Here is a 143140-nt window from a genome sequence, read left to right as displayed (position 1 = left end):
TAAGGAATAGGAAGTGCTTTGTGACCTCGTGGTCTGCGCCTCAAGGCAGCCTTTACACTGAACAGCACCCAGCGCTGGAGCTCAGTGGCATTAATTGCTTGTAGGAGCTCTGCGTTCAGAAAGCCCTTCATGTGATGGATGAATAAAGGGCACAGAGCAGCAATCTGGGCCCCGATTGTGTTTCTCTTCAGTCACCACATTGCCAATACAAACCTGGACAGGCAAAGACAAACAGGAGAAAGGCCAACAAGTCACTCTCCCTCTGAAAAGAACAGACTGTGGTCACCAGCAGTTACATATAGCGTGTACTGCGGAGTGGAGGGACAGCTGATAATGATCTTTTACCTAATGGGCCGAACACATCAATATTGTTAATGTACTACTCAGTGACTAACACCATTAGTAGGGTAATTTGCAGCATTTGGGGTCATGGGGTCCAAAGTGGATCCATTTAGTGTATAAACAGGAAATAAAACCATCCTTCATGTACTTACAAGTGTTGTGGCTGAAAATGCCCTTCACCTTCTGCTCCTCCTCCTGGTTGGCTCCTTACCAAAGGTAAAAAAAAAGATTCTGCTTTGCGTCTCTCATCATATCTCAACATATATTACCAAAGTTGTTTACGCTCATGTTATCATTTCTTTTTTTAGGGAGCCGTAGGAATAGCTCAGTGTTGAAGTATTACATTTGATCTGGAGATCTTCAAACGCGTTCACATAAATCCTGAAATGCAAATCATAGACCCGGAGGATTGCTGTGGTGCCTTGAGGTCTGAGTGCAGTTTTGATGGGGTGAAATTCAAAAGAATAATCATGGTTTTGGGGAATGAAAGCTGAAACCGTAGCCAAGCAGGATCCTCTCTGAAGTGCTTCCGTATGCCTCCTAAGTCAAAAGACCTATGATTTCATTGTTCAGCCATTGCAGAGCAGTATGTGTTCTGAATTCATATCGCTGCTATTATTATCCACCCAAATCCACCTCATTAAGTCAGTCTCTTCTTGCTCCACTGAAATTGTTTTAGTGAAGCTAAAAAGTGGCTTGTTTGATTTCAAGCTTCATCCACAACAATCAAACACTGTTATGGTGGCCCCCGGGCCTGCTCCTGAAATAGCACTGAAGTGTCTGCTTTAATAGCAGAGATCAGCGTGAGCGTCTTTGAAAATAGATCTAGTCTGCTGTTCTGCAGTTTGGCCGACCACAACAACCACACTTTAACAGATTGTGGGGGCTGATCCATAAGGAACCAAATTGTGTTCTGGACATTTATACTGCTTGACTCAAAATGTCTGCCTTGTTTACCTCTGGCCAAGGAGGTTATGTTTAGATTCGGTTTGTCAGCAGGATTACGGAAAAACTACTGACACGATTTTCATGAAACTTGGTGGAACGGTGTAGCATGGGTCAAAGAAGAATCCATAACATTTTGGAATGGATCAGAATCATGGGGCGCACCAAATTATTTGGTTAACATGGCGAGAGAGGGCATGGCCTCGGCAGAGGTCTGCGCTCCCCGAGTGTCCCACTAGTTTTGATATATATTTGCAAAGATTTATTTTTATTGGTGTAGCCAGGCAGATAGTTTTGGTATTATTTGCACAGGTTTTGAGATATATGTTGTTGCAGTGCTTTAACCTTACAATAGACCTGAGACTAAGACTTACAATAGACCTGAGACTAAGACTTACAATAGACCTGAGAGAAAGACAGTTTTTCCCAAATGAAATCCCATTCAGCTCCCTCACACTGTCTTAGAGGCAGATATCTCACAGATATCTGAAAGTCAAAGCAAATAAACCCTGCATAAACTATCTGCATTCTAGATTCCACTAAGAGTAGTTTTGTAATTTTAGCAAACCAACACTTTAAACTCATTTAAAACAACCACAAGCTCAAAGCTGTGAAAATAATTTAAATTCTTCATTACCTGAAACACCAAATACAGAATCCCATTTTCATGTTAATCATAAAAGGAGACTGTGTGGAGAGAAGGCTGCGGATCACTTTTTAAACCCACATGGCACATGACCAGCTGTTTTGACGGCCCCCGAAATAATTTGTCTTATTGTTTTTGGACATTGTAGCATCAGTAAATGTGTCTTTTGCTGTCAGTTTGGCCACAGCCAAATCTCAAGCAGCTCTCAGCCTCAGCAGCATTCCAGCACTATTGTGAATACTCATGTGTGATGAGCACCACAAATGTCTTTCTTCTGAAACCTGGCTGCTGCACAATGCCTGGGAGGAAGGAAGTGGACTGTGAGACTTTAAGGAAGATGACAGCTGACAGATGCATCACTCTTGGGGGCCACTGGTGCTGTTTGAGGACTTGGATTGGATCGGAGGGTGATGCTCATCAACCATTTGTCACTGTCTCCTTTACAGAATACAGCTGAGCCACGTCCAGAGGGTGAGCAGAATTTCAATTTGGCCTTAAGAAAACAAGAAACTGTGTCCTTCATTTTCACTGTCTTACATTTTAATTCTGCTCTCCTGCTTGAGAACTCGCGTCTATTGATAAAGGCTTTCATGGTGGGCGGGTCATCGGGACCCTGTGAGTTCCCATGGGAATGGTTGATCTGCCCACTGCTCCGGAGAGGTGATGTAGGTCAGCCGTTCCATTTTCCAGCTTTACCGCAGCAAGGCTCTCACATGACATGACCCACAGTTAATTTGGATTCCTGAAACCCCAAAGCCAGTACGTTATTCTTTCTTTGTGTTTTATGTTCTTTTTTTCTTTACTGGAGCTGCTACTGAGTGGCGGTGCTTTATCAGCCTCGCCTGCCTGCTGGGGAGATAAAAAAACCTGTAGTGCTCGGTCTAATGAGTCCAGCTTGTTGATTTATTCCACCTCGAGATCCAAGTCCTACACGTCTCCCTCCAACTCTGTTTCTTTCATTCTCCTCTCTGGTTAGGTTTGCGGCACAGGGAGGAGTAAATGAAGTATTTTTTTTCTTTCTGTTTCTCTCAAACACACGCTTACACTGGACACTCTCACCAGCTGGCAGCCTCGGACTGTGGAAGAAGAGGGCTTTGTGATTGAGGGCGGCCTGCTGGGCATGCTCTAAACACACCCACAGTGCTTCAGGGGAGAGGAGCTGGGAAAGGAGAGGCCTGAGAGAACACAGAGGCCTCAAAACAGCAGCCAGTGACCCGGCCCGCCGCAAACGCTTTACATTATCGCCCCGCCACCATTACAATACACAAGAGAAGGAAAGATCCCAGTCACAGGCTCAGACTCTCAGAAGTAGGACCTACTGTAAGAAATAAGAGTTATAAATGCTAAGGAACTGGCTGCTGCAGAAATGGGGCCTGCTGCACAAAGTCAACCAAAGAGAGTCCTGTAAACAGTATGTGTGTCATGATTGAGAAGGGAGGGAGACAAAGAGAGCAGGGGTTTGAGGTTTGACAGACTTCTATATAACGTGTGGAGCACGTTGACATCTAAAAGTAAAGCCAAATAAACCAAGTGTTGGTGCCAAATGTACAACGGTATTTAAAAAAATGGCTTCATGCATTATTCAAAGATAAAAGAGCACATAACATGTCAAAGATAGAATAATAAACTCCCTCCAGAGAAAGGCCCGGCAGTTGCCTTGTGTGTGTGTGTGTGTGTGTGTTTGTTGAAAGACAGCAGAAGATTGATGAGGCTGTCGTCTTTGGTGGTATCGTGGTTATCATGGTAACAGCGTAATAGTGTAATGGAGTGGAGATTTGGACGAGGATCTAATAGCTGTCAGATCCAACAGGTGTGTCTTGCCTGTCACCACATATTCTTTCTTGTGAAAATCATTAGCAGATTAAGCTAAGTGTCGACCTATCATTTATACAGAGCCAATATTGACTATTTAATAAAAAATGGATGTTGAGAAAGGGATTTTACCGAACAACCATTGCAGTCTGTAAAACCTAGAATGACACCTGCCTTTATCTGACTCAAAACCAAGCTAGAACATGTATGAACATAATGAACCAGATGCTGCCTGTGTATAAAAGCCCTGTTTCATGTTTCCCTCCCAGAGGCAACAACTGTCAATATTTGAAGTTCTTTAAACTTGCTTTAATTTATATTTTGGCAGCTTGGGGGCAGCACAATAAGCCTTAAATACAACATTCACCTTATAAAGTGGATATGGCTAATGTGTTAGCAAACATGTGCCTATTAATATGCTACCAGCTAGTTTCTAACTTTGTCTACTATTTGGTGCTGGGCAGGTAGCATACAGTGGGTTTTTGATGGGAATGGTGCTGACAATGAACCTAAACAGTGTTAGATTGGCTGTTGAACCAAATCAATTAACTAACAGATGCCAAAATGCTCCATAAAGCTGATACGAACCTTTCACATTACCCATAGTACTTTTTTTTTATACAAACACTATTTATTGGCGCAGCTCTACAGGGATTGACCCCAAAATCAAAATGACATATTTTCCTTCTTACCTGTGATATTTTTCAATTGTTTTGGTGAGAGTTGCAGAGTTTTGGAGATATCAGCCATAGATATTTCTGCTTTCTCTCTCAATATAATGGAACTATATGGCACTCAGCTTGTGGTGCTCAAAGTGCCACAAAATGCATTTGAAGAACTCAACAGATATTTAGACGATCAATATCTCCAAAACTAGGCAACTTACAATCTGGATTGATAAATAGCATCACAGGTAAGAGGAAAAACATATATTTTAGATTTTCTGTGAACTGTCCCTTCAAGAGTTTCAGTGGCTCCATGTTGATATTGTGACTTTTTCCATATTGCAAAAAACAAAATATGGAAGAAAACAGCTCTTGTAATTTGGTGAAATTCTTGGCATGAAAATCTTTTCTTTAAAGATATCCAACATCAGTAACTGGAAGATTCAGCACAAAGGTGTTAAATCCCTCTTATATTCATCCAATCCTTGATGAGACAGAACCTATTTCTTGCATGCATCCAAATCTGAGAAAATGTTTGCTTTTGTCTACTTGCACATGAAATCAACTGCCAAACAATCCACGATATTCCATGACACAGTTCATCCCGCCACCCGAGATCAGCTGGTATGCTTTCTGGATGTGAGAAATTATGGAAAGTCTTAGTGCTGAGATGTTGCACATAAATTGTCCATTATGAGTAGCAGATGCCAATCTTTCTGTTTATCTAAAATCCCACATTCGGAATGAAAATCACCAATATCCTCGCTGTCTCCAACCCTGCAGGGTCAGAAGCCGTTGTGTTCCACCTCTGGTGCTTTCCATACCCTCTTTAAAGCCAACTCTTGCTGTGATGTAAAATCAAATTGCAAAGGCTTTTTTCCCCTCACTCGTTAAACGGGACTCCTTGTTTAAGTTTCCAGCCTGTGTTCTCTCTGGGGTCTTTACCTGGTAAACAGGAGAAACATCTAAATCAGTGGAAAATGTGCCTCACGGTGTTCAGCAGCACGGCTCCCCTTTGCCCAGCAAATCTGTATAAAACATTACAACCACATCAGCTGGAAACCACAGTCTGAACAACAATAATGAAATGAGTAGTAAAATATGGATCTGATGAGAGGGAGCAGGGATTACATTATGGTGAGACAGGGAGACTTTAATGAAGCATTTAATGTACAGACACTGATTCACCACTGTACTTGGAAAAGCTACAATAGGAGCTGAGAGAATAATGTCAGTTGAACTCTCACTCGGCGTCACATTGAAGCTCCGTGCAGCCACACTCCTACGCTCAAGCTATTTGATGTCTCAATAACACCAATGAATCCAAACAACCTGCCGACTTCCTGCGCGGTTTTATCTTTGTCCAAGAGAAGCAGAAATTAGCATGCCTCACTCTCTCTGCATGTATGCATGTCACTGTCCATTAGCGTGTACGAGCGTGGGTGCCTGCACGGGTGGAGGAAAAGCATGTCGAGGAAAGCCCTGGTGAGGTGTTTCCTCATGGAATCCCCCTCCAAACTCAGCTAGCTTGTGAGAGTTTCCAGCCACTTAAGAGAAATGCTGTTTAATACACACACACACACACACATTCCTGCTTAGTCACATAACAGCCTACACAAATACAAACGCGCCAAACCATACACCACCTTTTTGATGAAAACAAGGTATTAATGTTCTCTAATGCTCTCAATTTCTTCTTGGCTCGTTATTGGATTTTGGCTCAACATGGACCAGGAAAGTGTCTACGTAAACCAGACGATTGAATTGTTTGCACTCTAAAATGGGTTGGTTAAAGCAATGTGATAGGAGAATACTGGGAAACTAGAAGAAAAAAAAGCGAATAAAAGCCTCCTTATATGTTTTACAGCCCCTGTTATAAGGTTACCGGCACTGAGTGGTCACGGCTCAGTAACAGTTGCATGGCCACGGTTGATTTCAGGGGTCTGATTGATGCTCTCCAGTAAAGATCTCCATGTCCCATGCTGTGAGGTTCACTAATTGTTAAATAGACTGAAATATGGGATTGTACTTTAGCAGCAGCATGACGGACTTCTGACCCAGGACCATCTGTTAGTTTAAGCAAAAGTGAGACTTTCCTGGGATTGTTGGGATCAAAGGATTTGTTAACAGTGCATGTCTGTCTTTGCAAATATGACAGAAGCTCCTGCACATATACGAATGTGTAGGAATTTGGCGTCTAATTTAAACTTTCTCGCAAAAATGGATTTTTATAGCCTCCCAGCTAGCCTTTCAACAATCAGAAATCCGTGCATCAACTATAAAATACATTTGTTTGATCAAGTATGTGGTGGAAAGAGGTGGATAATTAATTTATTAAAGTGTTTTTGGCTGTCAGCTCATAGCATCCTTGATGTGTGTGGGAAAATGTCAGAAAGTTAGGGTAAGGTCACACTCATGCGCCCACTCACAGCCTCCCAAACACATACTCACACACACATTAAAAAAAGCATAAAACACACATTTCTGTACACACGATTTTTACTCAGTGCACATTGATTAATGACCGTTCATACAGTCTTTATATAACTCTGATCAATGATGCTTTAAATAAGAATTAATGATCTCCATTGTTCTTGCACACATGCACCTAAATGGCAATTTGCATCCCTAATGTCTCATGTGAGAATGAAGATATTTAGCTGTCAACAAATCCCCGGGTATTGGAGAAGCTTTTGTCTTCCCCTGCTTGTGGTCTCACTTCGCAACATCGGAAATAAAAATAAAAATGCCGCTTTCCTGAGCAGATTTGCATATATACACGCAGCTTCAAAGTAAACATGTTTTCCAATTCCATTCTACATGCAAAGCTGTCAGCACTGCCCTATTCACACATCCCACTGGACATTTACTCAACATGCATGCACACACAGCCATGATACAAACTCGTAAAAAACGCACCCACATTACAATAGCAGCCTGCGCTTCTAGATATACACATCTCTATCCTCACCGGTCTCTGGCACGGCCCGCTGCCCTCTCTTTGTGCTCTAAACAACATCTTCCCGTCCTTAAAGAATGCCTCTGATGGGCCTCTTTGACATGCATTGTTTGTGCAAGAGAATTTAGACCCTCAGCCCCTGGCCTTGGCCCTCATCTGCAATCCAACCATAGGCAGGGCTGCCACTGTGACTAATGCCTTATAGACCTGCCTCTCCGAGTGTGTGTGTGTGCATACATGTTTATGTGTGTGTCAGAAAAAGAGAGAAAGTGTGACTAATGCCTGCAGAATGGTATTTATACATTAGGGGGCCATTAGTAGTTTAGGCTCCTGGGTGGAACAGCAGGGAGGGAGACAGGCATTGTCGTGGCCCCCGTCACCCCTATCACAACCAGCCACCGCCATTCCTACAGCACACACAGACATTTTGAGGAAAGAAACTAACAACAGCTGCCAGTGCAATGGAACATGCAAAATGAACATGCTACTTTGCATCCAAATCAGTAGCTAGATGTTGTTGGTTTTCTTGTCTGATTGTAGGCCAGCTTGTTTAATTGCATGTGCTGCCACGAGGATTACTGTGATGGTATATCTTCAAATTTCCACGTTCATTGTCATGCTCATATTTCACGAACACACCTAAAATGAAACATTTGATATTAATCCTGAATGCTAGTTTATTGTAGCTGGTGTATGTTTTTAATGTAATGCAATAGATTTCTTATATGACTGCATGAGTAAGCATGTGAGCATACACATTTTATACAATAACACAAGTGTTATAGCCTACTTACATGTCGGTGGGTATGCACATGTAGTCTATGTGGGCATATCACAGACATATCCATGTTCAATGTATTTTTCTCTCACTGTTGTATCTTGTTTTGCTATGTGTTGTATCTTTGTATTATATTATTGTATGTCTTGGTCTGAAGCTGGTTTAGTTTGTATGTTGGAAAACCAACAAACAGAGTGATACAAGAAACGTGTTGGTCTTTCCTCTCTCATGTTGTTGATGAAGGTCATACATGCTTTTACATAATCTTGATTATTGTTGTTTGTTTAGGGTTGTCTTTTATTTATTTATCTATTCTTTCACTTGGTGAAGTGTAGGCTTATGTTGAAGATGTTTCAGGTGTGCTTTCAGGTTTCACTGTGGGCCTACTAAGGTTGCACAGGGTAAGAACATTTCTGTTAAATTCCCAGAAAATTTAGCCTGGAAATTGTGGATTTTTGGCACAGTTTCGATTCAGTAGAAGAACAGCCCTCTGCATGCACAGTGCATTCATCCATCACATGTGCAGACCAGCTCACTACCAACATTATGGCACTGTCTGAATCAGAGGACTACATGCTTTCACGTAAGTTTTTATGCGTTTTTTTATTTATTTTACAGTATTTCAGTTAACCAGCAGTAGCCTAAAGCAAAGTAACACCGTCTGCTAGTTTTAGCTTGCTAACGTTAGCTGTTACTGTGTGGGATGTAATGTTAGCTTGATTGAGCATGCTAACGTCTATTGTGGACTTTTCTCTTTTCAATTCATTCATTATTGTTGACATTTATTTTATAAATTAGTTGTTAACTTTAAACTCAATATTTGCACACAGACTGCACTGTCTGCTCAAATTGTCAAAGTATGTAAGTTAACTTGCTAGCTAGCTAACTCACCACTGGGCACATTGCAATGTGACAGATTAATTGATTGATTATGTTTACGATATGGTGACATTTTTTATTACTATCTGTGTATGACTAAATACAGAGTAAAAAAACTTTATTTCCATTTGAATCCAGTTGTTTTGTTATTGAGTTATTTATTTTTTCCTGTCAATTCTCAGAAATTACCCATACATTCCAGTTAATTCCCATGAAAAGTTTACTTTCCCATGGAACATTTAAAGATGTTCAACCCTAGGGCGTTCTTTACATTGGATTGATGTAAAAAAAAAAATCAATCACCAAAAACTAGATAATTTCCTTCCTACATACTCCTCAGCCTGGTAAAGACAGTTTGTCTCATAGCTGTTTGTCTCCTATATATACAGTGTATATATATATATATATATATACACTGTATATACAGTATATATATTTATATATATATATAAAACATACACACACACACTCACACATATACACCATTTACACACAGACTTGTAACTTGACATCATAGTTAGAATCTAGAATTGTTCTATAGAACTGTTCTTTAGAACTGATCTCTAGAATCTAGTTATCTAGTAATCTGTCACAGCATTGCCTTTGCCCGATAGCAGCAGTTTACTGTCAGTCTCAGTCCGTTTTAACAAGAGTTATCAAGATGTTTCGTTGGTTTTCCTGTTGTAGAAAGGTTTGTTTTCTTTCTTTTACTACCTTGACCTTATTTCAACTTTACAGTTCACAGTGAGATACTTTCTGTGAAGCCAGTTTATATCATATGTGTAGATACATTATGTTTTCCATCAATCTTCATCTTGTTTGTCCTTTTTTACTCTGTACAGAAATCAAAAAATGTTGTGGATGTGGTGGCAGATGAGAGCCAACAGACACACGGCTCTCAGAGAAGGTAAAGAGATGTAGAACTCAAAGTGCTGCCCTGACTATTTCGTCATTGTAATGGTCAGGTGGATTAGCTTCCTTGTTTAGTGGGTAGATGATTTTATACAAAGTGCTGAACAGTGTCAAGAGACAAAAACCCTGATCCTGGTCCTGTTAGTACCAGAGCTGTAGACCTGAGACTGGACAGCTGACCTGGACATGTCTCCTGTCAGAAATGACAAATGACTCTGTTGTGAATTTTGCAGCAGCAACACTAAAGAAAGTATTGCAGATGGCAGTTTGTAGCTTTACACCTTCTGTGTTTATTAGTCCTATAAGCCAGTGGGCTTGATGCATGATGATGCTGATGCATTTTACTCTAAAATATTGAACAAAGAAACTGTTGGTAAAGAAACAATAAAAGAGAAAAAAACGTATACAATCTCACCAAAATGCACTGAATCCAATTTGTCTCAGCTATATAAAACACCATTAACACAGATTTGAAAGCAAAAATGATCATGTTGTTCCAATCTAATGTAACATTTAGACGTGCATCATGACTGCAGGTTTGCTTATGAAGACTTAAGACTTCTCTTGGACTCTGAGAGTCTTGAGATTTGAGTTGGGCTCACCCTGAATGACTCAAAAACTGTTCTAGTGATGATCCCTCTAAATGATTTCTGATTTCTTCTGAGCATCAGTACAAAAAGAACTGTGTTTATCTTTAGTGTCTCTGTCCCTCACACTCCTGCTGCCACCAGCAACAAGCATGAAGAGACACCGTCGGGGTATCGCCTCTTCAGTCGTCAAATAGTATGTTTGACAGAATATGTCTCGGCTTCATATTCAGTAGTTTGTAGGAATTCTAAGTTGTAAATGTCAATGATATTCTAATTGTTATTTGTTTCCTTTCAGCCCAAAAAGGAGAAGCAAAGGTAAGGGCGCTCATCCCGACTACATATTAAACATATTTTATTTAATTCTCAAACATAATGTTCACAGTTATACAACAGTGTTTCTCTTCGTCACCAGTGTTACCACCACACAAGTTGACAAATCCACTGATGCAGAAAAGGCTAAGAAACCATGGTGGTTCAGTCTGTGCAGGGTACGTATGTTTGACACAAAGTGCAATACTCAAAATGAACTAGATGTGTATTAGTGTATGAGTGTGCCTTTTCATGATTTAATCAGTATTTGTTTTATAACAACAGAAAAGATGTCGGGTCGTGGCAGTTTCCGAAGAGCAGAACCCGAAGGAGCAGAGCCGGGAGAAGGTGGTGCGGTTTAAAGGCCTCACAGAGGAAGAGGAAACACGTCTCGGGGTACATGATACAGTTCAGAGAGAAGAGAAGAGAGAAAACAACACCAAGACCCTCAGACAGAAGAAGTTCAAGTGGCTTGGGTGAGTGCATACACACACACACACACACACACACACACACACACACACACACACACACACACACACACACACACACACACACACACACACACACACACACCTAATGATGACTGAGCAAGACTGTATCCATCATATCAAAGTAAAACAGCTCCTGGGAGAAAATTAACTCCAGTTTGAGAACATGCCATTAAGGAATTAATGATATTCACATGTGTTTTTTTGCTTGTTATGTTTGTGTCTCAGGTTCCCGAACCCAGGACAGATCTGTTACATAAACTCCTGCCTGCAGAGCCTCCTGACACTGGGGGACTTCGTCAGAGCCATCAGCTGCCAGGAGCATCTCTGGAATTTGGTCCCTGAGGCTGCACTTATGAGGTACAGCACGGCTCAGACACAACCACTTAACTTTATTCTCAAGTTGTACTCTGAACACCAAAATCTTAATGGTAGAGAAAATGCCTCTGACCCCTTTCACCCCCTCTCCAGATCATTTATGGACATCAAAAAGTCTCACCACTCAGACGATGCCCCCCACAAAATCAGCCTCCTAGCTGCATTCAATAGCACGATTTGGTCTCCGGTGTTCCAGGATTTTGTCCAGAAGGTGAGTAAGCCGGTTCTGTGGTTTGTTGTTTCACCACTTCCTGGTTATTATAAACTCTGTGTATAAACTTGTATGATTGTGTGCATGTACCTGCAGGATGCGCACGAGTTGCTCACCTCCTTGCTGGAGCAAATGAGATCCTTAAGCCCAATGCTCCAGACGATGGCAGCCAGCAGGGGAAGATCCTACAGCTGTCCCGTGGAGGATCACATGGTCTTTAAAATGGTTAACACCAGGACCTGCAAAGGGTACGACTACATAGTTAAACACATCACACACAATATATCTACCAGCATGTCAAAGCATTATGCAGCTGTAGTATAACTGTATTGTCCTTTTTAATGTGTAGGTGCAGTTTAGGATCCACTAGAGAGGAGCTGTTTACAAACCTCTCCCTGGATGTGGTACCTGGAGGCAGAAGCGTGGAGCAGATGCTCCAGGATTACCTGACGGTAAGAAACACCTCCTCATTCATTCACAATAGAACCGACTGATATGATCATCATATGATGTAGACAACACTGATGCATTTCTATCCAAACCACCACCACTGCTTGTGTCAGTATGTGTATAAATATGTTACGTTGTTATTTTGCTGTCATGCCGTTAATCCAGTATAGACGTGAAACCATGTTTGTTATGTGCTGTTCTGCAGGAGAAAGAGTTGGAGTACAACTGTGAGTGCGGTGCCACCACTTCGGGCCAGCGCTTGTCATTTCTAACCCTGCCAAGGTGAGTGTCATCACATCCATCACAAATGGCCAAACTCCTGACCACCGTGCTCAGTGGTGGTACTGGTTAGCCCAGTGGTATCAGCAAACTGGGCTCCACTGATCCAAGGGAGGGATTGTGAAGTGTTTAACATATTAAATACCAATGGAAACACCACGTGTTGTCTTTAACACCTGGTGCTCATATCTTTTCTCTCGGTCTACAGAGTGCTGGTCTTGCACCTGAAGCGCTTCAGTTTTACTCCAACTTTCCAGCTTAGAAAGATAAACGACCCGGTCGTTATCCTCAGAGAGCTGGTGGTGTCATCCAACCAGGTAAAGAAAAACTAAATGACCCGACAGCAAACAAAAGTATCAGACTGGGGCTGATACAAGTAAATGTTTGAACTGTGTGTGCACAACTCTGATTTACTGGGTTTATCTTCAGGATGTTGGCTGCTACAGTCTGGTCAGCACCATCAACCACATCGGCCTCATGGCAAGTAGTGGTAAGATAATCAGTTCTTTTACTTATACTCATATTTATACTTTTTTTAAGACTAAGGCAGTTCATGCAACAATGCTTCCTGTCCTGTTAGGACATTACATCTGTGACGGGGTGGATCAAGATGTGGGAGAGGAGGACCCAACTGACCGCTGGTTCACCTACAACGACGCAGAGGTCACTGAAACAAGCGGCAACTCTGTGTGTGACAAACGGAAATATACCTCCTACATCCTTTTCTACAGAAGACAGGGTAAGAGACAGACACTGTAACATGCATTGAAGTGAAACACATCATGGACATGATGTGGCAGAGACACAAACACTGATGGTCTTTAAATCTTCAGACAGAAGACTGGGGAGGGATTTAGAAGTCCACCGCCCGACTTAGGCCGGGGAGCCTCGAGCACAGCGGCCACCCGCTGCATGTGCTCCGCCCAGCTGTTGCAGTGGATGATAACATAATCCAAGTAGGCAGCAGCATATACAGCATCCATGAGGCGTTTAAATGTGGCTGGGCCACCGAACAGCCCGAAAGGAAGTGTGACGAATTGGTATAACCTGTACGGAGCGGAGAAAGCCGTTCTATCCAGGACGGCTTTTTTGACGTCCTGGAAATAATTAGATGTATATATGTAAATAAATAATTTAATATTCAAGATTTTTTGTATTTTATTTGGTCTCATCATTAGTATGAGTATAGTTGCATCAATATGAATTGTTATAGTACCTGTAAACTCTGCAATGAAACAGCTGTAAAAGGTACGTTTTCACCGGTAAATTTATTACGTATTGGTCACCCATTAAAAATGATAAAATCTTCTGCTTTGCAGTGTAATTGTATCAAACAATACGTATACTAACTGTCTACAATTAAAAAAAAAATCACATTGTTGTAACTGTGTATGTTTGTTTAATTTCAACTGTGCTATCAAACATATATTTAGTTAATGCTACTTTGCATGTTGACTGACTGGGTTTTAGACAGCACTGTTTAAAGATCTCCATCACGATCTTCACACAGACTGTGATTTCAACCAAAAAAAACATTTCAAACCAAGTTTACAAGAGGGGAGCTCCATGTTTTCCCAGTGGTACAGTGACTTGACATGCATATTACATAGAAAAACACTAACAAAGTGAAGGGTATTCAGGTGCTCTAAAGGTTGAGTAAGGTGCTCTGAAATCCAATTCAATCATTGGCTCGGGAAGGGTAAGTGGTGATGGGGGGATAGTGTACGATATCACAACATCACCATGCGGCCTCAGTAGAGGGAGAGATAGAATCAAAGCCTCTTCTTCTATTAAAGTAACTTTACTGGTAGAAAAGGATGGGAGAGATGGGAAAGATTCCCATGTTAATGACTTGTGAGCCTTCATGTCATCGTGATAGTTGTATGATTACATATTTGGTTGTGTGCCTACAGCAGCATACAGTATACTTACAGTACATAGTACGTTTGTGCCGTGCTGGGTTAAAAGAGCATTCACGTTACAACGTTAGTCCGGTGGCTAACTCAGCTGACATCACTATTTCAGACAAGGAAAACACTACCTTTCTTTGGGGGAAATGCCGTCTGTTCACAAAATACACTGAGTGCATCCAGATAAGGTATTTGTATAACACAGAGGAAGTCAGAGAGGCACTTATGGTGAAGGCAGAGAAAAGCTGTACAGACACAGATTACGGATGACAAACACAAAAAAGTGAGGGTGGATCAACAGTTTACAATAACATTCTTAAGTGGCAAACAAAACCTATAAAAGCACATACATTCTTAATTAATGATATGAATTCAAAGACTAGTCTCCAAATAAGAAGAATCATAAACCTTGAGACGTGAAACTCTTTCTCACCTTCAAGAGGTTCAAGTGTTACCCATCATTATGGACACTGGCTCTGATCTTGGCACTTAAACATGAATAGATGACTCAGAGCATATATTTTGATATTTTGATGTGGCAGCAAGGCCAAGGTTTGCCCTTCATTGGTGGGCAGTGTAAGAAGCCCTCAATGTGTGTGTGTGTGTGTGTGTGTGTGTGTGTATGTGTGAGACAGGCGGTAACGAAAGGTGTAAAAATACCATACTGCTCCAAGATAAACACTCTCTCCCAAAGTCTGACATTTACAGATGGCTGGAGCGTGGGAGTATGTAAGGGGGTTGCCCTGCGAGTGTGTGTCCGTGCACGCTGAGTGTATGTGTGTGTATGAGGTTTCCCTTCAGCTAAGAGAAAAGCTCCATTGATGTAAGCTGGTGCTCCTGTCCCTGTGTCAAGTGTGGACCGGGGTCAGAAGGAAACTCTGGGATTTTCCACAGGTATATAGTTGTTTATGTGTGTGTGTGTGTGTGTGTGTGAGTGTTTTTGTGTGTTTCCCATGTTTGCATAGATATGTTTGACGTTTTAGAGTGGGTGATTCATGCGTAATTGAGAAGGGAAATCTGTTTTCATGATGCAGAGCTTTAGGAGGGGGATGGATGCCTTCCCGTAGGCCCGATGTCGGCCCGAGGACGTCCCAGAGTATTAATGAATCATAGTGAGTTGCTGTACAGGCTGATGTGATGCTCCTGACACAGCTTTTTAAGGGGTCATTGAAAGGGGTCATTCTCAAATATTCTTTGATGAATTCTGCTATTTGTTTGCGATGAAGTATCTATTTTTCAATCTCTCACAAAAAATCTCAGGGGAGTCACAAACAAGGTGTTGTAATGAAATGACAGGTGAGGCTTCTTAGCTCCATCTACTGGTAATCCCCACCGACTCAAAAATAATCATACAGCCATTATATGAGGCATATAATGTAGCATTGTTAGTGTATAAACAGGTTTATAAAGAAATAAGAAATGTCCCTCATTTACTCATTCACTTCTCCATAAATAATACAGCCTCAATAGTTTACTCGGCAGGGGGCATTAAATTGGGAGTTTATGGATCATCACCATCATTGACAGGTGTTGGACAATCATTTTCACATCTAAGATGCAACACATTTTGGGATTGAGTAGTGTGCATGAGATAGACTTGGATTTTTTTAGGACACTATACATAATGCATTCATTTTTCAGTCTGGATTTGTATACTAAATACAACGTTGGACAGTAAATATACTGCATTACTTATAGCCATGTTCAATGCAAAGTTTCATTCTATGTTTAAATATCTGCGCCATCACTTCTGCAGATGTGCACATAACCGACACAGAACATTTGCATGTGGCTTGAGTTCATGAAAAGGCAGAGAGAGAAAAAGCATTGAAAAATCTAAGCTGTTCTTTCTTCCAAACCACCGTGTTTGACATTTTCATTACAACACAAACAGCCCTTAACCATCAGCCTTTGCTCCAGCCTTGTCACCCTTTCCAGCAGGCCCCCGCCAGCAACCTGTCAGGTCAATAAAATATGACCTCTGGCAGTGTACATCTGATAAAGTTCCTCACTTTACGTGGTGACAGCCTGTATCGGAGTAATTTACTGGGCTTCAATAAAGGAGCACTCAGCTCCTTGCCTCCTCTGGCTCAGTGGTTTGTGACAGGCGGACAAGTGGAGGAGCAGCCCAGTCACTGACCCGCCATGGTTGATGTTCATCACAATGACACTGACCTACTTAACTGCCATCTCTTGGATGTCAAAGAAATCACTGCCTGACATTTAGAGAAAAGCTTGGTCAATATTAGTCAGGCATGACAAATAATGACCTGCACTACTGGCTAAATAAAAGAGAAAAGAGAGGAATTACTTTTTGCTGGGTAAGCCCCGTGTCCTATCTGCGTCTGATTGGTGTTGTCTTTCAGAAGGTAGGTTCATTTGCTTACTAAGTGTGCTCAGAGCATGCACACACGCCTAACTAGAGACCATCAAGGCTAACGTCTCAACTTGAATCAGACACAGATTGATGGTGCTGAGGCAAAGAAGGCTTCTCCACAGCGTACTTAGTAGGAGGTGAATGAGGGAGGCAGTGACCCGGAGCAAAGGTCTCATCATTGCCTGTCCCCGTCTGAGGCCCCTCTGCCTGTCAAAGTCACGATTTAATCACAAACATAATTTGAATTTACACTAATGAATACAAATGACTCCCAGGACTCCACAAGCTGAGAGTAATAAATTATTATCGCTGCTAACAATCGCATTTCTGAAGCCCTTTTTCAATTAGCCGCCCCTGTGGAGATGATCATGGAGGGCCCACTCAAATGAAGATAAACGACGCCCCTTGCAACGGCGTGCGTCTGCTCCTCTGATTTAATAGCTTTCTAATTCAGGAACATCTTCGACGTGACGAGGCGTGAGGCCTTTTTTTTCCTGTTTCCGACCAGAGCTTGATGAGAAAGTCACTTAATTGAAAGCAGGTGTTAATCAACCTTGCTCCGATGTGGCGCGTGATTTCGGAGTTTGACAAAGAGAAGATCATCCTTGCCACTCAGTGACACAGACCATTCATCCTTTTGCTGCACTCTGCTGTCCATCCTGTCCCTGTTACATGATTAACTCTTCTTAAATTTGAACAGCCAACTTCAAGAGGAGAATGATTAAAATAAGCACATATGAGTATCTCATCCATCCTATATTTAGCAGATTCTGCTAGCAGTTTCTCGTTAAGGAGTCCTCTTGTGACACATACTGTCGTTCCCTCCTGTACAGAGGATCAGCAAAACCAAAGTCTATGTCCATTGACAGGTGCTCATTTACTCTGGCTGCTTGGAGCGGTCACATGGTCACATGATAATTACAGCAAATTATGGTCACGGAAAAAAGCCCTTTCCTGAGTTCTGTCGATGGACTCCAAAACCAAACCAAACACAGAAAATACAATATTTTTCAACTTCTCTGTCCTTAATAATAAATAATGATGTTGCTATTAGCTTCTGATGTAGCTGTGTAATAACAATAAATCAATGGCAGGCTGATGTCGTATTTTAAACAAAATGCTCCACAATGCTCTGCATCCCTTCTCTGCATCCTGAGATTATCACAACCTGGAGTTTACACCACAGTCAGCTGGCATGTTTACGTACTGCATGTAGCTATCCGTCCTGTCCCAAGTTTGCATGAAACATCGTCTTTACTAATTTGGGGATTGAGAGCAGCATAATAATAATTTGTCTAACAAAGAGGTATTTTTGTGTTGTGTAGCAACCATTGACCATTGACCACAGACTAAATCCTATATAACTGTAATATTTTGGATATGCATCCTATGTGGGTTTTTTCCATGCTTTTTATAGTGTGTGAAAAGGGTCGTCGAGATACCTTTAGTACACCACAAAAGTAATCGATGCAAAGTAGTAAATAGGATCAATACCAAATGACTGGATCGGTCGCATGCCAGACTACATTCTGATCATGAACAGTATTCTCAGTGCATGCACGTTGCAATCACCTTGTTAGGACAAATAATACATTTCTGTTGTTTCCCATCAGAAGCTGTCTTGTGTTTTCACATGCATCTGATTTATCAATTTAACAGAGAATATTTAAAGTAGTAACCTATCAATGATGCATTCGCCTCATAAATCATGACTCCCAGACGCGATATTTCATCAGTTACTATTTGTATCGTTATCGGTCATTCAGGTATTACATGGTATTGACTTGAAAACCAAAATATTTGAGAGGTTTCTTAGCTTGTTGATGTTGTCTGTAATGTATTAGTTGCTGTAACACTTTTCTTATGGGGCCTTCTCGGCCAGATCTCTCTGGACAAATTTCAGTCTTGATGAGACCAACTGGTTAAGGAAGACTCAGAACTCAAGAACTCCTCCCTCAGCAAATAAAGTGAGCTTGGTCCTGATTCCTTGGTCCTGACATAAAAGATCCAACAATGTTTCTGTGCTTCGCCTTTTAGAAAGATCACGGCTGGATTTACTTACTGGACACGTCATGGACATACGTATTTCAAAAACAAGTTGTGATGTGCTGTGTAGTTTGTCTTGTTTTGTATGTTTTATAGTTTTAACCAGCCACAATACAAAACAGACCAGGGAAATTACACAAATTCAGAAAATTCAATCCTTTTTTTCATAAAGCACCACTGGATGTAATCCTAGGCCCCACTTGCAGCTCACCACAGAAAACCCATTGGCGAGTCCAGCAAACCCTTTACATAACTAACTTAAGATAATTACAAGTGAACAAATGAGAGGAGGCTGTAATCATAATCGGCTTCTTTTGACAAGGCTGTGGTTTTTGAAAGTCTGGAAAGCCACAAAAGTGACTTTCCACTCAAAGAGGGATGAATGGCTCTCTGTCATCACAGAGGAGCCTGTGGGGTTGACTTACAAAGGGCACAACTACTCAGAAAAACACATTAATGCTCACTTATTTTGCTGCTTGACACTCAATCAAATACCACATTTTGAATATAAAGACAGTTCAGGTCAGTTAGAAAACAAGTACCAGGAGTGTAAGACAATGGCTACCTGTAGCATGGGGAAACTATAAAAAGTATTTTAGGCTCTTTGACTGTATTGGTTCTCACTCACGACTGTTATGGCGTCATGCAGCTACTGCCAAAAGCAAAAATGCTTTAAATACTGACTACACCTACCCAGCATCAAACGGCGAACAGACACGGTTAACGACTAGCTGGTGAATAAAGTGGAGCAGTTAGCATCTAAAGAGCCAGATATGTTCCTCAGGAGTTGGCGGAGTCCAAAATCTAAGATAACAGGAGAATGAATAAAAAGTCAGTTATTGTGGGTTTAAGCTAAATAAATACTTTCACACCCTATAATAAGCATTGTCAAAAAGCTGATAACAAAGGTGTTTTTCGTAGCTCATAGAAAGTTTTGGAGGTGGTTTTCGCAGGACAGCAATAAAATGTTACAATTCTAATGTAAAATATATTTCACATGAGAAATGTCCAAAACGTATGTTTATGTGAATTTATCACATGTGAAATACTACTTTTTTTGTCTTTTATGTAATGTTTTACAAATGTCTGATAAAAGTCTGATAAACCCATTCTTATCAGCTTGAGTTGAAGTTGCTGGTTGATCAGAAATCATGAGCTGGAATGGTTTTGCGAGCATCCTGCAGGGTAATAATTCGTAGCCCTCTGGAGCTTAGCTGCTGTGGGATGGAAATACTTAACTCTTCAGACCTAAGAGACCTCAGGGAATCATTATGACAAATCCATGGTGTGCACCCACAGAACTTTTATTTTTTTTCTGAAGATCTCAAAGTCTCTATGATGCTCGGATGAATACAGGAAAATGTGCATTAAGTGATGCGTGGGACTATCTAGACTTTTCCATTTACTCTAATGTTTCAGCCATAAAATGTTTGGATGTGAGTATTTCCCTCTGTGTATGCAGGCTGCAGCTTCAGCGAGGCGGAAAAAATAATCTATTCAAGATGGCAATTAAACAAAATGCTGAGGTTCAATTGATTGCTAAAATTTGAATTTTGCTGAATCATTAGAACACAAAACACAGAAGTTGTACATCATTTCTAAAGTCTTACAAGGACTTGAAGTTGCCTGTTAGCATCTCAAGGTGAAATGTGACAGTGAAGGAGGATGGGACCATCATTAGGTGTGTGTGTGTGTGTGTGTGTGTGTGTGTGGAGGTAGTTTGTGGCAGCACATAGTTTGTGTGCTATTTTTAATCAGTACACAGAGAAAAAGAAAACAGGCTTGTGTCTGTGTTACACTGTGAGCCCAGCAGAGAGCAAGAGGATTTACTGAGAGCCTATGAGCTCATTTCTACACCTTCCTATGGTCTTTAAATCACACTCTCTGACTGAACGGCCTTCTGTTAATGACTTTACCGTCAACTTAGTTCCCATCTCTCTACATCCTGCTGGTTGCTTGTCAGACCAATTCATACTATGCAGACGATAGTCCCCTTTGGTCCTTGCTCAGATTCCTCTGATGCAGCTGTTATCAGCACATTTTAAGTAAACACGCTCTCTACTTTACAATATCACCTTTGAGTCAGTGAGCCAGTCATTAATTCTTCCTTCGTCCTGTGGTTTGAAATTCAAAGGACAACCGTTTAATAAAATGATAGAACCCTAAACGGGAATGGGCCGTGAATAACTGAGTTGCTGTCGTTCCTGCCATAACTTACAGCAATAACAAGGTCTGACTTGGGGAGTAAGGAGAAAGGGGAGGGAGGAGGGGTTTGAGTGTGTGAGGGGGTCGGTTGTAGAGATAGTGCCCAAGGGCACAGAGAGAGAGGGAGGGAGGGAGGGAGAGAGAGAGAGATTGGAGGAAAGAGGGAGTAAATCTGCGGCCATGGTTTCCCCCAGCATAAGGTTTATATGTGAGTGGAGTGTGCAGTGTGTTTCCATGGGTTTCCATGCTGTCACAAAGACCCCTGTGAGACCAGCTTATTTACCCTGCAGTAAAACCCGAGAGGGAGTATACCCTGCAGTAAAAGTGGAGAGGGGGCTCAGTGGAATTAGATTTAGGGCCGCCTCCGGCTCTCTGTTCTGTGTGTGCCGTCAGGGAAAACCCACTCTGCTGCTCTTGTTCCGTTGTTCGAGTTGAGTTATGTTGTGTTCGGAGTCAGGGGGTAAAATGTGCTGTATAACATGCAAACAAGTTTCAGAATAGTTTTTAATTAAAGAGAGAGGTATTACATTGTTCTCAGTTATTGGTTACATAGTGGCTGGTACAGTGACAAGAGATTAATTTTGCGTTAAGTAAGTTGTGCAATTAATGGTTATTTCATTTCACAATGCTGTTGCATAAGCACTTGCTTGGCTGTACAAGATGCATTTTCACAGATGAATGCAAAATGTGCTTTTGTTTGTTCTTTTGAGAATAATTAATTTCCAAGATCTGGGGGACAGAACATACCAACAGGATCTCAAAGAGAACATGAACTTGCACATAACAGAGGGTTACCCAGCGAACCAACCAACCAGCATTGATGAAAAGATGTTGCATACACAGTGCAGAGGCTGATGGCTCTGCGTAGCCATCCACATGACAAAGGTACAGTACTGCATGTGTCTTACCAACATGCTCCAAACAGCTTGGAAGATGTTTTCGAGTAAGACATTGAAATTCTGATTCCCCTCCTCATGGAGAGTATTGCTTTGTTACATTCCACATTTTGATCACGTTCAAGTCATTCAACCAAACTCCAGGCTCAGACTTCTGTACTTTAAGAGTCTGCATGCATTATGAGAGCTGGTGTGCGTGTGAGTGAGTGAGTGATTGAGTGAGTGAGTGAGTGTGCGTGTACGTGTGTGTGTGTGTGACAGCAGCTAAAAGAACAAAGCTTACAAGCAGTTACATCCAGAGGTTGAGGTTCAAACCAGCAGCTATAAATCATCTTTGATCTGTGACTTGGAGATGCAGCTCTGTTGCATTTGTTGTAGATCATTTACATCTAAAGTGGCAAAATGGAAAGTTTGTAAACCTCATAATATTTTTTTGCATTTTTGGCTGACTTTGTATTAAAATAGCTATGAAATACAGATAAAGGATGTTGCCACATAACAACTTACACCTAAAAACCCTGCAACTAGCTATTTAAATCAGTTTCGCACAGTCCACAAAAAATCTGAATATGTAGTATTGACGCCTCGTCCACATTTTAGTAAAAGACTGAATTGAAAATGTATGAATTCATCCAAAAAATGTGTTATGTTGAATCATTCTTTATCTGTATCAGGATGTGCAAGTTGTGATTATGTGTATAGTGTTCTGTATAAAATGGGCCCACAAACAAAAAAAGATTGACAGGCGGTGTGCAAATTTCACGTTGTTTCTAAGTTACAACTGAACTAAAAGGTGAGATGTAATCCTCCTCCGGTTTGGATCAACCAACCATCCACCTCAGACCACAAACAGACTGAAAGCTGCACAATCAATCTAACCACTGCCGAGTGCTCAGTTTATCAGTTTTCTTGCTCTCCATCCCCGACCACTTGTGACAAGTGACTCAGGGTCAGTATGGAGCAAGTGGTGTGAGTCATTCCAAGGCACTTGATTCTTTTCATTTCTGTAGATGATGAACTGAAAAATCAATAGTGTTCTTTTGCTTATGCCCTTTTCTCCAGGGTACAAATGCACTTAATGAAATGATAACACAATGCTTAATCAAATGCTACTCATCAAGGTTACAAACAGATACTCCCTTTGGTTTGATGATCTTTCATTACTGCCAGATAAAAGATGTGATTACCAGAGTTTAAATTTCATGCAATATGACTGTTGAAATCAAATGCAATTTGCAAATTAAAGAACATGGAGAAAAGAAAATGAGATACATTCAAAGTGACACAAAATAATAAAAAAAAGATGCTAGAGACAGAAGGCAAATCACTAAGCCTGAAAAGGCAAAACAACCTCAGTGATCTAAATTAAATTGACATAATCACAGCACCGAGAGCACATACAAGAACAAAAACATTACAGTTGAAGTCATTGTAACTAAACAATAGGCCTCCTCAACACAAAGTATCAAAACAGAGAAAAAGTACAAGTTTCTTATTATAGCTAACTGAACTATACAGCCAAAGAAAAAAGGTCTCAGCAGTCTATGCTGTGATAGACTGCACATGGTTTCTCAATCACAGTCTGTGCGTTACAGGTAGGTGAGCTGAAGGTGGGAACATTCAAACTACTTTGTGGTCTCGGGGACTTTCCGGTTGCCATTGGTTGCCGTGAAGCTGTAAAATGCCTTGTAAAACCTCCAACCAGACTTTGTAGCAGAAGAAGTACTGTTCCTGAAATGAGAGGGACAAAGGGCACGTCTAGTTTTTGGTAACGATTTTTTTTTTTTAAAAAGCTTGAACGTTGAACTGTAACCCCTCTGTTGTTACTGACCTTGGTTTGAATCATCCCATGCCGCTGAAGCCTCATCTCTTTTACGACATCACTCACATTGATCTAAAGACAGAAGCAGACGGTTGTCAGGCACAACTACAGCATGTTTGTGATCAAGTCTGGGGCTGTAGTTCAGTTCTTCTATCAATAACAAATTAACCAGGTGGCAACCTCAAGAGTTTAGAATTTGTGTAACCAATGCGGAAGTGCCTTAAACTTGCACTCTTTCAAATAGCCATCAGGGGGTGAGAAAACGACCCTACTTCTCACTTGATTTATTACCTCAGTAAACATTGTAAACATGAGTTTATGGTCTCAATCGCTAGTTTCAAGAGTTCTTCAATACAGCTGTTTATTTAGTAAATGATGGTCCTATTTAGAGTAAAATAAAGACGATAAAGCAGGGAGTGCTTTAGGACGTGGCTACCTTGTGATTGAAGGGTCACCGCATGAGCTACATGCTAACAATGACAATGCTAACAAGCTGATGTTTACTAGTTTTAATGTAAGTTCACCTTATTAATGTAGCATGTTAGCATGCTAACATTTACAAATAAGCACTAAGCACACAAAGTACAGCTGAGGCTGAAGGGAATGCTATTGGTTTTTCAGTACAAAAGTACAATCACCTGATGATGCTGCTAGAGAAAAAAAGGAAATCAGCAAAGTGTAATAAAAATAATCTGTAGCAGGACATACAATTATACGTAACAGGGGACAATCCACACAATAGAAAAACAATGAAAATGTCAACCTGATCCATCCTCTGAGGACCATCTAAGAGTCTACAAAATGTCTTTATTGTATTTCAATAAATAAAATAATTATGTATTTCAGTCGCTAGATCTGTGCCACTGGCATGGCTAAAATGGCTAAAAATGGTGTGGTAAACTAATTAATAAACCTAACAAAATGGCTCCACTCACAGGCAAATCATTCTCAATGAGGCTGAGGATAACGTCAGTGCAGATGAGAACTCCCGAGCGTCCGATTCCGGCGCTGCAGTGCACAGTGACTGGTCCCTTATGGTGCACGGCCCTCAGGTAGCGGATGAAGCGAACAAGCTGCTCGGAGCTTTTCGGCACGCCGTGGTCAGGCCAGTGTGTGAACTTCAGATGACGGACAAAATGTGTCTCACGTGTCTGGAATAACAATCAATTTCAGAATTGTGAGGTTTAGAGTAAACCAGAAAATAAATGACGTTTGACAGGCAGGCAGGTATTCCTCACAAATCTCTTACTTCTAGCTCCACCATGCGGATGACCTTGATGTGGAAGTACTCCAGGAACTGTTGGTTCTCCAGGTGAAGCTGGTACCGGCCGGTGTCCAGAGGCGCGCCCAGCTTCTCTGGCCAGTACTTGTGACATTTGATCCTTCCCCGTTCTACTTCCTGGGTCATCATGGCAATGACATCAGATTTGTTTTCCCAGATCATCTGCCAGAAGGCCGGTACTGTGGAAGGCAGAGGGCCCTGGCAGGAGATATAGAAGAACTTTTCATCGCCAACTTGCATGTGAATGTAGCTGCCGTTGATGTAGTCCTGGTTGTCTCCAATGGCAACACGAGTTTCATCATCTAAGAGGGAGAAGAGAAGGAGAAAAATACGTATAAAGGAAAAGAGCCTAAACTCTCTGCATGTGTGCTGTTTTGAGTGTGAGCATGCATCACTGCATGAAATTCATAATTGAAATAAAACCAATTACACCTCCAGCATTATCCTCCCACGAACTGAACACACTCACATGCCTGTGGTTTTCCCTATGTTCGATGAATCCATTCATTGCGTGACCACAAACAACAAACACTGCTACTTTGTTGTTTTGCCCAAAGCACGCAATCTAAGTGTACAGTAAATAAAGACAAGTAAACAGCTCAGGGGTCTGGAGCCGGGCTCAACAAACCAGCGCTGTGAAGAGGTTTGTTGGTGATGAGAGGGGTGATAGACTGAAGGCAGTTAGGAATGTTTTTTGGGTTGGTCCCCCACCTCCTGCTCTGAAGGTCAAAAAAGCCACAGACTGGAAACCAGACTTTCTATAAGTAAAATAGTTACAAGCGGTGGAAAGGATCGGTTAATACTGTGCCTTTTTTTCTCTCCACCTTTTGCACAGACAGCAGTTGTAAAAGGCTGCAAACATCTCGGCTTTAAGGTGCAGTGGTGTTCCACTGGGGGTCACTGTCCTTTTCATCACACTCAGTCATTTGAACTTTGACCCTTTCACTCCAACACAATGAGGGCTGGAGAAGTAAACGTTTCCAGCTTTTCTTTTACACTTTCAGTATCATCAGTGCTGATCACAATTCACTTTTTTGTTTTCCCTTTCATCCTGTCTCTGTATTTACCCCCTGAAATTCAGATTAACAATACAGCTTATAATATTATATTCCGCTTCATTTATCAAAAATATAAATCCGAGATAATTACAAGGTGTGACCAAATTACATCATCTTCATCATCACATACTTGGCTGACTCCCCGGAAATTATAAGTGCGGCTTCAGTGAATTATTGATACTAATATAGGAAATGATTTGTTGCGCAGACGAGTGTTGTAAACAAACATCTCCACCCCTTTCAGAAAAGACCTTACAGTCAGCTTAAACTGAGCGGCTAAGAAAAGTGGTAACAAACAGGCTCTCCTATAAATGCCAAGAGTGTGAGTATCCCACTTTTACAAGGTTTAGCTCACCAATAAAAAACTAGAGAAAATAAAAGATTCTGTCAGAAGAAAGTAAAAGATAACAGAAGTCCTCTTTCAGACTTACAGGGTAGGATGTCTCTGTAACGGTTCTTATCTCTGTTCTCGGGGGCTTTTCCCACCAGACAGTTGTCAGAGGGCTTCAGATGCTCCAGAGCCTGAAATGAACAACATGAGCTCAATAACAAAAAGAAAAGACAAACATTTACAATAGTGCAGCTGCACCACAGCATGTCTGTCCATAAAGATAGTCTAAATGTTTTAATATTGACAGAGAGTCTATGTGTGTATGTGTGTGTGTGTGTGTGTGTGTGTGTCTGCAGGTCTTTTTTTAGCAGATTTTCTCTAAATGTATCACAGTGCACATATATAATAACCTCCAATGCAAAGTTCTAATGGCAGAATCAATGTGGGAAAAGATTAAATGGCACATTGGGGTGGTCAATGTGTAATTTTACCCTTCGTTAAGGCAATTTTACTCGGAATTACACTGATACATACATTGTACATTAACTATCTTGTCCATAACACATGCACACCATGAACTCTTTGACCAGTTCCTGCTGGTCCAGTTGATGCTGTAGAATCCGGATGAGAGCTTTGACCCTGGAGCCTGAATACTGGCTGGTCTTAGCCGGGCTAATGAGAGCTAAACTGGCCAGTTCGTCATCTGATACTATGGGTGGGCCTGAGGAAACAAAAGGAGAAAATCGTTGCATGTATGGCTCAGAATAGATACGATTTTGACTCTGACACTTCAGCACAAGAGTAGAGGAATATACACCTGTTTGGGGTGAGGTCTTGTCCAGACCGGTGGCGTCAAATACATCATTTTCATCTTCTTCGCTGCTCCAGCCGTCTGATTGTGTTTTCTGGATGTCTTTGCAGGACTGGTCCAAAAGTTTGGTCGCTATTCGTTTCCTGGGGGAGTCAGGGGGCAGGGGTGAGACCAGACCATTTTTACTCTTCGGTAGGAGGGGATGAAATCATGCAAGGCTGAGCTTCCTTTCCCTGCGACCTTTCCACCTAAAATACAGTATAGACAAAAGGCTAAAATATCTGTATACTTCTACCATACTTTTTGAGGCTACAGAGAATAGTACTATACACTTTCTAATTGTTACACTATTTGTGTCTCAATAGGGTTCAGAGCCCATAAGCGACAGCATTTATCCAGGGTGGTACTTTTTCTATTGCTCTCTGCTGCCCCCGTGTGGTTAACTCTAGCAGCCCGAAGAAGAAACAAGAGGAGGAGAATTGGGGAGGAAATAAGTAGAGCATTATACAGGATTGTAGTTTGGGAAGTTACTACCTGTCAGACGCTCCATGCAACATGTCAGTGACATTTAGGGATGGGCAGCAAGCTTGATGAGAAGGGGTGCTGTTACAGCTCTCCTGTTCCACAGACAAGCAGCCAGAGGAGGCAACAGACAGAAGGAGCAAGATGTTAGTAGTTGATGTTAGTTAAGAGGTAAGGAGGGCTGTGATTTCATTGAAAAAGATTAATTTACGTCATATTTGCTACATGTGTGTGTATGCTTTTTAGTTACCTGTATAATTACAATGTCATCCGTTACGATAGTCAGTCGGCGTCGTGGAGGAGGTGGCGAGGTAACGAACACACCAGCTTCATTGACCACAGGGTCTGAAGTCGCATCTGAGACAATGATAAAGTGATGCAATATATTCACAATATATACAGTTAAATTCATGTCTTCAAAGGCAAATTATATGTTAGAATAGACACAAGATGTGTGTTTACAGTATATTTTACAGAGCTAAAGGTGTTTCAAGAGTATAGTCCTAATAATTAAGAATTAGGATACAGCTTTGCAATGAAGCTTTGAATGTTTACGTCAGCAAAGTCTCAAGAAAGATTAGTAGAAAGATTAGTAGCTCTTATTACATACAGCTCTTTATTTCAGCACTATTATCCTTCTAAATATTCAAGATTAAAGAAAGGACAGTTGTCAGAGATCATACCAGGGGGGCGCTCAACTAGCTTGTTCAGCATGACGTCAGGAGAGGGACAGTTATCAGGGCTGGACACCGGAGCCGGCTGCTCAGCTAAAATAGCTTCAGTCTGAGCGGACAGGTTGGGCGGTGTAGGTGACTCGGAGTATATCAGGGGCAGGATGTCTCTGCAGATGGTGAGCTGTACAGTCCCCTCAGCTTTACGCAGTATATCCACCACCTTACTGTGGCTCAGCCCGGACACAATGACACCGTTTACCTAGAAATGACACAGTGAGGATCAGGGTTTATCCCACTACGGAGGGTAATGAAACAGCCAAGGTGTATGGTGGGTTCTTACCTCTAATAGAATATCTCCCACTCTCAGCCGACCATCCTGCTCAGCGACTCCACCAGAGCAGATTTCCTTCACTCTAAGCATGGTGCCATTGGTTCCCCCGAGCAAAGCAAAGCCAAGACCTCCTCCGTCTGGTTTTGTGAACTCCACTTGCATGATGCAAGTCTGCCGGGACCAGAGGAGAAAAGGAGGAGAAACAAAATGAGGAATCAGTCATTTTCTTCCACTGTATTTACAAAAGCACGTTCTCCAGCAAATGCCATTGTATTATTGATGCATGAATGAACTGTAAAGAAAACCTGATAGACACACACGCACACACACACCTACACACACACACACACACACACACACAGGCAGTCAGTGCCCCCCCCCCCCCCAGTAGAGAATGCATTCACAAATTGACACACAAATAGACTCATGTTACAGTGTGTGTTTCAACAGACTCTTCAAAATATGTGCAGTTAAAAAAAAAGAGGTGACAAAAGTGAAGAGGTACCCCAGAAAGAATTAGCTTTTGGACAAAGACAAATAATATGTTCAGAAACTTACATCGTGTTCTTTTGTGAGGGAGGGACATCTAAATTTTTCAGCAGTCCTACACACATCTTCATCTGAAAAGACAAGAAAAATGATCAATGAATCAGCAGCCGGTGCCAACAAAACAACTCAAGCAGTTGCATAGACAATTATAATTTCAATTAATATTGTCTTTAAAAGCAATGTGAAAGATGAATGTAGTGAAACGTCTGGACTTTAGTCCTCAGCTAACAATGGAACATCCCTTCTGTACCAATTTAATCCATGCGACCATTTTCAGCCAATGAAATTTCCGTAACAGACACACAGAAAGAAAAAAACACACACCAACCTCCCACCTCTTTGGCCATTTTGAAAGAGAAGTGTTGATGGGTACGTCTCTTCTATGACAGGTGAACAAGGCTGGTCTTTTTAAACTGACCCTCTGCACTGTCCCTTACCGCTGCATACACCGTCACCAGGCAACAGAGCTATCTGTCCTGTAGACCACTGGCTGTATAGCACCGTCTATGTGTGTGTGTGTGGGTGTGTGTGTGTGTGATGGCTACAGCCCTGCAGTTCAATACACCAGTGGAGGGCCTGAGGCTTGCTAATTATTAATCCTGCTGTGAGAGCCCAGGATCTGTCAGCATTCAGATCACACACACACACACACACACACACACACACACACACACACACACACACACACACACACACAGCTGCAAAGAGAACTATCTTTCAGCACCGAGCTCCGGCTTCACGCAGACAAAGGAGCAACGAGCAAAAGAGTGAAAGGGAACCAGTTATGGTGCTGATAGAACATGGGAGAGTTGGGAGGAGAAAACACTCACCATCTTCAGTAGGAGAGTCTTTATCTGGAGAGACGGGCTCATCAAAACGAGCAAAGAACTTCCTGTCCTTTTTCCAGTCAAACAGACCTATGAAAGAAAAACTTGGATAGAAATACACTACTGTATATTGCACAAGGAAACAATAATATTTAAATGTAAATGCTACATCTAAAACCAAAAGGCTAGTGTCTTCCAAGAACTCTTTCTGGTAATGATTGAACTTAAATTATCGTTGTCCAGTTGAGCATAAACATATCTGGTTTCTAGGCGATCCATCAGTGAATGTAACAACAAAACTATCCTGTTTATGGGTCCTTGGGTTAACTCAAGCAGGTGAAACCATCCCATAAATTCTTTAGACGCCCTTACCGTTCCACTTAGCCTTGGAGATCACTGGCTGGTCTTCTCTGTAACATACAAAAACATAAAGTCACTGAAATAACCAAAAACAAACCTACTTCAGTGTCTATCTCTCAATCCTTTGAGGGCACATACCTGATGATTTTCAGTTTGACTTTACGAGGGGCGATTTCACAGGCTGTGACTGCATCTTCCAGGGTCATTCCCAGAGTGCACCTGCCACAGATGTAGATGATCTTGTCATTGGGTTGGACGCTGCCCTCCTCGCTGGCTGGAGATCCTGGCACCACCTGCAGACAGTAGATGCCCTGCCATTTGCTGCCAATGCCTCCTGTCAGCTTTATACCTGGAGAGGGCACACACACACACACACATATAGTAAATACAATCAAATAATACCGGTGATGCGCCTGTGTCTTCAAAATGTGTAAAAGTGTGTGCAGTGCCCCACCCAGCTGTCCTGAGGGTGTCTTGTAGAGAACTATATCAGGCAGGCTGTCACAGGAAGGCGGGGCCACCAGGTTTGTAACAGCCCTCCCCAAAGTCATATTCAGTCTTCGCGGAGATGACCTGAGAATCGTCATGGCAACATCATCAGCCACACTGGTAACATCATGTCCATTTACCTGGAAACAAATGACAGAGAAGGAAACGCTCAGGCAACTTGAGCAGCACAAACTTTTTTTTAAAATGTGCAGAAATGTACAGATGTGTGTGTGTGTGTGTGTGTGTGTGTGCGTACTGTGACGAGCCTGTCTCCTGCTCTGAGTCGTCCATCTGCCCTGGCTGGGTTGTCCAGTATGTCCTGTATGTAGTAGCAGTTGTCCAGCTTGCTTCGAGTGATGGTAAACCCAAAGCTTCCACTCCTTGACTTGCTCAGAACCACCGTCAGCTCAAACTCTTTAACGTATCCCTGACAGGCAAAAAACAATGACAATGTATCTAATAGCTACAGAAATTCAACAAATAACTCTAACAACGAGAGATAATTTCCATCGCATCATGTTTAAGCTTAAACTTTGTTGACATTGGTAAACACTGAGGACGAAAAATACGCAGCTGATTTGACATTTCTTTACAGTATCACTATCTCTATTATTGGTCTCAAGCCAAATAACCAGCTAATTGACCCAAAGCCTGAATATATTTGCTAAACTTTATAGAAATGTTTTCAAATGTGTTTAAGTTTTCTGCCTGGCAGACAAATCTACGGGGGTAAAACATAGGTAAAGGTAAAGTGAGCCAAGAACCTTTCTTCGACTCTCTTCCTCGTCCTCCTCATCATCATAATCATCATTGTATTCCCTTTCTTTCTTCTCCGGTTCTTCTCTGAACTGTGTGTGACTCTGGGCAGGAGGGAGCAGCATCGTGGAGGGCAGCGTCGGGGCAGGTGGACTGGCACAAGGAGGCACTGAGGGAACGACCTGGGCTGTGACGGGGGTCAATGATGGAGCAGGAGGCTGGGGTGGGGGCACTACAGGCCTACTGTTCTTGGACATGGCTTTGGAGTGACTTGGAAGAAGCCCCTGCTGGATCGGGTGGTGCTTGGCTTTGGGTGGCTGGGTTGTGAGTGGCTGGGATGGGTGGGCCAGGGAGCAAGTGGTCGGGGTGTCAGACGAGAGGCCGAGGGGCGACATGGTTGTCATGGGGACGTGTGGGCCGAGGCTTGGATTCTGACAGCTGAAACTAGAGGAGCTGTTGGAGGTTTGAGAGTGGAGGCCTGTGAGGTTGGTTGTTTGAGTGTGAGTGGCCAGACTGGAGGGAAGGCTGTGAGGAGGCTCCAGTGTGGAGCTGATGGTCAGGTACTCCTCATCTGCCATGATAGTCAGTCCATTTCCCATCAGGCAGTAAGTCACACTTCCATCTGCCTCCTCTCTGACGCCGCTGCAGATAAAACAGACAAAATATACTGTATATAGGGTACATCAAATAATGCTTTCAAAGTTCATACCCTCAAAATGTAGGATTTCAATTTTATTAATCTTCATCATTTTGTAAATTTGAATTTCTAAATGAATCATTTGATTACAACGAAACACTTAAAATATATTTGATGGCACACTTCAGACACAGCTCACTCCTTAGCTGCCCTGATGTTGCTGAAAGCCATTAGCTATGACCACAAGTCCACAAAATCATTTCTGTGATACTAAACATATGGCTGGACATGGGAGACTTTGATAATTAGTCGTTTCCGTACACATTGTGATCCTGTTTTGCTGTTGTTAAAGCAGTTCAAAGTCAAATCTTTCGTTGCAGAAATGGCTACAATATTGGGCGGCTCTCCGTGAAACTTTTTCATTTGGCAAGACAGGCACCAAGAGAGGAATCGTTGATATAACATTTTTTACCATTATGGATTAACAGTTTGCATGTGTGTTTACTTCTTACCTGGCATATACGTTTGAACCAGTCTTAGGACAGATGTCCAAAAGCATCACAGTTGAGCTTGTTGTCGTTGCAACCTCCTCTTCCCCGTCCTTATTCTTCTTCTTTTCTTCTACTTCCTGTCGCTTCTCTAGTTTCCTTGTGGTTGGTTGTGACTCTGGTGGAGACGGTAGAGAGCCACAGGTAGGTGAGGTAGGTGAGGCAGGTGATGCCGGGGAGGCAGATGAGACCGGCGAGACTGGTGATGGAGGTGATGTAGGTGAAGTGGGTGATGGAGGTGAGCGTGGACGAGATGGGGGAGTCTGGTTGGCCAGAACTTTACCGTCAAGACTCTCCTGGGTCTCCGGGAGTGCTGGAGCTGCAGGAGGATCTGTGCTTATCTCGGCTGTGTTCGTCAGGTCTTCCTCATGGGTGGGGTCCTGCTTCTGGGCAGGTATTTTGAGATCATAATGAAACTTAAGCAGCTGGCTGTAGTCGTCTCCTAGTCGGATGTCCAGCGACTGAGATCGAACCTCACGGAAGGATGCAGGACTCTACAGAGTCAGACATGAGGTAAGATGGTCTATCTAACTTAGGGGTTTTCTTTTTTCTGTATGTGTAATATATGTGTGTGAACTTGCGTGCGTGTGAGCTCACCAGTGTGTTGTCATCATACAGCACTCCAGGACCTGGTCGACAGATCAGCAGAAGAACTTCCGATGGAGCTCCACGAAGCAGGAACAAAACCCTCTGAAACAACAACATCAAAAAATACTGTGTACTGTGTGTGTCGATGCGGGAATGTGTCGGTACAGCTTGAGACAGACTCGAAATGTGCACATATTTTAAATTGTTATACTGTACTGTATGTTTCAGTGCACCTGTCTGAATGTCATTAGAACTCCTCGGAAGAGCACACAAGATTAAATGACAACATGGAAATGTGACAACCAGCTTGCTATTTTCAGTGGTATGAGATTAAAGGATTAGTGGACCAGTGACGTGGACGAGATCTTAAGAAAGAGCAAGGCCACTAGCGCTGTTCTTAGACTTACAACCCATTCACGACTATTTATCCACAGGCAAAATCACCCACTGTGCAGCCACTCATGTGTAAAATCTGAACACTAGGCTCTAGTTAGCACATTATAAACCAGCCTATTCTTTTTATAGACATTTTTTATCTTTTTCCATGTTGGAAAAAGAATGCAGCAAAAAACAAGCTCTATTATTGAATGTGCTTTATAAATCACTTGCTTTATATTTAGGATAAGATCAATAATCATTTTAAACTAACCCAACCCCTATACCTGGTAAGAGAGGTCCTTGACGGGCTCCTTGTTGACAGACAGGATGACATCTCCCTCTCGCAGCAGGCCACTCTCTAGCGCTGGTTGACCCGGGAACAGACGTTTGATGCGGACTACGCTGCCACGGTCTGGCCCCGAGTGCAGCTGCGATATGTTGAAGCTGAAGCCGAGGCCAGACAGATTCTTCCTCAGCACCACTTCAAGCGTGTTTTCTAGGAATGAGAGGAGACGGCGGGCACTCTTTGAGCATTAATGTCTGTTGTGTAATCTTTAATCTGTAATGTGGGCTGTGATTTGGTACACAAAACAACAACAACATAATCATCAATCCCCCTAACCCACATGTTGAGTATAAATTGTTCTCCAATGACAAATCTGAACACAAAGACAATCCTTTTTCCCACATTTTGTCTCACATTTCTATCAGACAGGAAGGCTTTGTAGAGATGAGGAGCTGTCCCTTTAACTAAGCTCAGGCAGTGAACAGGCAGCTTCAAGGTTTCAGTGCATGCCGTCTCGGGGGAATGAAGGAGCGTCAGCCCTGGATGACTCTGACAGCAACCACAATGTAGCTGTCAGATGACTCACAGTCACCTCTGGGCCATGTGTGCAAGTGTGTATGTGTGTGTGTGTGTTGTGCCTGACACTGTCTTATCTTTTCTTTTTTTTCCTCCTATGTGAGCGTATGTGCCCGTTTCCTCTCGCCTCTCACCATCAGTCACAAAGCTGTAGTCCTTGGCTCGGCCACTCAAGGTCGTTTCCATGGAGACTTCAGTCATGGGGGGCTGTGTATGTGATGAACCGTGGGCCAGGAGGGGGCAGGGCGAGTCAGGTCTGGGCTCCAAGATTATTGTGGGCTCCCTTTCTAACAGCAGGTTCACCATCTATGGGGAACAGATGCACATGCAACCCGTTTATATATTATTGGGTTATTGTGTTTTACTACAGTGTGTGTGTGTGTGTGTGTATACCTCCCCCGTCCTCTTCAGGCACTCTACAGCTTGGTGGTGAGTCACGCCCCTCAGGTTGAACCCATCAACCTCCAGCAGTCTGTCACCTGTCATATGCACAAACACAAATCTCATCATCATTAGCAACATCAATACATAAACGGTGTGTGTGTGTGTGTGTGTGTGTGTGTGTGTGTGTGTGTGTGTGTGTGTGTGTGTGTGTGTGTGTGTGCGTGTGTGTGTGTGTGTGTGTGTGTGTGTATACATGTATTTGATGGACATGTCAACAAATCGAAAAGTCGTTCCTGCTCAGTGAAGCATGAACCAAGTAGACACAGACACAGTGGCCTCAGTGGCACGCTCATGTTTTAGGCCTTTCATCTTTTAGGGCCTGATTCAATCCACATTCACTGATTCAATACTTTGTCTCGGGAAGTTGATGATCTACCCTAAGCCAACAAACAAACCGTTTTTGGCAGCGACCTGATTGCATATGGAAATGAAAAATAAAAAGATTACCGATCTGAATGCGCCTGTCCTGCTCTGCAGCACCTCCAAGCACCAGGCTCTTGATGTAGATTCCTCCATAACGCACATTGGTGTTTAGTCCTCCCTTTTGGCAAAAGGGAGAAGTAATTAATCAATGTCTAAGGCCTCAAATAACCCTAGAAACGTACACTGACTCAGCGTGAAGGAATCCAGGGGAATGTGCGTCGTAGCTTGTTACCTATAGAGGAGTTATTGCAGGACTGTTGTTTTAGTTTTAGCTAGGTGTACCTAATAAGCTGGCAACTGAGCGTATCAGGTAAATGCTGTGTAATAAAAGGAAAACAATTCACTCACAGCAACACTGATGCCAAGACTACCACTGCTTTTCTTAAGCTCCACTATAAACCGCTCCCCAGTTTTCAAACTCAAGATAGAGGGGGACCTGGAACACACATCCTGAAAAAAGAGAACAAAAGACGTAAACACACAAAAGAAATTAAGATTGAAAGAAACTCTAAGCACTTTGATGGTTGGTTGATCTCCTTCATCAGCTCTGACCTCGTGCCTTGCTTCCATGGAAACAAAGTCATCTCTTACCTGGGCGTCATGTATTCGCACAACAGGAATGTGTAGCCTCCTGCTAATCTTTGGGGTTGCCATGCTGGACAGACTGATGGCCTCTTCCAGTTCTTCTATGACAGGACGAAACTCTGTGCCACTCAGTGTAGTCTGTGACCCAAAGCTCCTCTCCAACGCCAAACAGAGAGTACTTTGACTCAAGGAACTTCTACGTTCCTTCAAAGACTCTGGTAGGAAAACAACCAGGTAGGATAAAGGACCTCATATATGACTGTATTAAGTTCCATAACTAATGGTTTATAATGGTAATGCATTGAGCAGATCTTACGTTTAGGCTGGGACACAATGAGCTCCACCTCTTCAGGGCTGCTCTGTAAGATGGCAGCAGCGTCACTGAATGTCACTCCTTCCAAACTAGTCTTGTTTAGGGAGATGAGACGTCCACCTGGAAATATCAACAAAGTCTTTGTTATAGTTTGTCACATGCAGCCCAATTTGGTCTCTAGCGATGTTGCGTTGCATGTTAAGTTGTAAACCAGTGTTCATGTTACTAGCTCCGTTTGTTGGTGCTTTGTACCAGGTTTGATTCGTCCATCCTTGTCCGCCGGCCCGTCAGGCACAATGGAGGCAATGAAGATCCCAAGGTCAAGTTTACCTGTATTGTCCTCGCCGACTATCACAAAGCCTGAAACAGGACCAGAGAGGAAGTGAAGACAAAATTCTCCTGGTGAATAATCAGATAAGTGGTACTCTGCTCATTAATTTTACATCAAGTTCACAGCTAAGTCCGCCTTAATGAACTCACCGAAACCCAGTTTGGGATCTTTCTTAAGGGTCACACAGACTATCTCTCTCTCTGGCGAGGTCCTGGTTGGTGTATCAACTGCAAAGCACATTTTATATGGGCCACTGTAAACTAATTTATATATGTTATATACCCAGGGGGGAAGGTAAAGGGGTCTAGCAAAGGGTCAGCTCACATAAACAGACACATTCACACCTATGGGTAATTTAGAAATTCCAAATAACCTAATATGCATGTCTTAAGAGCACATGGGGGAAAACATTCTTACTTCATAACAGTGTTTAACAGGGAGCCACCATGCCACCCACATCTGACCATACAGGCTAACTTCTACTAAAGATGCTCAGTGTTCCCTTTTCCTCTGATTTGTCACCCATCTGTAGTTCAAAACAATTAGACATATTCACCTCGTATGGAGAAAGAGGCGTCAGAGTCCTGCTTCTGTAGTGAGACACTAGACATCTTTCTGGGCATCGGCTCTGGAGTGCTACAAACACATGTGCACAGTTGCACAGTTACACATTACACAGCGCTTTACTTAATGTTCACAGAGAACACATGTTTCCGTAACAACAATAACAATGTTATTCTCATCATGGGCTACCTCCAACACTGTTGCTCTTTCATATCCCTGAGATCTCCTGCTTCAGTGAGCTCCTTGTTCAGCTCTCTGCTCATCTCCCTCCTCATCTCCCTCTGCTGGTGCAGCCTCGCCTCCAGCTTGTCAGTGAGGTTGTCGCAGGACTTGGAGAGAGAGTCTGGTTGACCAGGTATCAAACCTACATGGTTCAACATGCCCTCTGAGCAGGACATCCGCTTCAGGTTCAGGTCACGACCCCGGTAGTCAGACATGTACTTATCCATGTATTCATCTGGAGAAACAGAGGTGTTATTTATTCTTCCACTTTGTGAGCATCAGTGTAGCCAAAGTCAAAAACAATCAGTAAAATGTACCCACCTGGCATCATGGTGTGGTTAAGCTGTCGGGACGTCATCTCGCTATGAAACTTGTGCTGCGCCGAGCAGAGGTTCAGCAGGTACTGTGCTATTTTTGAGCTTTCTGTTATAAAACTGTGCTTTTTCCCGCTGGGCCCTCCACATTCTATAATCAGTTTACGCCGCTGAAAGACAGACACAAGTCATCATACATTTAGTTTGATCGTCATAATAAATTGAGCTGTATGAAGTAATATCTGACTGCCACTTATTTTTACCCCAGTGGATATGGTGTCGGTTTCCCTCCAGAGGAAGCGTCGGATGACAGTCCGCAGGTGGTTCTTCATCTCGCACACAATGATTCCTTTGGCACAGACTCCCAAAACCATCTCACCCACCACTGTCCTTTTTTCTCTCCCCACACGGTGGAACATAACCCCGTACTCCGGTAACTGCTGGGCAATCTGGGAGGTACATATTTTTACATGCATTCAATTTAAAAAAGTAGCTATTTATTTCAGCAATCCTTTAGACTTAAAGGAAGTGTAATAATTGTAATCACATGATGCATGTGAGCGGATGCATTGGTAGTCTGGATACCTTTAGGTATTCTGTTTCAGCCTCTTCAGGCAGTATCTGGGCATGACTTGCATGTAGTCTTGGCAACTCTTCCTTGACATTGGGCAGGGCCAGCTTCTCTAGCATCCTCTTGGACACATAATGCTCCGGCTGGTAGTAATTCTTACCATAAAGCTAAAAAGACACAGAAAAGAACAAAATGCGCTGCTGTAACACACACTGAAAGATGATGCTAGTATTTAAGGTGAACATTTTTCTTTTTGTACTCTGTACCTCTGGCATGTAATCACCAAACTCAGCCTGCAGAGCAAGAGCAGCCAGAAACAAGCCTGTCTCCTCATTACAGAAGAGCCTGTCCTCCGAGAGATCCCTCCGCAGCTGTAAGTAGTACTGATGGCGAGTCAGTCTGTGCCTAGGAAAAGATTACGGTTTTAAATTAAAAAGGTTTTTAAAATATGTATTTCTATAAATTGATTTTCTACAACACCAGAACTGTACTTACAAAATAAAGGACATATCATCAACAAAATATTTGACTCGAAGAAACACCAAAAAGGTGGATATCTGCCCTTTCTTCCAACTGTCTGGTGCAATTTTGGAGATTTTTGTTTCATGGTCCAAGAAGAAATATTCATCATCTGCAGAATGACAAAGAAAAGCATCTTTAACTTCAGACTTCTGAAGTGACTGAAACAGCACAACATGTTAATTAAACTTTATCTAAGTAAACAATGTTGTTAATAATTGAAATACTGCCCCATGTTCACCCCTGATGTCAATTGTGAGGGCACAATATCACAGGACCATGGGTATTTTGAAATTAATTTCCATTTTGAATGTGTCAATGTGATGTACAACCAGTGCAGTCCATACCAGATTAGGTCCCATATGATATCTTACCATCGATAAAGGCAAGACCAAAGTAGAAGTGTTCAACCAAGTTTGCGTGAGCCACCACCATGTCAAACACATCTCTTGCTTTGGACTTAATGTCACAGCGAACCACCACGTTCTGTCCGTTAGGCAGCACGACAGTCACTTCTCTCTGAGACGAACACGAACGGCCCTTTCTGGACTGTGGTGGACATGCACAAACACACCCACACACATAAATATACAGATACTGTACATGCAATTATGCAAACAGAAATATTTCTTTAGCATGCAAGAAAAGACAAATTCAAACACTGTAAAACAACAACAAGGATATTTACATTGATATTGATCAGAAGCAGAGGAGATGAACAGTAATCATAAATTTACCACAATAGATCCTGGAAGCTCAAGAACAATTTGTTGTTCGTCTGCCATTCTGACGAATTCTGGACCCAAAGCCTGACAAAACAAACATTTATAATATAAACTCTTTAAGCAGCAACACATCCGACAGACTTTTGTCTCTGAAGGCTCTGCTAATTTGTCCCACACTCGCACTAAATACTCCACAGTTGCAGTACAGCTCCACAACATATACTTTTATGTTCTATAAAAAAAAACATTTCTCCTGCATTTATGTCACTGAACCAACATTTAAAAAAATCCCATATCTTACCTTAGCCTTCCTCTGGCTCAGGCTGAGCGAGGACTCGCTGAAGGTGATGGAAGGACTGTGAGATCTGCCAGATGTCTTCGGAGAGATGTCGTGGTGGGCGCTCCTACCAAGCCAACTGCAGTTGCTGTCCCTGTGACGGACCCCACGAGGGAGTCTGAGGGGAGAGAGAGGGGTGGGGAAGGACGGGTTGTGTAATAGTTGTGCAGACAAGTTGGAAAAATCAAACTCTGAGACAATGTCATGTCCCCTTAAAGTCACTGAAGACAATGGAGGAGTTGACGTGCACACACAGATAGCTCTAATGGTTTAATAACCCTTTTTAAACTGCAACATCAGAGGTGGGGATGTGTGTGCATGCATGCATATAGTACATACCGGTCTAGAGAGGATTGGTACAACGGTGTGGGAGAGCTCCTTGGTCTTTGTCTCCAAGGTCTCTGAGATAAACTCCCTAGAAAACAGACATTAAATTAAAGACATAACATTAAAGAAAAGTTAATACATTTTGCATTTAATTCAGGATTACATCTGCACACCAGAGTTAAGGATTTTATTAAGAGAACCAAAGACAAATAAATATGACAGAATAACTTCTTTCTACCATTTTGACTTCTTTTCAGTACCTGACTTTGAGTCAGAGTCTGTTGAGTATCTTCTCCCTTCACCACTGCCTTCACTGAAGTCTGAAAGTGGCCCTCTCCTTCCTGTCAACCAGGTAAGAAATGAAAGATGACAGCAATGTTTGATTCCTGTCCATCCATGTGCTCCCAGGAGACACTGCGATGTTTGGACAGAACTGAGGCAAGCGGAGGGTTTAGCCTGCAAGCATCTACATTCTGCTTATTGGCTCTCACGGGAGCCTAATCCTGGGCTTGCTTTAGGTTAAGATTTTAATCCTGTTGACCTGTACGTCATCTTGAGTCATAGCAATGACTGAAACTACTTTCTTTAAATATGTAGGGTCAGAGGTCAAATGTATTTACGATGTCACAATGAATAGAAGTAATAGAGCAGTATAGGCTGTACAATACACATATTACATTTTCATGCTGCCAGACATTTAAAATCAGCTCCATTTTAAAACTTACTGATGTATAGTTAAGTAATACAAAATCTGCTTGTTTGTCAAAAATTCCCAGATTGCTCACCATGTAGTCTCTCTCTGATCATCTGGCTCCTGCCACTCAAAGGAACGTGACAGTCTGGCAAACAGCCATGGTCCATCTGAAGGAAAAGAAGCCGCTAGTATTCACAATTTACTTTTACTTTGTCATTGTGCAGATTACGCTTTTAAATTCTGACACATACACGATGGCCTGCATAAAAAGCTGAAAAGCTTACGGAAAGAAACATACTGTAGGTAGATATCTAGACTCACTGATTCATGAAAAACCTCCTCCACCAGCTGCCTGATGACTTTGTTGGGAGGCGGCAGGACGGTGGATTTATGCTGAGATTCGCAGGCTTCCAGGATGGCGTTGAGATTCACCCTGCGATGGGCCAGGTCCTCACACATGCTGAGCAGGAGGCTGTTTAGATGGTCACTCAACTGGACTGGCTGGGAGGAATGAGAGTTGGAAAGTCATTATAATAATGGAGGTGTGGGACTTTGATGATTTAGAAAAGACAGCTTTGTATGAGGGGATCCCACCTGATTTTGAGGTAGTTGAAAATCAACTGACCAGTAGAGAGTCATACCCAGTGAATACACCAGCATCTGTGCAACAAAGTAATTTAGTTAATGACAATACAGGTTAGACATAGTGCTATAATTATCAACTAAGTCTATTATAAAACCAGGCTTAGTTTTACATTTGTGTTTTACATTTATTTGCGCTGAATGATGTTTTTTATATAACAGTCTATATTCAACATAGTTAAAACCCCAAGCTGAGCATTGGTCACTATCATTATTGTTACATATGATCATAAATAATATGAACTATATGTGGGATATTGGATTCAAATTGCAGGACTGTGATGACACACAACATCTTTTGGTCAAGCAGAAGACTTATCAATTAAATATAATGCGACCAACTGAGAGGGAATTGATACAATAGACATCAACGATCAAAATATGATGTCTGTTAACTTATTCTTCTTTCAGAAAGGCAGAAAGTGGTTGTGATTTCTATAAATGGCTGAAGAAACAGCACATGTTATTTTGTATGATGCATGAAGTGACATTTCCTGCAGCTTTCAGACATAAATGCTAACCTACCCATGGTTATATAATTATGACATATTGTGATGACGAATATGAGGCTTTTATGAAGGCAGATTACTTAAAGGTGTGTGTGAGACAGGAACACACATATTGGGCAACCTTTCTGTACGTAAAGACATTCTAATCATTTATTTAGGAGGTACTTTAGAGTCTTTTTACCCAATGTTTATAAATAGGGCTCTAAAGTGCAGAATTCAGGACAGCGCTTTCTTTGCTCAGCCACTAGATGGCGTGCTTACGCCACAGTCGACCTTCAACTCTTTTTCATCCTGAGATTTTACACATGAGGACATGTCAGCAGAGTTTCAAGTTACGGATGAAACCCCCCAACATGAACTGACACGGTTTCGTGTTTGTCAAGTCTGTCATCGACTTCCATGCGAGCTATAAGGACAGGTATGTGGATGCATGCACTGACCCTCTCCATGGCAGGTTTGGTTGAGCTGGCACGGCCCTGCAGCATCTCTGGAGCAGTGAAGGTGGATACATCATCTGATAGGCCACAATTCTTAAATGCTAAGGTACCAGTGGCTGACAGCAGCAAGGAGGTGGGGCTTATGATATTACACATATTGTTCTGACCTGAAAAACAAAGTAGGAAGTCCATAATATATTACGATGCTGCTGAAACAGTCCTACGGTAAAGCCAGAGTGAAACAGAAATACTGAAAGATATATTCAAATGTTACATTGCAATCACATAATTGTATGGTCACAGCATTAAGACGCAATGCATGTGCCTACAATAAGAGGGGGTTCTCTAAATTGCTTTACCCATATAAGAGACGTCCACTAAAGACTCTGCAGTGCCCAGCAGCAGGGACCAGACCTCCTCCTCCAGCAGAGGTCCCCCTCGTGCCTCCAGTACTTCAGCTAATGTCACAAATGTGCTGCTCATCCTGCACACATTCCAAGCATGCACCTGAGGATACACACACACACATATATATAAGACACAAATGTACAAACCCAAAACATCACTTATTAGAGGTCATATTCTGAAGAGAGTTTTAATTTTGGTTTTTACTCTGTACACAAATCAAACATCTACAGATGAATGTCTTGTGTGTCTTCAAACACTCATGTAAACAATGTAAACTCTGCATTAGGCCGATATTCTTGGCTGATTGTCAAGCCTTGATTACACACTCCACCTTTACGTCTCTCTGTGAGGTAGTACTGTTGTTGTCAGAGCCTGTCAACAGTATTTTGTTTTCACAGACAGTTATGAGAGATCGCACGAAGAAAAAAAATCTGTTCTTTGTACTGGACTCTGATTAGATTATCTTACTCCACCCGTCTCACTGCCTCTGGCTCTCTCTGCCCCTCCTACTTCCTAATAGGCTTTCTTCTGACCAGAGGGCTGTTCAGAGGAAGCTGTGCTTTTGGCATCAAAGCCAATGTGTCATGATCCCATGTTAGATGTATTACCGCATCTATACACAGCTGAGAACTTATATTACACATATTGTACAATGAATATTGAAATTACATTACATGTATAACACTCATCATTTTGACTGTATCATATATTTTCACTCAAATGGACTTTATATTAAAACACATTAGAAGAAGATACATTAAAATAGAACCAATCACACACGAAAAGATCAATGCAATCTTCAATTTTCCAAAAGATTGCATGTTGTTGTAAATCTGGGCAGATCAAAACATTAACTTGACTTAGAATTTAAATTAATTTGGGAATATTACAGTAAAAACTAACACAGTAGTATCTGTCACAAAGGGCAGAAATAACTGCAACACATTGAAGTCTGAGAAATATTGTACTGCATACTGACAGACAAAGTGTTGGCATGAGAATATACTGTGAGTAAAAACTAGGCTCTTGTCTTCCAGGTTAATAGATTTAACCCCATTTTCAATACCAGAAAACAGAATCAGGTTGCTAATGATGAAACCCAACCATCATGCTATTCATTACACCAGATCTGTTTATTGAGACTGTCTGTTCCTGTAAATGTTCCTGAGCAGTAATACAATAGGGTGCTCACAGCCAACGACATACAAAGTAACATGCTTCCAATCATACAAACCAACCCAATTACTTTAGGCCTGATTATCCTGCACTTAAAGTGTATTCATCCTCAGCTTGTGACACCCAGATTGTCGACTGAATACGGAGAATTTCCAACGAGATTAAATGGCTAAAAACAAAACCACCAATACCATTGTGAGGTTAGGGACATTTAATACAGTGATTACATAATTATATTGATGAGAAATATAGAATAATCCCTGCACACTGGTTTCTTCTCACGATATAGAGGGAATTGAAGAAGAGTAGGCACCCAGCCAGGTGCACCCACCCGTCCACTCTAGAGCAAAACTTTTTGCAGCTGCACTCCCTCAAAGTGGTTTATCTACAGGTGTAAAGCTACTGTTGTGAAGCAATAGACTTCTGCAGGGACTAACACAGAAAGCTGGTTATTGGTTGCTAGTTATATTGACATCACTTACCTAAGTCACTTAAGTAACTGTGCTGTGCTTATAACATGGTTTCTGGCTGTGTGGGTTGGCTGGACCAGGTGTGACCTCTCCTGCCCTCTTTCACCTATGACATCAAGCTTTCACATCCGATTACAGTGTCTGCGTTCCCTACATTACAATCTCTAAAACTTGAAAGTCAAGATTAAATTATAGAGCATAAAGAAGATCTCTCATGTCTGGAACCAACACTTTTTAGTATCTAATAAGCTGATGCCATGTCCAGTTCACACACCAGTTGCCACACATTTCCCCCCTGGGTTTAAAAGCCTATTTGTTCTCCTATTTGTTATATTTGTCATAATGTCAGAGCAGGCCATGAAGCTGTCAACAACCAGCCTTATTATCCTGTTACGTACAAACCACCTTAGCGATCCATTAAGCAGACAAGGAGAAGCTGTACTGTTTCCTTTGGAATGTGGGACTACATGCTCCTTCAGATCGAGGTCTCTAGCAGACTTCACTCTCACTACAATATAAAGTGAAAATAAATTCCCACGTTCATGTATCATGACAAACAATCATAGTAGCAAGTAATAGTGTGGAGGTAAAGGTACTGCTCAGAGTCCAGTTTATAGCTACAGCATAAGCAGCCCCTAACAAACAACACATTTGATCAGGATGACTTTTGCCATCACAGGCCTGAATATTAAAGGCTATACTGTGCATTACTCTTCATTACAGTACTGGACATGTTTAGCTGGGTTAATGCCCAAAGTGAAATACTTTGCATCTGAAATCTCAAAACAGATGTATCTGACCATGAAGACACCCACTTCAATTCACCAAACTGTAAAACAGCACTATAGGAAGACTAAGATGATGAAGAATAGCTATGGAAACATTACCTGGTACCATATGTAACCTATGTCAGCGGTCTGATCCTTTGTATTATCCTCAGTGCTCCCACCACGGATCCAAAATAATCCTTGTGATCATCATCGCATTGCTGTTTTGACGTCCTCTCAGTCAAGGCTGCTCCGCTCTGGCAGGTAACTCGTCAATGACATTAACTAAACATGGTGCCCCATTCATTTGCTCTATTACCACCAGCACCACGCTGAAGATCTGAACTTTTTACTGTAATTGGGGCTATTCTTAGCGTCTCGCCTTTAAACACTTGATTGGATTAGCCTCGCGGTTTGACAGGTCAGAGCCACCAATAACGGGTGGCGTTGGGATCAGCTACAACGATTTAACTAATCCGTCTGACGCCCAACGGTGCGGTGGATCCCCGGCGGTAGGTGCGCTAAAGAAAAGCCTGGGAAGGACGAACGACCTCGGCCAAACGAGTGGATTGTAGCCCGCTGCTGTAGGGCTGCTCCCCCACAATGGTCATAACACTGCGGGCTCTCTTTGAACAAGGGGTAAGGAAACCGTAGTAGCGTTGTCTTGCTGCGGGAGTCGGTGCTGGGACGTTTATCCACGCCGCGTCCCTTCTCTATATTGCGCGCAGCTTGTCTCTTCAGGCCCTGGGGTATCTGCGCAGGGACAAGGATAAATAACAACCATCCAGTGCTGTCAGGTGGGCGCAGGGAGATTTTGAATTACTCAGCGCTAAGTTAACGTAATTTTACCTCATGTCCCTATTCAGTCACACGCCTTCGCAGAGCATGGCTCCGTGCATACATCCGCTGTTGTAGCGTAGCCTATAGAAACTGATGCACGAACTCTAGATGGTACCCTAATTACTACGCCGTGGATTTCTGCAGAGCCTGTGCATGTCATAGTCCACAAATGATCGCACAGTTAATTATGGACAAGATCCACCGGGTAAAAGGAGAAGCCAGCTAAATATTTCCCTGATGACGACTGATCATCAATTCATTTATAGGTGCAGCATCACATCTTACCCTGGAAACAGACAAAAAAACAACAACAACAAAAACGTGCAGGCTTTAATATGCGTATTGGACCCAGTCTGAAATCTAACTAATTAACTCACAAATGTGAACGAACATAGAAATGGTGTTGATGTCATTGGAAGCCCAGTCAATATATCTTTTCTTTTAAACAGGTAAAAAAAAATTACAAGTTGGCCATGGACTTAAGGCTCAGGTGAAAATTACATTTGGTCTGTTTACCACATGTAAAGCCTGATTGAAATGAACCTGTTCTCCCCTCGTGTTCACCAACACACTGTGATAATATCTAGTTCTCTGTTAATCTGCATATATAATATACCTGTCAATCATGATAGCAGGGTTGCAGTTCTACCTTTTTGTTAACATTAAAAAAGAAAGAAATATTTATTTTAAATCAAACAGTTCTGACAAAAAGAACAAACGACAGAAATAATTGATATATTAGAAATGTAAAATGTTGTCCATATACCTGTCTATTTAGCATGAAGCTGACAGTGACTATACATGTGGACATTGGGCTGCCCTTCCATTTACCTCTGTGAAGGATTCTGCAGCAAGGACAGTTTGTGGGGTAAAATGGGCATCCGTTTCCAATGCATTGAGTTTTATTTACAGAGAAAATGTGAATGACTTTCTCATCATCAATCATACAGCCTGGAAACCACTCTCTGCCATTTTCTTTATTGACATCAGAAAAAAATCAAATAGAAAGAACCAAAATATGCAGTTTCATTCTTCATTTTCACTCTTCATTTGGAAATGCTTATTTCACTTAACAGAACTGGACATAAATATGGGCGAATATCTCAATATCCATTATGCATTAGGGTCTATATATTCAGGTGAGGCCAATCAGCCCTCTACAATAGATTTACTGCAGACACAAGAGCATAATATAACATTAAACGGAAGTGGGCTAGATAGATAGTTAGCTCGATAGCTAGCTAGATAGACAGGCGGAAGGAAGGAAGGAAGGAGGATGGAGGAGGCGGTGGGTGTGCCTCTGTGGATGAGTGACGTACTACTGGGACGCATGCCCCGTGCGCACTGCGCGTCCTGGCCTGTCAGTAGTAGCCAGATGGAAACGTAGGCAAGTGAATTCGGTGAGGTCATGTATTTTTAAGCCGCACAACGGAATAAATCATCCTTCGCCGGCAGCGTAAACAAAGAGTACGGAACATTTCGCCGCTGATCGGACCGCGGGTGGAATCGATATAGTTTAATTTGATGACTGAGGTAAGATGAGGATCCGCACCTCGGCTCTTCAGACGTGCTTATTGTTTGGCCATGGGGGGAGGGTCGCATGTCGCTGTGTGCATGCCGCTGAACCGACGTGGTTGTTGTTGAAGGCGGTTACACCGTAGCTTCATTTCGTTACCGACCTAAAATACTCCCGTGTCGGTGTGATGCGTCCGTAGGCTACACGGCCTGGCCTATGGATCACATACAGATCGAGGCAGTAGCTATAGTGCGCCGACTGCGCACTGTGTTTCTCAAACAGGCCTTGTCATATCACGACGCGGCTGTCATTATCGCTGCAATAACCGTCTTCTTTTGCAGCGCCCCGGCGTATTCGGGCTGCTACGTTTTTTGTAGCATGCACGGCTCTGTTTCTGCAGGGTTTTTTTTTACAGTCGTGTACCTGCCAGATACCTCTACCGCCGACGAAACGAGACGAGGGGTCGCGTGGCCAAGGTTAACACATCGAGTTGCAATAAATAACGGGGTCGATAGTGGTCCTCCGCTCAGTCTCTGCGGTTAATCTGAGCCCATGATGGAGCTCGGTCTTCCGTTTCTGTGTATGTGTGGACTAGAGAACAAGGCTGCCTCCGTTTAGTATTGGGCATACAGATGATGAGGATAATATGTGAGTGTTGCATGTACATTGGGAGAACATGTGGTACTCCACATATGTTAATCATATATATATTATGCTACCTATTAGGCTGTTTTCATCAGTTATGTGTGTGCTACTAGTTTTGATGTGGGTTTATTTTATAGTATATAGACAATAAAGCTACACTATATCTTGTTATATTGTGTGACTATGTGAACACTGATTTTTTTCCAGAGTATTTGTTTCATGTGTGGTTTAATATAATATGTAACCACCATTGCCAGGATCAGAATCATCCTTTAAGTGTGTGATTCTGAAGCCGTTCATTAAATCAAGAAGCGGCTTGTTTAGGGTAAACCGAGGTTTAGTCATTAGGGAACAGTGCACTCTGGGAATTAACTCGTTATTTTGCTGCTTTTGCAGGATACTCAAGGCACCTAGATGTATTAGAGCTTCCTACCATGAGGTCCAGACCTCTTAGGTGCTGCTGAGACTACTGATGTGGCTGCTGCATTCCTTGTACAGTGTAAATACTGCAGCTGACACATAACTGCAATCTAATAGTGTGCCATTGATTTCCAAGGTATTTGTCGATGCAGCATGTAGTCGTACGCATCAATACTAGTTATTTCACAGCAGGGGAAGTAATATTAAGAGTGTGTGTGACTAAATAATAATTTTACGGGATCAAATCAACCTCTGATTCCCTCCCTGCACTGACCTGACCTTAATTATCCTTATGGATAGCCATTAATACAATAATGACCTTACCACAGAGCAGCAGATAACTTACCACCAGTACTGTATTGCAGTGCCATTCAAGCCTTCATAACGCAGACAAGCGTAATTGTCTTCCTGTCTGCAATATAAAAAGAGGTGGCATGTCTATTTTCATGTTGTGAGGGAGGTGGATGTTATGTACGCGGTTGTGACGTTGGCGGAACAGAAGGAGAGCTGACTCATTTTATTCTGGCAATTATATCCCTCATATGGACTGTGTGTCGGCAGGGTGGAAGAGTGGGGAGGGTGCTTACGCTGCTTACATAAGAACGGAAGAGAGGGAAAGGAAGCCGATGTTAGAGTTTTCTCCTCTTCATTGATTTTTAGATGGGTTTTAATGAAACATGTACGGGGGACGTTGTGCACACAAATTGGCGTCTCTGTGTTGTGTCTTATCTGGGCTCACAGGCGCATGGTGCAACTTGAACCAGTCAACATGTGCCTGTGGAAGACCCGCTAGTAGAACTGGGCTGAAGTCCTGCATGGGCTGGGGTCCAAACACATAGGAATTATCACCGGGCTTGGTTTTCCAGTGTGACAGAGTCATTCGGGGAGTCATGTTTCTTATGATGGAGTAGACCTCCCCGTGGCCTGCTGTTCTGCCACCACCACTGCTGATGGTATCAAATCTTCCATCCTGGTGTGTTTGCCGAGTTGCTGAGTTAAGGAACCGCAGTGTGAAATTCAGCAGTGGCTTTACTCCTTCACTTCTAATCTGCTTTCTTGGGAGCGGGGATTTTAATTTGACTTTCTCATTTGTGGCTGGTGTCTGTGCTTTTAATCCTTCAACATATTGAAACGTGTGCCCGTCTTTGTGTACACAGAGGACATTTTTGGATGCACAGAAAGCTGTAATCGAAGATTTCGCCATGAACAAAAACAAGAGAGAACGGGAGTTCTACAGCCTAGATGTTGGGGATTCAACGTTCACAGTACTGAAGCGATACCAGAATCTAAGACCCATCGGCTCAGGAGCACAGGGAATCGTCTGGTGAGCGTTGCAACTTCGTCCATACTCGGTCAACAGCGTCTTGCTGAAATATGGGTCACTGTTTCCAATACGTCACCAGAACATTCATAACAACCAAAGAATATTTCTGTTGTCTTCTCAAGAAATCAAAATAGGAATCCATTTAAACTGTAAATTGTCATACTATTTTGTTTTTTTTCATTTGTTGATGACAAAGGCAGAGGTGTTTAGACTATTGGAGTGACCATAACCCGTAATGTCTAATACCTATTATGCTACACATATGAGCATATTTTGAAACTGTTCTCTAACTTTTTTCCCCCACAGCTCTGCTTACGACCAAAACCTTGAACGAAATGTCGCCATCAAGAAGCTGAGTCGGCCGTTTCAAAATCAAACCCATGCCAAGAGGGCGTACAGAGAGCTAGTCCTAATGAAATGTGTCAATCACAAAAATGTAAGTATGAGAATATATTCAGTCACCTGACCAGGAGCAGACTTGGTCTTTTTGGAATGCCTTTTGTTTGCTTACATGTGTGTGGTACTTACATTGTGCTTTAATGTGTCCTCGTAAATGACATGACAACATCATTCTGATTCATTTAATACCCACAGATCATTGGCCTATTGAACGTATTCACACCACAGAAATCATTAGAGGATTTCCAAGATGTGTAAGTAACTATATGTGAAGTGTGGATGTACTTTGTTTTTAGAGCACACAGTACGTATTGTTCATTAGATCGAGTTACTCTCTCCTGCTGAAGAGCTTCTCGAGCCTCTTGTGTAAACTGTTTGTGCTCTGTCAGATACTTGGTGATGGAGCTGATGGATGCCAACCTGTGCCAGGTCATTCAGATGGAGCTGGACCACGAGAGGCTGTCCTATCTGCTATATCAGACGTTGTGTGGCATCAAACACCTCCATGCTGCCGGCATCATTCACAGGGTAAGCATCAGCTGGCCATGACTGTACAGACTAATGAAAGGCCAGTGTCCCGGAGAGGAACCGGTAAACCCTCTATGACACTTGACACTGAAGTGTAAGGGCAAACGGTCAACTGGCACACTATTAGATGATGAATATAGTCGTTTAATTGCCAACAAAATCCTCTTGAAAATAAATTGGAGACATAAAACTTCTATAGATGGAAAAATATGAATGTTTGTGTCACTTCTTTGAATGTGAAACCTAAATTCAAAACTGGCATTTCTTTTATGAAATGAACAGAACACTGAATTACTAGCAGCTTTTTTGAAGCTGATGTGAGTCGGTACAGACTTCTGACCTCCATAGAATAGGGTAGGTGAATGTATAATATGGATCAATAGTAAGCAGGTGGAAAGTGTGTGCATAGACTGATATACAATGATGAAGACAAAGACTGCCATAACATTAGAAACATGCAGCCAGGTGTGATATTATGGCAATAAAGTGTCTAATTGTTGATTATGGGAATGTTGAATCATAATTCCTCGTGAGAATAATGAAGCACCAAACCTGCAAAAAAATATATGTATATATTGTACAAGGCCACTACTGTAAACTTCAAATGCATTTGCTATTGCAAGCAAAACACTGTAATAAGTAAAAGAGAGAAATCGTTGTGCTCGCGGCTGTACTGAAGTAAACTCCAGGGGAATGTGGTGAAGTCAAACTTGTCAACTGTAGAAAAAGGGAACCTCTTGGGCTTACCTAAGTAACACTCGCACCAAGCCCAAGGATCTAGTTAAAATTTCAGGACTCCTCTTTCCAGCCATGCCCTGAGGAAGAGCTGATGTGGTGCGATACTGGTGGCCTTTTTTTTTTTTTTAACTTAGATAAATCCTAAACTAAAAGAGGCATTTTGACGACATCCTTAGCTAAGTGCAAGTGTGCCTGAAGTAAGCCCAGGGGGCGTCCCCTTTTACTACACCTTAATTAACAATTTGTACTGCAGAGAGAAACATGACATAGACAAAATGTAATCTCTAGGAAACAGCTGCTTGCAGGAGCTGGAACCTGCAGGCTATCAGCTGGATTTGAGTCATGATGGAGAATGTAGAACTCTATCGTCATGTGACTTACAGAGATAATGTTGTGATCACAAAAAGCTGTCATTGGTTGAACAATGCTGCCGATCAAGATGTTGACATTTTGAGTCCATTTTGTCTCCGAATGGAAGTCGAAGGTGTTTCCCTCCATCGTGCCCTTTGTGCTACTTATTGACAAATTTAACATAAAAAAATAAATAAAAATGTTTTTGGTGTGTGTTCCTCTGTAGGACCTCAAGCCTAGTAACATAGTTGTCAAGTCAGATTGTACACTGAAGATTTTGGACTTCGGCTTGGCTCGGACGGCTGCCACGGGCCTCCTGATGACACCGTATGTGGTCACACGCTACTACAGAGCACCAGAGGTTATCCTGGGGATGGGCTACCAGGCCAATGGTTAGTTACCATCTATTTACTGTGTCTGTCGATCTACACTGTCAACCCTTGTTTGGTCTTACTGGTGTTACACTGTAGAGCAGTGTTTCCCAAAACTATTTTTCTACGGACCCAAAAAATGACAAACCATCGCCACCCAATTCACAATAGGCCTCATCTCTAAATCTTGAGAGGAGCCAGTTTGTACGTCAAAGAACGTCCCTGAACATTTTTATTAGGTAAACCAGCCATTATGAGAGATATAGGTTTAATAAATCTTTGTTTTATGTGTATTATTACTGCTGTGGTGGACCAATAAACATCCGTGTTGGATCCATTAGAACTCCGATACAGAGACCTGAAGATGGCTGTTAACACTGTGTAACCCGCATGTTGCTTCTGTACATGATGGGACTTTGTTGTAAGAAACTGCTCACTAACTGACCTCCTTTTGTGTAACTAACCAGTTGCTGTGCATTCCTCTAATCGTCTTTGTTTACCGTGTTCACTTCACTAGTGGACATATGGTCTGTGGGCTGCATACTGGCAGAAATGGTTCGCCATAAAATCCTCTTCCCAGGAAGGGACTGTATCCTTGGGTCTTTTTAAATTCTTCTTCACGCTGTTAATCTTAACGGTCTTTGTAAAGGGTTTGTGCTTTGTGCTGTGCTGACTCTTATATCTTTCCCTGGTTAGTTTCATGGCTTGAATGCAGTATGTTGTGCCAAGCCATAAGGACTTGTCATAACATACCTTATTTGAAGCTTTCTGGCCGGCACGGGCTGTAAACATATCAGTTTTCATTTGCTTCAGCACTGCATTGCTCGCTCTCTCATACTGTATATCTGGCTGATGCTGCATGTTCTCCATTTTCATTTCAATCAACACCACTGCCGTTCTGCTTGCATTCTACTCACTTTGTTTCTCCTATTTATTTATTTATTTGTTACCTCACCATTTTGTTTGCATGCCCACCTCCCCGTCATCTAAACCTCCGCCTCCAGTGGATGTATGGTCAGTGGGCTGCATAGTGGCCGAGATGATCAGGGGAAGCGTTTTGTTCCCCGGCACTGATCGTATCCTTCCCCGTCATTGATTGATCACCGTGTCATCACTTCATTCTGTGTGAAGAGAACAGCAACGCCATCCTGACAAGTTTCCCTCTGTCACGTTGCTATCCATTCTCAAGTTTCCACCATCATCGCTCTGCTGCACCCACCTATTGTGAGAATGTCAAGCCAAACCAGAGGATGAAGGGTAGTAGTTGCTGAGAGAGTGTGTATGATAGTTATGCGTTAGCTGCATAGGAAAGGAGTGAGTGGCTGTATCACTGGATCTGTGATCTAAGTATGTGTGTGTGTCTGTGGACTACGTGTGTGTTTCCTTAACGTATACACATCAGACATCGACCAGTGGAACAAGGTAATTGAGCAGCTAGGCACTCCATCTCAGGATTTTCTAATGAAGCTGAACCAGTCAGTGAGAACGTACGTCGAAAACAGGCCACGCTATGCTGGGTACAGCTTTGAGAAGCTCTTCCCAGATGTGCTCTTCCCTGCCGACTCTGAAAACAACAAACTTAAAGGTACTGTGTGTTTTGGTTGTGTTTTCCAATCATGACCGAAACCATTCGGAGCTCTTTCATCAAGTACTTTTGTGGACATGTGATTAATTGCAAAGCATCTTATGTATTTGTTGTTTCTTTCCTCAGCGAGCCAAGCTAGAGATCTCTTATCCAAGATGTTAGTGATCGACGCCTCCAAACGCATCTCTGTAGACGAGGCCCTGCAGCACCCCTATATTAATGTTTGGTACGACCCAGCCGAAGTGGAAGCAGTAAGTGGATCGCTGATCGGAGCGCATGATCCTTAAATGGGTCACATGAGATTTTAATTACATCACTTGAAGTGGAAAGTTGGCGACGCTCTTCCACCACCAATGTGCCATTTAATCCATTTTCTCTCTCTCAGCCCCCTCCAAAGATCCTACACAAACACCTGGATGAGAGGGAGCATACCGTGGAAGAGTGGAAAGGTGAGACGGCATACGAAGATTCTTCACACTTCACTCAACACTTCATCTTTCACGTTGGTTTCAGTGTGTTATGTAGCCTCTGCTCCCGAGGGAGCACGGGGATTTCTCAAGACGTTTCATCCCGTAATCTTGAAGTGAAAAGTCTGATAAAATACTTTTTACTTTTACGATTTTGTTGGGGATCCGCAATGTTTTATCACTTCAAAAAAAGTACAAGTTATGGAAGAAGTAGAGGAATTTTGGTTTCAAACCAGCTGGTTAATTAAACATTTAATATATTAATATGCAATTGCTAGTAACTGTTAAATCAATCCACTATACTTAATACATTGAATTCTGTGCAAATCACACGTGTTTACAATGAGATAGACCGGTCTGCTGGTCACATTCTATGATTAGCAGTTCACCAGCGGTGACGTGATTATTTTCTATTCATGGAAAGCACAAAAATACACCATGTCTAAAGTAACCCAGTGGGACATCCAGTAAATGTGTAGATATGCAGTCAGTTGGTTACAGACATTGTTGGCTTGAAACCCCCTTTTGAAGCCTCTCAGTTTGTGTTTTCCACTGTGGGGAACCTGATTCTGTGGAGCATGGTAGGACTTCAAATTATGAGTAAATATCACTTTCAGTTGAGCAGCAGGATGAGCTCATCCTAACCCCTACCAGGTGATAATGACCCTTCACTCATATTTTATTAGTCACACCAGCACAGCCTGTCCAAGCGAGGAACATGATGCTGTTTGGACTGCACCGTATGCAATACAAAGTGAACTCTACAGATACAAGTGTATCACATTCTGTGATATTTACATCAATGATTTCTCGCTGTGTCCCCTGCCCGACTTAACCTTTTTTTTTTGATCTTTCACTTTCAGTGCTAATTTATAAAGAAGTGAGTGAATGGGAGGAGTGGACAAGAAATGGCGTGATAAGAGGCCAGCCACCTGCTTTAGGTGAGTAATCATTATAACTTTGGTAGATGAGAAGATGTGGGAAGGAAAACTAGTGAATCACATGAGGGCTTGACGTAAGATTGAATAATGAAAAGATCTTAAAGCTTTTTATTTTATACACGTTCATAAATGCATTAAATCTGAGATAAATGTGGTTAAAAAGTTACAAATCATCAATGTTTCAACAGCATTTCAATACTTCAATGTAAACCGTGTATTGGGGCGATAATCAGAGATTTGGGGAATCAAGTTATAATATTTAATGAATAAAGTTGAAATATATTGTATGTATAAAGCCATAAAAGTTTGAGAATGAAATATTTCCGGAATATAATTGTTTAAACTACACCTCTTTTACCCTGCAAGTCAAAGTGCCCACTGGTGTGACGCACAGTTTACACCTGCATTTGTGACTCAGCAGACAAAGGCAGCTTCCTGTGTATTTCAATGAAACCTATGCGTTGACGTCTGTTTTTCGCAGCACAGGTGCAGCAGTGATCGACAGCCCCCCTCAGCCCACGTCCTCCTCCTCCTCTTCGGCCAACGATGTCTCGTCCATGTCCACAGAGCCCACTGACCCGAGCAGTGACCCCACCACGACCTCCGAAACAGACAGCAGCTTGGACAGCCACACCTCTCTGGGTGCACTGGCCTGCTGCAGATAACGCACACATACAATACATGTACACACACGTGCACACGAAAAGCAAACCTCTCCTCATCAGTGTGTTTGATGGGAGAGGATTTAGGCCAATGGAACTTCTCCTGTTAGTTTGTAGAGCTGCGCTTTTAATGTACAGTTTGTTTTTATTTCCCCTCCTCCTATACTGCTGTAAATTATTGTGGTTTGAAATTGTATCATTATTACTGTATTTTTTCAGCGAAGAATCAAAGTATGTTCCGATGTGAATCTGTGATGTATGTTATGAGAGAGAGTGATTTGAGTGTACTTTACACATCGCTGTTTTTAGCTGCTGCTACACAGTCGAATACCACGCTGTTAGCACTGCAATATTATGTTGATTATATTTTTAAATTCTTCATTTGGTATTTTTTTTTATTGTTTTTGGGTCACTTGGATGAATTTACACCGATTTTCTCTTTTTAACAGTAGACAATAGCGCACTTCATCTTGGATCCGATTGCACTGAATGATTTTATTTTGATATTGTTCCTCATCTTTCTTGTAGAAAGCGTCCTTTGGTGTATCCAAGTTAACTTACTTCTTAGTATTATGTCACCTCTTGATTGTGTGCATCTTGACAAGCAGTCAAATGGTCTATTGCCCTGACACTGAATTTCTTTTCTTTTTTTTACTATAGCATACTGTTAGCTGACTGTGTTTGAACTTGTTTAGTTACGTAGATGTAATTTGTAGGCGATGGTCTGTTGGATGAGGAAGAACAGGGTGAATGTAAGTGAATAGAAATGTGGCGTAGTGAGGAGCCAGTGATAACTGTTAGCGCTGTAACATTTTAATATAGGCCGCTCCACTGGCTAGAATGAGTTCTGTATTTGGGGACTGTCACCAGAGACTAAGTCTAAATTAGTCACTTTACCCTTTCGGCAGGTCCTTTCAGACGTTATTCACAGCTGTCTGATATTTCACATATTTAATTTAAGTGCCCTTACTCGCTTCGATGATTTTTCAGTCTTCTTTGTTACAGATGCTCTTCTCTTCTGTAGTGCATCTTTCTGAGTTCTACCTCACACATGTACACACACACACACACATGTTTTTGAAGTTACAGTATGCATATCATGGCATACATTATTTACAAGAAAAAAAAGATTTTTATTTCTTTATTCGCTTTATTTATTTCAAGCTAGAAGGCGTCTATTGTATGTAATGTACATTTCATTCAGAAGTACTATTTAAATGCATTTTGTTTCATTTTTTGTTTGTTTTATGTGCAATATAATTCATAGATTAATATAGTCAGTGATTGATCTGTACATTTTTACTGTAGATGAATGTTTTCTGAGAGTCAGGAAACAGGCATTTACTACCTGCCATGGTAACCTTTGGATGTATTTGATGGCTCAAATTCGCAACCTGTCCCTTTGCCCTTTTCATGGTTGGGCACTCCAGGCAGTAACCCTTAGCATCAGCTCCCAGAATGCACTTTGGGGATTGCGACGCATGTCCTGACCCGTTCTGGGCCACAATCACAACTGACTGTTGTGGCTTCCTCTTTTTGTCGTTTTCCTCTCCTCCATCTCCTCAAAAAGAGAAAAGATAGAATAGACTACGCATGAGTTTTCTCTGAGCAAATCTGGTTTTAGTGAAGGTACATTCAGAGGAAAGATGGGAAAGCCATACGGCACTACTGGGATGATGCTGCAGTCTTCTGATGGTTTGGCCAAACACTGTTAGCAAAGAGTTCACCTGCTTTGAGTGTTTTGATCGGGCTAGTTCGGCTATGGATCTGAAATGGCCTCACTAACAGACCAATTATATACATCAAAAATGGAAACTGTCTAACTTCAACTCCAGCAAATAAAACAGTAGAATTTTAATGTGTCACATTGTTCTTTCTTTTACTGTCAAGTTAACATTTCTTTCGAGAATATGATTGCTACGGGGAAATGAACAGGGTGTGTGTGGGAAGACTGTACCTCTTATCAACAGTAAGTATTTTTCTGCTCACTAAGTTCATAAATAATCATCTACATGATGAATGATGTATAATAGTAAGGAGTTTTGCGGAATGGTAAAAGGATTGCTTGGTCCAGGGGAGTTCTCGTTTGGCACCGGCACTGGTCAGTGTAGGCACAAGACGGCTGTACTAAAGAGGACACGATGGCAAGTAGTACTGCACTAGAGGTATTTGGTCTTCAAAGCTTTGGAGCCGACTGGTAGTCCCAGTAATCAAGCTCCTCCTCCTCTAATGGACCAGATGAAGGCAGGTTGGTCTCGTCTAGTGTGTCCGTGTTGCTCCTGTGGTCAGATCTCCAAGGGTTTTGAAGAACTCCTCCATTTCTTTCTGGAGGAGAATGTTTCGGTTCTCTGCGTCTTGATGTGCCCTCTCCGAGTTCCTGAGTCGGATCTCCAGCATGTGAAACTTCTTTTTCTCCTGGTCCAGCTCCTCCTCAAGGCGGTTCACCTGGGACTGGTATTTAGAACAGGACTCCTCCAACCTCAAAGAAGAGAAGAAGAGGTTATAAATAACAACTCATGCTGATTTGAATGGGTTATTTGAAAGGAAGTGACAAGTGACTCATTCTTACTTGCAAATGGAGGTTTCGTAGCTTGTCCTCTGTTTCTTCAGCTCCTGCTTGAGCTCGGTCAGCATGTTGGTGAGACCTTCATTTGTTCCTGTGAGATCCTCCTCAGTACCGCTTGCACTGTTATCCAGAGGACTTGTACTGTCCCTCACCTCTGTGGGTCTCTCTTGACCCTGCCCCAATTTGACTGCCTTATCGCTTCCCTCTGGCTCGGCCAATGAGATCTCAAAGGATGTCCAGATGGAGGATGTGTCAGCAGGCAGGCTTAGACTGGAGGGGGCCACATTGTCATAGGCAGACAGTCTGTGGGACTGGAGGAGGGCTCTATGAGACAGGGGTGTTTGACAGGAGTCTTCATCAGAGTCTCTCTGTGTATCCTTAAGTGGAAGAGTGGTCTCTTTCAGGGAGAGGGTTGAATCCTTCATAGTAGAGTCTTTTAGTCTTTCACCAGATGAGGTAGTGCGCCTGTGAGCTCGGAGGGATGACAGGCCATTAATCAGCCAGTTGCTCCCACCAGCTGCTGACACATCCCCCGCCGACCCCCCTATTTTCCCCCTTTGGACCCCAGATGCTGCACCTCCTTTGAAGGAGCTCTTCCAGGGCAAGGCTTTAGACGGTTTACTGGGGCTAACGGCTACCTCACTTCCACCTTTCGCTTCAGTTTTGCTATCTGCTTGTCCATCAACTTTTTCTTCTGTCTTACCTTTGCCCTTTCCTTCAATCTGACCATCCTCACCCTTCTCCGACATCGTAATGGGGCTTGGTGCAGTCGGCTTACTGTCTTGGGGTTGGGGTTCATCTTTAGGGGGTTTGGAGGATGCGGGGCCAGTGTCTTCTTGTGAGAGCCATTCCACTTTGCACCGTTGGAGAGGACTCTGTTGTTGCTGTGGGGGAATCTTGGCCTCAGTTTCTGTCTCCTCCCGTTGATAAAGTCTAGTGTGTTCACTGATCAGCACAGTCATGAGGTGCTGCACCTGTGAACTTCCTGTTGGTAATGACAAACACACATACATGTGTAATCGAAATGTTTCATGACATTGTTCGTATTGATTAGAAAGCAAGTTTGTGCCACAAATTGTTATGAACATTATCACCAACCCTCCATCATGGTAACTGGATCCTCTACTCTGGGCCGAAGGATATTCGGTCCAAACACAGTGGCCAGATTCTGAACACTCATTTTATTCTCATTGGAGTGAGATTGAACCTCATCCAGAAACCTGGACAGAAAGAACCAAAATCAGAACTTATTTCCACATATTATGTAAAATCAACAGTGTTGACTGCTCTGCTTAGAATCGGTAGAAACCCTCAGTTCTTATTTATCTAGCAAATTCAAACTAGAGAAAATGAGGACTGAGTCATGAGTCTGTGGTGTGTGGGTTCAGCTGAAGATATTTGAATAGAAGGCAGAGAAGACATGCAATTATGCACACTCAGAGTCAATCAATGTGATGCCACTTTTCCTGATGACGAGGATGTGGGTGTAATGAATGTTATTCCTCTTGTGTGACAGGCTCACAAATCATCCAACAGTGAATGGGACAGCAGCAACAACAAAACCCATCACATTCACATCAGTGGGCTTAACAACTACTGATATACAGCAGACGACAAAAGAGTGTGGACTTACTTGCAGATGTATGTGAGGAGGTTGTAGTTGACCTGAGGAAGGGATTTCACCTGTTTGCCTAGCTCCACTTTACCCTTGAAGAAAAATAAGACATGTTTATTGTTGAGACAAGAGTTTGGAAATGTACCAGTGAAGTGTTAAGCAGACATGTGATTACCGTTGCTTTGTCCTTGGTAAGAAGCTGAGCACAAGAGAGAAACTGTGTGTATTTGGAGAACGGGATTATAGGCTCCGGCAGCTCCCGTATGTACAGCTTTAGCAGTGATGCCACTGTGTGGACATCCGTGGTACTGTAAGAGACAGGGAAACATACAGTACTGGCCAGCGTAGATTATAGCTTGGCTTGCTGCTATCGCTAAAATGCCCCCTCCCACTGCATCACCTGTCAAACACTGGCTTCTCGCCACGGTCAAAGGCATCTTGCAGCTCCCGAACATGATTGGTCTGTCCAGGGGCCCTGAAAAGGCCCTCCTCCTGGAGCCCATGTTCACGTATGAAACACGCGCACTGTTCGACCAGCACAGGGACCAGTCGCTGAGGGCCACACTGGGCCTCGTACAACATTGTCTCCTCTAGGTGCTGCCCAAAGACACCTGCAGCCACACAGAAAATGAACACCAATCAGGTGATTAATAGAATGTTTCCTCATGTGTGCCCAAGAAGTTTAAGTCCCCTCTTTAAAGAATTAGTCATATAATTACTGTAAAAAGTGCTTTATGTGAACATTTGCGTATATGTGTATAAATATGTTTTATAATCACACCTCCTCCAAGAGGAGCCCATATGACCCTACGAATGGCTCTGACCCATTCCTCCATGTCACTCTGAGAGTTGGCCATCAGCAGGAATGATTCGTGGCTGAGGCCTGTTCGATCCTTTTCTCCAGCCACTCCTGGAAACACAAACATATTTCATTACTTTCTGGTTCAATAGGACAGAGTGACTAACACTTTTAAAAGTACTTTGCTGATCACACGAACTGTATCATTTGTAAAGAAGGCAGTTCTACCAACAAGAACTATCAGTGTTTCCAATAACCTTATTAACTCCAGCACCTCTGTAAAGTACAAAGACGTAGCCATGCAGCTCTGCCTCCCTGCCTCCCTGCCTGTGCTTCCTCTGGCTGCACACAGCTTGATACCACCTGGTTTGACATTTTAGTTGATTTTAGTTTAGCTTTGATTACACTATGAAGCTCTCTCCCTTCATGCGACTTTGCAATCGCTTGCCTTTGAAGAGGTGGAAGCACTACTCAGTTACAGATGGAGATAAAAGCATCAAAGCTGCTATTCATAAAATGTTCTTTCATTTTTTACTGATGAAAAACGTCTTATGATGCAATCCAAAAGACAGTGATCTTTGGAAGTGGAATTGGTGGAGTTGACTGTGTCGGCTATATATCAGTATACCTGCATTCTTTATGAAGTCGTGCACTGTGGTGCAAAGCGTGTTTTGTGAGAGAAATGACCCAGAAAGAGTAGTGTTCCCTGTGGACACCAGCAACTGCACCATGTCTCCTTTGTCTTTCTGTCCAGGACTTTTTCCTCAGTATCTTTTCACAGTTATTTCATTAACACACTTTCTCTACAAAGTGACACCCGGCACCATCTCGCATGTTAAAAGACCACACCCCCATTTACTACAAATTGCGATTAGTTTGCATAACTCTTTACCATTTTCCAAAGGACAATAAAGTGTTTTAGATTTCTAAATAGGATTTTCCTAACTTAAAGCAGACATTGGTCTCCATTCAGTTGTATGGAAATTGGCTTCCATCGACCTAAAACCTGAAGGCAATTTATTAGCATGAGCATCTTTTTTTCATGATGAGCATGATTGATTTTCGTGCTGTTGTAAAATGAATTGAAACCAGTGGCTGCCTGTGAAGTGGAGGATGATAAATAGGTTGGGATGAGGAAAACATGTATGTTATAGAACATCATTGCAAGACCTTGTTAATCCCAGCAACACAGGAAGCCAGAGAGGGAGATATATACGATACTATTCGGCAGTTCAATCTGCTTTCCAAAGTATTCAAGAGGGGCGATACGCCTCATAGCTGAAGGAATAAATACTTACTACCATCATTGATGGAAACTTCGTCCTCAGGATAAAATGTCAGGGTGCTAGTCAACCTGCTGCAGTAATGGCCCATGTTGAACTTGGACCACCTGAGGAAAATAAGGGCTACAACTGAGGAATGAGTGACCCACGACGCCGTTCCATGAAAGTTATACGACGCAAACTGTCTCATATCTTCCAACTCTTAACTTAGTCTATGCAAGTTTAACTTTCTATCTTTCTCTCTTTCATCAAAGCAGGCCCTCTGATCTATCTGCTCTACATACTGTCCACTGTTTAACCATAGTCATGCCAACCCCACGCTGTCAAGAGCAAAGATGAATGAAGCCGTTGTTGAACCCTCAGAAACACGGCCATTGAAATCACATTCGTTCTGCTGTTCTGCATATTTCATGCATGTGTTACGGCCTGATACTCATATGACGCTATTGATTTACTTTTTTCTTTTACCGCTATTCATCACTTTGATTCTGGGTCGACAATGTTTACACAGAGGATGTGACCTGCTGAATTTACAGTATGGTCATAATTTCAAGCAACGCAGAGAGATACTTTGTGTAATTTACAGCAAACCTGGCATCAGGATAATGCTCTAGTGGTGTTTCACGAGTTTGGGTTTAATCATCTTCTGAGCACTAAAAACTCACTTTACGTTTTGGTATTGGTGGGAAATGATATCAGATGTGCTCCATCAGGATTTAGTGTACTTTTTCTAGACAAATCTTGTTTGTTTGACACTTGCTAAACAGATGGTTCAGCATCACTTGAACAAGACTTCCTTACACACAGAGTTGTCACCATGCCAACTCACCTGGAACAATTTCAAAAGGGTGACGACCAGGCTCGTCCTGATTGGCAGGCAGCTCATTGACCTGACTGCCCTGAAGAGGAATACAACCCTGTAGGGAAAAGAGAGGCATGCGTGAGGAAAACACCTGTATCAATGGTATTCAAGGGCCAAACAAGAAATCAATTAGTGGTTCTGGACTTGGACGTGTAGAGCATGTTGAACATTATAGAGTTCTGAGTACACTGAGCTCTGGGCATCTGTCCAACAGACGGAGGTAATGATGATGGAGGGAGGGATGACTCAGGGAAACATCTATTTATCCGTCTGGCACTTCCTGTTCTGTGCAGTTTGGATCCCTTCACCATGGAGAGGGTCTAAGGTCAGCTACTAAGTGATTACAGCAGAACCACAGGGCAGCTAGTTACCACATTATCAGTGTGTGATCAGGGTAATAACAACACACTAAGACTTTAATGGAGAGTGTTGAGATTTTTGTGTGAAAGATGATTGGATATTTATCCAGCTTTAGTTTTACATCAAAAATATAAAGATAAGAGCGTGTAGCTTTAAAAACCATGGTCACATGAATGCAGAAAAGGGTTTCATTTTACTTGAGGGTGGCAAAATGTATTTTGTTGCCTAATTTTAAAGAATCAATAAGCTATTTTCAGAGTTGGAGAACACACAATGAAGCGACTGGACCTGGGGGGAAAATCCTAATCAGAAAAATTCATGAATCTTTAATATGTATCAGGCCTTGAATCCGAATGAATCAAAACACGCAGCAGTGCAGCCTCCAGGGGCAACAGGTGACAGAAGTTAACTGTCTTGTGTGTTATTGTGTGAGCATCACCTGTGCCTTGGTTTCATCCTGGTCCTTGTAGAAATACAGAGCTTCGGTCCTCAGGACAAACCAACGCAGCTGCCAGTTTTTCATGATACTCCGCTGTCTCTTCAACCAGCCTGCCTTCAGTGCCTTCTCCTGATCCAGAGGAGAGCAGGGCCTGGAGACCCGAGACAACTCTCCTAGCACCATGCTCTTGGACCGCGCTGCATGGACACACACATAGAGATAAAGTGAGGGAAAAGGGATTTAGAGCACCAGAATGAGAGTGAGACAGAGAGAGATAAAGAAATAGGGATTACACAAAGACAGGGGATTCATGTTATTTTGGAATTTTCTGTCTTTGTTTTGCTATTATTCTAAAAATTCACCCATAGACAATCCTGAATCATTATTCACAGAAGTCTCTCTTGGGCACAGCTAAGCCCACAGGCTTGACCATGCATCCAGATTTCCTCCTAAGTCAATAAACCAAAGCATGGCCTCCATTTTGCAGAAAATACATCCTGTTTAAGATGATATTCATCTATCTATTCCATTACATTGTATTATGTGTCTCAGATATTAATGAGGGTATATATAATTTTCAATTTCAGAAGAGTTTTGCTTTGGATCAGGTTGCACTTTAACTGCTGCAGACTGATTACAAGCATGGATTATATATTAGTAAAGGTATGTCAAAGGTATAGAACAAAACCAGCGACAGTAGAGTGATCCCTGGGGAGTCACAGAGAGAGAAAGAGGGAGAGAGATAAACAGAAGGCAGAGAGAGAGAGAGAAATCAATGGCGTCTTTTTTCCTGTTAATTGCCTCTTGCTTTCTGCTGAGGACAGCAGGGAGGGTATCTGCAAGGACCTGGACTGAAATCTCTCTCTCTCTCTCTCTTGCTTATCAGCTCTCTGACTGCGTCCCTCATTTTATTTCTTCCCTTTTTGGATGTCCTTCATTTGCAGAGTCATGATTGCTGGAAAGGGAGAAGACTATAGACCACGTGAAGCAGTCATTAACAAAACTGCATGCTGACAGCAGGAGCAGGCAGAGCCGGATCTATAAATACATCCTTAAAGAAGAGGCAGGAAACCTAACAGAGGAACTGCTGCTTTCATCTACTGCAAATAACGCATGTACAATGATGAAATTGTTATCTTTTCAGGAAATAAACTGTTACTCAAAGTGCATACATTTGTATTTAATAAAATAATACACATGGGTTCAATAGTGATAATCAGTGATGGAGCATTCAGATCCTTTACTCACTACCCTTACAATAGCACATAGTGAAAATACCCCATTACACGTAAAAAGAATATATAAGTAAAATTACCTAATTATTATTAGCAAATGTCCTTAAAGTATCAAAAGTTAAAAGAACTAATATAGCAGAGAAATGGCTCCTGTGAGTGTTTCACTGATGTATAATACATTATTGAGTTATCTATACTGATGCATCAATCTGTTAGCAGGGATACTGTTAATCTATAACAGTGCATCATATTTTATAAAACTGATCATACGTTTTGTGTGTAAAATCTGTAAAGAAACTTGTAAATGTAACTAGTAAATGTAAAAAGGTACAATAGTTCTCTTTGAATTGCTTAGTAGAAGTATCAAATGAAATACTCAAGTTAAGTATAAGAACAGCGCCTCAAATGTGTATTTAAGTACCTGCGTAAATGTACTTAGTTACTTTCCACCACTTAGGAATCGAAAGTGAAAGTGCTCATTATGTACCCATTATGAAAATGGTCCTGGTCAGTGTTACATTATATCATAATCACATTAATTATTAACAATGTATTACCGTAGCATTTTGCTGTTATGTTTGATGCAGTGGAGCAAATTTAAAGTACTTTATTTACTGTTGAGAATGCATTTTAAACTCATTATAAATTGTTTACACCTCTGAAATGTACTGATGTGGAACAAGTAAAGCAGCACAAGATGGAAATAATTGACTACAGTACAAGTACCTCATCGGGTACTTAAGTACAGTACTTGAATAAATATACCATTCCACCACCACAGCTAATACTTTTTGGATGTTCAATACAACTACCAGTAATTAAATTATTCAACTACTATTTGAATGATTCATCTCATTAGACTGCTATAATGTATTAAATTATCAACAAATGAAATGTTCCCACATGTATTCATTGTATTTTTTGAACCTACATATGAATGAGAACACAGTCTTTGTGGTATTTTTGCACCTACATATATAGTGCATCATTAAGCACGTCATCATTTATTCAAATATCCTCCAATTTACATTTATTGAGCCACACAGATAATGAGAGAAGCCTCAACCACAGCTCAGAGTTTTACCAACAACTTCCCGTAAGACTCTACACAATTAACTGCTCTAGGATTCGTGATATCTCAGCTTCTGAGTGCAGATCCAGCTCTGTGTTGCTGTATGATGCTGCATAAAAGGGTCAGAAGAGAGCAGAGCTGGCAATCTAATCAAAGGAGAATACCATTACAGCAAATGAGAGATGGCAAGCGGACAAAACGTGGCAAGTGAAGTGAAGTGGCCACTGCCCAACTCTGTTCATGAAGGAGAAAGAAGAGGCACTTGTCCTTCCCAACATCTTTTATGGTCTTATTTCCACTGCTGGTCTCAAATCAGACGGCTGCCAAGGGAGAAATAACGCCACAACCCCGCCTCAACACACACAACAAATGAAGGATTCTTAAAGCTGCTGCTCACGTGGATACTCCTCTCTGAAAACCAATACCAGTCAATTTCCTTAAGTTGAAAACTGTCACAACTTGAGCCACCTAAAACAGCAAGTGTCAGTTGTCTATTGCAAGCACCTGCTATGAAGAGCACAGCTATACTCTGCATCATGATCATCTCAGTGCCAGGAGTTGTTCCTGTGATTTAGAGCTTCCCTATTCATCTTCACACAGTCATGTGATAGGCATGTATATTTGGCGTACCGACTTCAGCGGTCACCAGTGTGTTTTACCGGGTGTCAGAAGAACTATGTTTGAGGGTCAGCTGTTGTGATTTACACGAGTAGCGAACCCTGCGTTCCTTTCATCACCGCTGATCTAGAGTCACCTGTCAAGACCATGCAAACTAAAAACTAGTCCAATAAACGCTGAACAAATAGAGATGTATTCACGTGTGCAGGTGTGAAAATGTCAGGATGCAGACCATTGTTGGAGGGAGGATCATCCTTCCAGAAGCCATGTTTACTACAACCCACCGTGTCCCCCACCAGGTTCAAATCTTTAAGGAATAAGCACGGTATCATCAAGAGACACAAGGGATGACATCACTCTGTAGTAGAGCCGGTTAACTCTGGACATGGAAGATAAAGCCTCAACACTTCAGATCATGCAAGAAAACTCAGGTCATCGCTGACAACAATGGTCACTGGGATGCAGAACGACACCGGTGCTACCAATATGGCACTGTTCCACCTTTTTGATGTCATTATAAATGAAAGCACTGGCACCGATATTGATGTCACATTATTAGCAGGATAAATGGAGCTCTGCGGAGAGAGAGGGGGGAGAAAGAGATGGACTGCAGAGAAACAGAAAGAAGCAAGAAAGGAGAGAAAAGAGATGGAGGGATGGAGAAAGAGGAGGTGGGACTGTGCTTACCCCGGCGTGCCTGTTTTATCTTGGGGCTCAGCATGGTTACCGTTGCTGTGCTGCTCCCTCTCACAGAGACATGACTGCATCCCTCTGTTCACACACTATTCCTTACACACACACACACACACACACACACACACACAGCCACACAGTGCCTCTCGCTGCTGCCTCGCCCTGTTACTCCTCATCCTCTCCGAGCATCTCTCTCCCTGGCTCACTGTCTTGCACTTGGACACTGTCTCCGTCTGATTTCACACACACACACACACACACAGACACACACACACACACAGACACACACAGACACACACACACACACACACACACACACACACTTGCAAGCACTTAACCACACACTCTGGTCTTCCTCCCCCTTCTTTCTTTCGTCTCACTCCCCCCCGTCTGTCCCAACGTGTGCTGTTGTTCTCACATACTGTACCTAGAGCCCTGCCCACTCTCACTCTCTCTCTCTCTCCTTTGCTATCTGCCTCTCTGCCGTCTGCTGCACACTCTCAGTATCAATTTCTCACCGTCTATAAATATGTCTGGCTGTGTGTCCTCTGTCTTGTCCCCCATTTATTTACATTGGCTCCCGCAATCACTCCGCAGTCTGCACAATCCCTCTGGCTGGTTGCTCATGGAGATTTGATTATGGCCTCATCTGTACATGAAGTACAACCTCAGATCAATACGTTTGATTTAACTGACATCATTTGTACCATCAAATGTTTGATGCAGAGCAAGTGGCTAAGTTATTGTATCGTCTGTACCAGATGCATTATACATTTGGGTAGACATGTGTTTAAAACTGACAAAACTGAACTGTATAGCACTCATATTTAATATCAAAAACTCTTACAGGCTAAGACTTGTCACACCACTCAGTCACTCAAAATGTGGATGATGAAAGCCGAAATACTCATGGGTGTGATGTTCTTGTTTCTATTCAGCCTGGTTGGTTTGTAGAGAATGTGATAAAGCAGATTAATGCTGCAGTTCAAGAGGCTAGATGACACTAAAATGCGGTACGGGGACACTGCTGACTGAGCTTTTTCATAAGAAATAATAACTTACTCAGCTCAAACATAACAATCAATGACAAATGGTCCCCACTCGCTAAATAAAGGCTTTATAAAGTAGTAGCAGTACAGTCCTGATAACATTACTTTGGGAATGTAACTCTGAACACTTTCAAATGATCAGCTCATAACCTGACAGGCAAATATCTGAAGATCAGAGCTTAACTTTATATGAAAGCTCAGATAAGAAAGTTTGATCTTAAACAACATAAATCATCTCCTTGCTTGATCATTGTTGTAAAACAAACTAAAAGAGAGCTTTACCTGCCAATTCTTTGGTTGGTCACTGGTCAGAGGAGTCCTGGATGGTTTCAAGGCAGTGGACCCGTCTGCACAGTGTATCCCTCTCCACTGGGGCCATTTCTAGAGCCACACACACACACACACACACACACACACACACACACACACACACACACACACACACACACACACACACACACACACACACACACACACACGCTCTAAACAATGGCAATACTGAAATCTCAGTCCTCTGCTGGATTGATAATTACTAAGAAACAAATCACATGACATTCACATACCCAAAGAGAAAGGACTACTATTGCTGCCATCAGTAACACACCAATGACGTGCGCTCGAAGAATGCTGACGTGAACAGACTCTGATAGAAAGAAGGAAATAAAGACAGTCATGCGAGTATTACTTGCCATGTCATCTCGGATGGGCAGAGCAGACGACTCTCAGTCTGGAGCCAAACTCTCTGTGCTACACAAGAAAGCAAACACAGTCCCAAGCTGCAGCTGCTGTGATCGGTATGCTGCTTTACAGAGAAATAGAACATATCATACGATGATCTCCTGCCGTCCTCCTTCTCTACATTTTTCAGTCTGTCTGTCACTGAGGAAGTGAGCTGCCTTGATGGAGAAGTGAAAATGCCTGACTCCTGTGTAAAACATATTATGAGTCGTTTTATGGTGTTACTGTACATTTTCCCCACTCACAAGAGGGTAAACATGAATGCTCTGGCTGTTTGTGATTTGAGAATGTAAATCAAGAGGGACGGTCACAGGCTTTGAAAAAAAACCTTAACAACGTGTTTGTCTCTTGCTACACATTCAGTGGTGAACGTAGCCAAGCACAATACTGTACTTAAGTACAGTTTTGACATACTTGAGTATTTACATTTTATGCTACTTTATACCTCTACATTTCAGAGAAAAATATTGTACTTTTTACTCCACTAGGTTTGACACTTAAAGTTACTTTTACCATAAAAGCATATAATATGAAATCATGCAGTACTACTACTGTATACAAAAGTATGTGAAATTGGCTTCACATTGACGAACTAAAACATTTAAATGCTCTTATGTGTATTAATTAGGATGAAAACAGAATAATACAACATTATACAATAATACAAAAGGAAAAAGTGTGATTCTGCATAATGAGTATGTTTATTTTTGATACTTTAAGCACATTTTGCTGATTATACTTCTGTACTTTTACCTAAGTTCACTTTTTTAACTTGGGAGTTCAACTAGGATAATTTTTAGACTGTGGTATTTCTACTTTTACTTAAGTAAAGTATCTCAGTACTTCCACCAAAGATAAATAAGAAACATTCTACTTTTACTAATTTCAGTGATGTTTTTTATTCAGCATATAAACATCATGGCACAAATGAGGTATCATCTTGGAAAAGAAATTGTGTAACCACAGATAAAATGCATTAGTACATATATAAAATATATCGGGGTATTACATACAATAACACTGATCCAGGGACAGAACAATACGGTAACAGCAGTCACAGGCTTACATGCGCTCATCTTAACCTCTCTATATGCATGACAGGCAGTACAGTAGACACTAAATAAAATCACACGGCGTAGCCTCTCACATAGTCCAGACACACCAGCCTCTGAGGGATGTGGGGAACATCATCTATAATCTAGAAATATAGCCCCGAGGGAAACAAAGGAAATGAGTGTGTTTAATTGAAGGCATGAAAAGAGCATGCCTCATTAGTGAGAGCAGAGGAAGTGTCATGGCTCAAATGACTGGGAGCAGGTCAGCGAGGGAACGACATTACGTCAGGAACAAAGTATTTCAGTGCACTTGCTAGTCACCATTATCACTAATCACAGGACTTGCTAATGTTATGAGTAGCCTACACACATCTTCACAACTTTGAACAATGCTTTTTACACTATGACACACTTTTCTTCAAAACAAACATAACAAATGACATGTTAAAAAAATGGAGCTGATGTAGAATATGAAAACAGGTGTAAATGTGAGCATTCGTTCGGAGGTGTTCCCTGCTAAAACACAGTTTTGGAATCAAGTACGTCACGACACAGAACAATGCGAACAAGTTCATGTGAACACCGATATCTTAAAAGTATTCTGTGAGGCTTCTAAAAACTAGGTGAACGTCTAAACTCTTATCCTGCAAGACACAAATCTGCTGACTAATCTATTCTGTAGCCTACTGTATATTAAAATAGAATATTGAGATTCGACCAAGATTCAAGTACAACATGTCGTATGGCATTAGAGACTCTGTAAACGGTGAAGCAAGTGAGCGATGACACAAACAGCTGGACACGAGACAAACTTGACATTTTCAAATGTCTATGGCAGTTTTGTCGTCTCTTGATTGTCCTCTTCCCACCCGCCTTCGACCCTCCAGCAGGAACGACAGCACGATAGCCCAGCGCTGCCCGAGTGACCTCTGCCGTGCTGAGCTTTCGCACTGTCTGAAGTAGGTGGTCGTTCCTGTGGCCACGGACTCAAACTGCTCAACCAGTAGCCACACCTCCCAGAACACCGTCAGTCCGTTCATTGACACCAATACCACAACCCAGAACTCCTCCCCGAACAATGTCAGCCACGACGACAGGCCGTGATGGCTCGCGGGCATCCTGCCGTACAGGTAACTTGTTGCCGTGGCAACAAAAAGCAGGTGGGCAATCACCATGGAGAGGATGAAGAAGAGGAAGACGCGGTGGTTACCGCGGCCGACGCACCGGTTGAGGAAAAGGCAGTGGTGGTCGTAGTCTTTGATGCACATCTCACACAGCTTGCAGTGTTTAGTGTAGTCAGGCGGAAACAACTATGAGGAAAGCAAAGACATGGTGGGAGGAGAGCAACGTATTGTTGATGTGATGTAGCCCATGAACGAAAAAATTTGCTTTTTTAAATTTACCGGCAACCGTCTTCAAAAGCAGACCTTTCACCAATTGATGAAAATCACCTGGCTATGACTTAATTGACGTAAATATTTCATCCCATTAAATTGTCCCAGCATTGATTCATTGCTTTTCGAAGGAACACACCAAGAGGAGAAGGGCTGTGTGTACATTTAGATACGTTGGTATGCTCTCTGACCCGTGTGAACGTCTTACCTCACAGTACGGACAGAACCTGTGAGGGCTCTGGTTGTCCTCCACCAGGTCAGCGATACAGGAGAACCGAGGATCTACATCTGCTCTGTTCAGTGTCCCAGGGTCCTGAGTCATAACCTTGCAGAGCAAAATGAGGACCAAGGAGAAGTGGACCATTGACACATGGACCAGAACACTGTTTGACCACACACATTCAAAAGGTTAAGGATGAACCATTGTCATTTCAATTTACAAAATCCTAGAATACATTTGCCTTACTGTGTATGTTTGGGGCGAGCAGAAGAACTATGAGAGCACTGGCCATGTTGAAAAATGTTTTCAGGAAAGCTTGTGGAGTATCCAAAATACAAATGTTCTCCTTGGGGAGCATGGATAGGTCACTGCATAATAGACTTTAAATATTAATTGGGTACAAGTGGAAAATGTGACTCGATGATGGCACAAGAGGGAAGGTCAAAGGATAATGAAAAACATTGGGATTCAACCTCTGGGGACTATTAACAGATAATTACATCAAAACCCCAACTTTCACTTGTTGGTCACAATGTTGCTTGACCTGAGGTTGGCACCATAATATTTAGATATCATCCTGTGAAGATCATTATAATTAAGGAGCACATATTAAAGCAATCCGGCCTTTGGTTAATATATCCCTCTCCGAACCAAAGTGTTGGCTGGGCAGACAGACGAACCAACATTGACATCCTTATGCCCATACCGCTAGCAAGGCAAAACAAGCCAGATTATACAGTAATATGCCTGGGCATGAGACTTAATGTGTGCTACATTTGTTAAGGATATTAGGCATCATCCTTCCATAGAAGCAGAGCAGGGAATGGAACAAGCCAGCTATGAGGGTTCCCAAGTAGATTGGGTTGGGTAACCTGGAAGGAAGACAGACGCTATCTCAACAAAGAGGTAAAACAAACAGTGAAATGAGTTGACTTACTGATAAACATTTCACATGTAAAAAAAAAAAAAGTCAAACCTTTGGTATGTGGTCATGCGGTGGTACTGTGTGAAGATGCTTCTGGCCAGCCAGGGGAAGAGCAAAGCGCAGGTCAGCCCCCCATAGCCTCCCACCATGGCTGCTATCAGCAGGATGACAGCTCCACTCAGGGTCGGAAAAAGCAGTGTCCAGTAATACAACACTGGTGAGAAAAGACACACGGTATAAACATATAAAGATGTGTGATTAACTCAACACATAAACACACACACACAGCATGTGTTACAGTGCATTATCATCACCATTGTCATGATTATAATCATCATCCTTGTCTTCAGCGCTAAATGATTGATCAAACAGAGGAATATTCACCATGAGACTCGCTGGGCTTGTGGTGTAGTGGCTCATTAATGTACCGACTCAGTAGCTTGGTGAGTTGCTGATGTCTAGAGAAAAATACACAGTATAGCAATGTATTAATCAGCATCAGCATCCCAAGAGGAAGAAGTCATCTGTAAATGCAACCCTTTTGGATATCTGAAGGTACTGAGGGGTGTTTCTATCCCATGCAGTGTTTTTCCAGATATTATAGAGACAGCAGATTCACCTAAATGTTTTCCCCTGTTTGCTGAGGTCCAGTGGTGTGAGGCCGCTGTGGTTCCTCTGATAGAGCATCCTGCACCCTGTTCTCTGCAGCAGTGTCCAGCACACCTCCACTCCACCCCTCTCTGCTGCAACATGAAGCGCAGTCGCTCCCTGCTGGTCGACTGCATCCACAGCACATCTCTGAAACACAAACAGAGGGTTGAGCTGCACAGCTGCTAAAAAGACATCGGCACTGATTCCAGTTTCACAAATGCTTACGGTTAAACTGATCTATGTGTGGATGCAATGTTTTATTTGAAAAGGTTATACTAGGTTGGGTACTGAGCTTATTTGCCTACAGTTTTGTATGAGTGGTTGATGACAGTGACACTTAACCACATTGTAAATAAGAAGGATTGAGAACCAAATACAATGAGCAAAAAGTGACTAAAAGCAGTTAACAGTTGAGTAAAGTCATGGTACATAATTGCATGTTAATTCTCAGTGGGTGTGACAGCAATAGGAACCCTATCAAATCCTCCTCTATAAAGTTGTATCATACTCTTGGCAAACTGGAGCATGTGAGTGAGTGAGACAGCGAGGGCCATCATATCCTACCTGGTCTCTGAGCAGATACCGCACCACCTCTGTGTTGCCTGTGGATGCAGCCAGGTGAAGGGGTGTCACCTGGTACATGTCTGTGTCTGAAAACCGGAACATTCCTGTCTCCCACAAATAGTGCACTGCAACACTGGGAAAGATAATATAACAGTAAATGCATGCATTTTCACATATTTGTGTGTGACCGATTAGCCAAAGAAATACATCAAGGTTTGTAATGTGTCGTTTTCATCTACTCACATGCTGCCCCCCGTGACTGCATGATGCAGTGACGTTTTTCGCTGCCGGTCAATGAGACGCAAATCAGCTCCATACTGCATCATCTGGTGTATGATATAGATGTTTCCTTGCCTGATGGGAGTCAAAAGCACAAACTGTTATTACACTGGATCCAGCACAGATCAAAATGCATGATGCTCACACCATGACATTGTCCCATCGAGAATCCAGGCATATTTGTTTAACACTAGAGACCTAAATATGCAGCTACTGCTCACCTGCAGGCAAAATGAAAGGCTGTCTGTCCTGCGTCACATGTCAGGTTGGGGTCAGCTCCAAAACTAAGGAAAAGGTCAACCAGGGCGCGGGTACCATGGAGGGCCGCGTAGTGGAGCGGGGTGAAACCACCCCAGCCTGGATGAAGACAAACACAAGCACATTATCTGATCTGCAGTCTCTGTGACCAACAATATAGGCCTGACAATAAATGCACAGTGTGTCAGCCTGTTGATCGTTGAAACCCTCTGGAGTCCGGGGATAGAGATGCCTTTGCCACAATGTGACTTTGCGCTGTGTTGTCACAGGATCTGTCCATCTACATCTGAGCCAGACCATCTCACAGACGAGCTGCTGCAGGGTTAGCTTTCCCCTTGGAAATGTGACAAAATCACAGGAGACACTGGAGCACGATAAAGTTTAAAGTGGTCCTTTGAAAATAGCATGATGAAAAAATGGTAGGCTACTTGTTCAATGCTTTTCACAAAATGTTCACATTATAACGTATTCATTCAATATACAAAATGTGAATTACAGATATACGACATAGGAATAACAAGTTCTTGGAAAACAGTGTTCATCAGCAGTTGTCTGGATTTATACTGAGCAAATCAGCAAATACCATCACAGTTTAAGGCTAAAAACTATAGCATACAGACAGGAACACAGTAGGAAGTAGTGGCCTGTAGTTTCACAAATATGTTGTAATTAAAAGAGCAACACTGACCAGATCAGGATTTCAATTGCATCTTATTCCACCTTACCTTTTACCCTGAGAACTGATCGGTCATTCTGGACGAACTGTATACACAGTTCAATATTGCCTCTCTGTATACAGTCAAATATGTCTCCGCGGGTATCGGAGCACACGGGCATCGGATGCATTATGATGGGTGCTCAGAGGCGGCCTGCTAATATTTCCACCGACAGACACTGCAACGGAAACAAAAAAATCAGCTCCCAGGACGAAGCGCTACAACATCATAATGTAACGTGAGAGAGGAAGATCATCTTTCGCTTCAAAGTAACGGGGATCTTTCATTGTGCTAAACCGATCGAGACAGACCACGCCCTGGACTCCTCGTTGGTTGCAGCAGGTCACATGACCGCTGACGTCATCCGTGTCAACAAAACACTTGGGCCCTATAAATAAGATAACACCTTATAATTTAATTAGCATCATGTCATGCTGGACATCGTAATATTGGGGCAGAATTAAAATATATATATATTTACAGAAATGTTCAAACAAACTTTTTAACGTAAAGGAAATATTTTGTAAGTATAACTCCTAGTAAGCAAGAAATGTATTTATTTATTATCTATTTTGCGTTTAATTTCTTACTGCAACATGCGATGCTTAAGTTACAAATAAGCAGTGAGACTAGAACCTGCAGTGTTGAGAGACTGTTTGCGACGTCCGGGGTCTCTTTGCGACACTGGCTGAAATCAGTGTTGTTGTTTTCGGCTCGGACGCGATAAACGTCATTGTATCCATTGCGCGTGCTCTGCTGTCAGCTTATAAAAGTTAGTTATCACTGCTGCAACAATGCGACGACTTAGCCGAAGCACTGAGGCGTATAATCGGCTCTAGACAACACCGAGGAGATCTGCAGAGGGAATGACATGCCTTGAGAATGAATGGTCATGCTCGCCATGCAGCTCGTGAGTGTTCAGGGACAGAGTGTCTTCAACTTCAGCAGGTGATGGCAATTCCTGTGGCTGTCCTTTCTTTTTAGACATTTTGACTTGTCATACTAGGGGAGGAAAGTGTAATAATTGATCACATTAATAAGACACTGCAGTTATCATGCATTACACCATCGCAGGGAATCCACAGAGCAGCTAGCACCATTACAGCTGTGGCTGTCCTGATGAAATGTGTTCAGTAAACAAAAGCACTATGCTCCACGATGGAGCAGGTTTAAGGTTGTCTATTTAGGGACAGTATTTGTTTTTCTCCACCTGGTAGCTGTCCGCATATTGTTATATAATTAAAACCCACAAGATGGCGCTGTTTAGCCACGTTATATCAGCACTGATTTCATTCTCTATGTCAGCAATACAATCATTGTAGTTTCCCAATCTCAGTGCAGTTGCACCCCACAAGCATTCAAACTACACGGACACTCTCGTTGCCATTAAAGCCCCATTAAACAAATAATAAACAACAGAAAATATGATATTCCTACTGACCTGATTAGTCTTTTATTACAATATGTAAGACTAATAACACAATCTGTTTGGATGTTTTCTGATGCTTTTAAAGATTTGTTTACCTTTTTAAACGCACTAAAACAGGCCTGTCTAGTTATAATCAGCAGACAAACATACACACTTGATTCGTTTTTAATTGTTTCACCTACAAGTCAATCTTTTCATTTAAACCTGTTGTAAAAAAACTGTGTTTTTTGGCATCTTTGGTGAATCATGGGATCCTGCCACTGAGATTCATGGCATACCGTGTCTATAAAAAGCCAAGGGACTCGTCTTTAAGCTGTGGTGGGAGGGCCCCATCCAACCAGTTAAACAACACTTTTTCACTTCTGCTTCTCTAAGGAAGTAAGAAGGCACATGACCTGGGCCAGCTGATTTGAGTTGCTCTGCTTGTTCAAAGTTCAGTCTGCTTGGTGCAGATTAGTAAGGGGCGGGTCATTTTACAGAAGGGACAACACAGCAGGCGCTAGTCATGTCTCCGCTTGTCTTCTGGAATAACACAACACAGATGACAGCGTCCTCGTAGAGCTAGGAATAATCAGATGGCTCTCACACAAGTACAGGTAAGAGGACTGAAGCGCGTGTTATGTAAATCATTTTCCTTTTGAACTACATAGCGAAGCAAAGGTGGCTATCAATAGGGATGTGTGTTACTTTTCCATCTCACCAGTAACTTTGGATGCTTTTGTGTGTCTTGCTATCGGTGTCTCTCACACTCACTGCACACAGAACATTCTCGCATGAGTAAACCTCAGAGTATTAATGAATTTGTCTGGAATGTGAACTGCCTTTCCCTTTACTTAACCAAGCACTGGCTTATCAGTTTAGGAGTCCACCTCTGCCAATGTCCCTTATTGTTCACCATGTGTGTGTGACTCTCAACAGAGAGTCCCCAGAGAGATATCACTGTAATGAGGAAACAATGCCCTAGTCAAAGCCTCAGTCATACAGACTCCTCATCCACAGCTAGTGGGACAGAGAAGTGTAACACGGATTAGCAGCTTCCTGTGAGAAGAACTTCAAACTGTAGAGGAATTTTACTCCACATGATCAATAACTTTGGCGATGTTAGGGGCAACTGAGAGGGAAAGAACATCCTTGGGTTTAATCAGTGTCGCATTGATGTGATTTTGTACAACAAAAGGTCCCAATTTGCCATCTTTTGCACTTGTGCACCTCAAATTGTCAAATAGATTGCACTTGCAAGTGACAGGTATGATTAGGTATTCCCAAACCGCTGCACAATTGCTGTTGTCTTAACAGGAGAAAATAATGAAGTACAAACACGTGGTATAAAACATCTGCAGTGAAATGTGTCCATGCAACGGCCAATTTAAAGCTTGAATAGTTTTTAACATCTACTTGCGTTATGTGCTTCCAGTTACTAAACATTTGGCTTCAGTTATACCATGTGGATCCTTCACAGAGGTTGATGACAAGTTGGTGAAAATGACACATGACTGCCGGTGGTCTGTTCCTCTATCTGGTGTTTTCTCAATGCAGTGTGATAAGTGGGCTTGATGGGGGAGGGCTGAAGGTTTGGTTTGGGACAAATGTATTTGAGGAAGTGAGACAATTTAAGGGAATATTATAAAAAGACATTCTGGGTATTATGTAAATTCTGGCTATCTAAAAAAAGAAGGAACAATCTGAGTATTTGTCCCTTTTTGGCTCTTTTTTCCCCTCCAGGACCAGAGTGCTAAAGGGGAAAGGATCAATAAGGAAACCGGAGAGCTAAGTGCTTCAGGGGAGTTATCCGTCTCTGTGGACTTAAAGGTGGAGGGCTCTTGTAGGAACCCTCAACTCCCTCAAGTGCTCAAAGAACAACTACGGGAGCTGGGAATTCACGCATACCCGAGTCCTGACCCCACAGCTGACCATGTCCCTTTAGAACAGAGACAGGAACATCTCGTCAAAGTCCTGCCTCTCTACATACAGGTACGGACCTCTGGGGGCAACAATGTGTCTTTTTATCTCTCACTGTTCATCCAGGCAAACCTTTCCAGAGTTCAAGTGAGTTTTAGTTTTTCTATTCTAAAATGAATGGAGACTATCAACTGGGGAATCGTTAATCGATCATGGCAGGATCATTTAAAGTGGAGCCACGGTTTGAATTGATACCCGACCTCACAGAGGTTCAATGGGGGCCTCAGGTCAAACTGCTCCAGAACGCTTGAATGAAACAACGTGAGATGGCAGTCAGATGTTTGGCCCTCAGCTGATCCCATCACTGTCTGTTGAACAAATGCACATGAGGTCTCTCAGTAAACCGGTACGCTCTACCGAACTGTCACATCAAATACAAAGTTGATTCCCGCCTCGCTTTTATAGTTTTCATTTGTAATTCTCTGAGCCTGAAATGCGTCACAGTTATGAAGAAACCTTTTTACCCGTGCACACACTCGGTATACATTCCATCACAGTTCTCTGTGTGTGTGTGTGTGTGTGTGTGTGTGTGTAACACCATTGATCGGGCTCACAGCTGCAGACGTAATCACTCTTTGTGTGTTGTTTTATGTGTGTGTATATGTGTGAGTATATGTGTGTAAGCCTCATGACCAGAATGTCGGGCCTCACTTAAGAACAGCAAACTCAGTGAAATGTGATATCCTCTTATGGAACTGAAAAGAGCATATAGCACTGGCTTCCATTATTGATAGTGTAGTACATTACCCAAATTAGCTGATATTCTACTATAATATGATTACATTGTTTTACTGCATCTCATAATGCACCAGTTTCTGTAGAGCTAGTGTGTTATACATGAGTACATACAGTACATGGCAAAGTACAACCCAATGAGCACAACATTTTATGCTAATTATTCCATACCGAAACAAACAGTTTATCTTGTGTGATGGACTGTCTCCTCTCTGATCTCAGGTCTGTGAGGATGGTGGCAGGCTTGAAGGTCTGAACATAAAGGGGCTTGCAGCTCTCACTGCTGATGTTGTCATCCATAACATCCACAACCGACTGGCTGAAAGACCTGCAGGTATACTAACAACTGCTCGTAGATCACAGCAAACGCAACACGTCTTTTTTTTTCCACGTGGAGGGACTTTCTACCTCTACTATCCACTTCTGCATTTTCCGTCTGCTGCAGTTCTTTTCAAGAATAATGTTTCTCATGTTGTAAATGTCACTGATTTCATGTTATTGACAATGGAACAACAAAGTACAAGCAATCCTGTTAACAAAAATGGGGAAACAATGTAATCTGTAGTTCCCTTCTTGAGGTTTGGAAACTTTCTCTGATGTTACGTTGATCTACTGATGTTCGGTCAGTTGTCTCTCTGTGTGTCTCCTCTGTCTCCCTCTCTCGCTGGTTGTTAATGTATGTTTCTGGGGGTATGAAGGAGAACCTTTTTTTTGTTCTAAGGGAAGTAGATGCTTCTCGTTTTTGTGTAGCACAGAAACGTGACACTTACCGAAGTAAAAACAGATTCTACTGGTAACTGCGGTAGAAGGTGACGAGAAACGGCTACAGTATGTACAGTAAGCTGTGGTGTTGTCTTGATCTTATTGATGAGTCTTTGAGGTCATGGTTCAGCACATGTTGAGTCATGTTGAGTTTTTTGTTTTCAGAGGGGGCTCGTGGTGAGGTGGTGCGGTTCTTCCAGAGGCAGGATACCAAGGAGACAAACTGTGAAGCGACAGACAATCAAGGATGGCTGCTGTTAAAGTCTCTGCTGCTGCTGACAGCCGACAGCTCAGTGAGTCAAAGCTTTAAAGTGAAGTGACGTCAGGTTTCCATACTTTTAGTTGATCAATGTTGTCGAAAGCTTCTTACATCGGGAAATTAACTACCCATATTTACTGTATGTGACGTTGGACAACATTCATTATATTGATAATTACCACACCCAATTTTCACAATGTATCAAAAAATATTTTAACTAATTATAATAACTCATATTGTCTTAGGACAATGTAAGTTGTTAAAATTAGTATTAAACATACATTTAGAAAATAATAAATAGCTGTAAATGTTTCCTGAATTTCTTTGTCTTCAAATTGTCATCATTTGTAATGAATTATTTTCAGGCGTGACTCTGATTTATGTGTTTGTTTGTGTGTGTTTGTAGGATATATTGTCCTGTATAAACCCCGGGCTCCCTGCTGCTTTGGTGAAATGTCTGTACCTGCTCGTGTGCCTTCCAGCTGAAAAGGAGAACTTGGCCAAAGAAGAGACATTTCAGGAGCCGCTAACGCAGGTCAGTTTAGGCAAATAGCTTCACTCTTTGTATTTTTTCCTCCTAATCATGCAAGCTCTCACTCTAAACGTCTTCTCCCTGCTCTTCTCCAGGTTCTCCTTCAGCTCTGTAGGCAGCCAGTCAATGTGGAGAGACTGGTGGAAACTCAGGAGCTGCAGTGTCTAATCATTGGCCTCACATCACTATGGGACCAGACCAGCGCTACATGGAGACATCAGGCCTCCCGTGTACTCAAGGCAGTCTCTGCTGCAGCAACAAGCAACACTGTCCCGAGCTTGCAAGGTGAGGTAACTTAAAAACTATTGGGATAAGTATCATTTCTGTTTATCTTGTAGTTTTTTAATGGTTCTACTCTTTAGTTATAATAGACTGTATTTCTTCAGTTCCACTGAATATATAAAGTATTACATATATCAGAACACAGGCTGCATAGAAAGTGAATTATATTTTATGAGGGAAAGTTATTTGTGCAGACGGATATTTGTATTCCAGTAATGGGTTGATTATACAGGGACACATGACCACACATCCCAGCAGAGCAGCATACTGCAAATATGTTTCACATGATGCCTCCCTCAGTCCAGATAATTCAATTAAATGTGAATGTTCTAGTACACACACGTTCACGTTGATTTGTTTTGGACACCAGGAATTCATCAGCATTTTCCAGCATGATATTTTTGCTCTTTGCTGAAGAATCCTCAATCTCTAGAGGTTTGTTAAACCTGGGTGAGGGCAGGAGATTTTATTGTAGCATGTACTGCATCTCTGAAAGACTGTGTTTTAGTTTATTTAAGTTTAATTTGATTTGGACATCACAGTAGCTTAATTGTAACGTACATTAATGCACAAGGACCAGATGCACCGTGTTTATTGTTTGTAGGGAAATGCCAATTTGCCAAATTTTGAGTGTGTGGGTGCTATCGTTCTGTATATCTTCATCTCTATCTGTATCGTTTATCTCTGAGCAAATGACTACTTCACTAACCAGGAACACTGTCATTTCCTCATTAGGCAAGAACTGTGTGCGTATCTGCATCCAGAACCTGTTGCACATCAGTGCTGATGTCTCGGGGTCGCTGCTGGCGGAGGTGGCCGTGGCTGTGTTCAGCTTCATTAGAGACACCTATTCTCTCAATCCAGCCCTCTTTGTGGAGTTTGACAACAATGATGGCTACAAGGCCCTTGAAATCATCCTGAAACGGTGAGCGAACAGGACAAGAACAGAAGAAGAAAGAAACAAAGTATATATTCTTAGAAATTAGGTGGAATTTATGGTGTAAATATAAAGCGCCTTCAAAGTGTGTAATTTGTCATATTGATGTAATGTGTCTGCTCTCAGAGTCAGTAAAGAGAAATCTGCATTCCTCTAACGTTACTTCTTTTGTCTCTCATCATTATACCATCATAAGCTGTGAGGAAGGTGTTTCTGTGGATCAGTTACAGCCTGTGGAGGAGTTGCTGGCCCTCATTGCATCCTTCACCCTGCTTGGAAAAACTGAGCTGAAAGTTGCTCTTTGTGTGACGAATCCTCAACCTCCAGCCTTCAAGTTTGACCCGTCTCTCACCAAAGGTAGGTCAACTCTTCTGCAGTTCTGCATTGTTATTCTCTGCCCACCCCTCCCTAATTATCTTTAACAGTTGATTGTACCATGAGGTACCTGAACCATCGCTTCCATATTCATACTCCAAACCTTCTAATTATCATCGCATGCATGACTCAGCAAAGATAGGCTAAGGGAGGGGAATGGGCCCCCCAAATGACCACACAGTTCATCCCTCCTTTGCACTTTTACCCTAATATAGCCCACCCAAACTGCTCCGCTCCCTCTCCCTGATTTCCTACACACCTCCCCATTCCCCCACTGCTACCCCGCTGCAGTGCACAACACCCCTCAGGTTAACAGGAAGCTGAGGTGATTATGTCTGAGATGATGAAGTGGAGGCTTCCCCTCTAACTCTGTTAGGATGCTCCACATCCATTCACCACTGGCCTACAGCAACCAGCCATCTATCATAGCTGCACACACACCTCCATCCAACACTCATAAATAGAGTGTCCATAATAAACACCTTCAATTATACACACAGAGACACACACACACTCAGCATCCATCCATCACATCAAGGAGCAGATCTCTCCAGCTGAGGGACCAGGGACTGTTTTCTGCTGATCTTATTTGGCTTTGATACAATTTTGATTAAGTGTGAAAATGAATCCCATTTCTATAACCAGGTATATATTTATACGCAACAACAGTGTTTTGGCTCCCAAATCTAAGACCTCCTCTAAATATTTTGACAATGCAGCCAACAAACTCTATCAAGGCAGATTATGCTACTTTTCTTTTGCCTTTGTGCATGTTGTGTTGTTTGTTTTCAATCTATCTATGTATGTATAACTCGATTGACTTATGGGATTCAGCATGTGCTCTGTGTTAAAGGTTGTTTGTAATTTATTGGTTTTCCTTTTTCTATGAAATTGACTGTCTGACCTTGCCAGAGCAACATCTGATAAATTGAGCTTCAAATTCAAAACATCTTTTAGCTAAATTGACCTCAGGCTGATATTGTTTTTCGCAATACTTTATGTCATAGAATAGACAAGAAAACATTGTCTTCAAATTCAAAACGTTTGATAAACAATCATGCAGACCATATGCATGTATCCTCCTTTGACAAGTCAAGTGTACCTTCACATTTTTCATTCTCCATCTCCTACCTTTGTCTCCAGGTTTAGCAGTGAAAAACCTGCCCGCCTTCCACCTGCTGCAGGCTTCCTTGCTGCGTTCTCACGATTCTCTGCTGTGCTGCCAGCTCCTTCGAACCCTGCAGACAATATGGGAGAGGGACCCAGCCAATTTCTTCCTCTTGGAGTGGACTGTCCAGTCGATGGCCCAGCTGGCTGCCTGTGTGTGGCGTAAACCAGCACCTGTCCAAAAGCTATTCTTTTCACTGCTAGAGATGGTACGACTTGGTATGTCCCCATGCATACTTTTTTTTCTGATACAACATGCATTTGAGTTTTGATTAAATACTTTCTTATAGGTGATATTTAAGTTTAACTACATCCCCCATGAGACCTTGCGGGCACTGCTGGTTGTGCTGAAGCAGAGCTGGTCTGGGACACTCACTGGAGGAGTGGCAGGGATAGAGTTTGCAGTGGTGGCTCTCAAGTGTTTTCACAGGTGGGCTGTGCTAGTTTGTACAAATATTACTCATAATTGTTCATAATACTCCCGCTTCAAATATTTATCCTTAATTTATCTGACGCTTGTCAGAATTTGTTGTTGTTCTCTCAATTGATAAGCACACTCAGAGATAGTTTAAATAGCAAATGGCCAAAAATATAACCGTCTTCAAATGGTACTGCAACTGCTTGGTTAGTCTTATCATTGAGACAGATGTACACAGAACAGGTAAGACCTGATAAAGTTGCCATTTTTTTTCTAAGATCTATCTCCTCTGCTCTGTAGGATGACGGTGCACAGTGGTATGCTAGCTGAGTCACTGAGTGACTGGGGCCTGCTGGAGCTGCTGCTCAGCGAAATTCGTAGGAGAGCTAAAATCCTCAGGAAGGCCGGAGTTGTCTCTTCCCCTCAAATCAGTACGAACTAACATATTTGTTTCCTCATTCCTCATCATGTAATCAACTCTCAGACAGAGAGTTGATTTCTGTGCCATAAAAACACGTCATTGTAGACAATTTGAGATTGAGCAACACACCCAGTCATGAATCACTACCTTCAATCTTTCAAAGTGAGGGATTTTGAAATAAAATTGATGTGGACCTTTGCCCTTTGGCCTGCAAATATGGATCAGTAGCCAGATTTCAGTCTTGTATGTTTACTCTGTAATTTTCATCTGAGGTTCTTGTGCTCTTTAGATCCTCAGCAGCTGCCATGTGTGGAGGACAGTGAGCGAATGCTCACTACCTGTATGCTTCAAGTTGTGTCAACCCTTACTCTGCGTTCAATCAAAAACACAAGTATACAAATTCATTTCTTTTTATAACCTTTTTTTTGGGAAATTCCTTATTCTTTCACATTCTGGAACCATTTTTTGTAACAGCTAGAAACCGCTGTTGTATACTTAATTTCTGCATGTGTATTCCAGTTTCAGTGAGAGACCTTGGTATGCTTCCCTACATAAAGATCTTCCTGGATGAGGATCAATATCGAGGTCCCACTCTGAGCATTTTGGAGCAGCTAGCTGAAATTAACCCGGATGAGTTCATGAGTACAGCCATAGGAGCCCTCTGCTCCTCTACACGGCAGGAAATCGGTTTGAAGCGGGACCTTTTGCAGGTACTTCCATTTCACATGCACCCGCAGCCACAGACGACGACACACAGACACATCCGGAAACACTCAGATACGCAGTGATCTCAGCTGAACTGTAAACGTAGTCTCCACTCTACATCGAATCATAACAAATTGTAATGCACTTAATACATAATAAGCTAGTGAATTTATTTTCTTAGCATGTGGGACCCTGATAACATTATAGACAAATGCAGATTGATTTGCTAAAACAGGTTTAGCTGTTAACTCTGGTCCGATTTGATTAGGCCAGCAGCCTTGTGCTGTGGCACTCTGAAGATTACCACCTCTATCAGATCAGTGAATGGGACGGAGATCTGATTAAGCCTAACTAAGTTATACACCCACTGTATGTGTCCGTTTTTATAGATGGCAGTGAGAAGAGCACTTACTTGCAGATATCGTGTGTATTCGATGTGTGTGTGTGTGAATGTGTACGCTTGTGCTTGTTTGTGAATGCATGCAACTTGTTTTGTGTGTGTGTTCTTTGTGCTAACACGGTTAAAGCAGGTGGCAATCAGATTGGGTACGACCTGGGTTGGCAAGTGTTAAGAGCCATTGTGATTACTCCAGTTTCCGTTAATCACATTTCTGCCTGCGTTCTGGCTCACACATTAGCTACCTGATGGATTAGGTCGCTAAATTGAATAAAGCTAATGTAATTTTGTTCACCTCCAAAAACTAGTTACCAGAAATGATTTATGGTATATCTATATGTTTCATCTATTTTTCATGACATTGTTTTAATTGACTAGGGGGGATGCTTTTAAAAATGTGAGCAAAGCATACATTCTCTCTAAAGTATAGAATCGGCTTTGTCACATGTGTGATTAGGCTTTCGCGTGTGTAACGATACCACATGTTCGCTCTCCAAATGCTCTGTCTGACTCGTCGCGTCTGTGTTTCAGTCTGTGCGGAAGGTGCTGGGGAGCCCCAACAGCTGGGACGCCTTCAGGAGAGCAGGAGGCTTCACCGGACTGCTGTCTGTGGTGATCGACATGGAGGGAGCTCTGTCTGACCCTCCCCAGGGAGAAGTGTGGAAGTCTCTCGGGCACCAACCGCTGCTGGACCTCCTCCTCCTCACTCTCCACATCCTGGCCTTGGCTGTGCATCTTCACACAGTGAGTGCACACCATTTTGAGACTGGTGGCTTTTATGAAAGGCTGGCAGAGGCTCTTCTCCAGCTGGGCTGCTTCCATGCAGAAGGCCCTGAGGAAGAGACACTTGATGAAGACGAGGGCTCCTGTCTCAAGACTGCAGAGAACAACCAGTCCCCTGGAAAAAGCTTTCACCAGTTTGTCGAGTTTGCAGAGGCCCCTGAAGCGCCCTCCTCTCCCTCCACCACCCCGCAGCCCAATCTGCCTGTCACTCTTCGAACATGTATAAGGCTGCTCTCGTATCTCGACCAGTTCGCCACAGGAACCTACTCTCCTCTGGAGTTAAACTTGGGACTAGAGCCTGAGGATGGGGGTGACGGAGATAAAGAGAAAGTAAATGGACCAGCACGGCATGAAGGAGTGCATTCGGGGTCCCCTCCTGTCCACTTGGGATCAGGCCTGCAGTCCGTGGAGGACACACCCGGAAGATCCAGAAACACGGCACCCAGTATTTCCTCAGTCTGCTCCGAGTCTCAGTACAGGTGCATATTTCTAACCATTTGGAGGTGGTGGCAGCTATATTCCATGCATATCTAAATGATATTGCATGAATGGGGTCTATATTTGATCTCATGAGTGTCAACCCATACTTTGTTTTGTGTTTTTTTGCTTTGCTTACAGTAGGTTCAGCTGCAATCATATTATTCTTCATCCAGGAGCAATCCGTGTTATCATGACTCTCCTTCCATCAGTATTTACTCCCGAGGACCCACAGGTACCTTTCTAGACTGAACATGTTACAGTCCCTTATGTTGCACTTTATGGGGTACACGTTAGGGCGCCAGTATGAGACAAATTGTCTTTCCTTCTTTCCCAGCTCTCTATGGAGGTCCAGTTCTCACTGGCGCACCACGTCCAGGCAATGGTCAAATCTGAGCGAAACCGCCAGATAGTGTGCGAAGGGGGGCTGGTCTCCACACTCCTGGCCCACTGTCGGAGCATGTTGCTGGCTCCAAACCACCCGTTACATCTACCTGTTACTCGTATCTTGGAGAAGCTCGCCTCCCAGGCCGTCACACCTTCAGACTTCAGGTAAAACATCTGAGGTTCAGACACATGCATGTTTTCATTGCACTGAAGATGAAGATGCTTTTTGATTTTTGTTTAGCTTTTTAAATGTATTTGTGCTACTATATTCTGTCTTTTTCCTCCTCAGAAAGTTCCTGTGTTTAGGGGACCCGCTCATGTGCTGTGCAGACAAAACGGCCATGCTACTAGGACATGCCCCACTGGTCAAACCTCCGGTTTCAAATGGTACAGACTTGTTTTGTTCTAATAACTTAATCTTCCTATTAATGCTTGCTCTTTACCGATGCATGTTAGATTCAATCCTCTCAAGCTTTAATTTGGCCTGTAAGACACAGACATGAATGCAGGTCACATTTTGGTTGTGTTTTCTAAACCAGATCACAGTACAGAAGCAGATGTCTCATCAGGATCTTCAGTTAAGAAACTGAAGCGCACTTTCAGCTTGTTAAAGTCTACAACTCGCAGTGAATCCTTTGTTGGTCCGGCAATCCCTATCCACCAGATCATCAGTCTGGTGACCATGACGTCACCGCGCACCTTCAGACCACACCGAGTCTCCTCCTCACCTGCCTTCGTCGAGTTTGACATGAGTGAGAGTGGATATGGGTGAGTCCTTGATTGACTGGGTGCCTGTTTAGTCTTGCACTATCAAATAGACGAGGTGGAACTTCTAGTTGTGCTCTATATAAATTCATCTTGAAACATATGTGCTGCAGAAATAAACTCAGTGAGGTTTGGCTAGTGAGGAAATGTAAAAAAATATAAGAATTAACAAGCGCTTGTAGAGATGCTTCTCAAAATGTATCTGTTTATGGTAAAAGGTCAAGACAGGTTTAGTTGACTGCAGTTGCCTAAAGACAAAGGTGGTCTTGCAGAACCCAATACGCTTTTTTAGAACAGGACCTGTCCCATTCGGTCTCTTGGTTACACTCACATCTTAGGCTTGAAACTCGTGTGGACTCTTGGGCATTCTCTCAGGAGTCTCTGTGGAGCTTAGTGAAGTGTTGGGCCAAAAAAATGAAAATAAACATGAAGAATAACATCTTTTACCCGGCTTGATGCTCTCTTTATTTGAATCATGGCATGACAAAGGGATTCATGTGATAGGGGATACGTTTGAGGATAACATCTTGATGTTAGCCTCAAGACAAAGTTAATCCTTTAAGGCCTTTTTGCTAATTTACTTGTAACATCAAAAAAAACGAAAAGAGTGTCATGCGGCGAGCTCACATGCAATGTCTATGGAAAGCTCAGAGCTTAGACCACTCTGAGCTCAGTGAGCTGCAGCTGTTTTGATTCTGCAGCTACCAAAAGTTGGGGATATTTGAACTTTTAGCGGCTAAATGCTGCCAGAGGGTACCCACAGCCAATCAGTAAACCGTGTCCTGTGATTCCTGTGACATGTTGACACTCATGTGACCTATATCACAAAGGATTTCTGTCTGCCTGATACAAATGAACACGCCTCCCAGCCGCAGGAGAATGTAATTATTGCAGTGAGCCGCACATCGCCACTGCCATCGCTAACCCTTTTCTATTCAGTACTTTACTCATACGATAGATATGTTACAACCAGATTCTCACAAAAATGGGAGAGTGACCTACGTAGTGAATACAATTAAGAGGACTGGCAGGAGGCGGTACATCTGGTGCAAGGAACCTTCACTTGCAAAAGGCTTGCGGAAATGCACCACCACTGACTGATTGCATCTAGTAACCTAGCCTTTTGTTTGTTGGAAAGCATGTTGGAGAAAACAAAACACACAAGGTTATTCATTCACTCATTTCTTGCCATGCGGCGGTATGCTTTGCAGCTGCCTTTTCCTGCCCTCTCTGGCTACAGTGAAAGGAGTGACTGCTGATTCAATGTCAACAGGTGGAATTGGAGGAGGTAAGTGATGAGTCTAAATGTTTGATACGTATTTGTGAATATATCTAAATAAAATGTCTAATCATCTCCTTCTTGCATATTTCAGAATGCCGGGGTTTTCCCCCTTCAGCTGGCATCTCATTTTCCTGCTGGTTCCAGATCAACCGCTTTAGTTCAGCCTGTGATTCCCACCCAATCCGTCTCCTGTCAGTGGTTCGCCACATGTCCCGGACTGAACAACAGTACATCTGTCTGTCTATCTCCTTCTCGGCCTGTGACGGCTGTCTGGTTATCTCCACAGAGGAGGAAGCATTTACATACCTGGGTAAGAGTGATAGAAGTTTGGTCAATATTTAAAAACTGTCAGCTACGACCTCATCAATTGTGTTGAAGTGGGACTGCACACTAAAAGTGACATCATGACTTCATACTGCAGAGTTTGACTGAATGTATTTATTCATGATTGTTTAACAGATATGATGGAGCCAGAAGTTTGCTCTCCCACTTCTTTGCCTACATCACTGAGGTTCCGCTGCTCCAGCATGCTGGTCCCAGGTCAGTGGCACCATCTGGCTGTGGTTATGGCCAAAGACGTGAAGAAGACCTGCATTGCTTCAGCCTACTTCAACGGCAAGGCAGTGGGGACAGGAAAGGTATGACAAGAGGAGGGAAACTGAGGAGCTGATGATTGACCTGATTCTAGGTCAAATGTGGTATTAATGTGTTCGTGTATCATCATTTTCTGTCAGATGAGGTATATTCAGCCATTCCCGGGTCAGTATGTCTCCATGGACCCCGCAGCTGTGATTGATGTGTACGGACTGATAGGAACTCCAGCTCTCTGGAAGGAGCATGCTGCTCTAGTGTGGCGAGTGGGTCCATCTTTCCTGTTCGAAGAAGCTTTGAGCCCTGAGTCCGTGAGTGTCATGTACATACAAGGCACCGCCTACCAAGGCAACTTCCTGGCTCTGGGCAACAAAGGTGAGTCACAAGATCTTGTGTAAGAATTTCACAGGATTTCTACAGTATGTCTTTTGTTTACTTACAGTAAGTCATCCTGGTTAAGAGCATATGATGCATGCTGAATCTGTAAATATATTTACTTGTGGTTTTATTAGAAGAAAATGATCCTAGAATAACACAAGGTTGTTTCTAGATGCCTTGGGAATGTACTTTTTTATAAGTCAATGTTTTGGTTATCTTTTTCGGCATGCGGTAAATCAAGTTTGTCATGGTGCTCATTACATGCGTGCTGATTTTCTCTACAGATAATAATCATACACCAATTACATGCAATTTAATGCAATTGGACAACTATGTTTTTCCTAATAGATAGTGATGATTATGGTTACACATTACATCTGTAAGACAGTTCTACTACACATACCTGTGTTGTCCCACCTCTCTGTTTGTCCCCAGGGCATGATCCAGATGCTGAGTCTCTCCCTCTCAGGCTGGTTCCCGAGGAGAGGATCTCATTTGGCATCAACCCAGCAATTTCTACATTAACAACTGTCGTGCAGATCAGAGAAAATTACAATGAGGTGGACTGCAGACTGATCGCTAAAGAGGTAAGATGAGTCCATGTTGAACCTGTGAGTTTGTTGTTTTGGTACAGAGTAACAATCATTGTGTGTAATTACAGATGGGGATAACATCCCGGGATCACTCAACCCCTGTGTTCCTAGCTCAAAACATCAGCCAGCACCTGAGCGGTACAGCTCGCACCATAGGAGCAGCCCTGGTTGGACATTTTGGTAAATAAAGTATTATTTTGAAAAGTTGACTTTCGTTTTAGTTTTTTCTTGCAGAAGCACTCGGTAACTTCTTGGTCCTTTTTTTTCTAGGTGTGCGTACGTTCACCCCCTGCAGTGCATCCAATGGTTTCCTGTACGTCGGCGGACCTGCAGTTGTTCTCAGTCTCGTTGCAATGGCGCCAGATGATAGCTCTCTGTATGCAGCTGTCAAAGTTCTTCTTTCTGTTTTGGAGACCAACTTTGCCATGCAGCAGGAAATGAAACGAATCAATGGATATAAGGTATGTCGAACCTTTCGAAAAGTACTGGAGTAGCTACACGTTATGCAGAAACAAACATCTAAATCTGCTGCCTTACTGTTGAGATCTTTCCTTAAATATATATATTGCTCTGCCTGTAGCTGCTAGCTTTCCTGCTGAAGATGAAGCACAATCTGGTCAGCTACAGAACCTTTCAGTTGGTTCTGTATCTCTCCAAGTCAGTGGAGCTGAGCTCTGGGTCCGGTTGCATAGAGAACACAGCTGCTTTCCAGGCCCTGCTGTGTGACCTGGAGGTGAGCAAATCTTAACTTATAACTTCAACGGATGTAGGAAATGCATACTTTTTTGTGTCCTCCACGTATTTATTCGGCTTGTTTCTAAGGGCATCTGGAAGCTAATTGTTTCTCTCTCATTATACCATGTTTTTAGGTGTGGCAGAACACATCAGATAATCTCGACCTCTCAGTTCTGAACCACTTTGCTGAAATCCAGAATTCCTCAAGGTAAATTCCACAGCTTGTGAAACAGGTTGTAGCTTTAATTTAATTCATTATTAAGTCACATGGCCAACAAGTTACACTACACAATAATAAGGGTGTTGATCAAGATTGACGCCGGACTTTATCGGCTGTTTTGTCAACATCTGCAGCAGCCTTTCATCAGTATTACAGAAATGTACGCATGTAAATAGTCACGGGAATGTTCAACAGAATCAGTCACAGAGGACAGACAAGAAGAGCTTGACTGAACTTGTGCATGGATTGCTGAATTAGATTATCTGTCTGTGGGAACAGATTGTGATTGATATTAATGCTCTCTCTGTTTCTCAACAGTGACAGCAGGAATGCAGCGGCCATGCACAGTATGGGCCTGCTACCAAAGCTGCTATTCGAGCTTTGTGATCCAGCTGTGACCGTTCAGAAGGTTAAGATCATTTCATGTGTCATCACATCCCTCCTAAAAGCTCACTTGACCCCTCTGGACACAAGCAGGTACAGTCTAGGAATGCACCAGCCACAACAAAGTGCTCCTGTCTTACAGTTTTCATTCATTTTCATTCATTTAGGAATTGCTCTGTATTTCAAATATCTCCCATTATCTGGTCAGGCTTGGGCTCTTCCTGGTCTACACACTCCCTCCTCTTAGTAACATGAATGAAGGCTGCAATGAGATATCTGACGGCCATCTTTCACAGGATACACCAGGTACACCATATAACACACAGCCACAGCTTATACAGTACATTACATGCCTCATGGATGACCCTTGTCACCAGTACTGACCCAGAAATGTATCTGTGCTGTAGCTCAGAGGTCTGATCCAGACAGCCTCGTCTGGATCCGCAACCAGCTCTTACGATGTCTTTGCGAAATCCTCAACTCAGACAGCCTTCTAATGGAAGAGTGAGTGGCATCTGGTACTACTTGGCTGAACCAAAACTGGAACGAAAACATATTTTCCCAGTATTTCATGTGCCATAATGTCAGGGCAGAAACTAAACTGCATTAGTTGATCATGTTCTTATTCCCCACCAGTCGGCAGAAGGCCTTGTTCGATGCCCTGGGCAGTGATTGGTTCCTGCTCTTCCTTCAGCCCCACCTTCACCCATCCACCTTGAAACTGGGCCTCGTCCTGCTCACACACTTTCTGTCGAGTCCCAGCCAGCAGAGCAGCTTCAGAGAGGGGGTACTCCCAGCTACACTCATCGAGGGCATGGAGGAACCCCTTGCTGTCTTAGGTACATAAAGTTTAATACTTTCTCGAAGTGAAGCCGGAAAATAATTCAATGTTGTCATTTTGCCTCATATTGTGAGGACATGAAGTTCATTTTAAATTCCGGTACACAATTCTGATGTGTAAATTGATCAAATTGGATAAAGTGTTGTTATATTGTATTTACATACTGACTAAATAAGGTATTTTAAAGAAATATTTCGGGTTGTTGTTTGAAATATACATGCACTTAAGTGTAATGATCAACAACAGTCAGTTAACATGCTTTTTCATATACAAACCTCATCATGACGTGAATATGAAAATCAATTTGCAAATTATTTACATGCCAATATGTATTTGATGTGTGTAATATGTATCATTCAATGGATCTTCATCAGGGTCACACCCTGTCTTGGATTATTTCTGAAGGAAAGACATATTGAGACAATATTCCACTTACATAATATTGAATAAGCAACTTCTATCATTGATTTCTTGCCTTGTCACCAGACAACCTTCGAGCCCATTCTTGGTCTTTGGAGTGCCTCAGCACCACGTGCCCAGGCTTTGATGTCCTACAGGGTCTGCTGATCAGACACACTCACCTGCCTCAGGTGTTTGAAGCCCTGGCTTCTCTGCTGCTGGAGAAGAAGACCAGTCACACTGCAGAGGGACACGTGGGTCATTTTGATCATTTTTTATCTTGTAATACATCTTCATCATCCCTTTTATAATGCTCTAATGTGTCATCTACAGGTGCTTTTGGATGATTTCCTACAGTCATTGATTGACAGCCAAGCAGACACACCTGCTCAGCAGCTCTGTGTTGAAGCTGCGACAATACTGCTGGCATTAGTCAAAGCCATCATCACTCAGGTGAGAACGTAATAACCGTACACCTTCAGTATTTTTCACCACAAATTGATAATGTGTAATACCTATTATTATTATTATTATTATTATTATTATTATTATTATTTTTATGTTTTAACAGCCTGTTCCTCCAACAAAGGACATGTCAGACACTGATGCATCATGGGAGTTGCAGCTCCCAGCAAGTGTGATGCAGTTCCTTTGTCTACTCCATAACCTGCGGCCCAGAGACCCACTGTGGGCATCACCAGAGTTCCTCCATGCACTCGCTGGAGTCGTGTATCCTCTGGACATTTCAGAGGTTTGTGTGTTATTCTGGATTTATGAAGCCCAAACAGTTCTCACATCGCTGGTCCTATTCACAGGTTTTTTTTTTTCTCACTTCTTTCAGGATGTGGTTGAGCCTCGCGTAGTGAGTGAAGGTGAGAACTCATTCAAGAGTCCTCCAAAAGGGAAGCCGGTGTGCGACTTCATCCGTATTCTGCTAATGGACAGTCTTTTTAATGTGTCTGCCAACACCAACACACATCCTCTCCTTCTGCTGCTGGAGGTGAATGCACAGATGACACATGAATGCAAACAATTATTGACTGTATTTTGTGAGTTGACGGAACACACTCTAATATCGTTATACATGCAACACATACGCATTTTTTGTCAAAAGGCTTTCCCGCTGATAAAAGGCTCTTCAATAAACTAAAACACTGCAAAGCTCTCATTTCTCCAGAAGGTGCCACTCTTTGCTCAGCTACTAAATAAGGCAGAGCCAAGGTACTGTTGATAAAATCATTCACCACTAGGAGGGAGAGAGCAGCAGCAGGCCTGCAGCACTACAGATTTATGTAGAGGTGTTTTCAGCTGGATGAGCTTAACCCGCATGCACACACACCAACACCTACACTTGACACATTAGACAAGGTGTCAATCAATCATATTACCAATAACATATACGTCTTTTTTTAAACTAATAAACTGCATAAATGTCACAGTTTTCCCCTGAAGGTGCATCGCTGGAACAGACGCAGATTTTCCAGACTGAGCTGCTGGAGTTGACCATGGACATCTTCCACATGCTCAGCCATGAGGAAGAAAACAACACTCATCTCATCTCACAAGGTAGAAGAACGATTCATGCTTTACTCAAAGCTCGAACTGATAACCGTGTTCATGCAAAAAAAGAAGAAGTTTTGTCATCTGAATCCGCTGCTTTTTATTTTTATCTCTCAGACGGCAAGGGTCAGACGCCTGAAGGCCAGATGGGCACGTTGATGGAGAATGTGGTGTTCTTCAGTAAGACTCTGCAGCAGAAACTTTACAGCGGAACATTCTTGGGAGACTCTGAGAGTTTGATCAACTTCCTCGCGGATCAGATTGTTGTGGTGAGACGAACACAGAGAGACATAAACATACAGCAGTATACACACACACACACACACGCCTCCATGTAGATGCTTAACATGGAAAAATATGTTTTCACCATAAATTTGACATTTATGGTTCCTTTTTTTACACTTGTGCCACACTCGTCTTAAAATACGAGAGGAGTGAATAGAAGTCCGCTTCTTTGGAACAGGGTAAATGATATTGTGATTTTTAGCTGTGTTTTAGCTGTGTTTATTTTAGTTGGTGTTATTTTAGTATTTTTCCTAAATTGTGGTGACACATTTTTCTTGTTTAGTTTTTATGTTGAATATCGTGTGCTTTGCTGCGTTTTCTTTCTCTTCTAATATCTCGGGGCTCTATCATCTAGTTGGGAATAAGTGTTTTCACTTGAACATGTTATCATTTGGGTATTTTTTTTGTTTCTTTGTCTGAGTTCATAATCAGTCAATAAATCTGCTAATTCTATAAATTGAAGTTGAAAGTAATCTGTTCATTGTCAAAGTGAAGACCGTTTCTTTTAACCAACTGGAGCACTGGATTGTGTAAATCTGCCCACAGGTCACTAATACCTACTACTTACTACTAGTACTACTTACTACTAATACTTTCTACTCCAGTTTTATATTATATTATTATACTGATTACAGATACACTGCTGTTCACTTTTAGGCTCTGGATAAAGGCCAGACTCAGAAAGAGAAGACTGTGTCTGCACTCTACTCGTGCACCAATAAAGTCCTGCTTCACCTCTTGTCTCAACCGCGGCGTTCCCAAGAAGAAAAGGACGGCGTCATCAGGGCATTGCAGACCTTCATGGAACGCTGGGATGTCGTCATGGCGACTTACAATGCAAACGTGAACTTCATTACATGCCTTCTTCATTGTCTGTTACTGATACGATCGGGCAGGTAATAGTGAAAACAAAAAAGATACACACAAGCATGTGGTTGAAAGCCGAGTTCACTGGTAATTCAAACAATCACACTTTTATTTTTATTTTTTTGTAGCTACCCCGAAGGTTTTGGATGTGTTGCACAAAAAGTGCTGAACAGGAAAGCTTTGTCCCAATTGTTTGCTACAAGAACCAGACATTCTGCACGCCTCAGCGACGGAGCAGACATTACCACAGGTATGAAGGCCGGTGTGTGAGGGTCTATTTACATTCATCACTTTAGCCTGACATTTTCTAAGTCTATGGAGATTTTACTAGAGAGTTCAGAAGGAATGTGTGTGTGTGTGTGTGTGTTCCAGATGACAGAGAGCTTGTGTCCTTAGCGGAGGCCTGCTGGTCAAAGGTCATGGCAGAGAGGCAGCACACGATTGAAGAAACCTCCAAGATGGAGATCTCAGCGAGCCACACGGCTGAGACGGGGCCTGTCAGCATGACTGACATCAGCCCTCTGTGGGAGGAGATGGCACACAAAGCCTGGCTGCTACACACAGGTTAACTACACTAATAACTGCAGAAGAAGAAGAAGAAGATGCCTGAATGTTAGCTCTATTTATGGAAAAAAATCTAAAAACTATTTTTGTCTTTTTCTTCTCAGAGTCTCAGAAGAAGAATGTGGCCGGCAGTACTCAGAAGAAGTTCGATATGATCAGCAGCGCTGTTCGCGCAGCTTTGGGCAGACTAGGCAAAGAGTCGGTAACAGTAGAGGTAAATACACACTCCCGTTCCCTAATTGTTTGGATCTTTGGCACAGGACAGGGAGATTTGTATGCTTGTGACTGTTGTCCCCTTTGCATAGTGTGGGGTCGTTACCTTTTCCCAGGTGCCCCAGCGTCCCAGAGCGCTGTGCTCAAACACCTCATCCCAAAGTCACTGCTGTGTTTGTGTTGTGGGCCGTCCAGCCCTGTGGGGGTGTTTGATTATTTCTTTAAATGGATTTGGATTATCACAGCTGATTGCCCCTGAGTGGGCATAGTAATTGATATCTGTTAGGCCTATCCACGGGAACACTCGGTACAACACACTGTTTGCTGCTGAAGGTTAAAGACGTGTTTATTGTTGTTTTTCCCCCCAAAACACGTGGCCCACATCATTAGTTCCCCCACAACGCTTAAGACGTTGAGCCATCTGGAGCAGGGAGCGGGGACATATTACTCAGGCACACAGGCATGAAATTACCGCGTCTGTGTGTCGGTCTCACCCCCACAAAGCGTGTGTGTGCTCTTGTTTGTGTGCTCCTCTTGCCGACAGAAATCGGGTTGGCAATTATAGTGGTACCAATCTGATGAAAACATTATTCATTTGATGTTATTCTTTATCATATCAGTCTTTGACAGGCTATCAGAGAGGGTGATGAATTGTTTTTTCCATCTGAGAGGCAGTGAAGAAGAGGGAGGGATGTTTTCCTTCTGCCTCTCTGCCGTGTGTAGCACCACTTTGCTCTGAGTAGGTTGCAACATGCAGCGAGTGTTCAACACATTATATTCAAATCATCAGTAGTGGTCAGCCAGTCTGTTCATTTTCTAGTCATCTTCATGAAGAAACAAGTGAGTCATTAATTAAGTTCTGTATCATCAACTTATGACCTTTAGTTGACAAGTCATGAGCTTATGGGGAGTCTCTTCTTAGTCACTGGATCCATAGTGCTGTATTTCGTACGAGCATAGTTTCAGATATCTACTTTTAGTAAACAAAAACAAGAGTTTTTAAAGCCTACTGTAGGTAATGAATGAGAATACGGCGCCTGATAGGCAGACTGTGTCCTAAATCAAGCTTCAGTGCAATTCTTCCAGAGATTTATTTCATCAGCGAATGCAGTTTCCATAATCATATCTGTGTCCTCATATTAGAAAGATAATTAACAGCACTAATGATCACGTTAAGTTCATTACACATTCACTGCCAGCCCAGAATGAAGTTGACATTATGTTGCCTTATCATCAAAGGTGGCGTATTGTTGGGAAGTCATTAAAATGGAAATGAGTGTGATGTTCTGATGTTAATTGCAGAGGGAAGAGATGAGTTATGTATTTAATGCAGCATTTAAAAAGCCAATGAGGTTCCTATCTGCTAAATAGGGTAATTAATGCTATATATTACTTATGTTTGTCCAAATGAAGGAATGAAATTAGGAGATGATGACGCCGACTTGCTGTTTATCTGTCGCAACACGGCTCTAGTTCGCAAACTTCATTATTACACTCTTTTTTTTTTTTTGTCTGTAATATTTCTATAATCTCCCCTCAAATTACTCCTTTATTTCTTTCTCTGCACAACTTCTCATTTGGAAAGGCAGTCAGTCATTTAGAGAAACAGTTTTCATTTCCAGAGGGCTTGTCAAAGTTTGTTGTCAACTTTTACGCATTGGGTTTATTCTGAAATTATGAATTTCTGATTTTTTGCATCTCTAGTATTACAGAAGTAGCCGTTTGTTTTTTATTGTACTTGAAATCAATTACTGCATTAATGGGGTTATTCCGCAAAACACGGAATTAGCATCTGTAAATAAGACTAGATATAAAGTCTTACTGCATGTTCACTCAGTCAATTAAATGCCTTTCCTGGGTCAGCTGTGAGGATGGACACATGTTGTTTCACTACTCTCTCAGCGAGCACTGCTGTGATGATGGGCTTAATGAAGCAGTTAACAGTCAGAATATGATCCCAGTGTGTCTGCTGAACATGAGCATCCTGCAGTGTCAACACGGCTCTGTTTTGGGTTTTTCTATTTTTTCTTTTCTTTTATGTTTTAATCAACACACACACACACAGTAGAGACACACACACTAGCCTTGCCCTTGACTGTGGCGTGGCTCAGTGATATTAATGTTTATGTTAATTAGATCACACCAACAAATGATTACATTTCCAGGCAGGGTTATTGTAAGACTGTAGCCACTAGCTTATTTTGCCCAGTGAATGCAATTTAGAACAGATGTAATTGTATGAATGCATTGTAATTGCATGAGGAAACAACAATACCATTATGAATATACAATCTCTGTGAACATGATGTGTGTTTACAATATGAGCTAGAGGAAGAGCGATTGTGCCGCCCGCTCTTTTCATTTGCACCCATCGGGTTACTCTCCTTTCTTTGTAGGAGTTTCTGTCCTACATGGAGTCACATCGACAGAGAGGCCACAGCATGTTTGAGAACATGAGGACAAACCACTTACAGGTTTGACAGAAATGTGACCATGAATATACTGAAATAAATGTAATTTAAAAAGCCCAAGTTGGATCTGTAATCATTTTTTTTATTTTTTATCTCCGTCTCATCTATTCCGCCTATCCGGGCCTGTTTCTGCATCCCAGTTGAGAGCCAGTGAGTGGGAGCGAGTGAGCTCCAAGTGGCTGCGTGTGGAGGCCGAGCTGTTGAGGGAGAGAGCTGTTTTCGGCCCTGGCCCAGGGGTGCTGCTGAGCCAAGACTGGGTGCAAGATGCTGCTGAAGGACCCAACCGAACCAGATCACGCATCCGCAGAAAGGCTCTGAGACGTTCCAAACGGGTATAGCCTTTCATTGCAGAGCGGGATCTGTGGAGCAGGGTCCTATTTAGTGTTCAATCTATAACAGAGCCATATGTTGTTCCAACAGGTGCTAGGAACGCAGTGTCTGGGTTTAAGGACTAGCATGTCTGAGGAGAACAAAAATAGAGCAGAAGGAGACATGGGTAAAGACAAGTATTTCCTTTTGATATTTTTTCTTTTATCAGAATGTGGATGTTGGCTCAGTAGGGACATTTGTTTCCTTTTTTAACAGAGCCCAAGATCCTGTGTGAAGTTGGAGCAGAGGCTAAAGAGGATGAAGAGGAGGGAGGACAGGATTTTGACCGTCTGACCTTCTTCCCTGCCCTGAATGAGACACCTGCTGTCACTGAGGGTCCAACCAACCCCTTGACCCCCGAACCCTGCTCCCACACACAAGACTGCCACGACATCCGCATCATCCTGCAGGAGCTGCACGCTGGAGAGGAGGTACTGGGTGTGTGCCGGGTTAAAAACAACATGCCTCCTTCCCACCCTGCTAATATTCACAATCATAATTATCTGATGTAGACTAAGGGATTCCAATAGCCCAGCGCTGCTATCAGAATTTCATCTTTCCTCATTAGTGTAATGTTTTAATGTCGAGACGCAGCTCAGCTCCTCTCATTCTTCCAGTGAGTTAGAAACCAAGGCACATGTTGACAGGGACTCTCATCACTCCGGCAACCAGCAGCGGCTTTTAATGTTTCTGACAGAAGTATTAATAAAAACAGTAGGAGGTGATGCAAGCTGTCTTACATCAGCTTAGTAAGTGTGTGATGTGTGCAAGTGCGTCCTGTTGTCTTGCAGTGGTTCAGTGTGAGTCCTGCTGAGCTTCCTGTCAAATCAACACAGTCATTAGCTCTGAAAAATGCGCACACACACACACAGTAACACAGTAACACACAAAGGGAGACCCACTCATAATTAGCTTGCCAGCGCCAATAGTGTGATTATGACAGTAATGTGTGTGGGGAGAAATCAATGGTCTGACATTAGCCTCTCAGTCAATAAAAGTCCTCCTTTTCTCTCCTTCTTCCCATCATCAGCTAAATCACCCACAGACTGATAACGCATATCTGTCCAGCGCACACTAAGGAGATAAGGAAACAAGTTTATTGTTATGTATTTAATCTTTGACAACAATAAATGTAACTAATTCTTTTCTGAAATCTGAAATTAGAGACAGTGGTCCCGATGCAAGTTTGTATGTACTGATGGAACACTGCCATACAATCCGACCATGATATAGCTCAATGTAAGACTCCTGTGCCGTGAGGCTGAGACTCGCTCACCTTGAATCTTATGAAACGCCTTCACGTCACGTCAAGTGATATTATTCATCATTGCATGTCTCTATGTGTGCATTCAGACTAGAGGTTCTGATCACTTAGCAGGTTTCCTATTGTGTGTGTGGCAGTGATTAATTCTCCTAATAATGGCCATGCAGTGCCTCCTCCTCTACCAAGTGTGTGACTCTGTTTTCTGGGGGTAGGGAGTCTGATTTGATTAGTATAAATTGTGTGGGCCCTGCGGGTGTGTCGGGGCCCCATATGGTTTTTGGGCGCAGTGTCCCAGAGGACGTGCAGCGGGGGCCAACACAGGGAGACAGCCAGGTGCACACACTCACTGTGAAATGAGGGGAGACAATAGAATTAGCCACACATTATCACAATGCAGTTAGCATTAGCCACAACCGGCGCTGAAAGCAGCATGTGGGTCCACTTTGGGGCTGGATGAAACGCACAGCCACACCGCTCCCCATCAATCAGCTCTGATAATGAAGTGTTCAACTGTGTCTTTTTAATAATGATTAGAATATGTGATTAAAATGATCAATCAAGTAAAGCCTGAAGTGCCTGCGTTGCTGCCATGTCATGTCCCGGGAGAGAAGTGTGCTGATGTGTATTGTGCCGCTCACTCAGGGCTTAATGCATCTCCCTGTCTCTCTCTTCCCTCTCTATGTAGGTAAAGGCTAAGATGTGTGTAGTGACGGTGAGCGGCCTCAGAGTGACAGAGGGGGTGCTGCTGTTCGGGAAAGAGAGCCTGCTCTTGTGTGAGGGATTCACTCTTAGTCCTGCTGGAGACGTTTGTTGCAGGAATCATCACCCCAGCAGGTACAGCCGTGTGTGCAGCAGTTACAGCAGAACGATAGAATGAACACACGTTAGCTTTTCAGTTGTTCTGATCAGTCGCGTATGTGTCCCTCTCTGTCTCTGCCAGTGTGAGGGATTCCTTTATTTCCACCATGCTGAGTAAAGAGCTGCCACCAGCCCGCTGCAGACGCTGGCTCTATGAGGATATCAAGGATGCTCGCTTCATACGGTTCCTCTTGGAGGTCAGACATCCTAATGCTCAAGCAGATGCATCGTATTAACATGCATCTTATGTTCACATTACTGTTCGATGTAGACGTTTGTCTCTGTTCACTCACAGAAATCTGATTTGTTTTGCATTTCACTTGTTCCTTCAGTTGTTTCTTCTAAGTGGGGATTAGAGAATCTGTATATGTTAAGTGAAAATATGTTCAAGACACAAAGTTACAAAAGAGCCACTGTGCCTCTGTTCATATCAGGACAACGCGATCGAAGTCTTCATGAAAAACGGACTTTCAGCCTTCCTTGTATTCCTGAGTAAAGATCACGTCTCTGCATATAAAAGGTGACACATTGATATAAGTTGGAGGTTAAATTTATTTTTTAAATATTTTTTAGCATTATGATGACTCTGATCTTCATTCTTTCCACTCTTGTTCTCCCTTCAGGCTGTGCATGGTAGTGCCAGCGTTAAAAGGCAGAGGGGTTGCTGAGGTGATTGCTAATGCCAGGTAAGGTTCCACAGTTAGTCACAATCATCCAACAGCAACATTTCAACATATAATAAGTATACTATGTAATGACAGTCTGTGACACTGTTTGGTCATTTTATTGGCTAGTGTTCCATCTTTCTTATTCTCCACACATCTTGATTGACTTTAGCCACTGAGTTTGGCACCGTCAGTCCGTGATAAGTCCTTATCCCTTTCTCCTCAAACACGTCAGCTCCTCCTCCTCTTCCTCCTCCTCCTCCTCCTCCTCCTCCTCCTCCTCTTGTATGCCTTTGCCTCTGCTCTTGACATGTCTGAAGGCATGTCCTACACAGGCTGCTCTCATGGACCAGATACACATCTTCCTCTGCTTGAGATTTTTCCTTCTGCATCCCTTTACCATCCCTCTGAACATATGATAGAGGATTTCGTTTCATGTTCACCTTTGTGAGGTTGCGTAGGACTTTCAAAAACTCTGGTAGATTGATGAAGAGGTTATCAAACAGACCTAACTCTTGAAGACTATTTAGAGCATCCATAGTGGGCGGCAGTGTGTCTAGCCGGTTCATTCCCAGATTGAGACTCTTCAGGCTGATGAGAGACCCTAACGTGGACGGTAAACCTGCAGAGATTAGGCGGTTGTTTGAGAGGTTGAGGTGGGTCAGTCCCACCAGGTTGCCGATGGACTCGGGCACAGATTCCAGCTTATTGCTGTGTAGATCCAACCATCTCAATGTCGAGAAGTTCCCGATGTTATCTGGGAGTTTCTGTATCAGGTTGCGGCTCAGGTCCAACTCGTCCATGTTGGTCAGTTTTAGGAGACACTTTGGGAAGATCGTTATACCCATGTTGCTAAGGGTGAGTCTGCGCCGTCCATCCGGGGTCATCCTTATTGCCTTTTTGGCACGCTTGAGGGTCAACTTTGTCCCTTTGTCTCCCTTCCGTTTGGGCATGGTACTGCAACACACAGAGAATTAACAGGACAGTTTAAAATTTCAGCACAGCTTCACTTTTGCCCCCAAGAGGCTACTTTCCAATAATTCATCTTATCTACACCACCACATAGTACTATAGCAAATAAATGTGTTGTGTGTATGTTTACGTGTAAGTGTGTGTGTGTGTGTGTGTGTGTGTGTGTGTGTGTGTGTGTGTGTGTGTGTGAGGCTGATGTGATTTATTCAGATACAAGGGCTTATGTACGGCCCGGGGCAGTAGGGAAAGCATGCTCTCTGAGGTATGAGAGCTTGAGCTGTGTGTGTGTGTGTGTGTGTGTGTGTCTGTCTGCAGTGTTATGTCTGCACTCGTGCGTGCTCACCTAGTGTTGCCCATGGGTGTGTTTAAGAGCACAACTCTCTAATTAAGGCTAATGCAGGGGAACAATAGGAGAGAGGCGACACTGGGTAATACAGCAAAAACAAATGAGTGCCGATGCTCCCTCACCATTCAACTGATTGAGCTGTTTGGCTCTTTTCATGCAAGGAAGGTGTGTGTGTGTGTGTGTGTCTGTGTGCTTCATGTGGACGTCGCTCTCTGCCACACACAGTGTACTGACAGACATGGATGTACTCTACTATAGTACATGTGCGCGTGCACAAAGAGTCAAATCAGGACTTTGATAAATGATAGTTGGGGAGTGTGATGAGGGCTTTGCTCTCCTTCCCTCCCTGTCTTAAAGAGCAAGGTGTGTGTCTGTTTGTGTCTGTGTTACACCCCAAGGCCCTCTCTCGCCTCATTCATCATCCTCAGGATGAGAGGGGTTATCCGCTGGTGCTTGTTCCCATTATAACCTCCTATAGAAAACTATTGCATGAAATTATTGCCTGCAATTAGATAACACATACTGGGCCAAATGCAATGATTGATTTAGTGTAGTTTTACAAAATAATTTGGTCAGGAGTTATTGGACGAGGGGAGGAGTTATTGGATACACTTCAAGTAGCCCCTCGCTGTCTAAACCCATTTACTGTTTGCATCCTTGTACGTTTTTCAGTTTGTATCCCACTGTGTTCTTGTTTAAAGCTTGCATCTACATTTTAAACGTGGATGAAGATATGTACTCACCATATTATATCTGAAGTCACAATGGTGTGGCACAGCAACAACACATAAAACACCTTCTGATTTGCTCAGCGCGTAGAAGTTGTAATAATACCTGGCGATCCTATGTGGCGGCGATTTGAGAGGATGGATCAGGAACGCAGTGTTGTGTCCATGTGTCTATCACCATTTCCCTGGTCTCCCGGCACCAAACGGGGAAAGTCAAGGTTCCTCTTGTTTAATATCGTTACTTAGCAACTGGGGTGGTTGGCGCCAGGACTTTATTGCCGTGTTACTGGCCTCAGAGGGGAAAAGAGATTTAAGGAGCAGTTGAATGCTGAACTAATCTAGGTTAAACACATTTAGCTGTGTTACATGAGTGAAATGTGTAGCAACGTTTGTCGTTTATCTGCTGTAGCGTAGAGGTTTTTGTTTAGCCAAACACGTTCCGGTAAATTAATTGGAAAGAAGATATTTTTGATCGAGCAGTTTACTCGGCGGTTTGTTAAAGAGAAACTTTTGAGTCTGTGCCTCCGTTTGAGTGAACGCCTATTAAAGGATCACCTTACAACATTCTTTGAACTAACACCAACTAAATGAAAAAAACAGCTGGAGAAGAAACTGTAGTTTGTCTCAGTTAAGCTTGTGTCAGCAGGAAGTCAGTGAACTGTTCTGTGTTGTTCCTTGTTCAACCAGTAATCATTAACCTCTGCTTGTCATTTGAAAAACACACTGCGCAAGGACAATACGACTTCCTCTTTTAAATACCAAATCCTGCTGATGGAGGCTGGTCAGACAAGTCACAGTGTTACTTCAAGTATATTTCCTCACAACCTACAGATGTCACCATGTGCTACTCCCTCCACATTTCTACTCATTAGTTATGCTACAAAGGGTCACTTCCATCCCATAACTGCTCCTGCAGCTGTGTACACACGCGAATTTCAGTTTCACTTGCTCTCCTCCAATCCGCCGCTTCACAACTCCTCGGGTTGACATGTCAACATGGGTTGCTAGGCAACAGAGCGAGCATAAAACTTTGTGTGTGTGGGGGGGGGTGCAGTGATCAGCCTCTCATGCTAATTTTTTGGTATTTGTTTGTTTTGTTTGTTTTATTGTGCTTTAGGAAGACTCCTGTGGTTGAAAAGGCGGCCCTTGTTAAGTGGCAGGTAATGCAATGAACAGACCTTCAGCCGTTTGGTTTTGACAGAGTTTTGTTGTGTTTGAAGATAAACTAACTCCTTTAACATCAGTGGAGACCGTCAACGTGTTAAACAGATATGACTTCAGCCCATTTCATCACATTTTTAGGTACTTGTACTTTACTTGAGTTTTTTCTTCTGATGCCACTTTATACTTCTACTCCAATAAATGTAAAAGGACATTTTTGTACTTTTCAGTTCTCTACATTTCTGACACCTTGGCAAACAAAACATGCAAAGAGCTTACAAAGATACTATTTTGTTATAAATTAAACTACTCAGCAGTACAAGTACAGCTGACATAATTAGTTGATTAATCAATGAGCTGATTTAAAACAAAAACATTTTATGATTTCAGGTTCATAGATGATTATTTTCTGATTTCCCTTTTATTTATTTAAATTATCATATTCATTTTTTCTTTTTTTAATTTTGAGGTTTGTACCATTAGTTGAAAAAAACAAACATTGTTTGGCTTCTGGCTAATTGTGGCAGTAATTCTGTAATCAATCAATTAATGAAGAAAATAACCAGCAGATAAATCCATAATGAAAGAAATAACGTGTTATGTGTAATGTGTAGTCCTAAACAAAATAGGTCTAATCAGGAAAATGTACTTAAAGTTAGGTAATTTTTTTACTATGTACATTGAATACAATTATTTTTACTGTGTGGTATTAGTAATACTTCCTATAATACTTCATATTACCCTTGTCTGTTCTCCAGAGAGGGGAAATTAGTAACTTTGAGTACTTGATGCATCTGAACACCATCGCTGGGAGGACATACAATGACCTGATGCAGTATCCAGTCTTCCCCTGGGTCCTTGCTGACTACCAGTCAGAGGTTAGGCCACACACAGTGACATCTTTGTCTTCAACATTCATATTGTGTGGGGGGGGATAATGAAAGTGTTTATTTCTGTCCTTGATAGACGCTCGACCTGTCAAATCCTTCAACTTTCCGTGACCTGTCTAAGCCAATGGGAGCTCAGACAGAGAAGAGGAGACAGATGTTCGTCCAAAGATATGAAGAAGTTGAGAACATTGAGTGTGAAGGTATCTCAAAAGCTCTTTACGTTGCATTCTTCTTGTCTTTTGCTGTTCACTGAACTTTTATTCCACGTACTTTTACTCTGTAGGAGATTTGTCGGCACAATGCCACTACTGTACCCACTACTCCTCAGCCATCATCGTATCCTCCTTCCTCGTCAGGATGGAGCCCTTTTCACACACCTTCCAGGCACTGCAGGTTCGGCCTTGGACACTCACTCTTGGTCATTTGTTTGCCCTTTAAATGAATAAGCCACAAGAAAGAAATCTATTTCTTAAGTTCAAAATAGCATAGAATAGAAAATGTAATATATTTTTCTGTGTGAACCCACTCACATGAAGAAGTATAAAACTAAACAATTAGGTGCGACTATATCGCAGCAAACTTTTAATCAGGACATCAAAAGGTCAATCATAAAAGCTTAGAATGATACAAATAATACAGTAAGTTTGCTGAACGATGATAGACGGGATAAAGTGTTTCTGAATCTATAACCTTTAGAACTCGAAGGCGTTTCGTTGATGAATCAGAGAAAGATTTTAACCTCTGACAGCTACAGCACAAGATTTACAGTGCCGTTACCGTTTTTTTTTCTCTCATCCATACAAGGCTCATCACACACATTAATACATGCATACAAATCTACACAATCTGAATGTAATCACTGCTGAGTACATCAGGTGTGGTCTTGATTTTTCTGAAGAAATGGAAGAAGTTTATTGTGCATCAGTCACAACCTGATGCAAACCCAGTGCTCCAGATGCCCACTGATATTCATCACTATTTTTTACTTTTAAACATAAACCTCCTGATAATCTGCTTCTAACATGAACTAGCTTCAGCGCTTCAGATCCTGTTTCAATCCTGTTTTGGTCCAAAAGCAGATTATAGGGAAGTTTCAATATATATGCAAATAATTACAGAAAGCATCTAAAAGAAGCCAATGCAAATAGCCCCAGATGTTACCAAATTACAATACAGCATCCAATTGATTATAATGAAAAGGCATGCATATTTGATAGTCAGAATAAAGCAATAAAGATGTTAGTCTGGTGAATTACAGTGGCTTTTTGTCTTCTGAAGCACATAACGGGTGTGTAGTAATATCCATAACTGGATTTACATCTCTAACCAAGTTTACCAGTATATATGCTATTTTCATTCATTGAGATAATTGTTTTACTCTAAATTACATTCTCCCTCATGAGATTTCCATCATAGATTATGGAATTTCACAGAAAGATGAAAAGCTTCCTTCAAATAGTAGCAAATATTTCCTGCTTGCATAATAGAATGAAGAATATAAAATATGGCTCACTGCACTGAATCAAGCATAACTACTTTATTAATATGCCGGTTGCAAAGTTTGGTTCAGCAGTGTGCCGGGGGTCTGACAGTGCTGTGCCTCGTCTTCCCGCAGGGAGGGTTTGACATCCCAGAGCGGATGTTTTACAGTGTAAAGAAGGAGTGGGAGTCGGCCTCCAGAGACAACACAGGGGACGTCCGAGAGCTCATCCCAGAGTTCTTCTACCTGTCTGACTTCCTGCTCAACTCCAACCACATCCAGCTGGGTCAGTCACAAATATCCTCCTCCGTGTATTGAAGTGAATGACTCAAAGTACTCACAGTACGAGAGATATTTGCCCTTTTACAAGCACCGTTTACTTAAGTGCCCAAAGGATTATGATTATTTTATTGTTTTACTTACTTGTCAACAAATAGTAATAAAAATACCCAATCCAACAATGTGTTAGTCCGTCCACCTTGTTAGATTTGGTTAGTTTGCTTTGTTTGAATTACTATGTTTTTATTTATATACACTTTTGAGCAAATTTAGAAATTCAAACTAGCTTTGTAAATTTGTGTGCTAGTTGAGCACTCTAATGAAACACAAACACAACGGGGAACCACTTGTCAAAACGTTGCGCAAACTCCACAGGGCATCTTTAAACTCCTTTTCTTTTTTCATCCATATCTCGGTAGGCTCTATGGAGGATGGTACTGCTCTGGGAGATGTGGAGCTGCCTCTGTGGGCGAAAGGTGACCCCCAGGAGTTCATTAGAATCCACCGAGAGGTCAGTGACCCCCGACCTCACCAGGCTTATCTGTTGCAGTTGGCTAGTCTTGACTATTGCAAACAGGAACTTTTCCCATGAGACCTGATAATGTTTGTCAATACTTGTTAATGTATGTACACACAAGACGCACTGTTTTAGTATCCAAAACAAGTATCTACTGTAATAGTCGGGCCGTAGTCGTGTTGGTTGCAGTCAGTCTGTTTGCCTTCGTTCTTTCTACCACAGTATAAGAGACGGATCTTATTCACAGCAGCCACTGTCTTATTCATTATATTCTCTAAAGGCCATCTTGTCTCGTTGAGCTCGGTTCAGTTAAATACTTCTAGCACTGACTGTTTTCAAATATAATGACCGGTTGTCTTGCTTCTCTAGACATTCTATGAAAAGGCATGTATCTGAAGTTTAGATGACAGACAGCGAAGGACAACAAGCCTATTTAACACTATTGAGGGCAAGCACAAGACTGTCCATTTTTCATAATGCTATTATTTCTGCCAGCTGAATATGTTCTCAGCTCTTTCTTCTCTTTCCCTGTGTGGTGTTATTGTATATCTCTGTTCTTTTTCTCTCTGTTGGTCTGATTTCTTCATTGAGACCCTCCTTTTTCCATTCCTGGGGCATCTATGATGGTTATCACTCTGTAATCTACTGAACTACTCATATTGCCCACCATTCTCATAAAATTAGTGACTTTAGGAGATTGTTTTTTTCTTCCATATACAAATTAACTCAGGACAATATATCCTTGTTATGATGTTTTTTTTTCCGTTTTCTGGTATTCCAGGATGGGTTTATTAACAATGGGTGCAAGGCTTCACATGCTGGTCATAAAGCCCACTTTTGCTTATTAACTCTTCAAAACCAATCTCTTGCTAATTCCACCCAAATGATTCTTTAATTCAGACATGAAGATATGCTCATAACACAGCTGTGCAGCATCTTGCTGTTCCAGACTTCTAAATTGACTTTTAAAAGAAATCCTACTGCACCTGAATAATTTGATTGGTTGTGCATTCTTGAAGAAGTTTCTTGTGTTTCTAAACTCTCATAATAACGGTTTGACTGATGGTTTTGGTCCCACTGCAATAACAATGAGCACTGCACACAGATGTATTTTAGGACTGAACACTGCATGTATAGTAGTGTTGTAATATTTCTTGACGAGGTGGTCTTAGTTTATGCCACTATTTCCCCCCAGGCCTTGGAAAGTGACTACGTGAGTGCCCACCTCCACCTGTGGATCGACCTGATTTTTGGGCACCGGCAACAAGGCCCTGCTGCAGTAGAAAGCGTGAACACATTCCACCCTTACTTCTATGCTAAGAGAGGCCGGCAAGATGATAAGGACCCCCTCATCAAGAGCACAATCTTGGGATACGTCAGCAACTTTGGCCAAGTTCCCAAACAGGTAAAAAGAATAAGCTGGTGGAAGTGGAAAAATACATTACCTCCCACATGCAAGTGTATCTTTATGAAAATATTCTGTGTCTCTTCAATAGCTCTTCACTAAGCCACATCCACCTCGCAGTGGCACTAAGAAAGAAGGGTCATCACCATCCCATCCGACTCCATTCTTCTTCAAACTGGATAATCTGAAGACCACCGTGCAGCCATATAGAGGTACAGCTGAACAATTAAAAGAGCTCGGACAGCAAATGATATTATACTTAATCGTATAGGTATTGTTTTAAATTTTGGGAATCAAGCTTTTTTTGCTTTCTTGCCAAAAGTTAGATGAAAAGATAGATATCACTCTCGTGTCTGTGTGCTAAACTTAGCAGTTTTTTCTTTTTATACACAATAAAGTGAGCTTTTTTAACTTTTAGACTGAGCTGTTTCCACCTGCATCTGCTAAGCTAAGTGGCTGCTGGCTGTAGCTTCATATTTAGCGTGCACTCAGCCAAAATGTTAAATGAAGGTACAAAAATAAAAAGCAAATCATAACATAGCCTTATAAACAACAGTAATCTCCAAACAACTGAATTAACATTTCTGCTGAGTAAACTAAAGTCATTTTGCATTTGTCACCATTTTGTATTGTTCCTGCGTTATTTTATTTCACACCGTCTGATGTAAATTATTATATACAAGATGTGCCCAGGTCTCAAGGGGAGCGTTGAAACAGAGCGAGAATGTCCATAGATTAATTTACACTATGGAAGGGTAGAAGGAGCTATCTGTTAGAGCTACAATATGGAGATGACTCTTCCGCTGAGCCCTACTTAATAATCTGAATATCCCTACAGGCCCACTGAGGGAGAGGAGATGAATCTGCGAATGCTCAGGGAGAGATTCCTGCATATTACATTTCATATTAAATCTTAGAGTGTCTGATCTGATCAATAAGCAGATAGAGATGAATAGGAGGAAGAATGCTAAAAGTGATGCAGACACAGTTTCCTTCTTGGGATTTAAGAAGCCGAACTGGCGACGGGATGTAATGATTTCTGCCTGTTCCTGCATGAATAGGTCATTTACAGGCACTCTCACTGCATCACCCTCACACACACACACACACACACACACACACACACACACACACACACACACACACACATAACTTGTGCTGTCCAGGATGCAGGTGTCCCCGCCGGACAGCTTGTTGTAACCCGGGAATAGCTGTTTTAATTGCCCAGTTTTCTGCGGTCAATTTAATGAAATTCTTCACAAGTTTACTGAGCTACCAAACTCTTTAATGTGATGTTTTTGAAGAGCCATTACCTTCATTTGGCCAGGCAAGTTTATTCAGGTATAAGGCAGAATGAGGTCACTTTTTCTTTTTACACCATAACTTTTTTATGGTTTAACTGACAATTACAAAATACTTACTTTGTTCTACAACTTCTTGCTGATGGTGCAGCACTCTCAGTATCACTGTAAACCTTTCTGCAGAGCTGCCGAGAGGCCCGGTAGGTCAGATACTGTGTCTGGAAAAAGAGGTTGTGGTCCTGGAGAGAAACCGACTCTTCCTGTCTCCTCTGTTGGGCTACTTCTTCAGCTGGGGCTTCCCTGACTACAGCTGTGCCTTTGGAAACTATGCAACTGAAAAGGTATAATTGTCAGCCTATACAAGTTGCTCAAGTTTACATTGTTTGTATTATTGCACAACCTTGCAACCAGAAACTACATTTCAACCAACACACATATGAAAAAGCCACACACGCAGTCAGCTAATCAGTATCAGCTTTCTCTGACATCACTAGTCACGCTCAATCAAAACAGTGAGGCCATCTTTATGATCTGGCTTCAACTCACTTCAGAGCGCTACACACTGCTGTGTTGGCTGTGTCAACTGATTTCTTGACAGCCATTTAGATACTTACTTGAATAGTAAATTAACCATACAATACCTGGCAATGGCATCTCTTGCTTGATGTCTCAGCGATGTCTTGGTTTCCGTTTTGTTGGTTTGTCTGTTTTGATGAGTTTACTACACTACGTACATACAATGTTGTAAGATACTTTGGGGAGCCTAGGTACAAGGGTAATAGTAACAACATCATATTATTATATTACCATCAAGATTCCTTGACAATCACAAGTAATTATCTTATGAAATATGCTAAAACATACCCATAAACTCACTTCATCATGTGTACTTAATTCACACCCAAAGTGGTAACGGTCCACCCGTGTATGTCCGTCTCCAGACCGTTGCTGTGTGTGAGAGTTTGTGTGACTGGGGGGAGACGCTGTGCGCCGCCTGTCCAAACCAGACAACCATCGTCACTGCAGGAACCAGCACTGTGGTGTGTGTGTGGGATGTAGCTGTCAACAAGGACAAACCCACTCACATGAAACTCAGACAGGTTAGTTTGCAGTAGAAGTGTTGAACGGTAACATGCACACACACACTCAGAATAACACTGACCCTTTTTTTTTTTCAGCCGTTATACGGACACACAGATTCTGTGACGTGCCTGGCTGTGTCCGAGGTCCACAGCTTGATAGTAAGTGGCTCCCGGGACCTCACCTGCATCCTGTGGGATACAGAGGAGCTAAGCTACATCACCCAGTTAGCAGGACACACGACCGGCATCTCTGCACTGGCGATCAATGAACTCACTGTAAGTCCACCTTCTTGATCTCCTTTTTTGTATTTCTCTAGCTCTCCTCTGGAACTCTATTGTTCTTCTGTTCTTTGTCATTTTTGGCTCAGTGTTGTCATGTTTTTCCTCTTCATTCAGCTTCCTCAGCATGAGGAAGAGAGGATTGTCATTGTCGACACCATGCATTCCCTATTTGTGTTTGTGTTTTGCTCTGTCTTTGTGCAAATGGGAGTCAACACTATATTATTCTGTCCAAGGGTGAGATTGCGTCATGTGCAGGACCTCTGCTCTACCTATGGACCATGAAGGGTCAGCTGTTGACCTGCACGGACACGTCCTGCGGGCCTCGGGCAGACATCCTGTGTGTCGGCTTCACACAGCGACACGAGTGGGATGCGACGAACGTCATCGTCACTGGCTGTGCAGACGGCATCATACGGGTGAGGTCTTTTTGTATGCTTGTATTAATGTAATAGACATCGTCTTTCATACACACAGCCTTTTGTATGACTAATAGATCAGCGGGAGAGTCTGCTTTCTTTTTATATTGTTTTCAAATGTGGTTTGAATGCGGCATTACTTTGGTGGTAGCCTCGCAGGTAACAGCTTGGATGTCCATCAAGGTATTAATAACAGCATATGTTTCGTGTGTGTGGGGGGGGGGGGGGGTGACTGCTTTTGTGTTGGATTAATATAAGCACATACTGCCTCTTTGCAATCAAAACTGTAAACTCTAAATTGGGCTTCACTTGGGAGTGGGTGCCCATACCACACGCACAACACACACACACACACACACACGGTATTATTACTTTATTATTACCTTGAGTTATGGGATGTGTGTGTGCGCGCGTTGGTGCTTATGTGTGTGTGTGATTGTTATGTTGAATTATGTCTGATTTTGCTACTCGTTATGTGTCTCTCATACAGATATGGAAGACAGAGTACACCAGAACACAATTACCTGGCCCTCCAGAAGAGCCTGTGTCCCCGGGGCAAGACCGAGCAGAGAGAGACGGTAATGTTACTGGCAGTAGGATGGGATATACATATAGGTATTTTATTTATAACAACACAGATTATGGAAGTGTCTGATAGTAGCAAACCAGTGCGGCTCACTATTGCGACTGCACAAAAGGAAATTATTCTTGTGTTTTGTGTTTCAAAAGAAGCCCATCGCTATCTAATTAGATAAATCCTTAAGTGTGAGATGATTATTTTTAACCGCTCATCTCAGAGCTAGAAAGTGTTGTTCCAGATGAGAGCTTGTAACGCTTACCCCATCCCTCACTAGCATTAGGGCTAGCAGGAATTATGTTGTTATAAAGTTATTAAACATAGAGGCAGTAAACACTGATGAGTAATTCTGCTGACGTGTGTGTGCGTGTATAATTTAGAAAGCAATAATACCCAGATCCAATTTGGCATACGTTGGTTACAGCCTCGCGTCACCTCATAGGAGTATTATGCCTGGCAAATTACATTGAGGCAAGTCTTTACGTAACACTGAAGCATTTATATTCGAGGGATTTTTCTCCCTTTAGCGGCCCGCTGACCGCAGATAAACACTCTTTTTTTTTTTGAGGGGACCGCTGGGTCAGGGTTGCAGACAGGGTGGACACCTGCCCTGTGATCTAGTAATGAATGAGGGTTGATGATGTATCCACAGTGAGCAGCTCATGCCAGGTTAAAGGCTGGGAGAGACATCTGGTATCATGTCAAGAGCTGAACAGAAGTCAGGCTGTGTCGCAGCGCCGCAGCAAGAATAGTCCGGCCATCACAGCGCTGGCCATATCCAGGTACAGTAAATATCATGCACCTGCTCACAGCAAAGAGAGGAGGGATTTAGTTTGCAAACTTTGAAAATATTTTAATTTAAATACACTTTTGGAACTGACTGATTGGAAAACATTTCCATAACCCTGACCTCACTGATTTCAATGATTTTCATCATTTAAACAGGAGCCATGCTACTTTGTTGGCAGGCGATGCCTGGGGCAGAGTTTTCACCTGGACCTGTGAGTGAGAGGTGGCAGGGATTGAACACAATCATGCCTCCAGCTTCCATTTCCTGCACAGACTCTGACACAGAAAATCCATCAGTGTCTCGGGTCTGTTCTGTGTGTGCATTCAGCAAGAACTGTTACAATGTTTGCTACATTCAAGTCTCGGACAATATAGAATATTTTATCTCCTACACTGATATTTCATTCTGTATTTATCTTTGTTAATACTGAATTTCAACAAATGAATAAAACTACTGACAACCATTTGCATAAATCTTTTTTGATGATTTTGATGATAACTGAATTCTTGGTTGGCCAGGATTTTTTATTTTTCAATTTAATTTTCGTCTAAGATTCATAAAGGTGAATCCAGAAGGACACTGGCTTAACTTCTCCAGAGCTGCTGGGTGAATTTGCAAAAGAATGTGATGTGGAGAAAAAAAGCATTTACTAACTTTAAAACAATCATTTAAATGAACCTTTGCTGCTCCAGCAAAGCTTACTAAGGTGCACAGCAGAGGCTTGTGGTGGAACTCGGCAGCTTCAAGCTGAAAGCGAGTTGGAACTGTGTGAATGATGAACACGAGCGTGCATGCTCAGCCAATATCCCTAAGAAATGGAGCTTTTTGATAGCATTGTAGAGCTTGAGCAGTTCACTTCCCACGAAATGCACAACGAGCATCCATGATCATAAAAAGTTTGACATGCACATGTCAGCATTTTGTGCTTTGGGGGTTGTAGCGCTTTGCTTTGGTACATGTTTGTGGTATCAACAATTCTGGATGTTTAGTTAGTTGTGAATCATTGGCTGAGCTTTCTTTGTTGTTTTTCACAATGTGTTTTCAATCTGCTTTCTAATGTGGTATTCATGAGTACTTGAGCATTTGGCTGCTTTCCCATGATCATGGCAAATGTGTGTGTTGTGGATGATGTCAAATGTGTTTGGGCCTTGTTGAGGTATGCTCTCTGCTTGTCACAGCTTTGTGTGTGTGTGTGTGTGGGGGGGGGGGGGGGGATGTTTATGGCTAGCCAAGGACAAATGCCTTTTTAGCCACATCAGACAGACAAACATTGATCCTAATCTTTCAGTGGAAAAGTACAATACTGACATTCCTTAATCAATGCACTTATATTCTAATAAATAAGTCAGCGTTTCAAATGATGGTAGATTGTGGAGGCTTGCCGTCTTTCTGTGTCTGCCTTTCTTGCTTGCTCGCTCATGCACATGCACCACCGCTCTCTATCATAAAGGAAGAGGTCTTTCTCTTTAACCTTTGTGTGTGTGGCTAATTGTGCTAAGTGGAGTAGCTTAATAGAGTGGAAAATAGTCCTCATCATTTTCCCAGAGAGCAAGCAATGACCTTCTCTAAAGCTAACGGCCATCTCCATTCTCTCTACATCGCTGGTTTTATGATATGAAATGTCAAACCATTGGGTTCCTCAGAATAATTAAATCAAATAAATTATTGCACCTAGGCAGAACCATCTTGTAGCCTAACCCAATTATAATGCACTGTAAAGCTAATTATTAACCATGATTACAATTAGTCTAATTTGAATAAATGTAGTCATTAGCGGGTTCATCCAAGTCAGTGAGTCTGAACTGTGGGGGATGATGGTCTCTCTCTCCATCTCTCCCACTCACAGAGAGAGGTGCATGGAGAAAGAGAGTGATGCACATCAACACCCTTTTATCTTCATCCCATTTTTCACACACTGACCTTCACAGAATGGCCTACACCCTTCACCTTTCTTGGGTACTTGAGGCATATTGCGTGCTGCTTCCAGGATTTATATTTGCTCTTCATCCCTTTGCCGTGTCGCACAAAATCCACGATAAGCATCACTGAATGCACCGCAGCTGTTTGTAATATTTCATTGGTTGGTCTTTTGTTGTGTGAAAGAGATTTTGCTTGTTGTGACCCCAGATAAATGATAGACCATTCCACTTAAAAAAAGATGATTTAAAACAGTATTTATATGAATCAAAGACTGTCAGACCCAGGGCATATATTTATTACTTTGGAGTATTGGTACTATAATTATAAATGAAAAGTGCCTTATGATACTGCAGTAAGAGAGCCCGAACAACAGCTTATTTCCAAATAGTCTCCTGAGTTTATACAGAATAGTTAACAGTAAGAGCGTTCTATAAACATCTGGCTCACAGGCCAGCAAATGCCAACAAACAAAACAACAGAATTATAAGACCCCAAAACTGCTGTGCTGGAATGGATCTGTCCCGAGGAAATACAAAACCCTCATTTACCAACAGTTGTAGCGTACAGCCAAAAAACAAATGCTAAATGCCATACTGATAGTTCATAAATATTGTCCTTTGGTTGCCACTCAGTTCAGTTGCCCTCACCGGGAGGAACCGTGACATCCATGTGTCCAGAGCTGCTGTGTTTACAGCTGTTTTTCCTGGAAGACGATCTGAGCATACACGGTGTCTGGGCTGGAGGCAGTGGGGTCAGGACTGGAGGAGGCTGGGGGCTCTGGCCTTTGTCTGACCAGCTCCAGTTCTGCATATGTCAGACTGTCTTCCTGTGATACTCGAGGCTGGAGGAGGGAGGGAAAGAGTGAGAGAATATTGAAGGAATTTACTCCAGAGATAAGGCAAAGATATCTTATATGAAAATATATATGGTGAGCATTTCAGAAAAAACAATGTGTATAGTGTACGCATCCTGTCTGCATTTAATATTGGTCAGCAAACATTCTTCCACTTTCCATGGAAAACATCCCCTTAGTTCTTTTCAGCAGCAGACGGTATGTGTTTACAGGACATCTTGGAACATCCAGTTTACACGAAAAACATTCGGTACAATAGGAGTCCTATCCAACATCCTCAGGTCCTCCTAGTTGCACTAATCCAATCAATATGTTCGTGCAAAAGAAATGCTCACATCTCCGCAGCTTTGTTTCACGACACAATCACAAGAACGGCATCGGTAGAAAAATACTGATGATCCTTAGTTTGAGTAGTTTTGAGTTGACATTTTTATTGTAGATATAAAACCAACGAAGCACTCTAAATAAATAATTGTGTTTGAGAAGCAATAAAGCTAAATAGAATTATCAAGCTCATAACTGAATGAAGAGACGGCAATAAACTCCTGCAGACAATCGTGCAGTCGTGAGACATATTCCCTCTTGCATGTGCCTCAATAACAACTCTGCATGAAAAAACATTTTCAAAATGTTAATAAATACATTTTAACTGCTATATTAAGTTAATACGTTTCATAAAGGATTTTATGGGTGAAGTGGACATTGGTGTTTGTATGATGGGTGAGAACATGAAGACTTACAGTGGAGGAGCTCCTGAGCTGAGTCTTTAACCTTCTGGGCTTCTGAGGTCTCTTTGCAGCAACAGGCACTGAAAAAAAGAGACAACCCCAATTTACTCAAAAATAAACAACAAAGGACTGAAGAAAAAATACCTTCACAACCACTTTTATATTAAATCTAGTTTATAACAGAAATAGCATTTTCAGCATCAGTGTTAATTTTACATCAGATATCAATATACTGTATTTTACCGAAATACAGTTTCAGTCTCCAGTCGCTAATAAACTAAGCTGTTTTTCTCAGGTAAATTGAATTGTGCTAGATATATAATTCTCTGCTTTTGTGCTTGCTGGATACCTTCATTTATTCTATTTTTCTTTACCCACTAATTGTTTTTTTGGGGCAGGAGCCTATCTCAGCCCCCCTGTGACTCTCACATCTCCAGTGTGTTTAGATATGAGAGGAAACTCAAACTTTCAAAATGTTTCCTTTCTATGGAGTGACACTATTAATTGTGCACCCCTGTGTGTGAAAATAACTTGGTGTTTCAAATGAATATAAGGTTCAATATGTAATATAATTAGGACTTTGGTCACTGCAATTAGGATACATGTTTATTTTTTTCTCAAATATTTGTGAAATACTGGACACTTTTAACCTCTCCACGCCGATAAAACAACCATTAAATTAGACATTCTGAAAAGGAAAGATGCTCTTTAAACTGCTCATAACTCATGTCCACACTGAGGCCATATTAACCTGTGATGTGGGGTCACAAGTTTGCTTTATTTTAAAAGGTCACAAGGCAATACAATTGGGGAACCACTGAAGGATTACATTTCTCCCAGAGAATACATTCTGCACTTAAAATGTCGCTTTACCTTTGGCTGGTATGTATGGTGGTGGCACCTCGGGTAGTTTCGGTGCTGCTACTGCTCTTCTGTCAGGTTTCTGTCTTGTGTGTTTCCTTTGGGCTCTTGGGGAGGAACCGGAGGAACTGCTGGAGCTGGTCACAGTCTCTCCTGAGCTGCATGGAGCAGATGAGTTTTTAAAGTTTTAATTACAGCAATGATTATTTAGATTAATCTGTCAATTCTATTTGCAATAGATCAATTGATAATCTGGCTTTTTTTTTTTTTTTTTTAAACGTTTGAGAAGTTATCAATTGATAACGATTTTTACAGCACTAGTTGTAACAGAAAACTGCACCTGCTTTCTGGACACTTCACTAGAAGGTAACTATCTGTGGAGAAAGTAGCAGAAAAAGTCACGTTGATTTAACAGCAAAGTTGTCCAGTTATTGTTTTGAATAGAACAAACATAAAGTTTATAAATGTAAAATTACTAACAGAAAACAAATGATGGTTTCACCTTTGAGCCTGTGTCTTCTGTGAAAGTATTGGCAGGTGAGAACCAGAGTGAACAGCAAGATGGACAGCAGGCCCAGTGAGCAAATCAGCACAGCACACAAATACACATCTATAAAACAAAAACACGTAACTCCTTAAAAAAAGCATTGTTATTTGTCAAAGTAAGACTTGTATGTGGTGAAGTAAAACAGAAGAAAGACTAGCGATGAAACAGTACCTGCATATAAACGCCACAGTCCTTCACTGCTTCCATCCTCGAAAGTGAAGTGCACTGGAGAAAAATGTCCAAAAAAACAAAGAATGTAAGTAAAAATAGTATGTTGAGGGCAGAAAACTGTACCCAGACTAAGTATCTTTTTAAAATTGCTGTTGTCTGAGGGCACTCTCCCAACACAGCAGACTGCCTCAGTGGTTTCCATAAATATCAAAACTGCACATGAAGGGAGATTCTGCTGCGGCATCAGCCAAACCCACCACACACACACACACACACACCTACACACACACGCACACACAGAGGCCTGGTTGTATTGCTGTTCTTGGACAGTGTTTGGGGGTTCCCCATTGCTCTGCATTACCACTTCCTTTTGTTGGTTGCTTCACAATCGTTTAATGTTGCAATTGTCTTGTGTGTGCTTATAAGTGTGAAACGAGAAAGAATAAGGAAGTTGTTGTCAGTGTGTGTCTATGAATGATGGGTTGTATATAGGTCAGGGGTATTTAGCAAGAGGTTGAGGAGAGAGTGAGCAGAGGCTATGTACATAAATTACTTAGTGTCCCCGTAATGGGTTTTTAATATGTCTTTTAAACACAGGTTGATAAACATATTAATAAGAAATGATAAGATATTAACTCTAATTGACTTCTAGCCTGTTTCCAGACCGCTGAACTGCCTGCAGAATTGTCAAATGTGGTCTCGGCAGTCTGAATATCACGTTAATTAATGTCACACAATGGCTTTTGTGTGAGCAAAAATGGAAAACTGGATCAGATGTTTGATCAGTTTTACAGGCAGAAAAAGCAGAAAGATGTATAGAAGTCATGTCTTTTTGAAGATACTGCTGTGTTCGATTAGATCTTTATTCACCTAATTATTTCTAAAATATGTATCCAGCCCAAGTTTGATCATATAGACATAACAAGGAAACAGGCTTTGTCACAATGCAATGTCATACAAAGGCCCTGCAATATGCTGCTTTTCAAATTCTTAAATGTAATTATTTTTTTTTGTCTTGTTAATTTAATGTCATAATTATGGAGGGCCAATCTATGATGTTTTTTGGACTGCATTAGGCTGTATGGCGTTCCTGTTATATTGTCCACCGTTGACCAAAAAATGAAAAGTAACGACAGATCTGTGAACTGTAGTCTAACTTATCTAATGAGCTGACGGGCTACATTTAACAGGAATCTCTTGACAATGTGAGCAGTTAACAGTTAATGTATAAGTCAACCACATATCTGACCTTTTTCACTGTGGTTAACCACATGCACCAGCCCCAGGTTCACAGGTTGGCTGTCAGGGTGCTATTAAAGTACACACGCTCTACAGATGTGTCTACACAAGCTCAAGTTTATACTGCATAGGATTTCATTTAAAGCCGAAAACCATCAGGTACAGATTTAGGCTCATATGCATTCCCCCATGAGTGCAGCTGTGAAGACACGACGCAGAAAAATCAACCAACTGCTGAAACCGGCAAGGTTAGAAACTTGAAGTCGGAGAGCAGAGTTAAATAAGTTTTATTCTAACCGTACAGATAGTCTGCTCGTTTTTCCAGTTTAAAACAGCAGAAATCGCTCAACCATTAGTTCTGAAGTTGTGGTTGAGAGATGTGGGAGAGGAGAAACGTCTCTAATGCAATTATATCACTGGGGTGTGGTCTGTGCTCTGAGATCTGTAAAATGAAATTTGGAGATGGGGGGGGGTTCCCTGGATAACATTACAAGTTAGTTTTCTCTTTATCCTTACAATATCAGCTCTTGTGTCTCTGGTTCTGTGGTCAATGCATGTCGAGGATGCCTGAGGTTCTGTGGCTTCCTTAGTGGGACATTGTCCTGAATATAGGGCAGGGCGTTGTCACATGGTTCTCTCTGACTCAAACCAAAACGCTTTTCTGGCGTAAAACAAGTCAAAGGTAAACTGTGCAACGGTGTCAGGTGAAGGCACACTTATAGCACGGTATAGCAGCATCTTTGATACCTATTGAACCCCTTTTATCCAGTGCATCACACTGTGACAGATGGTCTTCCCATCAATCCAGTTAAATCGGATGAAGGATCGTGCAGTGTAAAGAAATATATATTACTGCATGTGATTTGAATTAGTTCTTAACCTGATTTATTCAACTTGTTTATTACATATTGGCACAGACTAAATAAGTTCCACTGCAACCGGATTCTCCACTAAATTTTCTCCTGAGGCTCGCATAAAAATAAACCCGGAATGCTGACGTCATGTAATGCAGAGGTTTTGAACAAAGCCAGCTCAGCAACACTCTACCTTTTACTCCTCACACTCGTACACAGAGAGTGATATTGTTGAGGGGGGTTTGGCTGCGTGAGCTCATTGTTTTGAGATGGAAATGCCAGAGGATTGGGGTCACACTCAGACACACATACAGCAAAAAGCGCAGCTAGAGTCAGAAAATACATGCAACACATTTCTATTTGGTCCAGTCCTTTTAATAAAAACTGTTGCTTTTCCTTTATGAGGTTATTTCCATTGCCAGATAACATGGACAGCATGTCTCAGCTGAGTGTGTGTGTGGCTGTAAGGGAAGTCCTTGGAAAGGAATATTCCATGGAAAACAAAGTCCCGTTTGGCTTTGATTCTCTTTTGTCAGTGATCAGGGTTGCACAAGACTTTTTTTCATTTATTTTCAAAGGCCAAATGGTGTACAACACAATGCACACTTTTTCTGTCTTGCCAGATGGTCATGAGAGATAGATTTGTTTTTTCTTTAGTCGCAGAGGCGAAGATTAAATTGATGTTGAATAAATTCACTTGCATTTGATCTGACAAAAGGCTAAAAAATGAATGCAATCTGACCCCCTTATCTGCTTTGTTTCACTCTCTGGCTTGCCCTCTATCAGGAGATACCACCCAAATGCAGTAGGGTTTAACGTCTTGCTCAAGCACATCTAGACTGCAAGGATGCTTGCTGAGGAAGGTTCTCAAACCCCCCCCCCAAAAGGACTTTCACCTCATTATCATCCAGAACGGGGCCCTGGCCCTTTCAATAGACAATGTGACATGGAGTGCAGAGTGTGTTAGAGGTCACAATTAATTAATTACCTGTCAGCTGTGTGGTGCTTGTACCATTGGATGACGCTCTCCATATGTTTCTGTGTTTGCGAATCTCTTGAACCCTGCAGGAGTAGAAGCCCTGGTCCATCTCTGCTGTCACATTGAGAATCCGCAACCGGTACAACTCTCCCTCCGTATCCTCATACAGACGAAACTTTAGCTGGGGGAAACGACGGGTGTAGTTCCCGTACAGCTTCATTTTCTTTATGCCCATCTTCACGATCAGAAACTGAGAGGCCTCGAGTGCAGGAGGAGAGGGGGATGGAGAGGAGGGAGGGGGCACGAGAGTGGGAGCGGCAAGAGGAGAAAAGAACCAGCGTAGGATGAGGACGCTGCCGCTCCTCTTTCTCTGAGATACCAGGCAGGAGAGAGTCACGTTGTCTTTCTCTGTTACCACGACAACAGGCCCAGGGGTCACCGTCACATTCAGGCCATGACACACCTCTGGTGAAAAAAAGAGTTATATTTATATGTTGTTTTGTTATAATTATATATGGTTTTGTTATATTTATTTATTGTTTTGTTATATTTATATATTTTTTTGTTATATTTATATAAAAATAATACATGTATTTATATTTTATTTTTGCATACCACATACTCTATTGAATGTGTTCTTTTCTGATATGTGTGATTGTTGTATTGTGTGGTAAATCATTTTTTGTTTCATGACCAAACCATAAATCAGGCTTTCCAAGGATAAGAAAACTCAGAATACTGTGATCTGGTAGCTTGTGTGACCCCTCCCTGCTAGTTAAATTAGTAATTAACTAGAGTTGCTAATGAGCCTCACATGGGAAATGTCTGAATTCATTTTTGCAAGATGTTTGATTTCCTGCCAATTAGACATAATTGTACTATTTAGACGAAGTATGTTTATATGCACACCCACAGTGGCTGCTTGTATTTATGGTTTTTAGAGTGCTCACTAGCACTGGTTTTACTTATGACATTCCATCACTGGATGGGAATTCAGTCTGTAACAGCTAGAAAGTGTTAGAGGACTGAGAGTCAGAAAACTGAAACACACTTTGCGTGCCCCTACTTCACTTCCCTTGAGGTACTTTTATTCTACCGCCAGCTGGGTCAGGTCTGTCTCGAAGAGACATGAAGTCTGGACACAATATGTGTAAGCAGACAGGCAAAGAGAATCTACAGGTGGGAAGCATTTGTCTTCAGTAGGGTACAGCACGAAAGAGGCAAAGAGAAACACGACAAGATAACCGGGACCATCTGGGCTGCCTTGCTGTTCTTTTTTTTTTTTTTGTTTGTTGCAGTGTTGGTTGGGGAATCTCCCTAAGGGTACACTATGTAATGTGACAACAAAAGCAGCAAGAGGGACTCAAACCAAACACAAAACGTAACATAATGAAAAGATTATAAGGCGGGAGATACGAGTTGTAAGTCCACTTAATGGCTGTTTATAGAATGAAAATTATACTGAGCTTTTCACTGATCACAGGGAACAAACTTGCTTAACTCCACAACTGGTTTGATTTTAAACAAAGCCGTATTCGGCCAGTTTGCAAAAGAACCTTCTGTTATGTCAATATTGTTGCCAATAATGTCATGATAATTATTGCACTTAAAACTTTAAGTTGTTGTAGAGACACGGACTATTAGGATGTGTCTTTTCTAATGTTTGCCATTATTTGTATGCTACAAAGTAAACTCAAAATGTGTGGTTGCACAGTGGTGCATGTTTGATGATAGATTAAGTTACTACTTTAGACACATTCACTTACTTTCTGTCTTGCCTGCTTGCTCGCTTTCTTACTGGTTATTGCTGTAAACAAGGTAAACTTACCTGTGACCAGAGCCTTAGTCAGGACAAGGACCACTATAGAGAAGTACATTTTCCACAATCAGCGAATCCATAAACCCAGACAACTGCACAGCCCTTACACAAGCAGCTAAAACAAAGCCTGACTGGACAACCCACCAGAGCCCTTACCCACTATTAACTCTTCTCCTCTTTCTCCTCTTTTCTGTGTAATATGAAACAGTAAATGCTCTGTTCCCACTTAGAAACTCCCACTCACTCTCCCAGTACTCTCTCTCTCTCTCTCTGTCCCTCTCTCTCTCTCTCTGACTGTCTCTCCCTCCCTCTCTCTCTCTCTTTCTCTGCTTGTCCTGCAAAACGTAGGAAATGTCATTTCCTGTGTTCCTGTGAAGTGTCTTGGACCGCTGCCCCAAACCTCAGAATTCTAAAGCGATGGTCAAGTCCCGTGGTTTGTGTGCGTGCATGCGCCTGTCACATTGTGTGTCATTTTGTAAAACGTACACAGTAAAGCGCTGAACATGCTGCATTTCCGTCGCCCAAGTTAATGTTCATGCATGTGAGCTTTGTGTTTGTGTCTGTATGCATGTGTTTATCTATGTACGTGGATGTGTGCGTGCGTGTGCGTGTGTGTGTGTGTGTGTGTGCTGGGACCTCTCCCTGTCTGGCTGCTGGACAGAGTGGCATGGGCTTGTCTCTGGCTGTGGTTGTCCGCCTGTCCCAGTGGTATGAAGCCTGCTGCTTTATTGGGCAGGCTGAACTGCTGAGGCAGGGCTTCTGCTGGCGCTTCGAGCTCTGCCAAAGCCAAATGGAATTACACAACAGATTTAACCCTTCAGGTTGTGTTGTCTTATAAAGCATGGATTCTGTGGGAAATGAACTGGCTGGGTTGATGAGGTGGTTTAATCTTTTTTTGATCTTGACAAAATCTTTTGTTTTGAAAAGAATATTATTATTTTATGTACAGCCAAGCCGTTGCACAAGTTTTATCAATTGAGTAAAAATGATTTATTTTGTCTTCTTAACTACCTCTTTTACTTGGGGTTTCCCCTCAAGTTTTCCTTTACATAAGTCTTAAGTTCAAGTCTTGCTCCAGTGGAGGAGTCGCTCTTTTCTGCCCTACAGTGGTCAAAGCAGGTTACTGCTTCTCAGGGGATCAACAAAATGTTGAATCTGGGGAGTGTATGCAGGAATTCTCCACACAGCCGTGTACATTTAATCTGAGTTGGTGAATCACGGCAAATCAAAGAAAATACATTTTCATACGATTATTTCCTTCATTGGATCTCATAGGTATACTAGGCAAAGACACAAATGTCATTAACAAAATGTTATTTTCTCTTTTTGTGTTAACTAACTCTCTAAGGAGATATTATTGTACTCTCTCAATAACACTTTGTAATTGCCTTATGCATTTGTTTGATGCACTAAAAAGACTCTCATTCAGACCCTGGGTACATTTCAAGAAAGCAGGATGGCAGTGGTAGTAATATTATATTGTTATTACAGCCCTCTGACTAGTAAAATGAAATCAACATGAAGCAATCTTTTATATTTCCTTTTTGTTTATTTATAACCTTTACAAAGTGATTTTGAAAGACAGTCATTGTGGTGAGAAATTATTTGGTTGAATGAAGTGTTTTTATTGCCTGAATTAGTACATGTCACTCTACTGTTTCACAGCACCACAGAAACATTCTCACAAAGTTCCAACTTTAAAAATGGACTACTGTATGAAATTAAACCTCAAAAACAGCAATAATCACATCACCATCTTTTTACTGTGACACAGTGGTTGAATACACAAACTATTCTGTACACCATCTGGCTATATTTGATTGACTCTGTGGGTTTGACAATATTTCATGCATCACAAACTGGCAGAAGTAGGCTTTCTCCAGTGAGACAAAAAGAATAAAAGCTCAAGCAGACCTGCCTATGTTCATAGCAGAAACCAATGTTTCTTCAAACTACTCAACACTATTGACACACTGTTGCTGTTTCATGTATGATAACATGCTTCTAGGTTTAGGAGGCAACGGGATACTGATCATTCTTTATACACAAGAATTCTTTATACTTCTCACATTCAAACGTCAAATGGAATGGTGAACTTCTCTGTAACACAATAAATAGCTCAACTGTGATTCTCCAAAATCAACAGCAGCAGTTTAACAGCATGTCATGGGGACTTTTCAAAACTACAAACCAAAAACATACTGAGACTATTTTCACTTGAAAAAGTAATTTACAAATACTTAAATATCATCCCTCCGTTGCTTCGGGTATCCTTATTTGATCAAATACCTTATTTACTCAGCCCTTTAAAGTAAAAGCTTCCAGTGTTTGTTCTCACCAGTCAGACATATCCATAAAGTCGTCCAGTTCACTCATGGTTATTATATCTCGGGGCTGACATTGTGAGTGGGCTGAGTTATCATTTTCACAAATTGAGCTTCCTGCAAGCTGGCTGTTTGTGTCACTCTCTGGGAACCACTTATTTGGTCCATGTGTGTTGTAAACTGTGTTATATGTGTTGTCTTTGTCATTAACTGTGTCCATGTATGGAGTCTTCTCTGGACTGTAGCGATGCCCTTCAGATTTCTGTCCCATTTCATGGGCTGGATATCCGTAGCCGTGGCTCTCCCCGACAGGCTGTTGGTCCTGGTGGAGAGTCACTGGGGCTGATGACCCACAGGGCACAGAGGTGATAGTTTGAGGTTGGTAGTCTTGGGGATAACCATGGTTGTCTTGATAAAGCCCACAGAGCTTGCTAGCTGGAGAGGCCTGGGGCTGCTGTTGAATGACTTGCATTTGGGGTTGGAGCTGAGGTTGGAGGTATGTCTGCTGGGGCTGGGGTCGGGCGGTGTTCTGGCCAGACTGGCGCACATTTAGCTGGACATACTTTCCTGTCTCTGGGTCAAAGAAAGTCTTCGTTTTCACTTGAACAGGCACGTCCACCACAAAATACTGACCAGAGCCGAGGTCTTGCAGCACCTTGCGTTGGGTCAGTGGGTAGGAATGGGGGTAGCTTGACTCTACATGGTACTGTGTCACTGGAGCTTTGTGGTTGTCATGATGGTGTGTGGGAGAAGAGGGAACATGAGCAACTGTCTTAAGAGCAGCAGTGTGGGAAGCAGGGCCAGTAGCTTTAGGCGAGGCATCAGGGAGGGAAACGGGGGCAGTAGCATGAGGTGAAGCAACTGGGAGGGAGAGAGGACCAGTGGCGAGAGGGGAAGCAGAGAAAGAGCTGTGAGAAGATTGGTGCCCTGTGTGTGAAGACGGAAAGCTAGACCCCAATGTTGGAGCATGTGCAAGGGAGACAGGTGAGGAAAAATGAGGGGAAGTCAGAGCTTGGCAGCTGGTGGATTGTATCTCATCGGAGGAGGAGGACGGAATACTGGAGACATTTTGAAGAGATTTCTTAACTCCAGCATGGCTGTCGGCTGGATTTTTGGACAAATCCTTCTTGATCCTCCGGGTAGTCAACCTTTGCGCTCTGCGCAAGGCTTTCTCACTCTTTGGGGGAACAGATGGAGGCTTGCCCAAAGTACGAGAGACATCGCTGCTGAAACTACAGGCTGATTCTGGCCTCTCGTAGTCATACAGGCCTCGTATATCTGCCAGGTCTGCTGCACTGGTGGCAAAACTCTCCCCACCCTCTGACATATTGCTAAAGACAGAGCGAGAGTCGTCTTCATCCAGGGCGATGCTCCTCCTGGAGTAAAGCTTATGTTGCAGGGGAGGGGCTGAGTAGTCCTGTGATAAATATGCTGACCTTGTGTCAGGATAGACAGGAGTTCCAGCACTGCGTCTCATTATCTCTTGCTCATCCTCTTCTCTCTCCGACCCCCTTTCCAGAGGTGAACCTACACGGAAATCTTCCCCAAAGTTCTTATGGAAGCGTGGTTTGACTGACTTGGTGAAAGAGGAACCTCTAGTGGTGTTATTCTTCACCCTGAACATAAAGGGCTTGGCTCCCAGAGCAGGAGATGAGGTGTTGGAGCGGGGCAGAGATGGAGCTGGAGATGGAGCAGCATGGGACCTATAAGGCCTAGTGTGGGATCCTGAGTCCTCACTTGACCCAAGCCTTGATGGATTGTGTCTTTGTTGAGAAGGTAAAGGGGAGCATAGCTGTCTTTCTCTGGGTTTCCTCTCTGATTCTTTTGAGGTGATGGCATAGTACTGGAGAGCATCCATCCTCAGTGCTGCCCTTTTCTGCTCCTCCATCCGAGTGTCTCTCTCCTTTTCTCTTTGATTTGCTAACTTTAATTCTTCCTCTCCTCTCTTTTTAGCCCTGATCTCATCCTCTCTTTGAGCTAGCATCCATTCTTGTGCTACTCTCTTCTCCTCCTCTTTCAGTGCTGCTTGGCTCTCCTCAAGGCATCTGTTTCTCTCCTCTTTGGTTTGATTTTCTTCTCTTTGTTTTATAATTGTTTTCTCTTGTTCAACAGCTCTCTTTTCATCCTCCTCTCTCTGAGTTGTCATCCATTCTTCCTTTGTAAGTCTTTCTCTCTGTTCTTCAATCTCCTGCTCCTGTTTGACCCTTTCCTCCTCTGAAATTTGAGCAGCTTTCTCCTCCTCTTCCTCTTCTCTCTGTTTTCTTTTCTTTTTCTCCTCAATATCACCAATTATCTTCTCCTCAATATGTTTAGCTCGCATTTGCTCCTCAATCAGAGCAGCTCTCCTCTGCTGCACCTCTTGTGCAGCTCTCCTCTGGTGCTCCTCTTGATCAGCTCTCCTCTGATGCTCCTCTTGGTCAGCTCTCTGCTGATCCTCTTTGGCAGCTCTCCTCTGCTGCTCCTCTTGATCAGCTCTCTGCTGATCCTCTTTGGCAGCTCTCCTCTGCTGCTCCTCTTGATCAGCTCTCCTCTGCTGATCCTCTTTGGCAGCTCTCCTCTGATGCGCCTCTTGATCAGCTCTCCTTTGCTGCTCTTCTTTGACAGCTCTCCTCTGCTGCTCCTCTTGTGCAGCTCTCCTCTGCTGCTCCTCTTGTGCAGCTCTCCTCTGCTGATCCTCTTTGGCAGCTCTCCTCTGCTGCTCCTCTTGATCAGCTCTCCTCTGCTGCTCCTCTTGGTCAGCTCTCCTCTGCTGCTCCTCTTGATCAGCTCTCCTCTGCTGCACCTCTTGATCAGCTCTCCTCTGCTGCTCCTCTTGATCAGCTCTCCTCTGCTGCTCCTCTTTGGCAGCTCTCCTCTGCTGCTCCTCTTGATCAGCTCTCCTCTGCTGCACCTCTTGATCAGCTCTCCTCTGTTGCTCCTTGTGTGCAGCTTTCTCATCCTCTTGCTGTTTCACCCTCCTTCTCTCCTCATTGTCTTTCACCCGCTCTTCCTCCTCTCTCAATTTTTGTCTTCGCCCCTCCTCAATCTTAATTCTTCTCTTCTCCTCAATTTCTTTCATTCTTCTGTCTTCTTCTCTTTGCTGTGCTCTCATCTCCTCTTCTTTTTGAACAGCTTGTTTTTCTTCTGCTCTTCTTTCTGCTTCTCTCTGTTTTTCCTGCCTCTCCTTGATCTTATTAGCAATGGCCTCCTGCTCTGTTAGTCTCCTCTCTTCTTCCCTCTGAGCGGCTCTCCTCTCTTCTTTAGCCAGAGAAGCTCTATTCTCCTCCAGCAAATGTTTTACTCTCATGTCTTCTGCTCTTTTCTCCTCTTCTATCCTAGAAGCTTGTCTTTCCTCGAACCGTTTTGCTGTTCTCTGCTGCTGTGCTTTGGTTTCTTCATGTTGAGTTGCAAGCCTTTCTTGTCTCATTTTTCCTGCTCTCTCTTCCTCAACCTTAGCCAGTGCATTTTCAGTCCTCTCATCTTTTCTTGGAGATGCTCCCACAGGTTGTTCATGAGGAGTGGAGTTATCAAGTGGCTTGAGGTGTTGCGACACAGAAGTGCTTCTTGGCCTGTTCACTACAGAAGATGAGGTTGCTGCTTGAAAGGGAGGATTGTTTGGCTGATGAATACTTTGTTCTACTTGACGAACTCTTTGGGCAACCGTTCCAAACACTTGTTCTTCACTTCCCTGGTTCTTAAGAGGAGTTGTTGATGACTTTCTTTCTTTGAGATGTTGTGCATGTTTTGCCCCTGTGTCTACAACACATTCATTGGCTTTGGCATCTAAAGGCATTTTCTCGTGTCTTTCTTTGTCTGCCAGTTTGAACATCCCTGTCCTTTGGTGTTCTTTCTCTGTTATGGGAAATACTAAGGGTTTGGCCTCTTTGTTCACTTTAGGGCTGACCTCTGTTTTATTTGGCAAACGTTTACCTTTCACAGAGAGGTCTTGTGGGTCAGCAGTGAACACTGGACGTCTGCTATGACGAGTTTGTATTAGCGGAAAGAATCCCTCCTTTTTGTTGGGTGGGAGTTCCTGAATTGTGTTTTCCTCGTCTTCTGAAACAATTACTTTTAACCTGGCATAGTCTGCAATTGCTGAAATGTCAGGTATTGTGGATACCCTTTCTTTTGGTATTGGTTTAACTTCAGGTTTTTCTTTACCCATATTGTCTTTTGTTGCGTTTGAATTTCTTGTGCTCCGTCTTTCCCTTGCTGATAAACTTGACTGATTCTCAGTGTGATGTTTTTTGATATGACTAGCTTGACCTGCCTCTGTCTTCTCATTTGTATTACTCTGTCTCTCTGTGGGACCATTACTTTGTTTTGAAGCCAGGTTACCTTCTGTTTCTCTGTTTTTCCTTACAGAACTTGATTCCACTGTTTCACTTTTACTTTGATCAAACATAAAGTCTTCATTTTTTCCTTCAGAGCAGGATTCATTGCCGATAGCTGCCTTGTTTGGTTGTAATCCTGGAAGTTCCTTTACCTTTGAAACAGCCTCTGACGTACCACCACCCTTTGTACGATTGTGTGGTTCATTGTTTGTTTCTACTACCCCTTGCAGTTGAAAGTAGTCTTCCACCATTGGTCGTATCTTTGATTCGTCCACTGATTTTCTGCTTTTATTCAAATTTTCAGGCTTTGCATTTTCAGCTTGAGTAATCTCACGATTTGCATTTATGTTGTTCTGTTGATTGCTGATTTGTAGTGAATCAGACAGTTTTCTCACACTGGACGACACACATTGAACTCCCAATGTGTCTTCCAAATTGTGTTTGATCTGCTTCTCAGTGCTTGCTGAAATAAGGTCTTTGGTTTTGTCTTCATTGCTTAAAGAGTTCACTTTTTCTTCAAGACCAGATGATTCAACTTGTTTTTGTTCATTAGCAGCAACTACATCACAGGGGACAGTGGTGCCATGATGTTTTCCCACCATCTTCAGGTTGTCCTTCTCAGTTTCTACTGGCACAACTCTGATGGCAATGTTGCCTATATGCATATTATCATCCATTTGATGCTTTCCTCCAATATGTGTCTCTTTGTACTGATGTTTTGGAAATACTGTGTTTTCATGCTCAGTTATTAAATGGTTAGATGGACTGATTTTATTGAATGGCTTTGGTGTTGTTGAGTCACATCCCGTTTCTTCCACTAGGGGTGCACTCTTGCCATCTATGTTCCTGCTTTCGGAGGGATTTATGACAGTTGGCAATTCTTCTTTTACTGATGGATGGTCGTCATGTTTTATCAGAGTTTCGGCATCAGCTCTGTTTGAATTATTTGTGTAGCTGATTGCTGTATTAACCATACAGTTCTCATTGGTATGTGCTGCTTGCCTTTTCTGTGGATTTTTCTCTTCAGTATTACTCTTTACTTCATCTTTAATTATGCTCTTTACTGAGTTTTCTTTTGAAGTTTCATTTGTATAGTCTTTCCTTTCACTTGCTATTATGTCTTCTTTGTAGAGAAGGGGTTGAGTTTCAGCCAACACTTTATTTTTCATAGGTACAGTGACTGAGGAGGGCACACGCTTTTCAGCCAATGGTTCATGGAGTTGTGGTCTAGCATTAATAGAAGAACTCTCCAGCTGGTGATTAGTCCTTTTCACAGTGACGTTCTCAGACATATTGTTCTGTCTTGTCTCTAGGGTTGGATTTTCTTGCACGTTTTTAAGATGTTTATTCATATCAACTCTAGTTTGATCTTCCTTCACTGTAGGATGAGTGGTCTGAACTGTACTAACTTCCTTTGAAGATTTATTTTCTTTACTTACTTCCAGACCTGAGCTGGGATGACATGTATCTAGCTCTGAATTACTGCACTCTTTTACATTAATTTGTTCTTGAGTGCTCTGACCATTGTCCGTAGATGACTTTCTTTCCCGCACAGTTACCATTATTCCCGTAATCTGCAAGCTGTCATCAGCCACTGGGGTCTTGTTCTGACCAAAGGCAATAGTTAGTGAAGGTGCTGAGTCCTCATGAACTTCTTCATGTTTCCTCTCAGCCTTTTCGGTCATAATATGTTCGGAGCTTTCTCCTTCGACCAGAGCAGCAGCTTGTGATGGATCCTCTTTCTTTTTGTTGAAATGGTCAGTGTTTACGGCAGAATCTTTGTTAAGTCCCTCTTTCTGTTTTCCAGAGATTTCTCCTTCATTTGCTTCCTGGTTGCCTTTCTTTTTCTTGAGTGCTTGCTCTTTACTTTGTATTGTTGACTTAATTTCAGATGGAATCTCTTTCTTTTGATTTTCTACCAAGCCCTCATCTGGGCTCATGGTATAACTTCCCATCTTTTGTTCTTCTCCAAGTGGTTTTGGCACATTGTCATTGCTCTTCATTGGTTCTTTGGGAACTTGTTTCAGTAACTGGTCTAGTAGCTGACCGGTGGTTGCTGCAGACCTAACTGATATTGTAGCAGAGCTGGGAGGTAAAACAGACTTGTCTGTTTCTATCTGTAGTCCTGAAGGCTCCATCTGGTGCTTTGGTGTCATATTACTGGGCTTTGTGCTTTCATGCTTTTTAGGCACGTCCTGTGGTGGTGGCTTCTGTCTTATATTATTACTCTGACTACCTGCTAATTGCTTTGTAGAATTTTTGGATATAAACCCATCTCGTACAGCAAAACCCTTTTCTTTTATAGCTGAAATCTCTTTTTCAGCATGAGCTTTTATCTTGGAAGTCAGAATCTCTTGCTTGGTCTGAGCTCTCTCTTTACTGGACAATGCTCTGGGAGGGGTAAACTGCTGATCTTTACCTGGACCTGCACTGTGCTCAGTTGACTTGAGATTTCTTTCAAGGGGGAGCAGTTTAGCAGAATCAGAATCTCTGTGCTGTGAAATATCAGTGTGTTTCAAGGGGTCAAATTTGTCCAACTTTTCAACACTGTCATCCTTCACTTTATCCCTAACAGTGTCACTATTTGCTCTTTTATCTACATTTTCAGGTAAATCATTTCCATCAGATAATTTGAACTCTTTGGCTGACTCACTGTAAACATACTGGCTTTCTGTCAACTCAGTGGGTTTACAGCTGCCTACTTCCTCCTTATTTTCTGTGTTAGCTGTCTCAACTTTGCTCGTAGGACCAGAATTGTCTTTTGATTTCTCGTTATTTGTTGTCTCAACTTTATCAAGAGATACAGCTGGTGTTTCATTGGCATCATTTGAAGAAACATTCCTTGCTGCTGACACTGTGTTTCTGTTTGCAGAAGTTGTATCAATGAAACCATATTTCTCTCGAAGACGCTCATACTCATCAGACCCTCTATTAGCTTGATCTGATTGTTGCCCGCTGACAACAACTATTTCTTCCCTTTGTTGATGCATTTGGGTTGCCTGGTCTTGATCTTTGTTCTCTTCATTTTTATTTATATTTAATTTTAAAGGAAGATCTGTTTTAATGCCAGCTTCCTTTCTACAAACTGTATTTCTGATTTTCTCTTGTTGCTCTCCTCTCATTTTCTCCTTTATTTTAGCCAATTCTGCTTTAGCTTTAGCCAACTCTGTCTTAACTCGCTCAACTTTATCTGGCTCGCTTTTGATCTGTTGTGTAACTGTTAGTTTTGCTGCAGGTTTAGCCGACTTTTCTTGCATGCTCTCTGTTTTTGTTAGCTCTGCTTTGGTTTGTTCCAACTTTGCCTGTTCTGCCTTTTTCTCTTTGGCTTTAATTATCTGTGTTGAAGGTTGGTCTGCATTTAATTGATTGGCTTGAACGTTATCTTTCTCAGCTTTCTCATGTTTAATATCCTCAAATAGAAAGTGGTTTGCCTTGACCTTTTCCACTTCAACTACCTTAGTCTTTTCTTGTTCTGCTTTAGCTTGTTGCTCTTGTATCTGCACTAGTTTTACTTCTTCTACTAATTTTGCCTGCCCAGCCTTTGCCAATTCAGTTTTTATGTGCTCTTCTTTTAGCCTCTCAGCTTCAGCTTGTTTTACTTTGACCTGCTCACCACGCTCTTCTCTCAAGTGCTCGGCATTTACTGTAATATTTCTAGGCTCCTCTGTTACCTTCTGTACTCTTGTTAGGTCTGCTTCTGTCCGTTCCTCTCTGGCATGCTCTGGTTGTTTTTCTCTGGACTGTTCTGTCCATTCCTTTTTTCTCTTCTCCTCTTCATTATGTTCCGCACTACCCTGGTTTACTCTTTCATGCTCTGTTAGTTCTGCTTTGGTCTGGTCTTCTTTGACTTTCTCTGAACCAGTCTGCCCTGCTAAAATTAACCTAGCCGACTCTGCTTTGGGCTGCTCCACTTGAGCCCAGTGCTGAGTCTTTGCCAGCTCTGCTTGGGCGTGTTGTGCCTTTATATGCTCTGCCATGGCCTGTTCAGTCCTGACTTCAACAAACTGTCTGTCTTTGATCCGGTTTGCCATTATGGGGGCCGAGGCATTGTCAGGGTTTGATAAGGATTTTTTCTGCACATTATTTTCAAGCTGTGGTTTAGCTTCTATTGGCTGGATTCTTTGCATTTCATACACCTTTGGAATCGGCGTATTTATTTTTTTCTGAAGTGTGTCTTGCGAGAGCATACTTTTGTCTTCATTAGAATACAATATGTGTTGATTTCTGTATTCTTGATCAGTATATCTGTTATACTTCTGTGTCAAATAATTATCCTTCAATTCATCTTCCTTAGAGTGTCCGTTATACTTCTGAAGTAGATATTTGTCCTTTAAAGTTCCCGGTTGCTGTTGTCCATAATATGCTGTCTTTTCAGCAGCATCATTACTAAATGGTGCATTTTGTGGCAGTTGGTTTGAAATGATAGTATTGACCAACTCAGCCTTTTTATGAGAATTTGTACCAACACCAAAACTCTCCCTAAACTCTATTTTCTCAAGTTCTTTATTTATACTTTGCCGATTTTCTCCTCTGTATTTGTTACTTGGTGATTTTGCTTCCTCCTTTATCGCGTGTGCTCTTTGGTAAGCCTGTGCATGTTGGTCTTTTTCCATTAAAGCAGTTATCTCTTGTTTCCATGGAGAGACGGCTTTCAGACTGAGATTTTCTGTGTCTTGGCTGTTTGTTTGTCTCCACCTATCCTGTGAGGACACATTACTGTAATCATGTTCGTTTTCTTTGAGCTGCTGATATCTATCCACCTTTGTGAAGTCCCTTCCCACTGTTTCATTAAAATGTTGTTCAGCATTTGCCTTACATATTAAATATTCTCTTGGTTGATTGTCGTCAGCATTTAGCATTGGTATTTCTGTAGCTGTATAAGATGGTTTAAACCTGTATAGGTCTCCTCCCAGAGTTTCTACATTATCAATCATGCCTTGCTTAGAGGGAGTAAATGACGATAAGTCTTCATGGAGATGCTGTCCATTAGCTGGCTGATAGCTGGCATAATTTTCAGGTATGAAGCCAGTGAATCCAGAGGGATGAACCATATCACTTTGCATCTGAGCACTCTGGTAATCACTAGACGTGTATTCTGAATATAGGCCTGTGTGTGCAGGTTGAGAATTTGGTGTTGTAAACAATCCAGGGCTATAATACTGGTTTACATATTGATGTGAGGCAGCATTTGTCGTGCTGGATCCCTCTACCTGGAGTAGTTGAAAGTCTGGATCCGGAAAATCAGGGATGTCAATCACAGTGTCTCTAGGCTCCTGGGTAGAGTACTGTTTGTTTTTCTCCAGTGTCTCCAATCCTTTAAATTTGGTTGGACTGTAGGTGCTTTTTACTCTTTTCCGGTTGTCTTTAAGATTGAAGAGTAGGCCCGTGGCCCTGGATTTGTAGCTGGACATCCTAACATCAGGAGTTGCTCCCCTGCTTTCTGCTTGCACTGGAGGATGCTCCATAGGTTGAGGGGAAACTGCAGACTGCCGGACCTCTGGCGTCTCTGCTTCATGATGTGCATGGACTAAAGGTGTGAGCAACTGGCTGATGTTGAAGGGAGTAGTGCTTGTGCTACTGCTGACAGCATTTGGTTCCACTAGTTTTGCATTGTTGCTCAAAGGATTTAAATTATTACTGCTACAAAGCACTCCTTGTTGATTTGCTGTTATCCCTGTTGCGATATTTTGCTCTGTCATCATTTTGATTTTTTGCTGAAGGGCTTTGACTGAGCTGATGGTGTCCTGAACACGTCGAGACATCTCGCTGGTAGGTGATGCAGTTGATGACCGTTGCATCGGGAACCTTTTAGTTGCCAGGCTCTGCATCCACGTCCTGTGGGGGTAATGACCCGTCAACTCTGACTCACAGCGTTTCTCCACAGCTGAAGCTTTCTGCATTATTGTGGATGTTGAGGTGGAGCGTGGAAGACTGGGAGGAACCACAGGCGCCAAGGTATTCCTTGGGTGTCTGACACCTCTCTCATCAAAATGATAAGGACCCTGTGGTTGGGCATCCAGTGAAAGCTCCCTGTACATTGGTGTCTCATACCATTTAGGGAACTCTGAACAGTGCATAAACCCTGAGACTTGAGGTTGTTGGAAGGGAAACCTGTTATGGTCCCTCCATACCTTGAAGGGACTAAACTCACTGTGTATAAAGAAGTTAGAGTTACATTCGAACTGCTCGGACGTGCTGTGTTTACTGTGGGAAGATCTCATAAAAGAGGATGCAGAATTCATGTGAGCCGCTGCTGCTACTTCAGAGGAGTAGAAGTTGGTGTCCGGGGATGAGAACGGGCCAGCTGAGGGGAAATGACCACTGTTAAAGTTTGGCTGGTAAGACGTAGATAACTCAGAAAGTTCCCTTTGGATACTCATCAGAGCTGATTTGTCCCAGCTTGTCTCATCATTCCACTCTCTGACTTTACCATCCATCCCTGCTCCATCCCGTCCCTCAGAGTTAAAAGCTCTGATCAGAGAAGAAACTCTGGAGCGGCTTCTGCGTTGCTGCGTACTCAACTCTGTGGCTCCATTGCTGAGGAAGGAAGACTGTTCTCCCCCCAGAGGCTCTTCCTGTTGAGAGTTTTCCACAAAGGAGTGCTGGAATGTGGCAGAAACCCTCCCTTGTGTCCTCTCCCCATAAACCTCCCACTGTGGATCTCTCTGAATCTCAGCCTCATATATTCCGCCATGGATCCAGTCCTGTCCATACTGCTGCATCCTGAGGCTGAAGCTTTCATGTCCAGGTCTCTTAAGTTCCTCCCTCTCTTTGTCCTCTCCGTCTATGTTCTGGCCACTCTGACTAAAGGCCAGCTGTCTGTCTCTCTGGGTGCAGGGAGAAGACGAACAGAGGTCTGAGTCATTATAAACCGCCTCATCTCCAATGCAGAGACTCCTGAATGCTCGATCTGTCAGGTTGCTGACCTCACGGTCAGTCTCATCCGGATAGGACCCACCACTTGAGGTATCGCTGTAGCCTCCATCGCTGTGCTTACGATGACCGCCACTCTTTCGGCCCGAGCGGCGCTTCTCAACTGAAGTCATAATGCAGGGTCGTAGGCAAGGAGCTCTGTCCTCATTTGTTCAGTCATCCATGCGAACACAGACCTCAAAAGGATACACCCTGCCTGCTGCTGGAGCTACAGGACCCAGAGTTTGAGGCCCTCAGTCAGGATTTTCTACAGCTAGTAGCTCCTAAGGCATTGTGCCTTTTAGTTGGCCTTCATCCAAAACAATAAGGAATTTGTTCTTTACCTACAAGAGAAAAGAAATGAAAATTAGCCTTGACCTGAACATTAAGTGAAATCACAATTTGTCTAAAAAAAACACGTTTATGATTATATTTAGACTTTTATAATAGTGGTTGCATGATTTGTGTGATGCATTTCAACCTTGATTAAAAGCTTGAGATATAGACAATGTTTTCTTTTACGTGAGAACATTTTAAAAGCCGTAAGTCGTTTGTTGTGGTGCTTATTTTATGATAGCTGGCTGTGATAAGAAGCTTGTTTTCCTTTGTATTAAGCAGCAATGTACTGTATGTGGTTCTCAAAACAGCCCTGTAAATCCTACTCAATCACTATGACCTTCAGAGACATGTTGTGAATAAAACTACACTGTTGCTAGGCACAGTAAAGACAGCCTCACGTGAGTTATTTTGGTAAAGCAGGACACATCCGCACAAACTTAGATGGGCGTACACATACAGACGCACACATTTCTTTTGTATGTGATTTTGACCACTTTTGGATTAAAAGCTAGATATGATGTTGGTTTTACAATAATCAGAGGTTGCTACTAACTGAAGAGGTTATATAAGTTAGACCATCCGGTTAGACTACCACGAAGCTGTTTCTTTTTGAGTGAAAGAGTCAACAAACAGGTTCGGAGCAGTTAACTGTAAGATTACATTATAATCTTGGAGTGAAACCCCTTTGGTTTTACAACAGTATGGAGAGCAGGTGGAAAGCAGGTTAGAATATCCTTACATAGAAGGGCTGCTAATTTTAAGATACATAATCTGTCATCCAAAATGTTTTAATGTGAAACATTGTTTGTCTATTAATGAATAAAATAAGTGTGTTGTTCTGATCTGTAAATCTGAAACAGCCGATGGCCATGGGTGAGTGATGTCACCTATTTGTATGTGTTGATGCAAGTGATTTTCCTAGCCGACACCTTGCCAGTTAGCTAGCTGGTATGCATTGCTTGTGGAGGGCCTTGAAAACTGTACTTATAATAAACTGGATTTAAAATCTGAAAATTATATAATACTTAAAAAATAAGCCACATAGCATAAATCAATGCTCAACATCTCAGTGATAAGAAAATGTATTTCTTCCACACGGGGGCCTTCTCATAGCCTTCTTATTGCATATTCCCTTATTGTACTGTGCTTTTTGAATAAAATGTTTGCACATTTAAATGCAACAAGGTTACGTCATGGGTATGTTCTAGTTAAATTTACTGCAGCTGGCAGGCAGCCCTCACCTTGCTCAGAATATCCAGTAGTTCATTAATATCTTCTGACCTGGAGTTCATCTATCTTATATGCATCTACAAAACCGCTTCACAGCGCTGCTATACTGTCCGGCTAAGTCTTCATCAAATAAAACTGATGTAGAAATTAAAGGAAATGTAAAGATGTTATGCAACACCTTTCTCCAGAAGCATAAAACAACAGCAACTTATAGGCAAGGGCATGGTTTTTAGTCAATTTAAGCATCTTCTTTCAATTCATGGTAAGCATTGACAAAACATTGAGGACACAAAGACTCTGACTTTTAATTAACATGTCTCTCTTTCTCTACCCAAAAAAACTAAATTCTGTTCAGTGGAGAAAGAAGAATCTGTAAACATCAGAAAGTAGCATTAAAAAAAATCATGCACAGTTATGTTAACTGTCCCTAATTTGAGCCTTTTTTGCAACAATGAGGTCATGTCAAACTGTCAGGGTGATTTCTGGTAATTCTTGCATGTGGCAGGTTTATTTTTGTCCAGTGACGGGCCTCCAACTCTAAAACCTAACACCAAAGAGGCCTCAGTCTCAGAGGGACTGTAGTCCAAACGAAGACTGAGCAGCAGCAAATCTGTCAAATCTGAAAGGATATGACTAAATGTTAGCAGTCAGTGGAATCAAATTAAATTCAGTCAGTCAGTAAGTGAATGTGAATTATTTAGGAGATTAAAGCAGGGATTTTTTTTTCATGTGTTAATTTATTTATCTGCTTGAAAACTCACTGAAGATGACAATGCATGCATGTGTGGAAGGTTGAGTATATCTATTGTTTTACCTTTTCTCAGAGGCGTTATATATATATATTATTTTTAAGTGTCCCTCCTTCAACATGAAAAAGAACATAGAGTGAGCTCTTGTCTTACCTTCCAGTTTTATAGTCCATAATTTGTGCCCTATTGTAAACTCCTCACAAGGCTTGATGATCTGATCCTGCCCTCTCACCTCACACAAGCCCTTTCTGGCAGCACTGTCTTTCTATTAACAACAATCCAAAGCAAAAACCTCTATGTAGTCGACACTCAGGTCTTTGAGCATCTGACCATGGAGGCAGGCAGCGGGACCCGGGGCTGGAGACCAGACAGAAATAGCGAAGTTGTCCCAGAGAGAGTGTCCACCATGGGGGGACAGAGTGAGGGCTTGAGCTAGCATGCGGATCTGTGAGATCCTTTGGTGTCGAGTGTCAGACGGATGAAACAAACAGCTTCTCAACTATTTATAAATCTGGACAGCTAACTGTTGGCTATTGGCAGCTAGTGCTAACCGTCACAAGTTGGAAAGTGTTACAACTATAGCTGAGGAGGTTGTGGGGTCTAAACATGGGGGAGAAATAAAAGTTTCTTGTGTGTTATTGAGGGTGTTGGTGGTGGGTGGGGTTTCAGGGGGGACTGCAGTTTGAATGCTCCTCTGGTAGATAAAAATAACTCATTTGCTTTACACTTGAGAGCCACCTTCTTCGTTGAACAGAACTGACAAGTACTATATGGAGTGTTAACAAGTGGCTCCTGGTCACCAGCCACCTGCTATCATTACAGGCTTGAGAAAGCTTTCTGTTGATTACATGACCATAGCAGATCGTTCTGAGAGGTTCATTTCAACATGAATTTAACACTCACTTATTGTAGTTCTATGGAATACTTATATAATCTCCCTGGCTACAGCCTCACTTACCCCTAGGAGAAAAGGCCATAAGGCAGAGGAAGGGGAGGAACTGTCCCCCCACCCCACACACACACACACACACACACACCCTTTCCACCCCACCCCTCCTACAACCCACTGCTATAATAGGAGATTGCTGGAGCAGATAGTTTCCTGGGATCCTTGGCGGGTGTAGGGCCGGCAGTATGATGGACACACACACATGGGCCTTAATGGAGTTGCACTCCTCCATGTACACCCACACCAACACACTAACACGCACATATGGTTTTGCATACAGCTCACTAAATTGAAAGGTAATCCCTTTTTAAACAACCTTCACCTCTATCGAGACGTACATCTTATCCAATGTATTTTCTCCACGCTGGACTCTTGTCAATCAATACATCCATGTCTAGATTTCTATGGAATCAAAACAGGGTCAAAAGTGTTCATAAGTGATCGGTAGCTATATGATATTTGGTAAACAAATAAAAAAACTAATAAAAAATCATACTATGACTTTTTCAGGACTTGTTTTGACAAGCTATATAATTACTTTTTTGACTTACTATACAATTACTTTTTAAGCCTTTTTTTTTTACGTACTTTACTATAATTATTTTCGACATAGTATATTATGACTTTTTCATAATTTTTTTTTGACATTCTAAACCAAGTCTTTTTTCTTTCTTTCTTTTGACATACTATACTACAGCTTATTCATATTTTTTTCAACATACTATGACTTTTCTAATAACTTTTTTCGAAATACTTTACACTGACTTTTTTTTAACACACTCTACAATTACTTTTCTGGTATGCTATGCTATGACATGAGAATTTTTTTTAATGTACTATTATATTACTTTTTATTTTTACTAATTTTATTTTTATTTTTTTTGACTATACTAAGACATTTTTTGACACATTATACCTTTTTAAAGATTGTTGGTTG

At 42.2% G+C, this 143140-nt stretch overlaps 8 protein-coding genes across 18 annotated transcripts; 3 read left to right on the top strand and 5 right to left on the bottom strand.

Annotated features, from left to right (window-relative positions):
• Positions 1-1469: 1469 nt before the first annotated feature.
• Positions 1470-13405, top strand: LOC306702635 (ubiquitin carboxyl-terminal hydrolase 37-like; the record flags this gene model as incomplete). The annotated part of the gene is made up of 12 exons (XM_079168276.1): positions 1470-1499; positions 10824-10843; positions 10941-11016; positions 11123-11313; positions 11557-11688; positions 11800-11917; positions 12014-12165; positions 12267-12369; positions 12573-12649; positions 12855-12963; positions 13076-13136; positions 13227-13405. The coding sequence occupies 12 exons, from the start codon at positions 1470-1472 to the stop codon at positions 13403-13405; spliced, it is 1248 nt and encodes a 415-aa protein (XP_079024402.1).
• A 10295-nt stretch (positions 13406-23700) lies between these two features.
• On the bottom strand, positions 23701-43345 carry ptpn20 (protein tyrosine phosphatase non-receptor type 20; the record flags this gene model as incomplete). The annotated part of the gene is made up of 47 exons (XM_079169001.1): positions 23701-23811; positions 23912-23974; positions 24838-25053; positions 25152-25486; positions 26674-26764; positions 27146-27294; positions 27391-27527; positions 27919-28001; positions 28157-28263; positions 28590-28839; positions 28921-29082; positions 29470-29531; positions 30291-30377; positions 30660-30697; positions 30786-30996; positions 31102-31276; positions 31393-31563; positions 31901-32534; positions 33042-33195; positions 33361-33571; positions 33675-33767; positions 34328-34539; positions 35040-35211; positions 35299-35384; positions 35797-35890; positions 36121-36222; positions 36364-36572; positions 36674-36790; positions 36923-37030; positions 37151-37228; positions 37558-37637; positions 37755-38022; positions 38109-38271; positions 38365-38550; positions 38687-38839; positions 38939-39077; positions 39168-39303; positions 39566-39740; positions 39929-40000; positions 40218-40371; positions 40593-40668; positions 40841-40921; positions 41366-41441; positions 41596-41775; positions 41869-41934; positions 42866-43029; positions 43222-43345. The coding sequence occupies 47 exons, from the start codon at positions 43343-43345 to the stop codon at positions 23701-23703; spliced, it is 7011 nt and encodes a 2336-aa protein (XP_079025127.1).
• A 4544-nt stretch (positions 43346-47889) lies between these two features.
• On the top strand, positions 47890-58332 carry mapk8a (mitogen-activated protein kinase 8a). 4 transcript variants are annotated; one of them, XM_079168869.1, is made up of 12 exons: positions 47890-48056; positions 50262-50428; positions 50735-50864; positions 51023-51081; positions 51217-51355; positions 52671-52836; positions 53820-53891; positions 54218-54400; positions 54527-54651; positions 54786-54849; positions 55731-55808; positions 56295-58332. In XM_079168869.1, the coding sequence occupies exons 1-12, from the start codon at positions 48048-48050 to the stop codon at positions 56471-56473; spliced, it is 1371 nt and encodes a 456-aa protein (XP_079024995.1). In that variant the 5' UTR covers positions 47890-48047; the 3' UTR covers positions 56474-58332. The 4 variants fall into 4 exon arrangements, 3 of the variants coding, with proteins under 3 accessions (XP_079024995.1, XP_079024997.1, XP_079024996.1); XM_079168871.1 differs by lacking the exon at positions 53820-53891 and adding an exon at positions 53333-53404; XM_079168870.1 differs by having other exon boundaries at positions 56290-56434.
• Positions 58333-58473: 141 nt separating this feature from the next.
• On the bottom strand, positions 58474-68355 carry arhgap22a (Rho GTPase activating protein 22a). Its single transcript, XM_079168868.1, has 10 exons — positions 68007-68355; positions 64395-64591; positions 63563-63650; positions 61433-61561; positions 61052-61262; positions 60827-60959; positions 60670-60743; positions 60135-60256; positions 59040-60021; positions 58474-58949 (listed from the first exon to the last, which is right to left on the bottom strand). Exons 1-10 carry the CDS (start codon positions 68038-68040, stop codon positions 58730-58732), a joined length of 2190 nt encoding a protein of 729 aa, XP_079024994.1. The 5' UTR covers positions 68041-68355; the 3' UTR covers positions 58474-58729.
• Positions 68356-70689: 2334 nt separating this feature from the next.
• Positions 70690-75994, bottom strand: LOC306703051 (uncharacterized protein). The gene is made up of 10 exons (XM_079168872.1): positions 75871-75994; positions 75109-75244; positions 74852-74962; positions 74609-74741; positions 74013-74191; positions 73778-73851; positions 73445-73607; positions 73258-73340; positions 72457-72647; positions 70690-72164 (listed from the first exon to the last, which is right to left on the bottom strand). Exons 1-10 carry the CDS (start codon positions 75989-75991, stop codon positions 71676-71678), a joined length of 1680 nt encoding a protein of 559 aa, XP_079024998.1. The 5' UTR covers positions 75992-75994; the 3' UTR covers positions 70690-71675.
• A 1766-nt stretch (positions 75995-77760) lies between these two features.
• On the top strand, positions 77761-115874 carry wdfy4 (WDFY family member 4). 3 transcript variants are annotated; one of them, XM_079168917.1, is made up of 64 exons: positions 77761-77886; positions 79013-79261; positions 80207-80318; positions 80912-81039; positions 81412-81540; positions 81633-81822; positions 82555-82744; positions 82953-83113; positions 84275-84507; positions 84589-84728; positions 85017-85147; positions 85427-85528; positions 85657-85847; positions 86771-87501; positions 87644-87734; positions 87837-88051; positions 88176-88273; positions 88426-88654; positions 89863-89939; positions 90025-90243; positions 90393-90571; positions 90668-90899; positions 91338-91489; positions 91564-91675; positions 91766-91956; positions 92076-92228; positions 92365-92438; positions 92769-92927; positions 93043-93140; positions 93242-93338; positions 93471-93673; positions 94162-94328; positions 94408-94527; positions 94646-94825; positions 94916-95074; positions 95514-95640; positions 95752-95903; positions 96577-96815; positions 96915-97036; positions 97159-97350; positions 97455-97564; positions 99960-100037; positions 100175-100366; positions 100455-100530; positions 100620-100834; positions 102353-102501; positions 102608-102722; positions 102960-103045; positions 103149-103211; positions 106354-106396; positions 107156-107275; positions 107364-107487; positions 107571-107680; positions 108903-109053; positions 109466-109557; positions 110759-110968; positions 111060-111180; positions 112453-112610; positions 113211-113369; positions 113448-113627; positions 113867-114049; positions 114540-114627; positions 115279-115408; positions 115572-115874. In XM_079168917.1, exons 1-64 carry the CDS (start codon positions 77866-77868, stop codon positions 115633-115635), a joined length of 9762 nt encoding a protein of 3253 aa, XP_079025043.1. In that variant the 5' UTR covers positions 77761-77865; the 3' UTR covers positions 115636-115874. The 3 variants fall into 3 exon arrangements, with proteins under 3 accessions (XP_079025043.1, XP_079025044.1, XP_079025042.1); XM_079168918.1 differs by having other exon boundaries at positions 87641-87734; positions 94664-94825; XM_079168916.1 differs by having other exon boundaries at positions 87641-87734.
• Positions 103316-104143, bottom strand: lrrc18a (leucine rich repeat containing 18a; the record flags this gene model as incomplete). Its single annotated transcript, XM_079168919.1, has 1 exon — positions 103316-104143. One exon carries the CDS (start codon positions 104141-104143, stop codon positions 103316-103318), a length of 828 nt encoding a protein of 275 aa, XP_079025045.1.
• Positions 115875-117613: 1739 nt separating the features above from the next.
• On the bottom strand, positions 117614-141716 carry LOC306703379 (V-set and transmembrane domain-containing protein 4-like). Of its 6 annotated transcripts, XM_079169334.1 has the most exons (9): positions 135696-135924; positions 126024-126164; positions 123578-124033; positions 120497-120550; positions 120281-120388; positions 120119-120152; positions 119791-119936; positions 118930-118997; positions 117614-118177 (listed from the first exon to the last, which is right to left on the bottom strand). In XM_079169334.1, exons 1-9 carry the CDS (start codon positions 135775-135777, stop codon positions 118025-118027), a joined length of 1242 nt encoding a protein of 413 aa, XP_079025460.1. In that variant the 5' UTR covers positions 135778-135924; the 3' UTR covers positions 117614-118024. The 6 variants fall into 6 exon arrangements, with proteins under 6 accessions (XP_079025460.1, XP_079025461.1, XP_079025462.1 ...); XM_079169335.1 differs by lacking the exon at positions 126024-126164; XM_079169336.1 differs by lacking the exons at positions 126024-126164; positions 135696-135924 and adding an exon at positions 125397-125529.
• Positions 141717-143140: the final 1424 nt, after the last annotated feature.

The sequence above is a fragment of the Pholis gunnellus genome, assembly GCF_910591455.1.
Source record: "Pholis gunnellus genome assembly, chromosome: 11".
NCBI classification, from domain to species: domain Eukaryota; kingdom Metazoa; phylum Chordata; class Actinopteri; order Perciformes; family Pholidae; genus Pholis; species Pholis gunnellus.
The sequence above is the reverse complement of the archived record's forward strand: the minus strand, read 5'-3'. Positions and strand labels throughout refer to the sequence as shown.

Bases quoted from the DNA above. Each gene is read 5' to 3' on its own strand.
- LOC306703051 (XM_079168872.1), bottom strand. From the start codon at position 75,991: ATGCATCCGATGCCCGTGTGCTCCGATACCCGCGGAGACATATTTGAC. The intron at 75,245-75,870 runs GTAAGGTGGAAT...GTCTTCATCCAG, and splicing joins ATCAGTTCTCAGGGTAAAAG to GCTGGGGTGGTTTCACCCCG. The intron at 73,852-74,012 runs GTGAATCTGCTG...ATTTTTCTCTAG, and splicing joins AAACAGGGGAAAACATTTAG to ACATCAGCAACTCACCAAGC.
- mapk8a (XM_079168869.1), top strand. The intron at 50,865-51,022 runs GTAAGTATGAGA...TAATACCCACAG, and splicing joins AATGTGTCAATCACAAAAAT to ATCATTGGCCTATTGAACGT. The intron at 53,892-54,217 runs GTATCCTTCCCC...TATACACATCAG, and splicing joins TTTGTTCCCCGGCACTGATC to ACATCGACCAGTGGAACAAG.
- LOC306703379 (XM_079169331.1), bottom strand. From the start codon at position 139,070: ATGACTTCAGTTGAGAAGCGCCGCTCGGGCCGAAAGAGTGGCGGTCAT.
- wdfy4 (XM_079168916.1), top strand. From the start codon at position 77,866: ATGGCTCTCACACAAGTACAG. The intron at 80,319-80,911 runs GTATACTAACAA...TTTTGTTTTCAG, and splicing joins ACTGGCTGAAAGACCTGCAG to AGGGGGCTCGTGGTGAGGTG. The intron at 97,351-97,454 runs GTTAACTACACT...TTTTCTTCTCAG, and splicing joins AGCCTGGCTGCTACACACAG to AGTCTCAGAAGAAGAATGTG.
- arhgap22a (XM_079168868.1), bottom strand. From the start codon at position 68,040: ATGCTGAGCCCCAAGATAAAACAGGCACGCCGGG. The intron at 64,592-68,006 runs GTAAGCACAGTC...GTGTCCATGCAG, and splicing joins GATAAAACAGGCACGCCGGG to CGCGGTCCAAGAGCATGGTG. The intron at 61,562-63,562 runs GTGAGTTGGCAT...TTGTGTTTCCAG, and splicing joins CCCTTTTGAAATTGTTCCAG to GAGTGGCTGGAGAAAAGGAT.